Source organism: Callospermophilus lateralis, chromosome 19 (genome assembly GCF_048772815.1).
Source record: "Callospermophilus lateralis isolate mCalLat2 chromosome 19, mCalLat2.hap1, whole genome shotgun sequence".
Taxonomy (NCBI): domain Eukaryota; kingdom Metazoa; phylum Chordata; class Mammalia; order Rodentia; family Sciuridae; genus Callospermophilus; species Callospermophilus lateralis.
In genome coordinates this window covers 20,827,404-20,929,352 of record NC_135323.1, presented here as the reverse complement: position 1 = coordinate 20,929,352, position 101,949 = coordinate 20,827,404, and the positions used below count along the sequence as shown (strand labels likewise).

Here is a 101,949-nt window from a genome sequence, read left to right as displayed (position 1 = left end):
ACCTGCTGGCCATACCAGCAGTCCACAGCACCCATAGGTGTGCCAGGCCAGTGCCAGCACCTGTACATGTTTCCCTTCTGAGATGGTTATGTTGCACTGAGGAAGAGGACCCTGCCCAGGGGTTGTAGGAACTAGTTCCTGGTCTGGGATAATCAGGAGCACCAAGGGTACCCTTTTCCGAACCTCCCCCACAACCAGTAAGGGCCCATTATTTGGGAGGATCCAGGCACAGTCAGTCTAAGCATACCAGCTCTTTGTGGCAGGTAGAGCTATAGGTGCCAAGCCCGCCCCATCTCCACTGAGGAAGTTAAAAGATCCTAGGGAGGGAGAGGAAAGCTTGGGCTGTGTGGCTAGAGTAAGGCTGCATAACCTCTCTAATCTCTCCCCATCTGTGCAGTGGGCCAGCAAATCCCCCACTGAAAAGGGGTTGACGCAAATACAAGAATGATTCCTTTTTAAGGTCTTATTCTTATTTCCTCTCTGTGGCCTGACCTCCTGAGCCTCATTTCTTTCTGAGTTGAGTTGCATTGTAGGATCAGTGTCTCCACTCAAGTCAGCGTGCTGAGACCAGGGACTACTTACTCAGCTCACAGCAAGGTGAAGCTGGCTGTGTCTGTGGAATAGGCAAGTGACTCAGCACCCCTCCCCAACAGTCTCCCACTTCTTCCCTCGAGGGATAATTTAAGGTTCTTCATCTGGTACCTGGCACATTTTTTTTTTTTTTTTTAAAGAGAGAGGTGAGAGAGACAGAATTTTTTTAATATTTATTTTTCAGTTTTTGGCGGACACAACATCTTTGTTTGTATGTGGTGCTGAGGATCGAACCCGGGCTGCACGCATGCCAGGCGAGTGTGCTACTGCTTGAGCCACATCCCCAGCCCACCTGGCACGTATTAAGTGCTGCTGTGTTAGGGCTGTACATTACCAGGGCCTCTGGGGACAAGTGACAGAATCAAGTAAGATTATGCATGGTGGGTATGTTCCTTTCTGCATGGCCAACCTTGACCATGGCTATCCCTCCACCTTGCTTAACATTGCTAGCAACCACACCACCTCTGGAACCTCCACTTAAAGCTTCAGTGACCTTGACTCCAACCACTTTTTGAGACCCCATTCCTTGTCATTTCAGTTGTACCCAGCTTAGCATCTGTGATCTGTCCAAGTAATTCATTCATATGAAACCTCCCTTAACTCCTTGTCTACCAGTGTTTAAGAATGTTTCCAGGATTAAATCCACTTAATTCCGTTAATATTTGATTAGCTAAAGAAAAAGGATCTGAAAAATCAGCTCTATTATTTTGAATATCTTGGATATAATGATGGAGTTCCAAAAGATCCAAGCTATTATTGTTGTTTTGCCAAATACCCAACAAATGGTTTTTAACCTTCTCCCAATCCCAGAGAGAAGCATTGTACTTGGCAGCTGCAACACACACATATTTATAACTTGTGTGGCATTTAAGCCTTTCTTTAAAGCCAAAAGTTCATTAGCTATATTTGTAACAGTCGCCTCTAAGGTGTTTAACTTAGTCTCAATCCTTTCATCAATATTTACTTGATTGTGCCGGGCCTTGGTAGTATTTTCAGCTAAATTATTAAGAAATTTTGGATGTTGAATATTTTGAGATAAAGTCACCAATGCTGTGACTGTGGATGCATTGAAAGAAACCAAGGCTATAACTCCCACAATTATGTTCCGATGGCACGTCTAGGTCTCACTAGCTGGGTATGAATTTGTTGTAAGACTTGAAAACCAGCATCAGCGTACCATGGCTCTGAAATATTAGCTGGCAATAAAACAAAAGAAGGCTGATGAAGTACCAGCACTCCTTTTCCTCTATTATATCTAGTAATATAATTGGTTAGGTTACATTTGTTACATGTTACAATATATCTGTCATCTATCCATTTAACTTTTACATTTCCAGTGATTAAAATGAAAGGAGATTGTACACAGCTTGTAAGCCATAGCAAGAACCTTCCTTACAGCTCTTGCCAACAAATTTCCATAAAGGCTTATCTGTAAAATGTAAGAATTCTGAGGCAGCAATAAAGTGCCAAACATCCTTTTGAATACCACTCTCACTGTAGGTCAAAATCCTGTAGGTGTCATAACAGAACTTTTTCGCAGTTGTCTTTTATCAATTTTTGGAGACCAGACCAAAATATACCCACTATTTAGACACTGTATGTTGCACTGGAAAGGTATTTACACAATCTATCCATCTAGGAAAGGTGCCAATTTCTATTGTAGAACTATTAGGACAATGAGGAATTTGTGAAGGTTTTGCAGAAATGACTGGTTTGTTATGGGAAACTCCCATTTTGATCACTGATCTAGTATAAGGTTTTAAGTCTCTATCAATTGTACGTTTAATCAGTCTAGGTCTCCCAATTGCTGTCTTTTCCTCAAATGATATTCTGAGATAGCATGTTAATCGTGGGACCAACACAAAGCTAATTGGGCACTGTAATCAGAATAATTAAATCTAGTCACATGATTAGGAGTAATACGGGTGTCATTAGTAAACACTGGAATAAATTCTCCAGTCCACACAGCTGGGTGTACTAAGGGTGGACCTGGGAAATATGTCCAGTAGGTGTCTGCTCGACTCCCTTTTACCAGTCAGTCCAGCAGGGCTATCATCATCAATGGGGTCTTATTTCTCCCTAGGAGTTGAATCATTCATGAAGCATGTGTTGTCAGCTTTTTCACGTCTTCCCATGAGATCAGCTTTTCAGCTGGGTCTTGCTGGGTCATCTTCATTCTTCTTCGATATCTCTTCCTTTTGAGGGAAGGCTTCTTCAGGTCGATTTTCAGTCTCTTGAATCTCATTACCTGAAGTTAAAGGTCCTGGAAGATTAGCATGAGCTCATATGTGTCCTATGAAACATGGGTATTTTTGCATTTGCACCGCCTTTGGTAGATTATGAAATAATTTAAATAGCTCTTGTGATGATGTATATCCAATAAGTGAAGTTTCAATATTTTTGGTAACTCCAACTGCATATAAGCTGTCAGAATAAATATTAATAGGCTCATTTGTAAAGTAATTTTAAGGCACAAATGAGAGCTTGTAGCTCTGCTCTTTGGGCAGAAGTATATGAGGTTTGTATTACCTCTGTGTGGACATGGCTATAAAAACCTGCTTTACCCGAGCTTGAACCATCAGTGAACACCGTTAGGGCTCCACCTATGGGCTGGGCATGTACAATCTTTGGAAAAATAAGTGGTGTTATTGATGCAAATTGAATAACTTTATCACAAGGGTAATGACTTTCTATCTAACAGGAAAATCAGCAAAAGCTATTTGCCATAAACTAGAAGCTTAAAAAAGCCAATTATTCTGTTGAAGAGAAAATGGAATGATTACATCAGATTCAGATCCAACTAGTTGTAAAACTCTCGTTCTACCTTTAATTACTAATTGAGCAATAGAGTCATGAAAAGGAATTAATGTCTTTTGGGGAGAGTGGGCTAAATGAATCCACTCAATAACTCTCAATCTTTGCCATATAATTCCTGTGGGGGCATGAGCAGTTGGAAATATTAATAAATATACCAGTTCTTGAGGATTAATTCTAGTAGGTTGTGTATTTTTAATTGCAATTTCAACCTTTTTTTAAAGCTGCTCTAGCCTCTTGTCAGTTGACAAGGAGAAGTTGGAGAAGTATCTCCTTGTAATACCTGGGATAAAGGACTTAAATCAGAAGTAGTTAGTTTTAAGGATGGCCTCAGCCAATTGATATCTCCTAATAGTTTTTGAAAATCATTAAGGGTACGTAACTCCTTAACTTTTATCTGTAGATTTTGAGGAAGGATTGTACATCCTTGAATTATCTGACCCAAATATTGAAAGGGAGGCATCTTTTGTATCTTTTGAGGAGCAATGCACAAACCCATTGCTATAAGTGAAGCCTCTAACTGAGTAAAAATTTCTGAAAGTAGTTCTGGATTAGATGAGCCAATAATATATCATCCATGAAATGAATAATATATGCATCAGGAAGTTATTTCTTACAGGAGTTATTGCTTGACCTACAAATTTTTGACAAAATTGGCTATTACACATTCCTTGAGGCAAAACTTTCCAGCAATATCTTTTAACTGGTTCTTTAAAATTAATTGCTGGGACACTGAAAGCAAATTTTTACAATCCTAGGGTTGCAATTTTATTGAGAAAAAAAAATCTTTTAGATCTATCACCATTAAGCTATAATTTAAAGCAATTGCCATAGGAAAAGAAAGTCCAGGCTGCAATGGTCCCATAGGCTGAATTGCATGATTTATTGCCTTTAAATATTGTAGTAACTTCCAATTACCTGACTTTTTCTTAATAACAAAAATAGCTGTGTTCCAAAGACTAAGCGTTGATTCTATATGACCAGCCTGAAGTTGTTCCTCAACCAACATATGAATTATCTTAAGTTTCTCCCCTGATGTGGGCCACTGAGAAATCCATATAGGCTCTTCTGTGAGCCAGTTGATGTTTTTCTGCTGAGTTTTGGATCTGGGAGACACTCAGGGCCCCTAGTAAAAATTTTGGTCTGGAGCATTTAATAATCTTTGTTGAGGAGACTGGTTTGTAAGCAGATACTCGTCCTGATAATCTTTCATTATCTCCAGGAAGAAACCCTTGATTAAATTCTTCAAATGATCTCATAGAATTTGGAGTTATTAATAATAATCCTATTTTGCTTAATATATCTCTTCCCCATAGATTTACTGGTAAAGATTCGAACACATAGGGTTTAAAAACTCCACTATTTCCATCTTGGTCCTCCCAGCAAAGATACTGGGCACTCTGAGCAGGCTTTGAGACTTGTCCTGTTCCTTCTAAATTAGCTGGAGCTATATGTAAGGGCCAGTTCTTAGGCCAGAAATGACGGAACAGAACTTATTTGTCGGCTCCCATGTCCACCACACCTTTGGATTTTTTATGATTAATTTTAAAGTCCAGTAGGGGGCACTCATTCTGCACTAATTGAGACCAGTGCACTCTATCCTGGTGGTTGGGAAGCTAAATGTTTTTCGTAGACATTCAGCGGAATTACAGGGTAAAAGGATTAATTGAGCTATTATAATTTCAGGAGAAAGCCGGATGGCATAATTTGATTTTCCAGTGACTGCTAATTCTCCCTTAAAACAAGAGTTCACCACTCCAGGTATCACCTCAAGTGCCTCTTTTAAATTGTTACCTCCCAAAATTAATCCTATATTTTTTGTAGGGAGTGGCCTGAACACCCCAGTAGGGATATGTTGTGGTCGTTTTTCAGGAATTAGATCAAATATCATTGACAGTTGTAAAAGAATCTTTGGGTGGCTTGCACCAGTGAAAATGGTGGCTCCCCATGGTTGGCCATGATGATGTTAGGCTGCGCGACCTGTCTTCCGGTTCCCTTTTCTTTCCGGCCCAGGGAGGGGCTGACCGGAAGTTTTTTGACTTCCTACTAGGCGGAAGTGAAGGCCAAAATGCAGGCAGGTGGATGTCATCTTGGTCATCTTCTTCCCCTGCCACGTGGTATCTAACTCTGTAATATTGATTACCTGAAACAGGGGGAGCTCTGGATTTATAATGGCGGACATTACAGTTGCACGCAAAGTGGCCATTTCTCCCTCAATTGAAGCAGGATCAGCGTACGGATTCCTGTGGTTGGAATGTTTGTTTTAAAGGATTCCTGTGGTTGGAATGTTTGTTTTAAAGCCGCAGAAAGAGTAAAAGTTTGTAAATGAGCTGAGTCAATATCAGAACACAAGCCAATGAATTCTGAAACTGTTCCTTTTTTCCTATGAGGTCTGAGAACATCCTGACAAAATTTATTTGCATTTTCACATACTAGCTGCTTAACAATAAATTTACAAGCACTTGGGTCTCCAATTGTCCAGTTCCAGGTCTGGTAGAGCCTTGAGACAAAGTCAGAATAGAGTTCATTGGCACCCTGCTTAACTTTAGTTAGAACTAAGCTAGATTGGTCCCTGGAGGCAATTTGGCACCAGGTGTGTTTAGCACACGCAGTAATCTGACCATACACTGCAAATTCATAATTTAGCTGCTTTTCCAAATTGATAAATTTGCCCGTTCCCAAAAACATGTCCACAGGTGTTTGAATGTCTTGCCTTCGATTTCTTTCTGCCTGTTCTGAGAAAAAGTCAGTCCAGTACGATTGCCAAAGCAAAAAAATCCCCCCCACTCAAGCAGGATCTAGCGATGGAGACCCAAATGCTGGGGGGGGTGGGAGTGGCTGATTGCAAATTGTTTTGAGCAAACTTTGCATAAATGGCGAATTAGGACCATAAACATCGCAAGCATTTTTTAACTCCTTAATAGTTTTAAATGGAATTACTGCATGGACATGAACATGTTGGTCTTGATCGTTAACGTGTTCAAAATTGGGAAAAGCTGAAACCCATTAATGTCTTCCCCAGCTTCCTGTGCCTTTCTAAAATCTCATTGTAATGAAGCCAGATTTAAAAATTAGGCAGTCAGTGTAGTTAGGTAAATTGGGTCTAATATCAAGTGAAATTTAAAATGGAGGCCATGTTGAGAATGAATTTCCGGAAAAGTTGAGCAACTCTTAATGTTAATGAAGTCCTTCCTTCCCAGATTACTTCTTTGGCCCACCTGTGTCCCAACCCTTTGGGCCTTCCCACCTACATTCCATCACCAAAAACTATAAAATGGAGAGACAACTGCACTTCCACGGATTCCACCTCTTGGATCCCCTTCTTCCTCCGGGAGAAGTCTTTTCTGCTGTCCTTTAATAAACTTCTAATTTCTACTCTGACCTTGCCTTGGCGTGGTTCTCTGGTGTTATTCTTCAACATTGGGGAAGCAAGGACTCGTCACTGGTCAACAGTAGTAACATATTGGAGGTTCCACCGAGATTCTACACCGAGGTAAGCGCCTCTCCACGCACCCTACATCTAGAGGTGCATCTTTCTCTCTCTTTCTGGAGGGTAAGGTGGGCACCCGACGGCTACTTAAATGCAATTAGTGCAGCCGCCACTCTTCAAGACTCGGGTGAGAGGTTTCCCGGCCTAGGCAGCTCTCAATCACCTGTTCAATACAGAGCAGGCATGTTGAGTTTTGCCAAAGCCGCTTCCAACTTTTCTGTCTGGGCCCAGAGAGCAATTGGCATGAGTACACAGTGTCCCTAAATCCCTATCTGCCTCGGATGCGTGGAGGTGGAGGAAAGAGTTTGGAACAACTGCGGAATTCCGGTCTGGGCTACACTCAGACATATTCCTAAGGTTCCTTTCTCTTGAGCCCCCTCCGGACAGCCCTAATTGGTATCTAGGTGATAGGTAGATGAATGGCACTGAGGGAAAGCCCCAATTACATTTGCTTCCGTATGGGCTACGCAACACTCCCAACCCCGCATCCATTCCCTTCTGGATGCTCCCCTTACTTCGCAGGTCAGAAATATTAGCAATTCAGGTTGTAGGACTGAGAGAAAAGCATGAGATAATTAGTAAAATCTGCCCAGGTTCCATAAGGTGCATAGGTAACTTTCACTAGTCTGTTTTACCCCCCCCCCCATATTTAAAATGTGCTATGTTCTCTTTAAGCTGCTAGAGAGGCATTTTTAGAATCAACTCCTCCAGTAATCTCTCTGATAGAAAGCTCTACCTTACAACCAGTAGATATCCCTTACCCTTAGGCGATTCCTTTAGTCTACAGAGCAAAGGCAACAAAAGAGTGCACGATTCTCTTTTGCAATGGGTTTTTAGTGGCCAGGAGGATAAATAGTAATGCCCTTAAGTCTGAATCCTCCCAGGGTCTCTGGCACAAGGCAAACTGAGACCCTAGCACTTTGCCAAAGGGGACCAAAAACACCCTTGGCAAAACAAGGTGAGAAACGGGTTTTCTGGACCGTTTAGGAAGCTCAAGCTTAGGGAGACATCCCTAATGAGAACAGTTTTCTCTGGCGCAGCGCAGGCGCTTGAGTCCTATTTTCTTCTCACTCAAATGGGAGCTTCTCTCTCCAATTAACGAGGTGCACCACTAACCTGCGTATTGAAAAATTGGGATAGATTTGACCCCCAGACACTCAAGAAAAAGTGCCTCATTTTCTTGGCCTGGCCTCAATACAAACTCTCTGATGGAGAAACCTGGCCACCAGAGGGAAATATCAACTTTAATACAATTTTACAGCTTGATAAAATTTGCAAAAAGGAAGGGAAATGGTGTGAGGTGCCGTGTGTTCAGGTTTTCTTTGCTCTAAGAGAAAATCCTAAATTATGCCAACAGTGTAAAGTAGACTTAGCTATGATATCTGCCATGAAGAGAGAAAATCTTGAGGACCCACTGAGGAAAAAGAATCAGGAGGACCCACAAAATCTCCATCTGCTGGCCTCTTTGCATCTGCCCCAACAGGCAAACCAAATATATTACCTCTCCAGGAGATGCCAGGAAGAAAATTTGGGCCGATCAAAGTACATACCCCCCTTCTCCCTTCAAGACCTAAGGCAGATAAAAACTGACTACTGGAAAGTTAGGAGATTTGCCAGATTGCCTGGAATTGGACCTAACCAAAGGAGCTAATCCTGTAAGTAAAAGGAGAGACTGAGAGACTCCCAGCAGCTACCGAAGCCTCTTGTGCTTCAGGGAACCTCCCTTATTTCTTCCCTGCATTATAAGGATTGCTCCATCTCTGTCTACTTACAAAGAAGGGTACACTGAATGCAGTAAAGTTGCCACACCGAGACCCTTGATTTTACACCTATAGTTGCCCCTATGTGAAAACATCTTGTCCACTCGTGGGGAAATCTATGGTGCCACTGATGTAGGAGTCATAATTAAATGGGAGTTAGAAACCTGGGGAGATTTTCTCTTATCTGATCTGTCTGTTTTAAAGGTTATTATAAATTGTTCTTGGGGATAATCTAGGCTAAATGTGTGTCTAAAAGACAATTTTTTATTGTAACAATCTGGTATCTGAATGTTTTTGAAACATTGCATAATCTTGCAGTTAAAAGTTGGGTTTAGGTAATTGTTTAGTTTACGATTTCAGATAGTTCATGCTAGAGAACTTAAATACTTAGGATGGAAAATTAAAAAACTCTACTTCCAAGTTGGCGAGTAACTCCCAATCATTTAGTTTTATTTTTTTTTTTTCATCAATTTTTGAACTGGATAGCCTGAGAAGATTTCACTAGGTGTACCAGTGCACTAATTTGGGCAAGGAGAGTAAATTATGATTTGGTATCTGTTCTCTTCAGTGTGTAGGATTTAGGAAAGAAAAGTGTTGGATTGGGACGTTGGTCTGGCTTATTGGAAATGACATTAAATAGCAACAGTCTTTGAAATTTTTAAAGCTTAATTTTGTATATACATGGTAGTGTGTAGTTCTCTTTTGGAATTTTTTTTCAGGTGATTTAATGTAACTTAACACTACTTTAGAAACTTCAGAACAAAGGAAGTAGCTTAATGATCCTGAAGGAATTTCTTCTGATGGTAGCTTTTATATTATCAAGTGAGATCCTATTTTCAGTTTTGTGTGAGCAAGTTTTTCTAGTGTAGGAAGATATAGAGGTATGAAATTTTGTGAATTGTATCTTAAACTTGTATCATAATTTTCAACATCCAAACCTGAAAATTGTGACTTATGGTTAAAATGCCTTAGGCATGATGTTTCTGCTCAGAATTCCAGTTTTTCTTGCTCCTTCCAGACCTCAGCCAGGACTCAAGTTGAAATGCAATAAAAGAAACCTGTGAGCTCAGTAGGAGACTGATCTGAGGCCCAAGGAAAAAAAAAAGTAAAGGTGTCTTTTACCTGAACTCAAAACTAGACCAAAAAGTAAATTGTATTGTATTTACTAATTACTGGCCAGTCATTTTTTCTAGGACTCTTGCTTTTTCTTAGATTCTGTATTTTTTTGAGCTCATAATTTTGATCTTACAGACCTAAGTTAATGTTTTTCTGATCAGTTCTATTTATGATCAACTGTGGAGTTTTTTGAACATTGCAATGGAGATTTCACCTGAGAAAAGCTACAAGGCCTTTACTATTATGTTATGTGTTACACTTGTGTTATATGTTGTATGTCTGTATGTGTGTATGTCCATATATCATGCAGTGATATGACAATTGGCAGATATGAGTAGCGCTCATAAAAAATTTAAAAAAATGGATCCAAATATTTTTGATTCACGTGATTCAAATGGTTCAATCTAAATTGGGTAAACAGATAAAAGTAAAGATGTCTTTAAAATTAAGCTCATAAGTTTTTCCTAGGTGATAAAAAAAAACAACTAATAAATGTTGATGTCTATGAAATAATTTGCCTAAATTCAGAAATTTACAAGGATTGTTTCAAAATGTGAATAAAAAAAGAGGTTAAGAGATGGAAAAGAGAAATTAAAAGGTTCTAGATATGGATTTAATAGAAGAAAAAGGTTTTAGTAAGCGATAGAGAAGGCTGTGTAAGTTGGTTATATGTGTAAGTTTTTTGAGCAAGTAATATTAAAGAAATTAAATAGCTGGTTAAACAAGTACTGTTGTTTTAGAGAATTGTGCTATGTTAATTCTTTAAAAGCTAAACTTGGTTAATATAGAAACATCAATGTAATTGTGGTGCTATTAATGTGTTCATATCTTCCAGGTATACAAGTCTATGAGGTAGAAGCTTTAAAAGAGCATTATATCAAGCTGGTGTTCTAAAGTTGTATGGTAATTTTAGGCTTAAAAAAAAACATGTTGGAGGTGTATTTATATCATTTGTGTTCTATAACTGGACTTGTTATCAATAAGATATGTAAAATTCTATGTTACTTTTTACACTAAGATACAATTTTAAAGTATTTTTAAGTTAATGAGAGCCTAATCTATGTAAAGATTTTATTGCAAAACACAAAAGTACTTTGCTACTTTTCTACAAAAGGTTAAAATCTTTCAGTCTTTCTTTAATTCATTTTTTTTTAAAGAAAGAGTGAGAGAGACGAGAGAGAGGGAGAGAGAATTTTAATATTTATTTTTTAGTATTTGGCGGACACAACATCTTTGTATGTGGTGCTGAGGATCGAACCCGGGCCGCATGCATGCCAGGCGAGCGTGCTACCGCTTGAGCCACATCCCCAGCCCTAATTCATGTTTTAGATGTGATATTATATTGTGTTAATATTTTTGTAAACTTGAGCAACAATTTATGTAGGCTTTATAAAATAATGTCTAAAAAACAAAGATCAGCTTCAGAACTATAGTACTTAAGATTTATAAAGAGCCCCGCCTTACCTGAGAAAAGGTTCTATGTCCCATCTCACTACATGTGAAAATGACTATGAAAGAAGTAGGCCAGATTTCAGTACATTTAAAGTTGTGTCCAAAAGTTGGTTTTTGTCAAGATTACTTGGATCTCAAACAGGGGATATAATGTATAACTCTGCCAAAATTCAGGGTAGCTATTATATGAACTAAATATGTTTTTATTCTTGATAATTTTATTTTATAGTTTTCTTATAAATGGTCTAAAGATTGCCTGTTAATGTTTTGCAGAGATTAAGAACACTGATTTAAGAACACACAACCTGGATTGATTTAAGATAATGAGTTATCACCTGCAGGTTAGAGAGATAGACATTAAAGCCCAGTACTCTTAATATAAGGCTGTTGAAATTTATTTGCTGGATGTTTAAGATTAAGTTTTAAAATTAAAGTTAAATTAAAAGGGCCAAGAAAGCCAATATTTGGCTCTTGCCCTCTGAGTCAGTCTGAATACAGGGAGCAGGGGACTTCTCCAAAGAACTTTGCAACTCTGGGCCTCATAACCACTCGATCAGGGAGATTAATGAGACCACTGGAGAACAGAAAGCCAATCAGTGAATTTGCTATGAAGAGGAGGGTCATCAGAAAAGGGAGACATCCCTGATGCTTCTGAGGGAAGCCACATGGTCAAGCAAGGCCTGGACCCATCCTTGCACAAATGGCACTAGCAGAACTGAGAAGCCGCTCTCAAATTTCCCCAGGAATGACTCCCATAAAAAACTCAGCTGACTGTTAACAATAGATAGAAACAAAAGTCAGTTTGACTGCTTCATCTTAAACACTTAGCAAAGACAGTTAAAACCAAAACACAGCCATTCCTGGACATTTTATTTTTTTATTTTTTATTTTTTTAGAGAGAGAGAATTTTTAATATTTTATTTTTTAGTTATCGGTGGACACAACATCTTTGTTTGTATGTGGTGCTGAGGATCAAACCTGGGCCGCACGCATGCAAGGCGAGCGCGCTACCACTTGAGCCACATCCCCAGCCCCCTGGACATTTTAAATAATAATAATAATAATAATATTTTAAGGTATACACTTTATGTTAGCCTCCCAAAATAAGTAAGACTGGAGGCTACAAAGAAGGATTCTCAGACAGAAATGCCTGATAACTATCAAAAGGAACTGCCAGAGTAGTTTTTAGTTTAAGGCCTACAGCTATTTCTAACCTACACAGGTAGGCTTGGTGTTTGCTAGTATGATTATCCAGCCCTGAGTAACAAGATTAAAGGTTTCTCTATTAGACACAGAAGTCATACTAGAAAAAAGATTTTGTAAGATCAGATGACATTAAATTATTAAACTGTATCTTAAGAAAAAGGATATCTATAACCCTAAAAGTTAAATGTTGTGTTTATATCCCTGACAATTCTGGCAATGTGACAAATATCCTTAAAGATTTACATGCTCAGATAGAAGCCAAGTCCTCACCAACTTTGTCATGGGAACAATATCTTAGCTCCTGGTTCTCTGTTACTTCCTGGTGAAAAACATTGTTAGTCTCTGTCTTTGGTATCATACTCATTGGCATATTCCTGTGCTGTGGCATTTATTGCTGCATCAATCTGGTTCCAGTACTAATGAATTCTTGTTACTCTTATAGACCACCCATCACTCAAATGGCCCTCCAGCCTATTACTTCTCAATCGGACTTCTATCATGGACCACTCGATAGACCCGCTTTTTAAAGGGGACTCCAAACAGCTTGCCCAACATCGTCCCCTTTCAGCCTGAAAAAGCCAGAACGATCTTTCCTTACAGCAGTAAGGAGTTCCCAAAATTAGAGGGGGGAATGAAGCCAGATTTAAAATTAGGCAGTCAGTGTAGTTAGGTAAATCGGATCTAATATCAAGTGAAATTTAAAATGGAGGCCATGTTGAGAATGAATTTCTGGAAAAGTTGAGCAACTCTTAATGTTAATGAAGTCCCAAGAAAAGCCCTAGGCCCAAAGTCCATCCCAAAGAAATGTTAATGAAGTCCTTCCTGCCCAGATTACTACTTTGGCCCACCTGTGTCCCAACCCTTTGGGCCTTCCCACCTACATTCCATCACCAAAAACTATAAAATGGAGAGACAACTGCACTTCCACGGATTCCACCTCCTGGGTCCCCTTCTTCCTCCGGGAGAAGTCTTTTCTGCTGTCCTTTAATAAACTTCTAATTTCTACTCTGACCTTGCCTCGGCGTGCTTCTCTGGTGTTATTCTTCAACATTGGGGAAGCAAGGACGCGTCACTGGTCAATAGTGGTAACAGTAATAGCGTAAGAAAGGTCATCGCCAGTTCAGAATAATTGTTAAAATTTGTCCTCCTAACAGGAAGCGGCTGAATTTGAATGGCCATAGTAAGTCCTGTTAGGCATAATCTGTTAAAATTTCCTGGTAATTCCTGGACTTCATTGTCTGATTTTCTCCCTCAGTCTGAGACCCACCTGTGAGCCTTTCCCCGTCGCCATCTTGACTTTGTCCTCCAAAGCCTCTAGGAGGAAGAGGACTCTCTGCCTCTCTATGAATTTTCTCTTGATTTTCCTCTCTCCGAGAGGGATTATCTATCCCTCCGGAGGCTTCTTCTCTATGGTTCTCCTCCCTACTAATATGGTCTGGTCAGGTAAAGCTAAGTTGTTTTTTTTTTTAATCTTTTTTTGTTTTTAATATTTATTTTTTAGTATTTGGCAGACACAACATCTTTGTTTGTATGTGGTGCTGAGGATCGAACCCCGGCCGCACGCATGCCAGGCGAGCGCGCCACCACTAGAGCCACATCCCCAGTCCAAGCTGTTTTTTTGTCTTGGGCTTGGCACCAAGGTTTTCCACCTGCATGGAATTTGATTTTGCTCTCAAACTCGGTAAAGGAAGAGAGATTTCCTTTAGCCTCAGGCAATTTTTCCATTTGTATAGACTTAATGGCTCTCTGAATACCTTTCAATAGATCTTCAGGGGGCCAAGGATTTTGACCCATGTAATCAAAAAGGCAAATCTCTAATGCAGTCCAAGCCTTTTGAATATTTTCAGTATTGCCAGGTAATTCATTAGAAAGACAAACTTTATGTAATTTCCTTCCTAATTTGTCCCAAGTATGTAAATCCGGTGAATCTTGGTTACAAAACCAAGGACAGAATTCACCAAGAGTCTTTATGTAGTAGCTGGGTCCTTCTGACCTGCTTTCCCTTCTGATTAATTATTGTCTCTAAAATGGTCAAATACATGTCCTTATCAATAGAAGTTGAATTTCCCATTATTAATTTTTAATGTCCTTAGCCCCCCAAACTACCTGATACCTCCATGACCTTTCACAATTTGCTAAATTTCTATAGCGCTTCCCTGCTAAACCTAGAGGATTTGACTCACATGCCCCACGTTGGGTGGCAAATTTAGCCCGCAGCCAGCACAGGCTTCATAGATGAAGGTACAGTATGTGAGAAATCCTTAGGGAGTTTTGAATTAAAGAGACAGACTCTACCTTTAAACCAGCTCCAGGACGCCTTCTCCTAGCTCCAGTCTCCAGCTACCTACTGTGGTAGCGAGGTTTACTGAAGAGGCCAGTGAGAGAGAGAGAGAGAACACGCCAGGGAGTGGACTTTTATTGGGGAACAAGAAATTCTGGGGAAAATCCCATCCAATGAAGATTAAGGGGGGCAGTGTCCCAAGGTCAGGAGCGATGACTGGGTCTTCGGGCTAGTGGCCAGACACGCCTCCACATGGAGTAGCCCTGGGACCTGAGAAGGGTGGGGAAAGCTCTGGACACAAGGATGTGTCTAAGCGCCTCTTGCCCAGCCAGGGAGGTAACTCAAATCACGTGCAAGGATGGCCTTCACACACCAGCTTGATATCATGCTCTTTTAAAGCTTCTACCTTACAGACTTGTATACCTGGGAGATATGAACACATTAATAGCACACAATTACATTGATGTTTTTATATTAACCAAGTTTAGCTTTTAAAGACATAATATAGCACAATTCTCTAAAACAACAATTCTTGTTTAACCAGCTGTTTAATTCCTTCAAGATTATTTGCTCTAGGAACAAGAAACAAAACTTAGTTTACTCATAACATTGTGTTTTATTCATGTTTTAAGAAATCTTTGTCCTTTTAATATATGACTGATTGTAAAAACAAACTTACACAGACCTTCTTTATCACTTAAACGCTCTTATTTACTTCATCACATAAAGACTTTCTTATCCAGGAACATTTGCTTTTCTTCTATTAAATATGATTTCCATACCTAGAACCTTCTAATTTCTCCTTTCCATCTGTTAACCTCCTTTTCTCTTCACATTTTGAAACTATCCTTGTAAATTTCTGAATTTAGATAGATTATTTCATTTTAATAAAAAGAAATACTTGGTTTTACTTACAGTACTCTTAATTGGAACAGGTGAAACTTTTGGATCTTTGTATATAGAAATCTTCTATAAACCCTTGTATCTGGAATCACATCTGTTTACCATTTCATGAAAACACAACATCTAAGTGTCAGTGATGAAAAACTTTAAAGCTTTTTTTCTTCATTTACCAACTTACAAAAACATCAATAATGTTACCCAATGCAATTCAAGGAGTTAGGAGTACTCAATGGTATATTTAACATTTAGCATTTTAACCTTGTAAATCAATCATATATCTAACAAAAGTACTCATAAATGAATAATCCCATGTCAAATATACTTATTTTTATCAAAACTTCAGAAGTGTATTGAACAGTGTTAGCCATTTTTCCTTGTTGAAAAAAAAGTCCTAGAACCAAAGCATATCAGACATTTCATAGACAAACATTTTATTAGTTTTCTTTGAACACCTAGAAAAACTTGTAAGCTTAATTTTAAAGACGTCATTATTTCCATCTGTTTACCCAATTTAAATTGAACCATTTAAATCACATGAATCAAAGATATTTGGATCCATTTTTTTAATTTATGAGCGTTCCTCATATATCTGCCAATTTCATATCATGTGCATGATATATGGGCATATGCACATACAGACATACAACACATAACACAGTGTGCATACATAACTCAACAGTAAAGGCCTTATAGCTTTACTCAGGTGAAATCTCCACTGCAATGTTTAAAAACTCCACAGCTGAATAAAAATAGAACTGATCAGAAAAACATTAACCTAGGTCTGTAGGATCCAAATCATGAGTTCAAAAAAAAAAAAAACAGAATCTAAGAAAAAGCAAGAGTCCTAGAAAAAATGACTGGCCAGTAATTAGTAAATACCATACAATTTACCTCTTGATTTAGACTAGTTTGATTTCAGGTAAAGAGACACCTTTACTCCTTTTTTTTTTTTTTTTTTCTTGAGCCTCAGATCAGTCTCCTACTGAGTTTGCAGGCTTCTTCCAATATGCATTTCAACATAAGTCCTGGCTGAGGTCTGGAAGGAACAGGGAAAACTGCTTTTCTGAGCAGAAATCTCATGCCTAAGGCATTTTAACCTTTAGTCATAATTTTCAGGTTTGGGTGTTGAAATAATGATATAAGTTTAAAATACAATTCACAAAATTTCATACATTTACATCTTGTTTTGTCAAAGAAAAAATTTTTCCTACACTAGAAAAACTTGCTCACACACAACTGAAAATAGGATCTTACTTGATAATATAAAAGCTACCATCAGAAGAAATCCCTTCAGGATCATTGAGCCACTTCCTTTGCTCTGAAGTTCCTATAGTAGTATTAAGTAACATTAAATCACCTGAAAAAAAAATTCCAAAAGAGAACCACACACTACCATCTATATCCAAAATTAAGCTTTAAAATTTCCCAAGGCTGTTGCTATTCAGTGCTATATTGGGTTGAATGTCTATTTGGAGACCTGGGTGAAATTTTCTGAATCCAAAATAAAATACTTAAACTTACCTTCTCTCGAGGGGGCTGCAGCTAGAGCCCAAACAGTTGGCCACACTTGAGCAGAAAGGGAGAATCCTATTCACCCAGATTGGACAATGAAAGCCACATGGGGCAGAGGAGAACTCAGTCACCATCTGCCCTCCTATCTCGGGCCTTCTGAGCCTCCTAGTCTCATTCCAGTGCCGCCAGCTGGCTCTAAGGCAGAAATTCCTGTGTGGAATGAACTGTGGTGCCACCAGCTGTAGCCAAAGTAGCCCCGGGGACAAAATGAGCCCCGTGGCAGGGGCCCTATAAACATCCAAGCCCGCTCCTGCCCCGCCTCCCTCGTCCAGCCCAGCCCAGCCCTGCCCTGGGTGGCCTAGAAGGGTTCCCTGGACTGTGAGGGAGTCTCCTGATCTGAGGGTGCTGCTGCTAGCCTGGCTTCTAGATGTGAGTACATCACACTGGTCCCCAAACCAGTGGTGGGTATCTGTCCCTTCCAAGGCTCTCTTTGACCCTGTCCTGCTTTCTAGGGCCTTTTGCTGGGGTAGCTAAGACCTCCCTGAACCTAGGGAAGAAAGGAGCAAGGATGCTGCTTTGGGAGGTTTTGTTTGTTGGAGTTTGCTGCCTTTGGGAGTGAAGGTAGATTAGGGCCACCACTCCCACTCTTCAAATCTCAGGCCTCTCTGACTTCAGTAAGAAGTCTCTCTCCCAAAGTAAGATGGGGACCTTACTAGACACAGTGGTATGTGGCTGTGGTCCCAGAGTTCAGGGCCAGCCTGGGCAACATAGTGAGACACACCCCCCCATATACACACTTTCTTAAAAGGTGAGCAAGTTCCTTAACTTCCAAGTTCTTAGGAAGGAAAAATGAGTTTATTAAAGGCACTTAACTTACTGCAAACCTTACCTGTACCAGGATTCAAGTTAAGAGCTATTATGTGAGGGTACTTTTCTCTAGGGCTGTACCTCTGGGGTAGAGCACTTGCCTAGCATGCACAAAGGCCTGGGTTTCTTCCACACCCCCCATCCCCCCACCCCCACACCCCCACACCCCCCCACCCCCACACCCCACCACCCCCAACCCCCCCACCCCACCCCCCCACCCCCACCACCACCCCACCCCCCCCACCAAACCCCCACCACCAAACCCCCACCACCCCACCCCCACTACCCCACCCCCACACACATGCAAAGATGAGGGTCCATTCAGACTCCATCTTGGAGCTAGACTGATTTGGCTGCCCTCATCCTTCACCCTGTAGGGACCTGGGTTCTGGCCTGTCCCTTCAAGTTCCTAGAATGTGATTTGTCCCCGTTGAAGGTTCCTTAACTCTGCCAAATGTTAGGCTTTCCTACTGCCCTTTGCAGGGCTGTGCCAGTGGGGAGCCTTGGCCAGTCATTAGACAGATCATGGGCAGAGTGATCTTAAGGTGGGCTTGATTTCCAAAAGGTGGAGTTGGTAAGAGAGGCTCTCTTCTCTTGAGGAGGAGGAAGTGAAAAATAGAAAGCTCAGTTGGACCCACCAGTCTGTGATTCTGGGGATCTTGGAGCTGTTTCTCTAGAGCAGAGGAGGGGGTGGGGGTGGCAGTTGACACATGTCCCCTGTGTACTCTGCTTGGGGGAAACCCCTGGGATATAGGGGAAAGATATGTCCTGTGGAGTGTGCTGGTGGCTCTCCCTGGAAACTCCCACTTGTGAACAGCCTTTGGCACCCAGAGCACCTGGCCTGCCCTGGGGTGGGGCTGTTTGGTTAGGACAGTTCTCTGTAACCTTGAGTGGATAGCCTAGAGATGACCTCGGGGCTCCAAGGAAACTGGGTGCTCAGGCCTCCTTGTTTGGTGTTGCTCTCTCAGGTTCTGAAGGAGCAGAAGTGGGCGCTGATCCTGCCTGCACTCGAGAAAATGCTCACTTATGAACCCCCACTCAAACTATTTCCTGGGAAGTACCCAGCCTTACTTGGGCTCTTAAGTCCTCAATGTAGGATTCAAATCTTCATGCTTCTGCCTGGAAAACTGGAGTCCTCTGGTCACAATGCCCCAGGTGGAATTCTGACTCCAGCCTTTGAGAGCTGTGTGATCCTGAGCAAGTTCCTTAACTTCCAAGTTCTTAGGAAGGAAAAATGAGTTGATTAAAGGCACTTAACTTACTGCAAACCTTACCTGTACCAGGATTCAAGTTAAGAGCTATTATGTGAGGGTACTTTTCTCAAATACAAGTTGGGGAGTCTCTCCTGGAAACCTTGACCCAGTGGGTTCATGCAGGGAAACAGCATGAACAAGATTAAGTATCCCAGCCAGATACCAGGCATGGTGGCATGTTCCTGTAGTTCCTGCTACTTGGGAAACTAAGACAGGAGGACCATTTGAGCCTAGGAGCTCAAGGCCAGCTTGAGTGACAGACAGGACCCCTTTGCATCCAAGTCCTATGATTGGGAGTGTTTAGGAAGTATTGTCTTCACCTGAAGGTGGGTTCAGGACAGGCTGTTTATCACAGGGTGGTGCAGCCCTGTAATCCCAGTGACTCAGGAGGCTGAGGCAGGAGGATGGCAAGTTTGAAGCCAGCCTCAGCAACTTAGTGAGATTGTCTCAAAATAAAAAAGGGTTGGGGATGTTGGTCAGTGGTTAAGCACACGTGGGTTCAATCCCCACCCCACCCCCCAAAAAAGAAAATATTGATCTAGCTTAGAGTCTGAATCCTGGTTTCTGGGTCACTTGTAGATTACAATCCTTATCTTCAGTGATTGTCTTTTATTGGCAGCATCCAGGAGATCAAAGGAGCAGGGTTTTGGGCTGGTAGAGCTGCTCTGCCCCTCATGAGGCCCTACTCCACTTCTCCCAAAGTGGCCCAGTTGGGTTAGATCTCAGGATTTTAAGAAAAGCTCCCAAGGCTTTGCCACTAAAAAAATTTTAAAGTGATTTAACTTCAGCCACACATTCTCAATTCCCATTAATAGTCCCCTAAAGCAGGAAATGGTTTTGGTAAACCAGGAAACCACCAAATGAAAAACAAGCTCTCTGCAATTTTAGAGTCATGTGACTCACAAACTAGAAAATTTAACTCAGAATCATGTAGGCAAACTCCGTTGACAAAAAATCCCTGTTTAAACTGAACTTCACACACTTTTCTAAACCTAAGGTTGATGGAGATCAAGTGCCAGAGCTGGGGTGACCATCCTCACCTCCAACTTCAGGCCTACTTGGATAGAGACCCCAGGAGTGGGGACAAAGGGGCTGCTTAGAGCTGGGACAGGGGAAGGGCTGAAGGAGAATAAATGAAATTCCCTGCCCTCCAGGAGCATTCTGATTTGATCTCAGGTTCACTCTTGCTCCTAGCTGTTTGTTGAGCTTCTACTATGCATTCCAGATTTCCTTCTCTCTAATTAATGCCTGCAGCTTCAGGAAGCATCCTTTTTTTCCCACTTCACAGTTGAGTAGAACAAGGCTCAGGTGCTAGTAAGTGACCCAAGATCGTGCTGGTGATGCCAGAACCTGCCAGATTGATACTTCCCCACTGGTTCTCAGTCCTGACTATATATTAGAACCAGTGCTTGGACCCTTCCCCAGCCCAGAAATGGGTGGCTTTAGAAGATCTCCAGGTACTTCTCCTGTGCCTCCTGGGTTGGGTGTGGCTGCTAAGCACCTGCTCTCCCCATACTTTGAAATGTGCCCAAATCCTCAGAGAATCTTGTAAAAATGATGGTTGATTCTACAGTTAGGGGATGGGGACAAGATTCTGCATCACTATTAAGCTTTTAGTTGGTGCTCTGCCACTCGCTCACTGCACACCACATACACAACTTTGGCATCTGCTGTTTCCAATTTACTGCATCTACCAGGTGATTCTGAAGGCCCCTGATAAGTAGGGATTCAGGACTCTTTAATTTTGTCTGAAGCCTGGTATTATTTTAAAGATAGGATCTTGGGATCATGAGCCCCTCCTTTTTATTTTGTCTTCACAGTGCTGGGGATTCAAGTCTAGGCCTTGCACGTGTTAGGCAAGTGCTCTACCACTGAGCTACTCCCCAGTCCAGGAGACCCTTTTAAAAATAGAGGATGAACCCAGCTTCAGCTGAAGACGGGACAGGCTGTTTAGTTCTCTGCCCCTCCATCCTGACATTCATTATCTGTGTTGTTAGGGGAACAGTGGTCTCTGAGATTTCAGGTGAATGTTGGCTGTTTTCAGAAAACCTCATGACATTTGAGGCACTTGTGGTCAGACCAGGCTGAGCATGTTCTTCATACCCCCAACCCAGCCAACTAGAGGACAGGTCTCAAAGGGACTGAAGGGACATGGGTGGGGGAGTAGATCTGGGGAGGTAGGGCCAGGCCTGAAATCTAGACCTTCAAAAGCCATCTACTCCTGATAGTATCACTAACTTGTTTTGTGGCTCTGAGTGACTCATTGACCCTATCTGGGTCTCAACTGCTTAAAGCTATACTGTTCATTATGGGATCAGCTAGTCTCCTTTTTCTATTTAAGTTATAATTTTAAAAAATTCGAGGGGCTGGGCATGGTGGCACACACCTATAATCACAGGATTGCAAGTTTGAAACCAGCCTCAGCAACTTAGCAAGGAACATCCTGTCTCAAAATAAAAATGAAATAAAAAGGGCTGGGGATGTGGCTCATCGGGTAAGCACCCCTGGGTTCAAACCCCGGTATAAAAACAAAATGGCTGGGGAGTACCAGGGCTCTGATACAAGCCAGACCCATGCTTTACCACTGAGCCACACCCTCAGCCCCTTTTATTTTTTGAGACAGGATCTGACTAAGTTGCTTAGGGTCTCCCTAAGTTCCTGAGACTGGTCTCAAACTTGGGATCCTTCTGCCTCAGTCTCCAGAGTCCTCGAGATTACAGGCATACACTACTACACCCAGCAGATAAAATTAGCCACATTCCAAGTATTCAGTTGTCACATGTGATTAATCCAAAGACAGAGCAGATTTAGAATAGTAGAAAGTTCTATTGATAATGCTGAGTTAAAGGATTTTTTAATATTTATTTTTAGTTATAAGTGGACATAATATCTTCATTTTATTTTTGTATGTGGTGCTGAGGATCGAACCCAGTGCCTCACGCATGCTAGGCGAGCTCTCTACCTCTGAGTCACAACCCTAGACCAGGTTAAAGGATTTTAAATAGGAGCCAGGCAGCTGATATGCATGCAGTTGCTCAGGTATAAGATAATAGGAAGTGCTGGGGACTGTGGTGAGCAGAAATGTTTGTCTCATTGAAAGGATGCAGCTTGCCAGTCATGCTGCTGCAAGTCTGTAATCCCAGGAACTCGGGGAGGCTGAGGCAGGTGAATCACAAGTTCAAAGCCAGCCTCAACAAATTAGGGAGAGACCCTCAGTGACTTAGCATTTCCAAAAAAAAAAAAAAAAAGGACTGGGGATGGAGGACTGGGAATGTAGCTTAGTGGTAGAGCACCCTGGGTTCAGTCCCCAATACCACCAAAAGAAAGAACAGGGTGTAGCTGCTACTTGGCTCTTGCCAACTTTTCCACCTGGAAATGTGGATGTTGTGTTGCTGTGCCGCAGTCCGGCTGCAGCAGAATAACGGGGGGGTGGGGGGGGTGACGAACAACTTGTGTACATTGATACAGCAGGAGTGGGAGCCGTTTATTGTAGGACAGAAGCGGTATTTATATATTCCACACAGCTGATCTAATTAACATAAACTAGATACAGCAGTCAACCAATAAGGAATCTCCACACTTAATGGCTCCCTGGAGTTACTTCACAAACCACTCCCTCTGGCATTTTGCCAGGCGCCATCCAGACTTGTTTATAGACTCTAACATTGCTGGTCTCCAAAATATTCAAGAGAAGCACGAATTCAGAGCTTGTAAAAGTTCATGATTTGGTTTTGGGTTTTTTGTCTTACTTTGGTTTTTGTACTGGGGATTGAACCCAGGGATGGTCTACACTCCAGTCCTTTCTATTTTTTGAGATAGTATCTCACTGTGCTGCTGAGGCTGGCCTCAAACTGCAATCTGCCTGCCTCCGCTTCCTGAGTTGTTGGGATTATAAGCATGTGCCACCATGCCCAGCTAAAACCTCATAATTGTGACACAAACAAACTGACAATTTATAGGTTGTGTGGATCAAGTAAAACTGTTCTCTTGGGTTTCTCTTCCAGTTTTGATTCTGTAATTTCCGGGCTTTTGCCTATTTGTCCTGTGAGAAACCATTCAAAACCATCTTACTTTCATTGTTCCCCAAATGGAAAATTGCCTGAGTGAATAAATGAAGAACCACTCCTTTTGGTGGTGACTTCAGAAATATGTGGTGGCTGAGGGTGCGGCTCAGCAGTAGAGTACTTACAAACAGGGCCTTGGATTCCACCCTGATATCAAAGAGCAAAGACTCGCCATTCCTGGGATCATCTCAGGAATGAAGAGTCTTAGCTCTGAGATATCAGGGTGGAATCCAGGGCCCTGTTGTATGTATGATTTCAGACACGTTGCTCAGAGTAACAAGCAGGAGCTTATTAGAAGGGATAGGAAAAGGTAAAGGGGGGCATGCTCTCAAGAGACTGGGGGTCCTCTCAGGAGAATGACATACCCCTGCCGCCCACCAATTTTAATGGGGGCCCCAGGGAAGGCAGGATTGCACCAGATGTCCATACTTTGTATGGTCTTACCTTTAGAGGGGAGATTTTACATTATAATGACCTGCTAAAGATCTAGAGGCAACTTTGAGTGAGCTAGGCCCACACTGACCAGATGTATTGGAACCAGATAGGGGGAATTCTCCTTATCTCCCTGAGGTCAGGGATCTGGTCTGTGTAAGGGTCACAGAAGTGCCCCTTCCCCAGGGTAACTGTGTTCAGCATTCTTCCTTCAGGTAACAGGTATTTGCTGAGGAATGTAGCATTTCTTAAGCTAGGTGGGGCTGCCTGTAGTTTACTCTTTGAAAGAAAGCATGTGGGGTTAGCATGATAGACCCAGTTTATAGAATTATCCCCTTAACCTCATGTTCCCAAGGCTCACATTTATCTGTTACCTACCACTCAATATCCACATCCCCCCCCAAAAAAAATAAAAACAGATTACAGTCAGACGTTTCCTCCTTCTAAGGACAAGGCTTAGAGTTGCATAGTAAACTTGATTTCCTTTGCTGACTCACAAAAACATGCCCAGAGTCCAAGGGGTGCTGGATGTAGGGATGGGCATTAGGTCATGTGTGTGATGTTCCTGAACAGGCCAGCCTCTGGATGAAACTACCCAGATATGGAGGCAGGTAGACTGGGGTGGGTGGAATACAAAAATTATTTGCCCCCTTTTCCCTTCCCCGATCCCATAACAACAGGGTGACAACAAACCAGAAAGGGAACTAGAGGCAAACGCTAGAATGATTGGCTATTACCAATCTGGGTGATTCTATGGGAGCATCAATTCGGTCAGGGATCCCTTCCCTGGTGGATCACGTCTCACCTGTTCACCCCAGGATTGCTTAACGCACAAGGAAGGGGAGGGGGCAGAAAAAGATCATGCAGATATTCTTTGGCCGCGGGCTAACACTTTATATTGCCTGGCCTTTGGGATCCCCTGAAATAAAAGCTGCCTGCCTCTGGAGGAGCCAGAGCGCCCTGCAGAGTGGCTGCTTTCCACTGTGTGCTGGGAGAGGCTACATCTCTGTCCCCATAGACGGATCTACACTTCAGCTGGAGGTAGCTCTAACTCTGTGCACCTAGAGGGGAACCTTTTGATCTAACCTTTTGTGGATGGGCTCTGGTGTCCTGGGTGGGAAAAACAAAGGGGACGTGGGAGTGGGGACAGGAAATGGGAGGCGTCATTTGAGCTGAAAAATGAAGGGCCACCCATAGGCCATCTTTAGACTGGGGCCTGCCTCATCCCAGGTCCCCTGTGCTTATCCTGTGTCTTCTTCCCATCTGTCTGTCATAGCCCTGTGCCTAGGAGTCACCATGGCAACTGAAGAGTCCATCATCCGCATCCCCCCATACCACTACATCCATGTACTGGACCTGAACAGCAACGTGTCCCGGGTGGAGATCGGGCCAAAGACCTACATCCGGCAGGATAATGAGAGGTTGGTGTGGGCCCTCCGGGCCAAGAAGGGTGCATTGGTCTCTGCCCTGTTCGCAAACTTGGGTGGCAGGGAGCTTTCTCCTGTTTGCTGTATTCTCTGGGAACAGGGACCTGAGTCTTCACACCCTTCTCGCCTTCTAACAGGGTGCTGTTTGCCCCCATGCGCATGGTAACAGTTCCCCCACGCCACTACTGCATAGTGACCAACCCTGTGTCCCGGGATGCCCAGGGCTCTGTGCTGTTCGATGTCACAGGGCAAGTACGGCTTCGCCACGCTGACCAAGAGATCCGGTTGGCCCAGGACCCGTTTCCCTTGTACCCAGGGGAAGTGCTGGAAAAGGTACTTGGCTTACTTCCCCATCCCCAACTCTGCCTGTCCTAGGGCTCTGCACTGTCTTCTGAGGGGACAGTGGGAAGGGCTGGGAGGGACATTTGCTGGTTCTCACCAGGGCAAAATTGACTCCCATCTTTCTACTCACCTTTCCTGTCCCCTGCTTCCTCCTCTGTGTCCCCAACCTACCCTCCTCTCCTGTCTACACTGTGGAGCCTTGGGGAGCTTCCCCTCCATCTGATGGAGCCCAACCCATCCTTTGTCTCCTGAGGCTCTGCTCCTCACCTCTCAGTTCTCTCTCCTTTTCATCTCTAACTTCTTAGCTGGGTATCCCAGCAATTCAGAAGGTTGAGGCAGGAGGATCACAAGTTCAAAGCTAACCTCAGCATTTAGCAAGACCCTCAGCAACTTAGTGAGACCCTTTCTCAAAATAAAATATAAAATGGACTGGGGATGTGGTTCAGTGGGAGAAATCCCCTGGGTTCAATTCTCAATACCAAAAAAAAAAACAACAGTTCCCAAAACTCTCCTTCAAGTGAGTTTCTGCAGAACCACCCTCCCTGACATCTGCAGTCTGGGGAGAATAGTCCTGCCTTATCTCCCTGCTGGAACTGAAACTTCATGAAGACAGAGGCTATGTCCTCAGTCACGATGACCAGAGTATCCTGTGTATGGGAGGTGAACAGGGAAAGGGAGACTAGCCAGTGTGTGGCCAGAGGGCAGAGTGGTTACTCCATCTTCACAGCCCAGGGCCAGTTTAGTTGGAGTCGGGAGAGCAGGCAAGATTCCCTAGGATTCAAGTCTTGATTCCATTCTTTACTGGCTGTGTGACCTTGATTGTGTCTCAGAATGTCTGTGATCCTTTTTTCTTTCCTTCCTCTCTCTCTCAGAACATTGTCAAATATCAAATGAATTCATGTTTGTGGAGACATTTCTACAAATTTTTAGAAGGTGCATCTACTTTTTTTGCCTTCTTGTCTGAAGAAGATGTGATGACTGGAACAACAATAACTATCTTATAACCATGAGGCAAAGCTATACTTAAAACTTGCCTGTTAATGTTATAGAGGTTTATATCTTCCCACCTTCATATAATCCCTAGAGAGCACCCGTGAACAACAGACCAGGAAATTTCATTGATTCAGCTTCCCAGATATTTCTAAAATATCTCAAGCCTTCTACTCAGTCTCCCTCTTAGATTATTAGCTCTAAACATCTCCTGAGCTTAATAATCTATCAGTGATAGCATCCTCTTGCTTGATCTGCTTGATCTACTCCATTCTTTAGTTCTTCAGATCAGATGTCCCTGGGACCACCTCTACCTTGGGTATTCCACCTGGGTCTTACTTTGGGACATATAAAGATTGATGCCATAGGTTCTGACCTTCATACTATGAGGTTTAACCCCCAAGGTCATAGCACTGAGTGCCCATGGCCTCTTCATCCCCCACTAGGACATCACCCCACTGCAAGTGGTCCTGCCCAACACTGCCCTGCATCTTAAGGCGCTGCTGGACTTTGAGGATAAGGATGGATACAAGATAGTAGCAGGAGACGAATGGCTATTTGAGGGACCGGGTGAGTTAACTCTCCACTGGGAGAGGTCGGGGTCTTTGCCTTCCCACCATCGCCCTGACCTCTTCTATCCTCAGCTTCTGTTCCATCTCCCCTTTCCCAGGCACGTACATCCCCCGGAAGGAGGTGGAGGTTGTGGAGATCATTCAGGCTACTGTCATCAGACAGAATCAGGCACTGAGGCTGAGGGCCCGCAAGGAGTGCGTGGACCGGGATGGCAAGGAGAGGGTGACAGGTGGGGACCCCAAGGGACACTGATGGTGGGTGGGCAGGAGGGACCTTGCCTGCAGGGGAGGCAGGAAAGCCACTTGTAGCCAGAGGGCAGTGCTTCCCTGGTTTCTCTTTTCATTTTTTAGGGCTGGGCTACAGCTCAGTGGGTAGAGTGCTTGCCTTGTGTGCTCAAGGCCCTGGGTTTGATTCCCAGCACCAAAAAATACATACCCTTTTTTTAATAGAGCATTATAGTTAGGCATAGTAACTGAGTTCATTTTGACAAAACTCTGGTATTTCGGTATTTTTTTTTTTTTTAAAGAGAAAGAGAATTTTTAAAATATTTTTCAGTTTTCAGTGGACACAACGTCTTTATTTTTATGTGGTGCTGAGGCTCGAACCCAGCGCCACGCGCATGGCCAGGCGAGCGCGTTAGCACTTGAGCCACATCCCCAGCCATCAGTATTTCTTGAGAACTGTGGAGGGGCTGTCTAGCGCTGGCTCTGCCCCAGCCCTGATCCTGTGATTATAAGCACTTGGGCGTGGCCTTTCCCTCTCCCACCTTTCACCATGAGCGGTGGGCAGTGGCCAGGTCTTATCTGATTCTGGATCAACAATGCAGAGGTTCAAATACAGTGAACAAATGCAGCCAAGTACATTGCAGGATGTGGATCAAAATGCTTTACAAATTGTGGCTTATTGAGTCCACCAACAACCTTGATGTGACTTTCCCGTCTTCCATATGGCAAGGCTGAGGCACAGAGATCCGGTGACTTGCCCAGGATATGTGACCAGATGGGGCAAGACTGAGGCTTGGGCTTCCTTGCTGCTCCAGAAAACAAAAGGATACCCACAACTCTACTAGAGGCACCAGGGTACCAGGGATTGAACTCGGGGTTACTCAACCACTGAGCCACACCCCCAGCCATATTTGTATTTTAGAGACAGGGTCTCACTGAGTTACTTAGTGTCTTGTTTTTTTATTTTGTTTTATTTTTTTTGAGGTTGAGAGAAAGAGAGGAGAGAGAGGGAAAATTTTTTAATATTTTTTTTAGTTTTCAGTGGACACAACATCTTTGTTTGTATGTGGTGCTGAGGATAGAACCCGGGCCGCATGCATGCCAGGCAAGCGCGCTACCACTTGAGCCACATCCCCAGCCCAGTAGTGTCTTGCTTTTGCTGAGGCTGGCTTTGAACTCCAGATCTTCCTATTTTAGCCTCCTGAGCTGCTGGGATTACAGGCGTGCACCTCCGTGCCTGGCTAATAGAGGCACTTTTCCTGCCCATTTTAGGGGAGGGAAAAACTTAGTCTTTGGGGCATAGAGAAGGAATAACAGGTTGCTCATGTAGCAACACCTTGAGCATTCTAGAAGTTTTTTTGTTGCTGCTGCTGTTGTTTTTTTAATTCTGGGGAGAAAGGAATGAGTCCAGGGGCTCCTGTCAGGCCTTTGAACCTTTGAATCTGGGCGCAGTGACTTCTCTTCACCTTTGAAGTCCTGTAGTCCTGTTGTCCTGTTATCTAAGCTGTGGAAAAGACATCTGGGGGAGGCTGCAAAACTTCTGACCTTGACCTCCTGCCCTTGACCAGGAGAAGAATGGCTGGTCTGCTCTGTGGGTGCATATCTCCCAGCAGTGTTCGAGGAGGTTCTGGATTTGGTGGATGCTGTAATCCTTACGGAAAAGGTCTGTGGCCTGGGGATGAGAAAAGGGACCCTGGGCTAGGGAATGCTCAAAAGTGGCAAAGAATAGCAGCAGACAATGTGAGAGTGAAAGGAAGACATTACTAGGGTCACTATAAAACCCCCAGAGGGCACATCAACTGAGGACTCTCTTGGGCTATCTGGAAGGGTTAAAAAGTCACTCAGACCTGGGAGCAGAGTTAGTGGCCAGTGGTGTTCCCAGAATCCCCCAAGGAAGTGGTAGGAGGAAGTTGGAGGGAGACTTACTGAACACCCAGCGTCTCCTTCTGCAGACAGCCCTGCACCTCCGGGCTCGGCAGAACTTCCAGGACTTGCGTGGAGTGACCCGCCGCACTGGGGAGGAGTGGCTGGTGACAGTACAGGACACAGCAGCTCACGTGCCCGATGTTCATGAGGAAGTACTAGGAGTCGTGCCCATCACCACACTGGGCCCCCAAAACTACTGTGTGGTCCTTGACCCCGTCGGACCAGATGGCAAGAACCAGCTGGGACAAAAGCGGGTCATCAAGGTGAGTTCCTCCTTTACCCCAGAGCCTGTCCTATGAGGGTAAATGCTCTTGAGTGACAGGAGGCTTCTGACTTCCACCCTTTCCACAGTCTAGAAACACCCTTGGTGCCTTTGCACACTTAGTTCTGTGTGCCTAGGACCCTTCCCATTTGAAACCCGGGCAGCCTCCAGGGAACCTCAGGGACGTGCTTCCTGCTCTGCATCCTGCCCCCTCACCCCATGCCCGAAGACCCTGAAACCCTGTCTCTTCTGTGTTCTGGAACCTTGGTCATCTTGTGTAAAACAAATCCCAGTTTACCCTTCTCCCCCGCTCCATGAACTTTATGTGGGGATTCCAGGGACCGCATACTTCCTCTAAAGGGCTGCGCAGAAGGTAGTTTCTGCCTATAGCACAGGGTTACTGTTGAAGCCCAGGGGTTCAGCTGTTTTCTTGTAAATGGAGCTCAGACAAGGCATAAACAGAGGAAGCCACCATGTTCCCAGAATATTGCATTTTATTTATTTTTATTTATTATTTTGGTATTGGGGATTGAATTTGGGAGCCTCTACTCCTGAACTATATCTCCAGCCCTTTTGAGTTATTTTGAGACAAGATCTTGCTTAAATGACCCCAGGCTAGCCTGAAACTTGTGATCCTCCTGCACCATCCTCCTGAATTGCTGAGATTACAGGCATGCACCACGTATCCAGTTTTGTAACTTTTGTGAATAGGTTAACTCTAAAAGGTTTAACTTATACCTGGGTGAGGTCGTGGTGCATGCCTGTAATCCCCGCAGCTATGGAGGCAGAAACGGGAGAATTCCAAGTTTGAGGTAAGCCTCACCGGCTTAGCGAGGCCCTAAGCAACTTGGCAAGACCATGTCTAAAAATTAAGATATATATGTAAAAAGGGCTGGAGTTGTGGCTCAGTGGTAGAGTGCTCACTTCACACATGTGAAGCACTGAGTTTGATCCTCAGCACTGCATAAAAAAATAAGAAGGGCTGGGCATGTGGCTCAGTGATGAAGAACCCCTGGGTGCAATCCCCGCTATAAAAAAAAAGTTGTAAGGATTCGGGTATGACAGTTCACAGAATCTTTCAGAGACATGTTTGACTAAGTGAGATTCTATAGCCTTTAGACCTCACAGTCCAGAGAGTGCACCACAGTATTATAATGTGGGGGTGGGGCATGCTTTGGGGCTCCTGTACTCAGCACAAGCCCAGGATAGCACAGGGCTGGGGAGGTACCACTGGAGGCACCTGTATCCCTGGGTGGCAACTGCTCCTAACCCTCTCCTCACCTGTCTCCCCACCAGGGAGAGAAGTCTTTTTTCCTGCAGCCAGGGGAGAGGCTGGAGCGAGGCATTCAAGATGTGTATGTGCTGTCGGAGCAGCAGGGGCTGCTGCTGAGGGCTCTGCAGTCCCTGGAGGAGGGGGAGGAGGAGGAGAAGGTCTCCCACCAGGCGGGGGACCGCTGGCTCATCCGAGGGCCCCTGGAGTATGTGCCATCTGCCAAGGTGGAGGTGGTGGAGGAGCGGCAGGCCATCCCTCTGGACGAGAATGAGGGCATCTATGTGCAGGACGTCAAGACTGGAAGGGTAACTGCTGAGGGATGGGCGGCTGTCACTGCTATGTGACCATGGTGGTGACTTCCTCTGAGCAAACATCTGATGCTGCTGGAGAGAGGCACATGGTGGGCATGGGGGAGGGGATGCCAGCAATGTCTATAATAGCATCTGCGTGGGCTGCTGGTGGACTCGAGGGCATTCCATGGAATATTTGCCATTTCTTTGTCTAAAATATCTTACTTCAAAACTGTAACTGAAGCCGGGCATGGTGACACACGCCTGTAATCCCAGCAACTTGGGAGGCCGAGGTAGGAGAATCACAAGTTTGAGGGCAGCCTCAGTAACTTAGCAAGACTCTAAACAACTTAGTCACACCCTGTCTCAAAAATCAAAAAGGGCTGGAGATGTGTCTCAGAGGTAAAGCGCCCCCTGGGTTCAATCCCTGGTAGTGCCACAAAAAAAAAAAAAAAAAAGACCCAAAACCTCAAACTGCGGGGATGAGCCTGGTACTGGGATGGTGATTCTGCCCCACTGCAAATCTGGTCCTAGCTTGAACGCCTCACTGGAGTGTGACCTGGGAGCAATAATATGCCTGTATGCTAGTGAAAGATTTCCTTTTTGCTGCTTCACCTAAAACTTTCAACCTTGGTTTGACTGAGGACCACATCTCCCATCTCTTTTTCTAAGAATCCAACCTAGAAATAGTTTAGAATATGAGGAGGTCCTTCCTAGCATTGCATCTCTCTGTGACGCCATCCGAGCATCCCAGGAATAATATTAAGCACTTGCTGTATGCCAAGTGTTCTTTGAATTGGACACATGAAACAGGCCCTTGACCCCACAAGGTGGCCACTGTCATGTCCATTTACAGATGAGGAACTGAAAGCAAAGGCTCGAATAGCTTGCCCAGATGAAGCTTTGCTGCATGGACCATGCTGACCTGCTGTGTTGCTCCACGGTGGATCAGCTCTGCTCAAGACGGCTCTAACCCTCACTGATAAGACCTCTGCTTGTCCCCACCTCTCAAGGTACGTGCTGTGATCGGAAGCACCTACATGCTGACGCAGGATGAAGTCCTGTGGGAGAAGGAGCTGCCCCCTGGGGTGGAGGAGCTGTTGAACAAGAGGCATGACCCTCTGGCAGACAGGGGCAAGGAGGACACAGCTAAGACCCTTCAGCCCTCAGCTCCCCGGAACAAGACGCGTGTGGTCAGCTACCGCGTCCCTCACAACGCAGCCGTGCAGGTGTATGACTACAGAGAGAAGAGAGCCCGGTGAGCAGCTGGCCCCAGCCTGCGGGGTGGTAGGGGAGGCTCTCCCCCCACCTGACTTCTGGCTCTCCCCCCACCTGACTTCTGGCTCTCCCTTCAGGGTGGTCTTTGGGCCAGAGCTGGTGTCGCTGGGTCCTGAGGAGCAGTTCACAGTGTTGTCCCTGTCGGCGGGGCGGCCCAAGCGTCCCCATGCCCGCCGAGCCCTCTGTCTGCTGCTGGGACCTGACTTCTTTACAGATGTCATCACCATAGAAACAGCGGATCATGCCAGACTGCAGCTGCAGCTTGCCTACAACTGGTAAGGGCTGGGAGTCTTGGGTGAGGGTCTGTTGGGTGCAGCCCTGGGAAGCCCTGAGAAAGAGAGATGCCTCCTAATGAGGGCAGAATGCCTGACTCCATGCCTGGTGCAGAGGGAAGCCAGGCATTAGCAAATCCAGGGAAGTTGTGGGCTCACTCACATTCTGGGACTTAGGGAATCAGTAGCTGAACCCTACCCCAGGGAGACTCCCGAATACATTTAACACAACACAACTGAAGGTTATTAAAAGATGAATGGGATACAGCAGGCAGGAGTGGGCAGACTATGTGGCCAAAGCACCTGTTCTGAAACCACAGCCCAGCTCTGCTTCTCCCTAGCTATGGACCTGTGCAAACCACTTGGTGCTCTCCTCAGCTTACCTATGTGTAACAGCATCACCTACATCACAGGGCTGTTGACAGGGTGCTGAGAGAATTAGAACAGTCCCTGTATATGATGAGAGTTCCAATGGCAGCCCTTAGAATTAGGGTGAGATAAGTTACCTGCGGAACTAATGCTCACCAACTCCCAAGTGTGTTTCTCACTTCTTGGCTGAGAGTAGCCAGTACCATGTGAGGTGGATGGTTCTGGCATATTCCAGGGCACTGTGGCATAATCATTAAGAGACAGATTGTTTGGATTCAGAATTCCTTTCTGCCACACACTGTATGATCTTGGGCGAGTCAGATAACCTTTATAAAATGGGGAGAATGTTTATCCCGCTTACTAGGGTAGCTGAGAAGATTAAATGGAAACATGATACGTTCCTTGGGACCTAACTTGGTACAAGTTAGCATTATCTATTGTAAGGGGCCCGGCCCAGCTATAGGGGATGAGTGTTGAAATTCTACTCAGAGAAAGTCTTTCCTTTTTTGGGGGGGGGGGCGGGGGGGAACTGAGCCACATCTCCAGCCCTTTTTTTTTATTTGGACATTTAGACACAGGCTCTTGCTGAGTTGCTTAGGGCCTTGCTAAGTTGCTGAGGCTGGCTTTGAATGTGCCATCCTCCTGTCTCAGCCTCCTGAGCCACTGGTTTACCGGCTTGTGTCACTGTGACTGGTTAAGAAAACAGCTTTCTCAGGGCTGGGGATGTGGCTCTAAGCGGTAGCACGCTTGCCTGGCATGCCTGTGACCAGGGTTCGATCCTCAGCACCACATACAAAGATGTTGTGTCCGCCGAAAACTTAAAGAAAATAAATTTTTTTTAAAAAAACTATTCTTCAAAAAAAATGAAAAGAAAAAAGGAAACGGCTTTCTCTTCTGGGCCTCTTTGTCCACAGGCACTTTGAATTGAGTGACTGGAATGATCCTCAGGAGGCAGCCAAGCTCTTCTCGGTGCCTGACTTTGTGGGGGATGCCTGTAAGGCCATCGCCTCCCGGGTGCGAGGAACTGTGGCCTCTGTCACCTTCGATGACTTCCATAAGAACTCGGCTCGCATCATTCGCACAGCCGTCTTTGGCTTTGAGACCTCAGAAGTCAAGGGCTCTGAGGGCATGACCCTGCCCAAGCCCCGGGACCAGACCGTCTTCCCCCAGAATGGGCTGGTAGTGAGCAGTGTGGATGTGCAGTCAGTGGAGCCTGTGGATCAGAGGACCCGGGACGCCCTGCAGCGCAGTGTCCAGCTGGCCATTGAGATCACCACCAACTCCCAGGAGGCGGCAGCCAAGTGAGTGACACCTGGGGCTCAGCTGCCTAGAATGCCTCTCTGGGGTCTCCATCTTCTACTCCCAGGGCATGAGTAGCATGGAATCCATTATGTCCACCTGCTGCATCCTTGTCCTCTAGGACCTCTTTACACTGTGGATAACGTGACCCACTTAAAAATGTGACTAAGGTGTCACCTGTACTCCCTTAGCTTCCCACCTTGCTCCTGGAGCAGGGGGTACGGATTAGCAGTGGAGTGCTTGCCTAGCGTGGGTTCCGTCTCTGGCACTGCAAATGAACTTCTAAGGGCTTCCCCATCTGAAGCCTTTTATTTGGGGGCGGTGTGCTGGGGACTGAACTCCCGGGCACCCGACCACTGAGCCACATCCCCAGCCCTGTTTTGATTTTGTTTTGAGACAGGGTCTCTAAGTTGCTTAGCATCTTGCCATTGCTGAGGTGATCCTCCTGCCTTAGCCTCTTGAGCAGCTGAGATTACAGGTGCGCCACTGCGCCCGGCCCAACATCCTTTTGCACAGGCTGATCCACTGCCTAGAAAGCGCTTCCCCTAGAGCATTTTCAAGTCAGGCTCCTCCTCTTGATCTCAGTCTGAGATCCTTTTCTTTCTCCCTTGACTGCAGTAGCACCCTCTTTGCCTAGACACCCATTTTACCATCTCCAAGGTGCTTGTTTCTATCTGAAATCGCCCTTGCTTACTTGTTTTTCCCACTGGAGGGGATATTGGGTGAAGCAGGGGCCCTGAGCATGCTGCCTTCCCCAGGTCTAGAGCCACCCTGGGGATGCGAACAGCGTGCCTGCTGTTTTGAGTGGAGGTGCGTGTCCAGTGCCTTCTGGAGGCCAGGGTCTGTCCTGGCTCCCTAAGGCTTGGCAGTCTCTGCCCTTGGCAGTCCTCTCCAGCTGTGGCCCCATGCCAGCATCTCAGCCTGTCCCTGATCTCTTCAGGCACGAGGCCCAGAGACTAGAACAAGAAGCCCGAGGCCGACTAGAGAGGCAGAAGATCTTGGACCAATCAGAAGCTGAAAAAGCTCGCAAAGAACTCCTGGAGCTTGAAGCTTTGAGGTGGGTGGAGAACCAGAGGAGGATGGTCTTGGGAAATGGTGGGTGGGGGCACCAGGGCGTGTTTGAGTTGGAACAGCATGTTGCATGGCCTAAATCAAAGCCCTGACCACTTGGGGCCTTCTTTTGAGTCTTATGGGACTCTGCCTCCCTCTCCAGCACGGTGGTAAAGAGCACCGGGACTGCCAAGGCCGAGGCCGAGTCCCGTGCAGAGGCTGCGCGGATTGAGGGCGAAGGCTCCGTGCTGCAGGCCAAGCTGAAGGCACAGGCTTTGGCCATTGAGACGGTGAGTTGGGGACTGCTTGTGGAAGGGTGTGGCCTTGGAACCTGGAAGAGGCCCATTCATTATGGTCCCTGAAGCCAAGCAGGATACCAAGCACCCTAATATAAAGCCTTCTTCAAGTACTTTGTGTTTACAAAGACCTTTGCCCTATAACAATGCATTTAATCATTCCTTGAATAAGGATTATTATACCCATTTTGCAGATGAGTACTCAAACACTGACACCTTTGTGCCAGTTATGTGAAGCATGTGCTTTACATTCATGTTCTTATTTTGTGCTTGAAATCCCATTGAGGTAGGTCTTATCTTTTTTTTTTTTTTTTTTTTTTTTTTTGTGGTACCAGAGATTGAACCCAGGGGTGTTTTACCACTGAGCTACATCCCAGCCCTTTTTTATTTTCTACAGGATCTTGTTAAGTGGCCCCGGTTGGCCTCAAACTGGCAATCCTCCTGTGTCAGCCTCCTAAGTAGCTGGGATCACAGGCATGAGCACCACTGCACTGATGCTCAGATGAAGGAGCGCCTGTGCGTCACTAGCTGAGCAGTGGCAGAGCGAGGATTCACACCCTGCTGACTAAAAGATTAGAGCTGTGTTCCCTCTGCCTCAGTTCCTTCAGGAACACTGGCTAGGGTGACTTTCTGGACAGTTCCCAGGGACCACATGATCTTAAGCCAGCCACGTTTCTTCCCTTGCAGGAGGCTGAGCTCCAGCGGGTCCAGAAAGTACGAGAGCTGGAACTGGTCTATGCCCGGGCTCAGCTGGAGCTGGAAGTAAGCAAGGCCCAGCAACTGGCTGAGGTGGAGGCAACGAAGTTCAAGCAGATGACAGAGGCCCTAGGCCCCAGCACCATCAGGGACCTGGCTGTGGCCGGGCCAGAGATGCAGGTGAGGGTTAGGGGGAGGTTGGTGAGGCGTGTTCGTCTTGGGACCAGCCTTGGAACTAAGAAAGCAGAAAGGAAATAACACCTAGAGTGTCATGGAGAGGGAGTGAGCAGACGTTACTTTATCACTTGTCACTTGAGCAAGGTGTCACGTGTGTCAACGTCAGGCACTGTATTAGCCTCAGCAGAGAGCTGGAACTCTTGGGGGAGATGGTGAATACCTGGGGTGTTGGTCTGTGACCGATGCTTCCAAGGAAGGCAGGCCAGGTGATGGGATGAAGGGGAGCTGACACTTCAAATCAGTTGGTTTCAGGAGGGTCACTTGGAAGTGCAAGAAGTGACCAACATCTAACCCTGTCTTCTTTCCTTCCTCCTCCTCCTGTTCACCTCCAGGTCAAACTGCTCCAGTCCCTGGGTCTGAAATCCACCTTGATCACTGATGGCTCCTCTCCCATCAACCTCTTCAACACAGCCTTTGGGCTGCTGGGGCTAGAGTCTGATGGTCAGCCCCAGGCCCGAAAGGCGGCTAGTGGGCTCAGCCCCCAGGAGGGTTTACATATTCAGGGTCCTCCCACCTCTCCAACTGCTGGAGGCAACCAAATTGTGCCTTAGCTCTTACTCATACTCACAACTGACCAATAAAGTGGACATATCTGGGCATTTAAATTCTTAATCTCAAGCCTGGGCTATGAGGAGCTTACTGGTGGAGGGAAGTGTACCCCTGACATCTGGAAGATAATTACTAGAGACTATGCACATCTGTAAAGAGGAGAGGAAATGGAGTCAGAGATGAGCCCAAAGTTGCCCTGATCACAATGGGATCCCCAAAGCCTTAGCAAGCTGTCTGTCCTTTAGGGAGTCAACTTTCCTAGATCTCAGGTCAGGAAGATGTCACCTGTGGGAGAACGCAGTCTGCCTGCCAAGCCCTCTAGGATGGCTGGGACTAGCAACCTCTCTGTCCATTCATGCCTCTAAGAACCCAGGGTGGCCTGGCAGTTCTGGAATCTACCCCCAGCCACCATGGAGCGCCCCCCCACCCACCCCCAGCCTACTTAGGCAACTCCCCTTTGGCGCCACCTGCTGGTCATACCAGCAGTCCACAGCACCCATAGGTGTGCCAGGCCAGTGCCAGCACCTGTACATGTTTCCCTTCTGAGATGGTTATGTTGCACTGAGGAAGAGGACCCTGCCCAGGGGTTGTAGGAACTAGTTCCTGGTCTGGGATAATCAGGAGCATCAAGGGTACCCTTTTCCGAACCTCCCCCACAACCAGTAAGGGCCCATTATTTGGGAGGATCCAGGCACAGTCAGTCTAAGCATACCAGCTCTTTGTGGCAGGTAGAGCTGTAGGTGCCAAGCCCGCCACATCTCCACTGAGGAAGTTAAAAGATCCTAGGGATGGAGAGGAAAGCTTGGGCTGTGTGGCTAGATTAAGGCTGCACAACCTCTTTAATCTCTCCCTGTCTGTGCAGTGGGCCAGCAAATCCCCCACTGAAAAGGGGTTGACGCAAATACAAGAATGATTCCTTTTCAAGGTCTTCTTCCTATTTCCTCTCTGTGGCTTGACCCCCTGAGCCTCATTTCTTTCCGAGTTGAGTTGCGTTGTAGGATCAGTGGCTCCACTCAAGCCTGAGTGTGCTGAGTCCAAGGGAGTACATCCTCGGCTCACAGCAAGGTGAAGCTGGCTGTGTCTGTGGAACAGGCAAGTGACTCAGCCGCCCCCCCCCCCAACTTCTTCCCTCAAGGGATAATTAAGGTTCTTCATCTGGTACCTGGCACGTATTAAGTGCTGCTGTGTTAGGGCTGTATATTACCAAGGGCCTCTGGGGACAAGTGACAGAAGCAAGTAAGATTATGCATGGTGGGTATGTTCCTTTCTACATGGCCAACCTTGACCATGGCCATCCCTCCACCTTGCTTAATTAACATTGCTAGCAACCACACCACCTCTGGAACCTCCACTTAAAGCTTCAGTGACCTTGACTCCAACCACTTTTTTTCTTTAATATTTATCTTTCAGTTTTCAATGGACACAACATCTTTATTATGTGGTGCGGAGGATCGAACCCAGGGCCTTGCACATGCTAGGCGAGCGCCTCTACCTCTGAGCCACAACCCCAGCCCCTCCAACCACTTTTTGAGCCCTCATCCCTTCTCATTTCCGTTGTACCCAGTTTAGCATCTGTGATCTGTCCAAGTACTTCACTCATGTGAAACCTCCCCTAACTCTTTCTCTCCCATTCCATCCATCCTTTCTTAACCCCCCCTGGCTCCCTCTGCCAGCCCCAGACCAACTGCTTATTATTGGAGGAGGGACACCCCACAGAGCCTGCTGGTCTCATTTTAAACTCATGGCCCAGACTTCAGGGGAGGCCTCCCTCTTCTAATTGTGTTTCTCTATCTAGAATGAGATGCCCTTCAAAACAACCATTCACACCTCCTCTGTTCTCGACTCCCACACTCCTGCCCACTTTTTCTCACCTCTTGGAGAAAATAGAAGCCAATTGGGCAGGAAGCCTCTCCCTTCCCAGTAGCAAATCAACACAGTGTGGGCATCTGGACTCTGTCCTCCCTCCTGTTCCCAGCAAGGACTCCTCCCCTTGGACCCTAGATCTCACCTATCATGTCCTCCAGAGCTATACCTCTACCCCCAACACCCTTCTGTCCTTGGCCACTGTCATCGGTATAGAAAAACACCCTACTTTTTCTGCCACATAAAACAGGTAAATGATCCCTTAGCGCCCCACCTTCTCCAACTCCCATCTCTCCTTTTTCCTTTAGAGACAAATTTCTCCAGAGTTCTCCAGTCTGTTTCCATTCCTCAACTCTTGTTGTGGTTTTGATCTGGAATGTCCACCAAAGTCTCATTTGTACAGAGGTGGGGCTTTGAATCAGGTGCGCTCTGACCTCATCAGTGGATTAATCCACTGCATGGATTAATTCATTAACAGCTGATTGGACTACTGGGAGATGGGACCTCATTGGAAGAAGTAGGTCACTGGAGTATGCCCTGAAAAGGTTTATTTTCTCCCAGTCCTTTCCTCTGTCTTTCTCTTTCTCTCTCCTTCCTGGCTGACAGCTTTCCTCTGCCATGATGTTCTTCTTCACCTCATGCCCAGAGCAATGGAGATGGCCAACCATAAACTGAATCCTCTGAAACTGTGAGGATTTCAGAAGGAAAAATACATTTTTCCTCTTTTAGAGTTGTTTCTGTTGGGTATTTTGGTGACAGTGACACAAAGCTGACTAACTGAACCTCTTCAAACCACTCCAATTAGCTTGTCTCCAGCCCTTGCTTTTTGGAAACTGCTTTAATAGGCATCTGCAGTGACATTCTGTTAGTAAATCCAGGAGGTAGGTCACCTTTTGTTCAGCCTTGCCTGTCATTGGGCACAGGTGGCCGCCCCTCCTCCCACACTGGGCTCCAGGACATCACCTCTACTTTCCTTTCTGCCTTTTGGGCTACACCTCCTGTTTCCTTGGCTGACCTCACCCTCCCTGCTCAGTCTCTGAACAGTCCCCCAGGTTTCTTCTTCCTACTGACATTTTCAGACAGTCTCATGACATCAGATCATGTCTGTACACTCCTGACTTCAAAATTCATTGCTCCAGCCTTAACCTCACTCCTGCACTCTGGACACGGTTCCAATTGATGATTGCTTTCTCCACATGAATGCTCAGTGGCCATCAGATTTGCTCATGTGACTTGCTGTAGCCAATGAAATGTAAGAATGACATAATCGCTATACTCCCTCTTCCCTTTTCCAAAAGAGGGTGATCAGTAATGTTCTACCTAGAAATGACTCCATCAGCCTGGATCCCAGGGAGAAAACAGCAAATATAGCCACAAGTGACCCACAATAGGTATGTAGCAGGAGCAAGAAATGTTTGCCACGTGAAGCAATAGACTTTGGGGGTTTTGTTAACCAGAGCACAACATAGCCTATCCTGACTTTTACATGTACTTCTTGAGGTTGTGTGATCCAATAAGCAACAGGGAGACTGTTCCAAATCATACTCATGAAGGTGAGCCCAGCATGAATCGTACCATGGGGAGACGGGTATACCTCAGTGTTAGGGAAATAAACCTTAGCCAGGTACAGTGGTGCCCACCTGTAATCCCAGCAGCTTGGGAGGCCGAAGCAGGATCATGAGTTCAAAGCCAGCCTCAGCAAAAGCGAGGTGCTAAGCAACTCAGTGAGGCCCGGTCTCTAAATAAAATACAAAATAGGGCTGGGGATATGGCTCAGTGGTGAAGTGCCCCTGAGTTCAAATCCCCAGTTCCCCCCTCCCTGCAAAGAAAAGGAAAATGAACCTTGCTGGAAATAGAGCAGAGCCCCCACATCAGAGGCCAATTCCAAGTCAGTTCCAATTTTACCCTTAAATTGCCCATAATATGTAGAACAGTGTGGTGTGATGTTTGATGATGATCAACAGTGTTTTTTTCTCCAGCACTGGAACAAATAGTTTTTCTTTGGTTGAACACCTGATAAAGTAATTGATTTGTTAAGGGAGCCTTCTGTAAGAAAAATCTGTCAACAGCAAACACATCCAGTACGGCAAAATGCTTTTTACCATATCAATTTTCTTCTTCCTCTTAAGACCACAACTAACCTCTATTTCCCAACATCCCTTGCATGTAGAAGTGGCCATGGGACTGAGCTGTAACCAGTGGATGCAAGTGGAGCAATATGTGCTAAGGTACCCAGCCTTCCCCAGAAAGCCTGCTCTAGGCAGAGTCTTAAGTAGAAGCACACACACTCTCCTCCCCCGCTCCCCCTCTTTTCAGATCACATTACAGTTGGATTGGCGTGGAGACTTCTGGTGGCACTGTAAATGGTTAGCATCAAAGAGCCCAGTAGCCAGTCAGGGCTGTAGGAGCCAGGAGGGCAGAGGATTCCCTGCTCCAGGTTTGGTCCAGTGCTCAGAGGACCCATCTGGCTGAAGGGACAGTTAATTCTGGAAGGATGAGGGGGAAGAAAGGGTTCTGGTGCAGGAGCTGGGAGGACATCTTATCTGATCTCCTCTTACACCGGAAGCAGGCCAGGCAGGGCGAGGCTTGTGCATCCGAACCACAACTCGGTTTTGGGCAGTCCCTATACCTTCCTTAAGCACAGATCTGCCCCTGCCCTGAGTAAAGCCCTTCAACACTCATGCCACAAGTGTTTCCAGGAAGAAGTGTGAGAGGATTTGCCACAGCATCATTCACGGTGGCTGGACCTGGTTAAATCGATAATCGCTGGCATTCTATGCAACCATTAAGAAGTCTGCTGACTTGGGACTGATGTTGGTGATCAATGCTAAGAGGACAGGATCCAGGGCCAAACTGGCCTCCTCTCAGGGCCTCTATTCTCCTTCTGGAAAATGAGCACATTAATAGGATTGTCTACTGCAGAGAACACAGTGGAATTCAGTTAAGATGATGAAGATAATACACATAAAAAGCACAGTTAGCAGTGGCACAGCCCACATACAGAATGAAATTTAAAATATGGACAATAAAGTCCTAATGTCCTACTGAGTTCCTTCAGCCACTCCAGCTGGCTGCTTCTGCCTCATCTCTCCAGCTCCCCAAACACCCCCAGCACTTGGTGTTCTAGCCACATCAGTTGAGGTCTATCAATGCCATCATTGCCTGGGAGCTCTCTGGTCTCCCTGCCTTTGCAGGCTGTCCGCCCGCCCCTTCCCCAGTCCCCACCAGCTTTCTACTTAAGATACCCACCCTCTTCACCAAAACCTAAGGGAGGTGCTGCAGGTCTTCTACTCCTATCCCCATGAGCACCTCCCTGATTATTGCTACGTCCTCCAGCCCTGCCCACCCATGATCTTAAAGAGGGCTGGGAAGCCAATTGTCTCCTGGGCTTAGGAGTTAAAGCCCATATGTATGTGAGTGTATATACAAACATATATATATAGGAGGGGTACGCAGAATTGAATCTGGGGACGCTTAACAACTGAGCCACATCCCCAGTCCTTTTTATATTTTATTAGAGACAGGGAGGCCCCACACACAACTCCGCAAGACCCTAAGTTGCTGAGGCTGGCTTTGAACCTGCAATCCTCCTGCCTCAGCCTCCCAAGCTGCTGGGATTATAGATAGGTACCACCACGCCCAGCTCTGATGAATTTTAGTTCCCCTGGATGTGAAGGCCTTTGGGGCCACATACTAAGCTATTATGAAGATGAAATGAGTAAGATTTGCCAAGAACCCAGCACAGGCTCTGGCATATGGTAGTTCCAATAGAATTTTAAAAAGAAAGCTGGCATTAGAGAGCAGGAGAGCTAATGATAGGAGTAGCTGTTAGGGACAGAGGCCCAGAACAATGCCCAGCATATGGTATATAACAGGTGTCCCAAAATTGTTTAAGAACAAACAGTGATTCTCAACATTGGGAGGAAGAATCAAGTGGAGTTTATTAAAATTGCAGACTTCTGGGCTCATCTCTGGAGACTTGATTTCTTTTTAAATTTATTTCTTAGTTGTAGTTGGACACAATACCATTATTTCACTTACCTATATTTTATGTGATGTTGAGGATTAAACCCAGGACCCCGCACATGTGAGGCGAGCGCTCTACCTCTGAGCCACAACCCCAGCCCCAAGAGACAGACTGATTCTGAAGGTCCGAGAGGTTGCATTCTGAGAATAACCTATAAGTGGTCTAAGGGCCACATTCTGAGAAACCAACTAATCTTTTCTGGAATATTTATTAAGTAACTATTCATTTCAGATTAAGGTAAATATCCATCTAACCATAGAGAAAGGAACAGGAAGTCTGTGCACTCAGGGAGTTTACACTCTAGTGGGGGTAGAAATATCAAGAATATGAGTCAAAGCAGACCATCAGGGACATAAAGAAGGTGGGTTGAGAAGATGTGGCATGAGCGTGGGTGGTCGGAAGGACTTTTCTGTCATTCTGGAATGATAGGAGCCAGCCGCAAACCGGGATAAAACATCCAGGTAGATCTTCCTTTTTCCCAATCTCCCCTTAATCCAGGGCCTGATCCAAAAATGTCCAAAAGGAAACCAAGTCCAGAAGAGAAGCTGTTGCCTTTATTATCAAGGCTTTCAAGGTCAGGGTAGACCGGACGGTAGACTGCCATAGGAAGGATCTAGACGGCCCTTTCCTCCTGGGCACGGTGCCCCAGGCTTCCTGTGGCAGGGGGCAGAGATCTGACTCACCTGCCTTTTGGGAAACATGGCTCCTGCACCATCTCAAGTGTCCCTAAAACCTCAGGCCAGGCCAGAAGTCAGGGCTGAGCCAACCTCATGTGTGGCGAAGCGTAATCCTCAAATAGGCTGCCTGGTACCACAGGGGCCTCCTGAGCATCCTTTTTGATTTGTAGACCAGGTCTTTGGGGATCACAAGGGTGGGCCTAATCTTCAGGGTTACAGAGATTGTGACAACACCAAAGAGAGGCTGACCCCCATCCCAGCAGGTTGGAGAACACATTAGGAAGACATGAGAATGGGCCTCCTGGGAGGGGGAGGGAAGCCATGTGGCACAATAAGATGACCAATCAGGTGGGAGGTTCCAGGAGTTGTCAGGGTCACTTCTTCTTGGCACGGTCTGCTGCATCCAGGGCAGCCATGTTGCGGGCAGCTGTGATCAGGTGGATGACACTGATGAGGGACTTGAGCAAGGCGATGGGGGCGGTGACCCAGAGACCCATTCGGAAGAGCCCCACAGAGCCAACTGCGGAGAGGCAGCAGGGGAAGGGGGTGTGGAGAGAGGGAATGAATATAGGAACAGGAGATTGATGCGCCCAGATGTCTGAGGCCTTTATCTCCCACTGGCAGGGCAGGGCCCCTCTCCCACCTGCCTCCCAGCCCATCCTCTCCTACCTAACGGTCCCTCGGAGAAATTGAACAGGTAAAGGAGGCAGTAGAAGAGCTCATTTCCAGCACACAGGGTGAACAGAGCAGGCTGCACACACAAAGAACGCTTAAGTAGCCAGCAGGGTCTCACGCACCCCACACCCCACAAGGCTCTCTACCACGGAGGGGGCAGTGCATTTCGGCAAATCACTTCTCTTTACAAAACTTCTGGTTCACAGATTAAAAGTCCATGCTCAGCCTGACCCCCAACCACGCCCTACCCTATTTCCCTCCCTCTTCTTCCTCCAGCCAGTTACTCCCAATGGGTGCACAGAGGCCTCATTCCCAATGCAGCCAGGAGGATCCACTCAAGCCTTCCCCGCCAATCCTGCTCCTTCGTGCCTCAGCCTAGAGGTCCCTCCTTCCCAGAGGGTGTTCGCTGTCCCTCCCTATCACTGTGCCCTCTCTTGACCCCGCACCAAAGTTCCTTCACCCAGAAGCTGAGGGGCAAGGAATGCTCACCCTGGAGGTGTAGTAGATCCGAAGCACTGGATTCCCAGACAGGTCGATCATCTTGTGACTCTCACTACCCCGGACCACAGAACTTGGAGAGAAAATAGGAGGAATCCATGAACATTCATTTCCTTTAATGTCTATCTAACCCTCACATCACTCCAATGTGGAAGATGCTATGTAAAGCTGAGGGGCTGAAAACCAGGATCTTTCCCAAAGCTACACAATTACAAATTGTGTGTGTGTGTGTGTGTGTGTGTGTGTGTGGAGGGGGGAGGTGGCAATCAAAACTCAAATGCCTCATTGAAAGCTTCCATGCCCCTTCCTAGTTACTGAGGTTGGCCTCAAATTTGTGATCCTCCCCAGCAGCTGGGGTTATAGGTATGCATCACCCTGCCCAGGTGCGCATTTGGAATCCTACAATAGCAAGCCAAAAGTGCCTTAAGGAATTGCTTAATTCCAACTGTAAATAAGACTGAAACTAATTCAGAGAGAGACACACACACATGGTTTGCCCAGGGTCCTTCAACAGAGCAGAGTTTACAAGGAGACCTTCTGAAAAGCCTGAGGCCATCCAGAGACACCCTCCCCACTGGTAGTGTTTTCAAGTGGTCAACACCCCAGAACTGAAGCAGACCTGTGGAGGTGCAGCCAGTGACTGGCCACATCCAAGCTCATGCTGAGCTGGAAGAGAAGGGTAGCTCGAGGGTACAGCAGGGCCAAGTTGACCAATAGACACATGGTAGAGCAGCGGTCCGTCAGCATGTCCAACATGGCCCCAAACCGGGTTCCTGAAAAATGGGGACTGTTAGGTAGGAAGGGAGCAGTGGACCCATGTTAGGTGCCCATATCTGGTATATTACTCTGATGCAGAGTCTAAAAGGGTGGAAAATATCTACTACCTAGGGACAAGAACTGCTGCTAGCGGTGGGGTGTGAGACAAGTGTGCAAAGGTCACCATGGCATGAAACGAGCTAGAAGAAAACAGTGTGTGGGGGGGAGGGGAAGCTATATCTTTAACTCTTCAGCCCTAGAACCCAGGCTCCAGGGCAAAACAGGAGTTTAAGGTGGGTCTTAGGGTGGGTCTGGAGAGAAAATTAATTACCCTCCAGAAGCCACACCCTTCCCTCCCCATCCCCCATCTCAAATTGAACTCCCTGTTGCATGTGCCCAGCACACAGTAGGCCCCCAGTAAACACTTGTTGAATGGAAATTTATTCAGGGAGATCTTTAGCAGTACCAGAGCCAAGTCCAGGCTTGCCCTTTATCCAACCCTCATAGCAGGGAATTCTCAAGAGCTAGCTTAAATCCGGTCTACTATGAAACCAGGCCGTCCTGTTCTGCTTTCTAGAGAGAAGGGAATGACAAGAGCCCTCGGTGAGGTCCTAGGAGACAGGGAAAGGGGACAAGGCTGGCAGGTAGGGGGTGCCTCTCACCTTGATTGAGGGCCCGAGCAGCATGTCCATCAAAAGCGTCCAGAAGTCCGCTGAGCAGATAGAAGGAGGAGGCCGTGAAGGGGCAGCAGGGCATGAAGTAGAAAGCAATGATGGCGAAGACAATCCGGGCATAACCTTGGAAAGGGAAGTGGGTGAACAGCGAGGGATCAGGGAGCCTGTCCGAGGCCCCTCGCCTTCACGTTCTTCCCGGGGCCGCAGGCAGCACTCACCGATAAGGTTAGGCACGAAAAGGAAGATATTTTCGCTTGGCATCGCGGCGTTCCACTTGCCGCCCCGGACCAGCTCCGGTGGTGCCAACGCTGTCCCAGCCCCACCCGCGCGGCCTCACCCTCCGGCCCGGCACATCGGCCGCCTCTCCTGCGCCCTGGACCCCGCTGCCTGCGCCCGGCCCCAGATGTTAAAGCTCGCAACCGGCGGGAGCATGGGCCAACCAGATGTGCTCTGGGCGCAGGGGGCGCGAGCAACCCGCCCTTTCAATGGGCAGAGCCTCGCCTCCGCCCACCCCGTAGGCGCAGCCGACCCAGCAGAGATCCCGGCTGCTCCAGCTGTGCTCGGCTTCCGGAAACCTACTCTTCTGCGCTCGTCCTTGCAAAATTGGAGATCAGAGAAAGGAGGAAGAAGCTTTAAAAAATGGCTGCGGCCCCTTTAAGACCTGCCCGTTTCCTTTTCCTTTTCCTCTCTCCGCCCCTTTGCATCGGATCGTACCAAAGCACAGAGGAAGAAGAGGGAGCAAAGAACCATCGGCGCCGAGCCAAAGAAGGAACCGAAGAGGAAAAGGGCAAAAGAGAGGCAGTCTAAATGAATATCACTTCTTTTTCCTTTTTACGAAGGATATGACTTCCTGACGGCAAAGATAAAGGGTTAAGATTCCGCCCTCCTGAGTCTTCGCCTCCCCTAGAAACAAGGCTAGTTGGTACAGTCCACATTCTCCTTCCCCGCCCCCTAACTCCCTGACCTCATTCGCTCTCGCCGGCTCCAGGAGGAGAGAGGCTAGAGAGGCTTCAGAGCGGCCCAGGACTGGCTTGCTTCTGGCTTCTAGGGACACCCTAGTGGTGGGAGGATCGGGCCCTCCCTACGTTATCCTCCCAAACTTAAGCCTCTAGCGCTGGGGTGACCCCCTCCAGTGAGGGACCTGGAGGACGCTGGAGGGGAGGTCGAGGAACGAACTTTGCATGCTAAGAAAATGTCCTCATCTTTGGTTCTAGAATCCCTAATCTCCTAGCAACGGGGCTGTAGAATCTTCACAAACATTAAGGTTTTTATAGCAACGGGTAGCGGCGCCTCCCGGGCTCCCCCTCTTTCCACTTTCCCCTTCCCAACTCCTCCCCTTCCCCCTTGATCCATAATAGGGGCCCCCTTAGACCTCTCCGTCTCCCCCTCCTGCTGAGTACCCCAAGATTTCAACCTATCTGCCAGGTCTGGGGCGGCGAGTAGGCTGCCTTGGCTTGGGAAGGGCCTTGGGAGGAAAGATGGAGGAAGAGACTGTCTGGGCTTGTGGTTTTGTGAGAGTCATCTCCCCCACAAAAAAGTTTAGGGCTGAGATTACATATATACATATACCCTCTCCCACCCAGAGAGAGGAGAAAATTGAGACTGTGGGATGTTTCTTCCAAGAGCATTGATTAAACCTTGGCTCTGGGAATGGAGGTCGGCTGAGTTCTTGGGAAAGCAGACTGGCTTCTCAGCCTAACACAGGCTTTGACTGTTCACAGGGGATGGCATCCACTCCTACCAGGAATGACGAAAAAAAGAGCAGCTGGCTGTCTCAAACTGTGTCCTCCTTGAGTGGAGGGCAGGTGAGCACCTAAGGGGAGCTCTGGAGGTGGGAGTGTAATGAGGTGAGGAACCCCCAGGCAGAGGCAGCTGGTCTGAGCTGCAAGCCCTGGGACACTAACCTCCATCCTGAGCCCTGAGCCTCCCTCAGACTGCTCCTCACAGGTCTAGGGCCTTCTAGTCAAATCTCAAGGCTCAACCCTCCAAAACAGACTCTTCAGCCCCAGAGCCGCCAGCTGGGAAGCCCCCAGACCCAGCATTCTGAGGCTGTACAGAAGTTTTCACACTCAGATCTTCTGACTTCCTTTCCCAGAAGGTTTCAATATCTCGTTCTGAGGAATTCCTGACTCGGATCAGCAACGAACTTACAGAGGAGGCCTTGTTTATAGCTGGCTGCCACATGAATCCTGTGCCCACCAAGGAAAAGCAGACAAAAGACCAAGGGACTCAGATATCCAGTCACGGTGACCTCCACCTCAGGACTGCTGTGTCTAGAGGCCCTCCCATATGCCTGGTTCCAGTCCCTGACCCTCTCCTGACCATAGCTGACCTCGCCAGGAATCTATGCCTGAGTGGCCTGTCTCAGAGCTGGTCCTAGGCACAGTGCCCCATAAACCCTAACCCAGGACCCACTCCTCACTGCTGGCCAGAAATTCCCTTGGCCCCTTCTGCCCTAGCCGTATCTCTTGCTGCCCTTGGGTTGGGCATAGTCATTTCTCTAACTGGGGCCTCTGCTTCCAGTGCTCTTCACCATGACCGGAGGCACAGACACCTGGTGAGTGAGGCTTCATGGAGATGTCCTTTGTCCTGGGAAAAAGATAAGGAACCTGTAGGGGAGAGAGCAAGGGTTTGGCAAACATTCCAGCGGGGTAGAGGGATTTTTGAACCATGCAGTTCTATTTTATTCTGCTCTGATCCTCAAATTCAGAGTTCTCATTCAACCTTCTCCTTTCTCTTCTGCCATCTCCAGCTCTGACAGAGACCATATCCACACCAAGGCACACCGGCTATCCCTTCGTGATAAGGTATCTATGAGGCTGTTCAGTATTAACAAAACATTTAGAGTTTGCACTATGTACCAGTACTTGCTTTAGGAAATGTCCTAAAATGACATGTCCCCATGTCACAGAAATATATAATAGAGTCTCAACCTTTGAATTATTCACAGTTTAATGTGAGGACAGACAATTAAATGGCTAATCACAATATAGTATGGACACATACGTGTAAGAGAAATGGAAACAATGAGAAGAATACTTCTGTCCCAACTTAAATTAGGACAGGAAGGAAAGGAATCATGGAGCTTCCTGGAGATACCTAATGAATTTTCCAGGAGAATACTGGACATGGTAGTGCAATGCTTGTAATCCTAGTGGCTTGGGAGACCGAGGAAGGAGGATTGCAAGTTCAAAGCCAGCTTCAGCAACTTAGTGAGGCCCTAAGCAACTTAGCAAGACCCTGTCTCAAAATAAAAATTAAAAAGGGCTGGGGGTCTGGCTCAGTGAATCCCCTGGGTTCAATCCCTGGTACAAAAAAAAAAAAAATTGCAAGAAAACAAGGGCTGGTAGGAGTCCTCCCAGTAGTAGAGATTCCATGAGTAAAGGCAGAGATATGTCTTAGAAGGGTGAGTGTAAGCAGATGCATGTGCACTGAGGTTGAAGGATAGGGCCTGAAGCAGCTTAACCCCTGGAATATGCAGGCAAGGTAGACAGGGACTAACCAAGAGACCTGTGTGTGCTTTGTTAAGATCATAGACATTTTTCTATAGGTAAGAAACCATTGAAGAGTTGGAGTATGAAGTGGGAATTTTATATCAGTCACTTTCATAGTCACTGGAAAGGGGGAAAGACCAAAGGCAGGGAGGCCAGTTAGGAATTACTGCAAAGAAACCAAACTGGAGATGATGGTCCTAATCCGGACAGTAATGGTAAAGATGGGAGGAGGAGCCCTGATTAGAAATGGTAGAGGGAAAAAGGGAATCAGATGACTGCCAAGTTTCTGACTTGGGCATCCTGAGTCTGATCATGTCATGTTTCCTCTTGGAACTCTATGGTAGCTTCCAATTTTTGTAAAAGCCAGTGTCCTTCAGTGCTCACGTGGCCCAGAATGAGCACTTCACATCTATTGTCTCTGTGATTTCATTGTCTGTAACTTCTCCACTTATTTCCCTGTCTCTGCACCTGGGCCTTCTCATTCTTTCTGGAACATGGCAAGCATGTTTCCGACTTTAGGCAGGAAATGTTTTTATTACTTTATTTAAGTGTGTTTATCGTCCTCATGGGGGACTCCAGGTGGAAATATTCTATAGACAGACAGCTGGAAATATGGATTCTACACTCAAAGGATAGATCTAGGCTGGTGATTGAGAGTTGACCCTGAGGTTATGAGGAGGGAGCTGGCAGTTGAAGGGAGAGTATGTGGTGGCCCTGTGAGGCTTTGGGTAGAGTAAGAAAGGAAAAGGCCCTAAGGGTGGAGCCCTGGAGAACTCCCTATAATGGGTTGGCAGAAGAGGAAAGAAGGATTCAGGGAGAAGGAACTGAAGCCAACAGATGTTTATTGAGTATGATGTGCCAGGTTCATCACCCCCATGGGGACAAGTCATTTTTCTGACTTGGGCCACTACTTCAAGTATTAATCACCAAACTTGAGGCAAAATGCAGCCGAGAATAAGCCACTTCTCTTGTCCTTAAGGAGCTGATTTTTTTAGTGCCTTTGGGACATTAGATCTCTCGTAACAGGGCTGGTATTAGAAATAGTTTGAATAATCAGAAAAGCCCCGGCCTTAATAATTTATCTGTTAACTTATGTAAGTTGTTTTCCTTCTTCCTCCATCCTAAGATGCTCTGTGAGGACCTGCCAGTCCGTACAGTGGTTTCCCCTCCTTCCCAGATGACACTTGATTAAGGATTTCATCCTGAGTAAACATCTTTCCCTCATCCACCTGCCAGCCCCCCATGATTTCAGGAGACATTTTCTTGCTTACCTTCAAAGAAGAACCTGGAAGCCTACACACTTTGAATTGCCCTTTGAATTGTTGGCATTGTGGCTAATCAAAAATGTTAGGAGACGGAATGGGTGAGTAGATGGGGAGGTAGGTAAATGGTGAATGGGTAAATGGATATATTCATTGAACATATATTAAGCACTTACTGTGTTCTAGTACTTCTCTAGAGGGTGAAGTATAGCAGTGAACAAAACAGAATCCCTACTGGTAAGGAGTTTAAAAGGGGCAGAGTGAGTGAGTAGATGAAAGAGAGGTGAGTGGGTGGCTGGATAGATGGGGGTAGATGGATGAGTGAGTGGAAAGGCAGATGGAGAATGATGGATAGATATGCAGATGGATGGGTGGAAGGAGAATGTGGGTGGGTGAGGAGATGGAGAGATGGATAGGAAATGGTGGATGAATAAATGGGTGGGTGGTGCATGGGTTTGATGGATGGTTAAAGGATGGAAAGATGGTAAGACATAAGCTTTGGGTCTAAAGAGAACTCTCTTCCAGAGAGTTCTCCCCCACAGTTTGACATTCTATTAGCCCAACCCTTTTTGGTGCTGTTCTTGTCTCTCATGCCCTCCCCCATTTTCCCCTCTAGAACATGCCTCAAAACTCCTCTTTCAAAACTTGTTAAATACTTCATTTGGGTGGGGGGATTCCTGGTCATGAGCAGTGCCACCCTGGAAGCCAAGGAAATGTTCTGGATGCATCGCACAGATCTCCATCTTCAGCCAACAAAGATACCACCAGGAAGAAAAGGCTTTAATAAAGTCATGGGGTTCTTCCCCTTCCCCCCAATTCAGGAAGTGCTCTGGTGTTGCTTCTCTGGGGTGAAGGTCCAGATATGGTTGCTGGATATAAGCATGCAGTTGGGATGGTTTTCATTTAGATGCTTCTCTGTCAGCCAGTTGGCGGAATTGATGTCATGGATGCCCACCCATCCTTACAGCTAGACTCTTACAGTCTAAGGATATGACATCTGGGAGGGTCCCCTCTTGCTTCCAAGGAGCAGCCTCAGCGACCTTTGGTGCTGAGGATCCTCATCCATGACCTTTCACTTGGACCCTGGGGCCTCACACCTACAGGAACATATCACACACATTACTAGCCAGAAAGCACTGCAGGCGGCTTTGTACATTTCACTCACAACTTGGCCACTTATTTGGGCCTCCTGAAGAAGTTGATTGACCACCCTGAGCCTCAGTTTCCTTATCTAAAAAATGGGAATAAGTTGACCATTTTCACAGGATTCTCATAAGAGTTAAAAAACATAATGAATGCAAAGTGCTTAGCACAGTGCCCGGCTGGCTCAACAGCTAACAGGCTATTATCAAGTCAGTTTGTCTCATTCACCTCCCTTTGAATATTTTAGCATCCTTTTAAGTGTCCTGAAAATGTTCAGTTGCACTGAGATATATAAATTTAATTAGTAAAAGTCAGTTAATTTGGAGAAAGGCCCTTTAGACAAATAGGCTATACATTGGGCTGGGGAGCTGGGCATGTTGGCACATTTCTGTAATCTTAGCAACTCCCACTGGGTATGATGGTGCACACCTGTAATCCCAGCAAATTAGGAGTCTGAGGCAGGAGGATCACAGGCTTGAGGCCAACCCCAGGAATTTACTGAGGCTATGAGTAATTTAGTGAGAACCCTGTCTTATAATAAAAAATTAAAAGAGCTTGGGAATGTCGCTCAGTGGTAAAGCACCCCTGGGTTCAATCCCCGGTACCAAAAAAAAAAAAACATTCCTAGCCACTCAGAAGGCCAAGGCAAGAAGATCACAAGTTTGAGGCCATCCTCCACAAAAAGACTTTAGGATATATCTCAGTGGAATAGTGCCCCTGGGTTCAGCCTCCCTTACTACAATAAATAAAATTGGGTTGGGGGTATAGCCCAGTGGTAGAGCGCATGCTTTGCATAGTAGAGCCCTTGAGTTTGTTTGCCAGCATAGAAACAAAAAACAAAAATGCTGTGAATTGCTCAGAATGTTCAAAAGTAGATTGGATATTATAGAAGAAAAGAATAACCATAAACTCAGGCTAAGTAAGCACGTCACAGCAGGAATTCTGCAAATGCAGAGGTAATGGTTTACGTGAACTCTCAAGGGCACTGAAGTTTAGATAAATCGGTCATGAAGCAAACAGAGTTGTCTGCCTCCTGCCTTACAGTGAGCAGAAAGGGGTAGCTACTGTCACCTGTCCAGTAACCTCAAGGCCTGCTGGAGAGTCTAGAAGTCCCAGCCAGTCTTCCAGAGGCTGAGCCAAAAGTCAGGACTTTTTGAGGCCAGGCCAGTGCCTGTGACATTGACCTGCCAAGTTTTGATTTCTGTCTGTTTTTCAAATATTTCCCCTTCCCCAAGCCTCTGTCCAGAAAGATCGCCATCACCATCTCTAATATTTTGTGGCCCACCTTCCCATACCCCTGACCAGCCCAGTTACAAGTGATGATTTTCCATTTATTGCTCAAAAACAAAAATCCAGAAGCAAAGGTGGAGAAATTGTGGGTTCGGGACACAGCAGGAACAGGGAGGGGCTTTGGCCCAGCTGTCCCCCTCATCCTTCCTCTTCTCACTCTCCAAGGCCCAGGAGTTAGGCATCTGGGAGGAGAGAAGTCTACAAGGCCAAGGGAACGGTAGAGCAGTTGGGGCAGTCCTTCAGGGGTGCCCTGGGTGGGAGGGGGTCCCAAGAGTTGCAAGGGCACTGAGTTCCCCTCCCAGGGTCCAAAAGCCAGGAGGGCAGGGGGCAGGCCCCTTGTTTGGCAACTGAGAAAAGGAGCCTTTGGGCGGCAGGATGCTGGTTTATTTACTGTAGGGTCTCCAGGGCCATCAAAACCCCCTTGTGGGACAGGGAGATTATTTACACAACAGGGAGGAGGGAAGCCAGGAGCCAGAGACCAGGTCCTGTGCTCCCCACTGCCCTGAATGAGGAGGGAACGGGTGTCCTGGGTCCTGCAGCCTTAGTCTTGGCATTCAGATGGAAACTTCATACTCCCGTGTATCCTGAAGACAGAGAGATCAGATCAGTTGTTGAGGTGACAAGGAAGTGGAAGGGGTGGAAAAATGAGAGGAGGCATGGACAGGGAGGGCGAAAGACCCTTAGTTTTTAAAGTAACATTGATCACAGGGGGCTTAGGGGTCACAAAGGTGAGAATGAGGCTGAATCTGGACAATGGATTTGTTTGGTTCATCCTTTCGTGTCTTAAAAAAAAAACATAAAAATCTGAATTTCTGAGTTGTCTTGAACAGTTGGAGGATTTGGCAACTGGGCCTAAGTGTCCACTATGGGTTATAGCTGTAGCCTTTGGATGGCCACCATTTCTCCAGTTGGCCACAGTCCCCACCACTCCCTATTGTTCACACACAGCTTGCTTTGCTCATTGGCATGGCCTTTTGTAGGCAGCTGAGTTTAAAGTTCCCAAAAAAGAGATCATAGAGATTTTAGAGTCCTAGGGGGAGCTGAGAGATGTGGCACTGCAGGGGAAGCGGAGGGGCTCACCCCAGCTTCATACAGCGGGTTGCTGAAGTCTGACTCCACCGTGATGGGGCTGTAGGAGTGGGAGCCTGAGAAACCAAACAGGGATTTTCCCTGGAGCCTAGAAAAGGGAGGGAACAGAGAGGGTTTTATCAGCAGGTGAGACCTTAAGCTCCTCTCACCTGGGCTTGCATGCATGACATTTGCCCCAGAGGGCAGTTCCTTGGGTAGGATACTTACTTGGTGTAGTATATGTAAACGCCACTGCCAAGGACAATGACCAAGCCGAGGGGTAGCAGGATGGCCAAGGCGAGGTTCCCACCCTCCAGCTGCCGTGATGGATCTGTAGTCTGGGTCACTGGGGGAGGAGGAGAGGCCAGTGAGCAGATGCTGGGCCCAGTCCTGGGCTCTCCCAGCCTCCTGCCCTGGGCCCTGAACCCTGGGCCTCACCCCTCCGGGGCCTGGCCTTCTACCCCCGGCCTCTGCCTTGCCCTCCCGACCTGGCCAGGCCTGGGCCTCCACCTTGCCCTCACTGACCTTCCAGTTTTCGGTTGTCCAGGAGCTCCTCATAGGCCACTGCAGGGAGAGGAGGGGGAGGGGGACGGGGTCTGAGCCAGGGAGGGAAGGAGGCTGGGTAAAGGGTCAGAGCCCAGTGGGGCTGGGCTGGACAGCCTGGTTCTCTGCCCTTTGCTCCCTTGGTGGGGGAGAGAGGACTGATCCTGGCAGGGCCGTCTTCCTTCTCCAGACCCCTAAGGTTCAAGGTTCCTGAACATTCTGAGCCAACCAGGTCTTTAGAATTCATCAGCGATGGGGACACTAAGACCTATCTAGAGTGGGCAAAGGACTTCCAAACCAAGGCCCCCTCTACTACATCCCTTAAGATAATTCTGTGACCTTAGATTTCCTCAGGACTTCTGGACACACCTGTGAGGATGAGCCCACAGGAAGAGAAGAGGGAGCTCAGTGGGGTCACCCATTGGTCTTGAATTTTCTATCCAACTTTCCCAGCCCTGTCAGTCCCTGGACACTGACGTGCCCCTCCTGCTCTGTCTGCCCAGGCACCTTTGCAGAGCGGGGGCTGGCTGGTCCACTGTGAGGGGTGGCCCGGCACACAGGTGATGGTGACCTCGCCGATGAGCTCAAAGCCTTCATAGCAGAAGAAGCGCAGAGACTCGCCAGCCTGGTAGTGATGCTTGTACAAGGTCTGGTAGCCATTCTCTGGAACGCCAGGGTTCAGGCACGGCTCGTACTTCACTGCAGGGAGCAGGCCAGTCAATATGCCACTGGTGTTACTGCGCAGGCCCAGCAAGGGCCTGCAGGCTGATGCCAAAGTTACCCAGCCCCCTTCCTGGAGGTTGCCCAGACTCACAGGCACACTTGGGGACCCGGTCGCTCCACTTGGGTGTGCCTGTGTCTCGGCTATAGCAGGTAAGCACGGCTGCCCCCTCCAGGCTGTACCCTGGCAGACAGCGGTACTGGACATGGGAGCCAACAGGGAAGCCAGCGTCTGAGGCCGTCCGGTGCCCGTTGGTGATCTCACCAGGGTCAGCACAAGTCATGACTGGTGGCAGAAGAGCAAGATCCGGGGAATGAGAACCTTAAAAGATCTACCTGGAACTTAGGGCTGGGAGAGGCCTGCACGTCAGGCCATCTCCGCTAAACAACCCCCTCCCACCTCCTGTGAATTCCTCAGAAGGAAGAGGGCGTGAATTAGAAAAATTTAATTCCATATGTTTTGGGCTTTTTTGGAAAACAGGGTGATTGGGCAACCCAATCCTGGGGTAAAATTCAAAATATTTAATCACAACACCAGAACATGCCAGCTAAATCCCAGCACTGTCAACCCAGCGTGGCAGATCACCAGGCAGGACAGCAGCCTATCTCTCAGTTTCTTTTTTTTTTTTTCTTTTATGGTACTGGGGGTTAAATTGAGGGGCTCTACTACTGAGCTACACCCCCAAGTCTTCTTTATTTTTTATTCTGCGATTCTGAGACAGTATCTCACTAAATTGCTTAGGGCCTTGCTAAGTTGCTGAGGCTGGCCTTGAACTTGTGATCCTCCTGAGTTGCTTGGATTACAGGCTTGTACCACCACACCTGGCTCCCCACATTCTCATTATGCCCAGTGGCTTTGCTCACTTATACTGCTTGCATTTGAGTTTACAACCCCATTGTGTAAGATCATAACCATAGTCATTTATTATACATAAAAACTCGTGCCAGGCACCCCAATAAGTATTTTACAAACATAATATTTAACCCAGTTAATCTAAACAAGTCAATGTCACTGTCCTTTCTCTTGGGGTCCAGAACTTAACACTCTAGCCAGAATCATCTGAGCTGGAATCTGCTCAGAGACACAGCCATGAAACACTGGACAGAGATACAGAGATGTGGGTCTCAGCTTGAGGCTCTCCTGAGTCAGCTGGGCCAGCCCACCTCAGCCTGTATGCCCAGATTTCCAGATCTGGGGTGCCACATCAACTAGACAGTTTTCCTTGTGTCCAGTCCACTGATCTCACCATATCCACCATCCCAGGGGCCGTGTGGAAGACCAACAATCCTACATCTTTGTAGCAGGCTTCCCAAAATTTGGAAAAAGTGAGAAGATGCTACCCTTTACTGGGCACTGTGGCCCAAACCTGCAATCTCAGTAGCTGGGGAGACTGAGGCAGGAGGATGGCAAGTTCAAAGCAAGCCTCAGCAACTTAGCAAGGCCCTGTCTGAAATTTTAAAAAAGGAAAAAAAAAAAAAGCCACCCCTTTCTGCTCTTCTAAAAGATGCACACTCCCAGCTTCTTTAAATGTCACCTCCTCTGAAATTGGCACCATCCCTGGGAGAATTAACCCACCACTCTTCCCACAAAGCTGCCTTATCCTTAAAGCCACTACTACTCACTCACAGTTTACCCCACAGCCCCGGGTGAAAACCTGACCTCCACATGCTCTTCCCAACCCCACTCCCACCTCACCCATGAGGAAGCCAAGGCTCAGAGATGGTAAGTACTTGACCGAGCCACCCTCTGGCTACTACTTTATAATGTCCTCAGTTGTTTAGGTATCTGTCCCCCTCCCAGGCTGAGAGCGTGGCCAGGGTAGGGAGGGACCAGAATCCCATAATCCTGACCCAGCAGAGGGCCTCAGTGACTGCACTGAAGTAAACCAGGTACTTGGACAAGCCTTGGTCTTAGCAATGGGACTTCCCACAATGTCATCTGTTTGGAACTGAGAGCCTGTGGCCACCTTAGAACAGAACCAAGAGGGGATAGGGTGGATAGCCCAGGCAGAACCTGGGAGGGGTGGGACTCAGACTCGGCAGAGGTGGGATCAAGAGAGGAAGTGGGTGGGGCCGTGAAGCAATAAAGTCGACAGGAAACCCCGGCAGAGTCCCTGTCTGTGAAACAGAGAGATGCAGCCCAGAGAAAATAAAAGCAGGAACCAGAGGGGTCCTGAATGGAGGCGTTGGACCTGAACAGGGGTGGGGCCTGAAGAAGATTCAGGCAGGAGCCAAGGGTGGAACCCAGGCAGTACAGAGACCCCAAAAAAGGAAAGGGAGGGAGCAGGGTCCAAGCCAAGGGGAGAAACCCAGAGGTTGGGATGGGGCCCACAGAGGACAGGGCAGGGTCTAGCTCACTCTTTTGGCAGGCAGGTGGAGCAGCGCTCCAGGACAGGTCCCACTGACAGGTGAGAATGTCAGAGCCCAGCAGCTCGTAGCCAGGCTCACACTGGTAAGTGAGCACCGTGCCTCGAATCAGGTCCCCGTGGGATGCTGTCCTCCAGCCCCACTCGGGAGGCGGCAGCTCAGGGCAAGTGTCGTTCCTCGGGACCTCTGCAGGGGAGAGATTGAGTTTGGGGGCTGCCCTTTGATTCAGGGTGCCCTTTCCAGCCTGGGTGGCTTGAGTCCAGTGCCCTCACTTGGGACTTCTGACCTCCCGGAACTCTACCCATCTCGGGGTCCCTATCCCTGTGTACCTTTGAAGTGTAATACAAAGCCCTGGCCCAGGCCCGGATTTGGGGGCCCAGGAGGTGCCTGGAATTGGAGTGTGAGGTCGGGCCCAGAGGAGAGGAGGCGACGACGTGGTTGAGGTCCCCGCAACTGAGCCAGGACACGGGCACTGGGACCATCCCCATCGAAAAGTGTCAACATGTCCCCTTCACGCACATTCAAGCTGCAGGGAATGGGATCAGAATATAAGATGGAGCAACGACTGGTCCCTCCCATCTGGTTCTGCCCAATCCCTAACTTTGTTCATTGGTAATCCGCCTACTTTCCAGCCCTGCTGCATATTCCCCTCTCCCAGGTCTGGCACAGACTTAGTTTTGAGCAATCTTGAATTTCTTCTATGCTAGTCGCTCTAGGTCCCACCTGTTCTATGGCTTCTCCCATTTCCCTCTTCCAAATCCCCAGCCTTGCTCATTACTAGTTCCACCCACTCTCCAGTCCCTCCTCCATCACCGTGGGACGCCCAGCTACAGCTATGATGAATCATAGACCACACTCTTTGCTACTCCTCAATCCGCTTGGTGGGCCTAAGTACCTGCTTCGGGGGCCACACCCACTTCTGGTTCTGTCCATTCACAAGACCACCTCATACCAAATCAGCTCACTGGATTCTCCCCGCACCCACACCCACCTTGGGTGGCAGTGATGATCCAACAGTTTGGCCCTGGGTCTCTGGAAATAGCTCCAGGGCAGCCTCAGACAACTCCAGAGTGACAGACACCAGGCAGAGCCCTTGAGGAGGGCTACATTACCCCTCTAGTTGTCCAAGGTCACCTGGCTAATAAGTGATTTGGCCCTAGGTTTCCCATCCCATCCTGAACCCTTAGTGGTCTCTTTCACAGGACCATAATCCATGTTGACATGGAAGAGCCAGCCAGGCTCAGGATGCTAGTGCCGCGCTTAGGGAACCCACCCCCATCATACCCTCTCCAGGACCCAAACATACATCTCAACTTGGAGCAAGATGCGCTTCTCTTCCTGGACGTGCATGCCCCACACGCAGTCTTGGCCGGGGCTGTAGCTCTGGGGCCAGTCGGGAGAGAGGACCACACCAGCTGGCTCTGACAGCTCCCCTCCACACATGGCTTAGGGCAGAAGAGGTGTGAGGTTTAGGACCCACAAGGGCACACAGTCTCCATTTGCAAAGGTCCTCACCGCTCCCAGGAGTGTGCACCACCAGATCACTCAAGTTTCCCAGTATCGATGACCCACCTGTTTCTCGCCACATCTAGATCTTGCACCCAATCTTCAGCCTTGCTCTTAACCCTGCACACTCACAAACTTACACACCCAATCCATAACTCAGTCCAACTCTGGTTCCAGCTGCTGAAGACATCTGGGTTTATGAGCTCTGAATTTAGTCACAAGCCTGACAATTATTCAGCCTGGAAGACAGCCTCTGAGAGGACAGGAATTGCCTCAGGGCTTGGCTTTACTAGGTTTGAATATGCAGGTCTCCTTCCCAAATGGACTTCCTGGGGACCCTGGTTCAGGGGGTAGTCTGAAGGACCTTGTGGGGTGTGGAGGGCTCACCCTTGCAGGCTGGCTCTGTGTCATTCCAGTGAGGTTCTGTGGGGTCCACACATTCGATGGCATTGGGTGGGCCTGGGGGCTCCAGAGCATATCCTGGGAGGCATGAGAAGGTGGCCAGTGCCCCTGGGCGGTACTCAGGGTCTGTGGTAGTAACATTGCCATGTGCCAGGAAAGGGGCGAAGCAGCGATCCTCTTCAAAGGCTAGGGAGGAGTTCATCACAAAAATCAATCATTAAGAGTGAGTGGGCCGGAGATGTGGCTTAGGGGTAGAGCATTTGCCTAGCATGTGTGAGGACCTGGGTGCTGTCCCCAGCACCACAAGGAAAGGAAAGGAAAAGAAAAGAAATTTAAGCATTAGGATAGGTCTCAGACCTCGATCTGGGAACTGGGACTGAATTCAGGTGTTTGGCTACTCAGTGGTTTTTTTTAAAAATGAACTGCTCTTGGGCTTAGCTTTCAGTCCCCAATGTCAAAACCCAGAACATTCTTCACTCACACATTAATATTACCTCAATGGCCTTTGGAAGGAAACCTCTAGACTAGTCAAATCCCAGCCACAATTCTACAGATGTGGAGGTCCACAGCCACACAGCCACATGCCCAAGGTCACTCACTCAGCAGGTAATGGCAGCACCAAGTCTCCAACCCAGATGGTTTGGTTCCCAGCCACAGACACGTGGCTCTTGGAACTGCAAGGGGGTGGGGGTGGGGAACAGGCTTGCGTAGGTGTGTTCTCTTCTCAAAAATAACAGTTGGATTCTGATCATCCATGCTGTTGCTAGAATCCAAAATTGCAGCTAAGGCAAAAGCTGCTCAGTTTTTACTTTGGACTAAGTCAGCAAAAAGGAATATTTGTAGGACATTCTTGTTTCTGTCCATCTGACATCTTAGCTGCAAAACTACCTGTGAGGTATGACGTCAGAGCCTTATGATACAGATGGGGGATCTGACTCTCATGGAGCAGCAATGGTTCACATCTGTGGAGGCAGACCTCACAGCTGGAGACTGTCACCAAAAGACAGAGATCTTTGCACTTCAGTACTTTCACAATCTATCCTGTATTTTTTTTTTTTCCTGCAGATTCACTGTTTTATTTCAATGTTACTTGAACTGATAAGGAATCATGTCCAAATCTTACCGATCCATCAGGGCCAGTGCCAATTTCATTTCTCTCATGATTCATACTAGAAACTAGTCCCCCACATCTCTGAGCATTTCTCCTTATCTCTCTCCTGATACTGTTCAGAGAAATCTTCTGCTGCAGCCACCTCGAAATCCTGTTTCCCAAACATACCAAGCACTTCTCTACCTCCTCCCCTTTGCCCCCACTATTCCATTCACCTGAGCTGCTTTTTCCTCCAGCTTCTTCTAAATTACCTTCCATCCTTTAAGGCTAAGATTAAATGCCTCTTCTCCCATGGCCAGCCACTGACCTTGTTTCTACCTGTCCAGCACCCCTTTCCTCCTTTTTCTCTTAAAGTCACCTTTATTTTCATTTTGAAAAACATGCCTTCCAGCCCAAGCAGTTCAGTTGGAGCCAACCAGAAATGGCCACATGAGGCTAATCTGTCAATCATAACACCATCTGCCCTTAGCCACAGTGATTGGCTCAGGCAAAGGCACAGGACCTTAACCAGGTCAATGAGAGCCTTTTCTGGCATTGTTACTGAAGCTCTCAGGAAAGATATGAGCTTCCACTTTCTCTGATGGAGTTACTAGGTAGGCAGTATGAAAGTCTGCAGCTAGGTCCATCACAGGGAAAGCCTGCCTGAGAATGAAGCCAATGCAAAATAGCAAAGAACTGAGAGACTGAGATAACTGGTTCCTTGGCTGTGTAACTGGATCCAGCCATATATGAAGCTTAATCAGAAAAGGCTACCTCAGGGAATGAGAAGGGATCCTTTTTTGGGGGTAGGGGTAATGGAGATTGAACTCAGGGGCACTCAACCACTGAGCCACATCTCTGTTTTATATTTTATTTAGAGATAGGGTCTCACTGAGGCTGGCTTTGAACTCATGATCCTCCTACCTCAGCCTCTTGAGCTGCTGGGATTACAGGTGTGTGCCACCGTGCCCAGTGAGAAGGGATTCTTATGAAGGGATCCTTGTAGTTTTGGGGTGGAAAGATGAGTCAGTTTTCATGGATCTAACCACTGAGATGAGCAGGGAGGGAGTATGCGCTTATGCCAGAAAGAGAAGGTGCGGAAGTTAGAGTCCAGTGGGGAAGCGGGACTATTACCTTCAAATCGGAGGCTGAGCAGCAGGGGATTAGCAGGCGTCTCTGAGAGCAGCTCCACATAGAGGGACTGGGCGTCACTGATGAGACCACGTTCTGGGACATCATCCATGTCAGAGTCATAGATCACAGGAGATAGGGGACTGCCCCCAGAGCGCACCATCAGCCTGGGATGAACAAAAGGTGGCCAGGAACTTCAGCAGCTACCCCACCTCTTATCTGCTCTCCAAGCTTATCTTTACAGCCACCATTATCAAACATTAACCATATGCCATGCATTCTTCTAAGCCCTTATGCATTTTATCTTGTTTAATTTTCATAAGAACCCTTGAGTCAGATACCATTATTACCCCTCATTTTATAGACGAGGATATGGAGTCATACAAATTAAGTAACCTGCCCAAGAGCACAGAGCAAGTGGTGGCAGAGCTGGGATATTAGGATACTAGATAAAGAATGATAATGAAGACTATGAGAGCAAACACCTTCATATTATAGTGCTTATTGTGTCGTAGGCACCACCATCCCAAGTTCTGACTGTCTGTCTGAGTGTCTCTCTGTCTCTCTCTCTCTCTGGGGATTGAACACAGGGGTGCTTAACCACTGAGATAAATCCCCAGCCCCCCCCCCACTATATATATATACATATACATATATATATATATATATATATATATATATATATATATATATATATATATATATATATATATTTTGGCACAAGGGATTGAACCCACCGGCGCTGAACCACCGAGCCTCATCCTCAGCCCTTTTTATTTTTTATTTAGAGACAGAGTCTTGCTGAGTTGTTTAGGACCTCACTAAATTGCTGAGGCTGGCTTTGAACTTGTGATCCTCCTGCCTCAGCCTCCCAAGCTACTGGGATTACAGGTATGTGCCACGGTTACCAGCTACTTTGCATGTCTTAATTAATTTATTAATTATGCCTGTAGAGTGATACCATCTCTATTCTACAGATAAAAAATTGAGTTACAGAAGTTAGCTGATTCATCCAAGGTTGCCCAGCTACATTCCCTAAGAAATGGTTAGGATTAAACTCTGTTTCATACATATTTCAACATGGATCCAGCTCAGATCTGACTCCCCACCGTAGCCTCCCTACTTCCCCCAGGTAGGGACCTCTGACTCAAGGCCCAGACCCTCACCGGTCATTGTCCTCATCCAGCGAGACCCTCTCAAAGTGCAAGTGCAGCCGGCGTCCCTCAGCTGCTTCAATGACCCAACGGCAGGTGAGGTTAGGCCCTGCGGCTCCCCCAGGCTCAGGAGACACGATGCGGCCCAGTGTAGCATTGTGGATGGTGCCACCACAGGATGCTATGGGCAGAGGAGGGGCAGGTTAAGACCAGCTGAAGGTGACCTGTCCTTCTCCTTGGGGCCTCAGCCTTTCTCAGGGCATCTTCAGAGCTTTTGCATCTACATCTTTGGGTTGGGCCAGGGATGGTCTCTGCCCCATGAATGCACTCCAGGGGCGGGACCTTCTCCAGGGCATCACTGAGGAGGGGAACCAGGCCTGAAATAGAACCCCTCCCCCCATGGATGGATTCTCCTTGGTTGGACGACCTCCAGAACGAAGAGTCTGCTAAAATGAAGATTCCCTGAACAGGGACACCCTGTGATTGTGAGTTATGGGAATCCCCCAAATTGAAACTCTCAGATGAGAGACGTTCAAGATGGGAATTCCCAGAATAAGGACTCCACAGGATGGGAGATCACAGGAGGAAGACTCTCCAGGAGAGAGAACCACCAGAGATGGACCCCAAGAATGGTTTCCTCCAGGATGAGGGCTCTCCAAAGAAAGAAGAGCCATCCCAAGAGGGAGAATACCCAAGAATGGAGGTTCTCTAAGGATAGAATCCTCAGTGGGAAGAACTCCCGAGGGACACCAAAGGAGAGGGACTCTTCAGAAAAGAAACCCCTTCAGGATGAGTTTTTCCTAAAGACAGAGACTTCTACAAACAGACTCTCCCAATAAGGTTCCCAGAAAAGAAGCCCCCAACTATTATGGCAGAGACTCACCCATGCAGCTAGGGGGCTCTCCATTCCAGGCTGGCCTGGTGCCATTGAGGCAGATGAGAGTCTCCTCACCCTGTAGCTGGTAGCCGGAATCACAGTGGAAGGTGGCAGTGCCACCAGGGTGTAGATCTGTCACACTGACATCCCCATGGGCCGGCCGGGGAGGGAAGCCACAGCTCAGGAGGTAGGCTGAACCAGGAAGAACAGGGAGAAGGAGGATCCATTGTTCATGTCACCCTCTACAGCAGTCCCCCAGCACTTTCCCAGGAGACACAGTCAGGGGTCCACACTGAAGAATATGAGCTCCTTACACAGGTTCCCTGTCTCATGAAGAAGCCATTTCAACAGCTCTTATCTCCTCTGGTCTTTGTATTTTGCCCATTTTGGCCTCCATTTTATAGATGAGGTAACTGAGGCTCAAAGATGTTACTCTGGAGATGGACATCATTACCCTAAGTACTGTATGAAGACATGAATGGTGTGAATATACTTTGTATACAACCAGAGATATGAAAAATTGTTCTCTATATGTGTAATATGAACTGTAGTGCATTCTGCTGTCATATATAACAAATTGGAGTAAAAAATAAAAGATTAAAAAAACAAAGATGTTATTCTGGACCCACTGGCTATGTGGCCTCAGGTATATCAATTGACTATTCCAAACTCCGTCCAGCTCTAAGAATAACAAACAATATTTGCAGAGCTTGTTTAGCTTCCCAAGTAACTACATGCAGTACCTTTGAGGTAGACAGAGAAACTGTGTTACCCATTTTCCAGATGTGGAAATTGAGGCTCCAAGTTACTAAGTGACATGAAATTTCTTTAAGAATCTTGACTATTTGGTCATTAAAGATCTTTAACTCAGTGTTCCCTGAATACATTCTCTAATGAAAATGAAGTGCTATGGAAGGCTTTGCTTTCTTTGAAAATCTGGTTTTCCTTTCTTGTAGTAAGAACTGCCTAACTTCCCTTTTTGCACTAGCTACCAGAAAGCTTGGAACAAGATTAAGGCTTGTCCTTAGCAACACTGACTTGTCAACTCACATTGTTGTTCTGTTTTCTTTTTTCCTGGTACTGGAGATTGAACCAAGGGGTACTCTACATTCCCAGCCCTTTTAAAAATGATTTTCCTTTTGAGACAGGAACTTGCTAAGTTGCTAAGGCTGGCCTCAAACTTGGTGATCCTCTAGTCACGGCCTCCTCAGCTGCTGGGATAATAGAAATGTGCTAGCACCTGGCCCAATCCTTTGAACTTTTAATTTTGAGACAGGGTCTTGCTAAGTTGTTTAAGTTGGCCTTGAACTTGCCATCCTCTTGTCTCAGTCTCTGCAGTCACTTTGATTACAGGCATGTGCCACCATGCCTGGCCTATTTTTTTTTAACTCTAATAATCATTCTCTGATGCTGTTTTCCCTTTACTTATTCTATATAATTGTATTGCTTGCACTCTTTTTGAAAGTCACTTGAAATTCTTACAGAAGCAAGAATAAAATAGAATTTAATAGAAAGTCAGTTTTAGTCAATGATTCTGAATCTGATCCTGACAGAAACTTAGCAGAGATCATCAAGGAGGGCTTCCTGGAGGAAGTGAGCCAGCGCTGGAGGGGCAGTCTCTGGTGAGCAGAGGGCTTGGGAGATGCCAGTTTGCCTGCCTGAGCTCTTGCCTTTCTTGACCCTCCAGCCCTCAGTGATTCTGTAAGAGACCTACCCCTCCATATTTCAAAATTCAATAAGCTCTTTCTTGGCCAGGCTGTGGGGACAGAAAGGAGGAGAAAAAGATCCAGTCCTTGCCCTTCAGGAATCTACAGTCTACTGAGATAGACAGTTATAAAAACCATCTTTTAGAACACGGTGGCTTTCATAGTTGTTAACTTCTGTATTGGTCTCCGTGACCAACAGAATCAAGTCCATGTGCTTTAGATTGACATCCAAACCCCTTCCATGGCTGCATCTTGCTCAGCACTTTTGTGTCAGCACTTGAGACCCAGGTGTCTTATTCAACACCTTTGTGACTCTTTACTGTCCCACCACCATATTTTTGCTCACAATTGTGCCCCTACCTACAAAGCCCATTCTGGGCTCTTATCTTTCAAAGAGTAACTTAAGTCGGGCATGGTGGTGTATACCTATAATCCCAGTGGCTCAGGAGGCTGAGGCAGGAGGATTCCAAATTCAAAGTCAGCCTCAGCAACTTAGTGAGGACCTCAGTAACTTAGCGAGACCCTGTCTCAGACTAAAAAATAAAAAGGGCTGGGGATGTGGCTCAGTGGTTAAGTGCCCCTGGGATCAATCTCTGTTACCAAAAAAAAAAAGAAAAAGAAAAACTAACTTAAGTACCACCCCTTCCAGGAAGACTTTCTGACCCCTCTTGCCTCCAACATTTACTTTCTCTCTTGCCTATACACAATTTCATATTCCAATTTTACCATCATATTAGCCATTGTCTATTGTTACTATGAGACTGAGTCAAGTCTTTTTTTCTTATTTTTTTTTAGTTACACATGGACACAATATCTTTATTTTAGTTATTTTTATGTGTTGCTGAGTATTGAACCCAGTGCATCACATGTGCGAGGCAAGCACTCTACCACTGAGCCACCACCCCAGCCTGAGTCAAGTCTTATTTATAGAGACACATAAAAACCTAGTCTAACTGATCAACTTGGAGACTGGCTGACCTGGGTTCCAGTTCCAGCTCCACAGCTTATAGCTATATGACTGAGCAAGTGACTTCACCACCGGGGGTTTCTCACTCATTAATGGTAATAATTGTTAACAGTGAGAATTGGCTTGAAAATTAGATAAAAGAAACATGCAAAGCCCCTGGCACTCAGAAAATGTTAGTCACCTCTCCCTTAGCCTCAATTAATGTATGATTGAGAGTCAAGAGTTTAGAGATCTGATTGTTGACTCTGTGATGAACTTGCAGGTGGGTGATAAATTCATATAAACCTTCTTTCCTGAGAGATTGAACTGACAGTGTCAACTCCCAGGGTTGCTCTTAGGAGTAAATGAAACAATGGTAGGTAAAAGGGGTTTGTACTTAGCACATTTTTTATGGGGGAGGGTACTGGGAAATGAACCCAGGGGTGCTTAACCCCTGAGCTACATCCCCAGCCCTTTTTATTCTTTTAATTTTGAGACAGGGTCTCACTAAGTTCCTTAGGGGCTTGCTAAATTGCTGAGGTTGGCCTTGAACTTCCTGCCTCAGCCTCCTGAGTTGCTGGGATTATAGCATGCACCACCATACCCAGCTACACAGAAAGTCTGATGGACTTGGATGAAGGGTGATAAAGCCTTTGACCCTTTTGGAATTGATAATGAGGCCACTCTGGACTACAGGCCCCAGTTAATGCAGTTAGGGAAGGACTTAAACAGGGCCTCATTCCCAGAGGTGCCTGGAGGAATTGCAAAGCAGGGAAGATGGAGGCAGGTAATGAAGGCCAATTTATGCAATAGCCCTGCTTCCCCAAATGTTCCATTTAGCCTAAAGAGTCCTATTTTCAAAGCTCCCGGGAAGTGGATGTTTAAAGGAGCCACTGGGGAGCCATTTCTGTAACATCTCAGGTGTGCTCTTGTTCCCCAATAACCGAATTCCTACCACCAAGTATGTGCCCTAGCTCCCTGATCTCTCCACAAATAGGCCTGGTGGTGGTGGACGCTTCTACCTTGCACAAAGTGCCCTGGGGCAGGTCCTGTGAAGAGGACATAAGGAAGGGATATGGGTTGTGTCCTGTAAGATGTACAAAATATCTGGGGTCAGCAAAGCTCATAAGGTGTGTATGGTACATGCAGCCAGGTAAAACCGTGAAATGATATGATGGTGGAATTGGTCCAACAGACAGTTCTCTCTCTGTTCCTGAGGAGCACAGGGAGGGAACTTGAATAAGACAGCAGTGTTTGGAATGGGGACACTGGCTGAGCCCTTTGCCTGGTGCGTGCATGTATGTTAGAACATACACTTGCACTGTGGGAAGGTCCCTGTAGACACAGGTTAGCATGGATGCCACATGTATAGGAGATCTGTGGATGGATGCTCATGAATGCATTCACACATGATATATTCTCTGTCTTTGCTCCCAGAAGTCAGATGGAACTTTCTAGATCACAAACATGAGACTGTCATTTCCCCGCTTAAAATGTTTCTAGTGTTTCCCTCTCACCTGCAGGTTAAAGTGGTCTCAATTCCTTATGAGCTGATAAGGTTATGATCTGAACCCAACATGACTCCCAACCTGGTCTCTTAACCCATTTCTCCCTTTCTACTTTTTGTGCTTTGACTATAATAGTAATGAATGATTTTTTTTTTTTTTGTACTGGAGATTGAACACAGGGGCATTTAACCACCGAGCCACATTCCCAGCCCTTTTTATTTTTTGAGACAGGGCCTCACTAAATTGCTTAGGGCCTTGCTAAATTGCTGAGGCTGACCTTGAACTTGAGTCCTCCTGCTTCAGCCTCCCAAATTCCTGGGATTACAGGAGTATGGCATTGCACCTGGAAATGACTGATGTTTTTGAGCTCTCACTGTGTACCAGACACTGTTATAAAGTACTGTATCAACTCACTGGATCTTCCCAAGAATATCATGTGTTAAATTTTCTGATCCCTATCTTTCAGATGAGACCATGAATCACAGAATGTTTAAGTATATTGTCTCAGGTCAGACAGCTAGAACAATTCTATCTTCCATGTTAAATGACTTCATCTTCTCTAGAGATCAATTTTCTCTCCTCTCTGAATCCTGGGGTGTACTTTTACATTCATCTATTTTCAAAGACAGTTGTCTCCCTCTTTTTCTTCCTTCACCTGTCCCCTTGCTAACTCATCTGGTGGGTCCTAGCTTAGTCATCTGCTCTAGGTCTTTTGATATTTGCTTCTCCTATCTCATCATAACCCTTATTTCATTGAATCATAATAACTCTGATTACTTATCTATCTCTCTAGACAGATTCCGAGTTCCTTAAATTCAGATTTATACCTGATTCATTCATTCTTTCCCCTAAGTTGAGTGGATCAATTGCTACTTGGATATGTGCACACCTAGGCACATATCTATGAGTGTGTGAGATAAGTGTGCATGGGTCTTTCTGAGGACTCTGCCCACCTAGTGTCCTAGTCAAGAGGAAACCTCCTCCTCAATACTCTGTGCTTAGAGGCCACCAGACATGTCCCTTATACCCAATGTGGCCCCTGCCCTTCCACCAGCATCCCCAGACTCCTCACCCTGATAGTGGATTCTGAAGCCACCACCCCTTGGGACCCGTGGACTCTGGAAGTGCAGGAGCAGTCGATTGGTTGGGCTTCGAAGAACCTGTCCTTCTCCCAGCATGGAGGAGTTAGCAAGGAGTCGGGGGGCCAGTCCTGGGGACCCCCCACCAGCCAGCACCAGGAGTTCCTCCTCCTGAGACAGGTTCAGTGTCTGCACCTAGAAAAGCCAGTCATAGGCCAGGGCAAGTCAGCCTGGGGAAGTGACTCCCTAAGCCCTCTCCCCTTGCCTTCCCTTTCCCAGTCTGTAGCGACCCCACCCAGACCACAGGGATGCTGCCCATTTTGTAGAACTCTAGAAGGGTTTTTGAGATCATCTGAGTCAGAAAACAGGCCATCTGAGTCAGAATACTGGTTTTCTGGATTCCCAGCTAAAACGATGCACACCACTGAGCCCAGAGAAAAGGGATTGGAAGTTTCACAGTAATATGCTTCGGTCCAGTTACCTGGATTTCAATTCCGTAGCCAGGGTAGACATGGATGCTGTATGTGCAGTCTAGGAGCCCCAAGGTGCGGCTGGCAGTGCTCCCCAAATCTGGAGACTCCACGTACCCTTCACCCTCGGAGATGTTGTTATTACACAGAACTAAAGAGATATAAGTGGCTGGGATTGAGAGAGGCTCTGTACTCTTGCCCTCCCAGCTAAGTAACTCCATAGGTCCTCATCTGTCTTCTCCCCAGCATCCCTCACCATCTTTATTCAATGCTCTCTCTCCCACCTGTACTGAGAGCTCCTTTACCCAACTGTAATATAGACAGAAGACATAGAATGGCACCTGGCACATAGTAAGTGTATATAAATATTAGCTTTTGTCATTATTAAGCAGAAGCTCCTCTCCCATCTGGACCCAGAGCCCCTTCATCCATATGCTCCAGGCGACCTTTCCCCATCCATCCCAGCATCCTCCTTCCCACATCCGTGCTCCTGGACATTACCCCCAGCCCCTTTCCATGGCCTCACCTGGGCTGGTGACTGTAGTGGTAACAGTTGTCGTGGTGATGATGGTAGTGGTGGTCTCCTCCTCTCCTCCCTCCGGCCCGAGGGGCGGGACTGGGGAGGCGGGGCCGGGAGGGGGTGGGGCCGTAGTTCCTGGGGGCGGGGTCAGTAGCTCCGGCGCAGTGGGGCCTGCCCCCCTGACCCCCTTAGGGGTTACAGCTGTTGTCAGAGGCCCTGTCCCCGGCTCTGTGGCCCGTGGCAGAAAGGGTGCTGCAAGTGTCTGGCCGGCTGGAGGGGTGGCTAGTGTGGGGTCTGGATCAGATCCTGGGACAGTGCAAGGGAAGTCAGGCACAGGAGCAGCAAATTGGCTGGCGGAAGGGTGGGGTGCTGTGGGGGGTGGGAGGATGTTGGGGGGTGGGCAGGAGCAAGGCTGAGGGAAACAGGGGTTCCCGTAATGAACCCTAAGGGACTCCACCACAAAGTAAAGCCCCCACCCTTAACCTTGCCCACCCAAACTCCCCACCTCTTCCCAAGTTTTCACAGCTGACCCTTCTTTCTCTCTCCACCCAGGCCCCGCCCCCCTTAGTCTCCTAGCGCTTCTCCCTGTCCCCCATTCAAATCTGGTTCTCTTGGTTACCCCTTTCTCTCTTCTGTGTCTTGCTCTCTCTGGAGCTCTTTATTTCTGATTAGTATTACTAATGTTCTCTGATTTTACGATCCTGGATCTACTGGAATCTGCTAGTTTTGTATTTCCTCTTTCTGTTCTACCATTTCTCTAACTTCAGTTCTCTGAATTCCATCTGTCTTTCTGTGTGTCTTTTTTCTGTCTCTTAGTCGTCCTGTTTCTATTTCTCTGGTTCTGTCAATGCCAAGTTTTGACTTTTTCTTCAACTGCCTGCCTCTGTGTTTCACTCATCTTTTGGGGGGGTCTCTGCAGTCTCTCTTTGTCTGCTTCTCTTTCTTGGTCCTGGCTCCCATCTTCCCAAGCCAATGTCTCTCACTTTGCCTTTATGTCATTTCTGCCCATTTGCAGGCCTCACCCGGCAAATAGCCCATTTCTGGGCCCCTTCTCAGCAGGGCCCCATGGATCAGCTCAGCCAGGGCCTCAGAGGCCACTGTGGGGGTCTCACTTCCAGGCTCTGGCAGCGCCTCCTCCTCCTTCAGGGGCAGACCTAGGAGGTGAAATTGTGTGAGCCTCTCCACTCCCCCACATCCCTTCCTTCTCCAGAGAGATCTTTTCCAGAGCTTCCTTGTCAGATGGGCCTGCACGGGCTCAGAGGGTCCCAGACTGGGCTGAGAGCCAAGATCAGGGGAGAAACTCCCAGCTGCCAGCTGCCCCTCACACTCCTACACCTCCTCTCTCCACTGCCAGGGCTGTGTGGGCCTTCATGAGCATGTCAGCTCTTGTGAACCCTGGACAGCGCCTACAGGGCCAAGCAGGGGCTTTGAGGCTGCCTTTCTTACTTCTCAGTGGCGCTCTCCCCAACCCTGGGGCTCTGTGAAGGGTCTGGCGGCACCTTGCAGCCCTTGCTTCCGCAGTGCCCAGCTTTCTCTCTGGGTTTCTGTCTCTGCAGTGTAGCTGTCTTCTCTCTCTCTCTCTCTCTCTCTCTCTCTCTCTCTCTCTCTTCTCTCTCTCTGCAGTCGCTGCCTCTTTCCCTAGAATCTGACTGGGGGTCAGAGCGAAGTAGGGGACTGAATATGAATATCTGGTCTCTCACTATGCCTCTCTGTTCATCTGTTTTTGTCCATATGTCCAAGAACATTTGTGTGTGCAGCAACTGGCGTCTCTCCCAGCCCCTCCATCTCCCACCCAGGTACCCTGTATGCTTCTGCCGCCTCCGCAGACATCCCCCCAACTTCCCCAGCCCTCCTTCCCGTGGTTAACCCCTAAGATGCTACTAAAAGCTTCCCTTGTTCATTCCACCACCTCCTCAACATTGAGGGTTAAGGGACTAAAGGTACTAGCCGGAAAGCTCTGGCTTGCCCCTTCCCAATCAGTTGTGCCCCTCCCCTCCCCCCGCGAGCTCAGAAGACGCAAGATGTTCAGAGAAAGAAGGTGGAGGACTCTGCTGGGGACCTTCCCGGAGTCCACCCCCACCCCCTCTTGTCCTTACCCTGAATCCAGGGACAGCTCAGCAGAATTAGGAACAGCAGCTGGGGAGGCGGTGGGTGCTGGGCCTTGGGAGTCCCCATGGCGACTCACCCCAATTTCTCTCCTCTGTGCCTCTCCTAAATAATCTAGTTGCCACTTTTTCTCCGTGTCCTTTATCTTTCTCCTTAATTTTGTTTTCCTGCTGGGGGTCAGCAATGGAAGACAATTTCTCTGCTCCTTGAGATGGAGGGACAGAATTGGGCTAGAGGTTGCCTGGAGTCCACCCCTTTTTGCTTAATCTCTGTCCTCTGCTCCTGGATCCGTGGTAGAGGGGGGCGCGGCTCCGGCTGGAGGGGGTGGGGCCGAGAGGGCCGAAGGTTACCCTCTTGTTCGGGCGCCTGGGTCCACTGGGCTGGCTGTATCGCAAGCGGGGGAGTGGGGAGGGGAAATACAGCTTCCGGGGGGTCTAGGGTGGGGTTGAGGATGCAGAGGGTCCCTACGGGGCTCTAGCGGGGTTTGTCGGGGAGGGGAAGGGGTTGCGGAACCCGGAGAGCCGAAGCTCGGGCACTGAAGCTGCGGGAGGGAGAAGCTGAGAAAGGTGTCGAGCCCACGTCAGATCCTGGGGACGGGAGAAGGGAGGGGCCTGGGATTTATTTGCGGAGGAGGGAGGAGGAGGAAGTGCAGATGGTGGAAGGAGGGATCAGGAGCCAAGACCGTAATACTCACTCCCGCGGCCCCTAGGGGAGGCAAAGGAAACTCTCCAGTCCCAGCAGTAATTAGGCCCCCTCCCCCCGCCATTCCAGCACATCTGGAATCTGAATTTCCTCTTCCCAGGGCGCCAAGGAGCGGCACAGCTTGGTTCGCACCTGTTTGGTCCTCCAATATGCCCTCTGTCCACGACCCGATTCCCCATTGGACTTTCCCCTTTGCATTTTACAGAAAAACTCAGATGAGATGGGCCTTCCCCTCCCGCAGGAAAACGGCGAGTTTCCATGTTGGTGAAACGTCTAAGGGGTGACCAGGAAAGGAGAGACCCTTTCTCTTACAACACGACCCCGGCCAGCTGCCAGGCAGCTTCAACTGGTCTCCCTCGCCACGATTAGGGAGCGCCCTTTTCAGCACCACCAGCGCGCGGACAGCTCTTCTCGGCCCCGCCTGCGTCCGCCGGCCCTCGGCTTGGCAGGCATTGGCTGAAGCCGCTTTCACTAACGTTCGGGCTCCCGCCGTGGGCTGGCTCTTGTGAAGGCCAAGGGGGAGGAGGAGTCACAGGCTGACTACTCGAGGGACTCGCAGACCCACTGACTGGCGGTGGCCTCCCTGCCTGCAGTCCCCGAGCCCCGGTAGAGTCAGTCAGTCCCTGCTCTTGCTCCACCCCCTGGGTTAGCCCCGCCCCTATCCAGACCCCGCCCCTCCTTTTCGCATTGCGGGGCTGCGGGAGGTTGGCACAGTGCCCCCTGTGCCCCACGTGGCGCCAGGTCCGGGCTGTGGGGGGCAGGGAGGCAAATCCAGAGCTGAGTTACCCCTCCCCCAGAGCTGAGTCGCGTTGCCACTGGGAGGGGTCGGAGGTAGCTAAGCTGGGAGGGCTGCGGGAAGGAGTGACGTCAGGGTGAGTGGGAGCCAAGGAAGGAGCGAGTAGGAGAGAGGGAACCAGAGAGAGGCAAGACCAGCGGGTCGGGTCGAGTGAGGAGCGAGGGCAAGAAGGAGAGAAGAGGGAGGAAGGAGAGAGAGAGGCCACCACGGAGAAGGACAGGCTGCGGGGTCCTGGGCTGCGGGTCCAGGCGGGGTAGGAACGGCTGGCTGTCCGGGGAAGCTAGAAGGGAAAGGGAGGGCGAGCTAAAGAAGGAGCGGGGGTGGAGGAAGAAGAAAAGGGGGGAGAGTGGAAGACTGAGGGTGGAGAGAGGCAGAGGGAGAGGAGATTGCCCGAAGAGAAGGAAGAGAGAGGGAGAGAAGAGCCATAGAGGAGAAGGAAGGAGAGCGATAGAGGGAGGGGAGACAACTGAATGGAGGAAGGAGAGGTAGGAGGAGAGGGGAGAGCGAGCTAAGAGGGCTCCTAGCACCTGAAGGAGGGGAGAGAGAGGTGCAAAGTAGAGAGGAGACATCAGAGGGGCCAACGAACCAGGAAAGGGCATGTGGAAGGGAAACTGCCCAGCGGGCGACCAGGAAGCAGCCATTGAGGGGCCAGGTGGAGAGCTGGGGGGACCAGGAAACTGGGGTCTGGAAGATGCCCCAGGCCTCTTGGCCAGGGCCTCCCTGCCTGTTATGCTTCCATGGCCTCTGCCCCTGGCCTCCTCAGCCCTTACCTTGCTCCTCGGAGCCCTCACTTCCCTGTTCCTCTGGTACTGCTACCGGCTGGGTTCCCAAGACATACAGGCCCTGGGGGCTGGGAGCCAGGCTGGAGGTGTTAGTGGTGGGCCTAGGGGATGCCCTGAGGTTGGCAGACCAGGCCCAAGGAGCCCTGGGGAGCCTGGAGAAGGACCCAGAGCAGAAGGCCTAGTGAGCCGTCGACTTCGGGCCTATGCCAGGCGCTACTCATGGGCTGGCATGGGTAGGGTGAGGCGGGCAGCTCAGGGTGGCCCAGGCCCCGGAGGAGGGCCAGGTATCCTGGGCATTCAGCGCCCAGGCCTGTTTTTTCTACCAGACCTGCCTTCAGCCCCCTTTGTGCCACGGGATGCCCAACGGCATGATGTGGAACTCTTAGAAAGCAGCTTCCCTGCCATTTTGCGGGACTTTGGGGCTGTGAGCTGGGACTTCTCAGGGACTACCCCTCTGCCTCGGGGCTGGTCCCCACCCCTAGCCCCTGGGTGCTACCAGCTCCTGCTGTACCAAGCAGGCCGGTGCCAACCCAGCAACTGCCGACGGTGCCCGGGAGCCTATAGGGCACTGAGAGGGCTGCGGAGCTTTATGAGTGCCAACACCTTCGGCAATGCTGGCTTTTCTGTCCTTCTACCTGGGGCCCGGCTGGAGGGCCGTTGTGGGCCCACCAATGCTCGGGTTAGATGCCATCTGGGTAAGTAAATCCTTCCTTTATACAACTTCCTTGCTTCTACAATGCCTCATCCAGACCCGCTTCTCAGCTGATGAACCTTTCTGCTATGAATTTTCCTCATACCTTTCTTCTCAGAATCTTCTATTATTCATTATCGCCCACAGGGCACTTTACCACTGAACCACATTCCCAGTCTTTTTTTTTTTTTTTTTGTATTTTATTTTGATATAGGGACTTGTTAAATTGTTTAAGTTGCTGAGGTTGGCTTTGAACTTGCGATCCTCCAGCCTCAGCCTCCCCAGCTGCTGGGATTACAAGCATGCACTGTGGTGTCCGGCTACAGTAGCATTTTCTGAGCTTCACTTCTATGCAAACCATCTTCATAATCTCTACCATAGTCATTTAGCCCCAGTATGATGTTTCTTCACATTGACTCTACTCCCACCTTTGGTTTTAATTATTTAATGAAAAGCAATCTTTATAGAATTGTAAGTGATCATCAGTATTTCTTACTCTACATAGAAAGTACTCATAATATAAAATTTAAATTAAAAAAAAAAAGAGGGCTGGGGTTGTGGCTCAGTGCCTACCACTTTGGAGACACCAGGTTCAATACTCAGCACCACATAAAAATAAAATATTGTGTCCACCTATAACTAAAATATAAATAAAGAAAAAAGAAAGCCTTAAATACTTTATTAAATACTCAGGTCACTCCAAGCCTGGGGCCTCTATTTTCTTCATCGAAAATGTATCAATATTAGTGAGGTGTTAAAGCTCCAGTAGCACCAACCTGAGATTTTTAATATATTTTTGTAGTTGTAGATGGATATAATACCTTTATTTTATTTATTTATCTTTATATGGTGCTGAGAATCAAATCCAGGGCCTCACACATGCTAAGCAAGTGCTTTACCACTGAGCCACAACCCCAGCCTCTGAGACTTTCTTTTTGATGTTTTGAAGATTGAAAGAAAATGGAAATCAACTTTCTGATTGTTACTCTATGCCATGACCTTGTTTCACCCAAAAGCATCTCCTTGCAGCCAATTGGATGTGTCCTATACTTTGGGGCAGGCTGGCCTCAGGACTAAGTCCAGATCCTTCCTCTCCTTCCTCCCACCATACTGTAAATCATGAAGGCTTTCTGGCTGATTCAGGCAGATGTCACATACTGTTGAACTTCTAACCTAGAAAGCCTTCCTCCTTATCATTGCCTAGAAGACTCCTACCCAGCCTTTGGGAGTATTTTCAAATCCTGGGCTTCCTCTGGGATGCCTGCCTATTGTCCATCATTTAAGTAGGTCTCATTTTTTCCACCATGCCCAACTGTATGATCCTTGGGCCAGGATGGACTCCTTAGTTGTATCTTGTGAGGAGACTGTGCCTGCAGATAGTGGGTTCTTGAGGCGAATTGTCAGGAAACCAAGAAGGAGATGCCATTTGCTCCAGGAAGCTTTCTTTATTCTGTAAAGATGACAGATTATGCTTCCCACAGAAGCACTTCTGTGATCTCCTGGCACTTCTTCCATCCGGCGCTTTGTCGATTATACTCCAGTCACCACCCAGAGAGCAAGGAGGGACCACCACAGAACCTGGCCTTTAGATCTGCTGACTGAGCAGAGTGGGTGCCTTGGGCAGAAGCAGGGGACTTAAATGCCTGGTCTGTTCCCACAGGTGTGAAGATCCCCTCTGGCTGTGAGCTGGTGGTTGGGGGTGAGCCCCAGTGCTGGGCTGAGGGGCACTGCCTCCTGGTGGATGACTCCTTCCTGTACACAGTGGCTCATAATGGTAATGGGGCCTCCTCTCTGCTGAGGGTAGGGGTGAGGATGAAGAGTGAACGAGACTTAGAGGGCTGCAGAATCAGGCCCAGCTGACTTCCTGTCCCAGCACCACCAATTCTCAACTGCATGATCTTGAGTGAGTCACATAACTCCCATCACCTGTGTGGCAACTGCCTTTTTTTTTTCCTTTTTCTCTTGGTACAGGGGATAGAATCCAGGGGCACTCTACCACTGATGGATATCTCAGCTCTTCCTTAAAATTTTGAGACAGGGTCTCACTAAGTTGTGGAGGCTGGCCTTCAAATTGTGATCCTCCCTCAGTCTCCCAAATTGCTGGGATTATAAACTGCCTTTTTATTTTTTAATAAAGCAATCACAGGTTAAATAAGTTAATGGAGGTGCATACAAAATAGCTCACAGCACAGGACTTCAGGTCTGGATCACCTGGGCTTCTCTCCTCCCTCTACCTTTTGGGGTCAGATATTGGGAAAATCACTTAAGCTTATTATACCTTAGTTGCTTTATATAACCATGGAGCTACCTCATAATTTGTTTTGGTGATTAAGAGTTCATACATATAAAGGGTTAGAACAGGGTTCGCACTTATATACTCTTTTGAGTCTCTAGTGAGTGCTTCATGTCAGCTGCTGTTCTGTTTCTATCCTCATGTGCCCTAGGTTCCCCTGAAGATGGGCCTAGAGTAGTCTTCATTGTGGACCTCTGGCACCCCAATGTGGCTGGGGCTGAACGTCAGGCCCTCGACTTTGTCTTCGCACCAGACCCTTGAAGGAAGGTGTTCCCTTCAGACACCTGGCTGGAGAGATGCTTTAGTGGCAGCCAGGACCACCTCCTCTGTGAGGGTTGGGAGGGGGCTGTGGATGGCCAGTAAGTGCTGAAATATAAATTTTGAACCCGTTCCTAACTCCTGTGTACTTCCTTTCCAGCTACCAGCCTCAGAGAGGGCTTGGGGCGGAACTCCTGCCTTCTGCCATACAATTAGCCAGGCATCACCTAACACAAGCCGTCTCCCCATTCCTCTCCCTGGGTGAACCAGCAGCAGGCTTTCAACTCAACTTTATTCCAATAATTTAATATAAAATTAAAATAATAAATAATATGAAACAGATCAAGAAGATAGCCAAGCTGGCAACAGCCCAGGCCAGCCTAGTACAAAGTTAAGGAGATAGGGAAAATGGTGGGGAGGGAGGGAAGCAGAGTACCTTGCACAATGGTGGGAGGTGGCTCAGAACATGGTGGATGTTGCTAAGGACTGGCTCAACACTTAGGTGTGTACACTGTACTAAAAAAAGAGAAAGGGGATTCTAAGTCCTTCTAAACCATCTGGTGAAGGAAAGATCGCAGGACAAGAATGGGGAGGAGGGGCCTTCTGAAGGGCTCTGCCTGAGGGGAGGGGCTGGAATGTACAACTGTTAGCAGTGAGTGAACATGAACGGAAAAGGGTGCAAGTGAACAGTACCATGCAACAAAGGGACAGAAGACCCACGACTTGGCCAGCAGAGCCGGGGCAAAGGTCTGGGGACAGGAGAAAAATAAGAGGTATGGATGGGTCCCAGGAGGAAGGCAGGGGAAGGGTCAAATGCCAGGGGAAGGGTCAAAAGTCAGTCCTTGAAAACAATCTGTTGGCCATGAGGACGCTCATCGTGGGTGATGTGGCGCCTGACGTGGATCCTGCGGACACGGTGCTCTCGGTTCTCTTCATCTTCCCCTCGGCCTGCCCCACCACCTCCAGATGCACCCCCTGTGGCCTCAAGGAGGGCTGGGTCTGGGTCCCGGGGAGTCTCATAGATGAGGATGTTCAGGGTCTCCTCGAAGATCCGGGCCTCTGGGAATTCCACCTGCAAAAGGCCATCAATCTCCCCACTCCTACCCTCTGGTCCAGTCCCATAGTCCCTGTCCCCCACAGCTCCTGCACTCATGTGCCTCCCAGCCTCTGCAGTCAGGTTTTCGGGCCTGGAATTTCCCCTCTGCAACTTCTTTACCTGGCAAACTCATACTCCAAGCTCTGAAGCCTAATGAGTGACTGCACTACGCTAGGTATTGTTATAGGAATGGGGAATATGACAGCGAACAGAACACAAAAGTGCCTGCCCTTGGCATGTCTCCATTCTAGGAGGAGGACTCAGACATAACTCAAAACATAACCTAAGTCAGATGATGACAAATGTTATGCAGAAACACATCAAGAAAAGGGAAGGAGATTGGCCATGGCCAGTGTGACATCTTTCAAGAGGGAGTTTAGGGATATCACTGGAGGGTATATCTAACCAAAGCAGGGGAGGGAGGCAGACCAGGGACAGCTAGAGAAAGCAGGCTGGGGAGTGGCAATGGCACCCAGGTCAGTGGTTTGCCTAGTGGATTATTCAAAGATCAACAAGGAGGCCAATGCCATTGAGGCAGAGTGATGAACGGAAGTACACAGAAACAAAGTCAAGAAGTTGTTGGGGTACTCCACCCGTGTGGCCTTGGAAGGATATAATATACGTAGCTCTGAACAAGTTGTATTCTAATTATTGGTTTATCTTCCTTTCTTCCCAATTGAGAAGAAACCTTCAAGAAGCTGAGTCATTCACTCACTCATGCATTCCATCAATGTTTCCTACCTGTGTGACAAGGGCCAGGCTAGTGTTGGGGAGACAGGAAAGAAAAAGGCAAAGAATTGCCTGGCCACTGAAGCAGCCCCCATTTCCACACCCATACACTATCATAAATGCTATCTGCAGCTAAGAAGGGAGTGTGACCAACTTTGAGATGGTTGGATTCAAAGTTCATGAGCAAAGGTATCCCAAGGAAAATGATGCTTGGCTTGGGTCTTAATGGTAGGTACAGGTTCATTAAGTGGAAAGGGACAGGGAAAAAAAAATTCCAAAAAGAATGTGTGCAGAGATGGGAGGTGTTGAAGTGGCTTTGGGGAGTACCCAGGGCATAGCCTCATATTAAGTTCAGAAGAAACAGGTGAAGAAGGGTTTGCTCATTACTCAGCTTATCCTCCTCTGCAGTTCCAAGTCTGGGGCAGTGTTTAGTGCAGAGCAGATGCTTGAGAAACATTTGCTGATGATTGTCATGTTCATGACTCAGAATCTACAAACTCAGATGTGTTCCAAGAGACCATGTGGTCCTCAGGTTTTAAGAAACTTTTGTAATAGATCCTTCTGAAATTCTAAAGACAACCATGGACCTTCTAGACAGAAAAATGTACACACCTCCTAACCTGCAAACTATTGCCGGGGATGCAGAGGTTAAGAACCCTGCTCTATGAGATGCCCTGAGTTCAATCCTCAGCACAGAAGACAACCCTGCTCTAAACCAACACCCTCATTTTACAGGGAGAGAAAGAGACCACTGAAGTAAGATGACCTGCCCAAGTTACACAGCCAAGGTCCCAGAACTCTGGCCCCTGACTCCAACTGAAGGACTCTCCCTGCCCCATCAGCTAAGCTGCCTCTGTCCAGGGTCCTGGTTCTACCCACCCTCATGCCTCCCTGACCAGTCCTGGAACCCCTCTGACCTTGGTTTGCTTCTTCTCCGTGGCATAGACAATGGAGGTGCAACACACCTCGGCGATTTTGCGACCCTGCCCGTAGAAAGACCAGCAGCAGATCTCATCCCCCAGGACATCCTTGAGGAAGAGCAGTCGCCCGTGGAAGCGCAGGGCCAATTTGTCAAACAGTTCGATGTTCTTAAGTAGGTTGTCATCTGAAGTGCTGAGGACCAGGTTGGGGGGGGGCGGGCAGCAAGGCCTCAGCATGACTGGCTTCCCCTTCCTGCTCCGCCCCCCCTCCTGAAGGCACTCTGCAGGATCTTCCAGCCAAACAGGCCTCAAAAGGGAAGTAGCATTTGCTGGGTAAATCCCAGCAAGCATAGCCGTTCAGCTCCCCATGTAGGCTCTTGAGCCAGGCTGCTTCACCAAGCTGCCACATCAGGCACCCCAGCTCTGCCACTTTTTAACTGACTGACACTAGGCAAGTTACTTAACACCTCTTGGTGCCTCAATCTCCTCATCTGTCAATGGAGTTCACAACACCTACCTCAAAACAGTGGGAGAGTTGTCTAAGTTAACAGAGCACTTAGAGAAATCTGGTTTGAAAATCAGCACTTAGTCCACGACAGCCATCATGTAGTCCTCATCTAAACCTCTGTGTACTGAGGATACAACTGAAGCTCTGAATGGGGGATGATCTGCTCAAAGTACCCAGTGGGCAAGTGGCAGAGCTGGAATGTGCACTGAGGCAGGCGTCCTTATTGCCCCTGTGTGGCCAGAGCCTTCCCTTTGGACCCGCAGCAGGGCTGTACACCCCAGGGTTTTGTCTGGTTTGCACGTGAACACACACACCCTGCCCCACCACAGCAGTCACCTGGTATAGGAGTACTTGTTGTTACTGCGGTTGTGCAGGAGCTTCACCACGGGCTGTTGGGGGAGAGGAGGAGAAGGATGGGATCAGGCTGCAGGGAGAGGCCCTAAGCCTCCACCCCACAGAGCTCAGGGGCCTCACCTTAGAGGTGCTGGCCAAGAGCTGCTGCTCCTCCCGGGGAGATGTCACCGTGGGGATGAGGCACAGCGGGCACAGGTTCTCCCTTTTTTGCTGGGGAAGAAGTGGAAGGTGGTTAACAATATAACCAGAGGTCATTAGCTCCTTCAATTAAAGGCCTTCAAAAGCTGCTTGTGCAGGCTGGGGATATAGTTCAGTTGGTAGAGTGCTTGCCTTGCATGTGCAAGACCCTGGGTTCAATCCCCAGCACCAAAAATAGATAGACAGATAGATAGATAAATAGATAAATAGATAAATGCTGCTTGTGGCCCTGGGGAGGAGTAAAATCCAGACTCAGTGGTCCACCAGGCTGTGCAGGATCCCATCTCTGCTGGCTCTGCAGCCTTGCTCCTTCATGCTTCCAGCTGTGTCCATCCTGGCCCTGGGTTTCCACTCTGCTGCCTGCACTGTTGGCTGCTTTGTACTATTCAGATCTTGGCTCAAAGGTGTATCTTCATAGTGCCAGCCCTGCTCACTAAGGGCCCTGGCTAAAGCAGCCTCCTGTTTGCTTAACCACTGAGCCACATCCCTAGCGCTTTGTATCCTTTGAGACAGAGTCTTGATAAGTTGCTTTAGGGACTAAGTTGCTGAGGCTGGCCTTAAACTTGTAATCCTGCCTCAGGCTCCTGAGTCACAGGGTCTAGTGGCGTGCGCCATGGTGCTCAGCCAATTTCCCTATTTTTTCCCCCTAAGGCTTCTTCAAAATTAAGATGGAAGGCTGGTATAGTAGCATATGCTGTAGCCCCAGTAACTTGGGAGACTGAGGCAGGAGACCAGGAGTTCAAGACCAGCCTGGGCAACATAACAAGACCCCACCTCAAAATAAGTAAGTGAATTAATAAATAAAACAAAATGTAAATGGAATAAAAGTCTAAAACTAGAGTTGAATTTTTTTCAGGGAGTTGGGGGAAGTACTGGGGATCGAACCCAGAGTACTTTATCACTAAACACCCTTCCCCTTTTATTTTTTGAGACTGGTCATTGCTAAGTTGCTAAGGTTGGCCTTGAAATTGTGATCCTCCTTTCTCAGCTCCCAAGTTGCTGGGATTAAGGCATGTACCATGTCACCTGCCTCAGGGTTAGTTTTTTAAGAGCCAAGTGGAGACACTATGTACACTACAAAACCATAATAAATACAGTGTAGTTCTGGCGCAGAAGTAAAAAAACAAATGGGACACAATAGACAGCTCAGAAACAGACTGGTGTGTATGAGAACTGATATTTGAAAAAGGACACCACAGATGAGCGGGGGTAAGTATGGAGAGTACGTTAGTTACTTATTGCTGAACAAACTGCCCTCGAACTTAGCAGCCTCAATTAACAAAATGTATTCATTATTTCAGTTTGTATAATTCAGGAAATCAGAAGTGGCTTCACCAGACCATTCTGGCATGAGTTCTCTCACATGGTTGTGATCAGCAGGAGTTACTGGCATCTGAAGATCTAGAGGATCTAGAGGATCCATTTCTGAGGAAGCTTTCTTGTACGGCTGGTAACAGTTGTTGGCAGGAAACACCCAACCCCTGCCTTATGGACCTCTCTACTGGTTTGCTTGAGAAACCTCGTAACATGGCAGCTGGCTTCTCCAGAGCAAATAATCCAAGCAAGAGCAAGGTAAAAGCCTCATTGTCCTCTGATACAGATTCATGAGCCCTACTCAAGGTGCAAGGAGGTGACACAAGGAATGACTACTTGAGGATCAGAATCACTGGGGCTGCCCTGGAGGTTGGCTGCAAAGTCCACCCTCTGATGATTCACATGCAAAACCCATTCGCTCCTTCCCAACATCCCTCAAAGTCTCATCCCATTACAGCATCAACTCAAAAGTACAGAATGCTGACATCTCAATCAGGTCCGGGTGGGGATGAGGCTACTTGGGTATAATTCTCTAAATATAGCTCCTGAAGGACTTTCCCTAAAGACCTGGGAATAAGAAACAAATTGTCTCCTCCACATACTCAACATGCAATGGCCAAACAGGCACAGGATGACTATGGGGGACACTCTTGTTCAAAAGGGGGTAGGGGAAACAGAAGGCACAGAGAAATTCCTGGTCCTAGAGATTCTGTGATTCTCTGGACACAGGCTGGGAATTCTTTAATGCCCACCCCTGTTCAGAAACAATTCTCCCAGGCTCCTATGCTGAGTCAGCCTTCCTTTTCCATGAAAGATGTTTGCAGCTCCATAGTTTCCTCAGCCTGCTTCCTGCCTGTGGAAGTTTGGGAGTCCAAAGGCCTCTTCTTTTGCTGTCTCTGTCTCTTTTGATTCAAGCTAGTAGTGTTTCTGTCAATATAATTATCTTTAATACTTATCATCTTATAAGTCTTGGGGTTTGCTTCCCAAGAAAAAAACATACTCACAAATCTGTAAGATATGCCCTTCTCTACTTTAGGTTTGTGCTCAGACTCCTGAGGGACAACATCCTAAGCACTTCTTAGAAGTGCTATTATTTATCAAATGATTCTCCGGGACATCTTCTTGGATATTTCTGAGAACTTTATAATCAAAGGACTTTATAATCCCATTCCCAGTTCATCTTTAGACCATGTTTTCCTGAGAACACCCTGTTTTTAATCTTGCCTGGCAGTCACTTGTTAACTTGAACATATTTATTATTTGGAAGGCTGGGAATTTCTAAATGGAACAATTTATGACTTTTTTGTTGTTGTTGTTCCACTGCTTTTTCTTTAGGTTTTCTCTCCTCTTCTGTTTTACCATAAGCAATAAGAAACTAGGTGGTACCTTTAGCATTCTATCTGGGAACCTCCATAACTAGATAACCAAGTTCACTAGGTATATTTTCTACTTTCTAAATTACCAGAGACAAGGTTGCTAAGCTTTCTGGCAGTATATAACTAGTACATAACTTTCCATCAGTTTCCAAGAACATTTTCCTAACTGTTAAGCCCTCACTGCTGCCGCCTCACCGTCATAAATCTTCTATTAACAAACTCTTCAAAGCTCTTTAGGTTTTTACTAACATTATCCTCAGTCGTTTGAATTCCTCCCTACCTCTTAGTTCTAAAGCTACTTCCACATTTGAAGTTTTTCTTATAGCAGATGCACCACTCCAGGAACCAAAATCTGTATCTCTTGCTGGGTAACAAATTACTACAAACTTAGCAGCTTAAAATAAACATTTATTAATCCATATACTTTCTATGGATCAGGAATTTAAGATTGGCCTAGGTGGGTGGTCCTGGTTCAGGGTCTTTCATGAAGTTATAGTTTTAGATGTTGGCTAGGGTATGTCACTGAAGACTTGACCAGGCCTGGAGTATCTGCTTCCGAGATAGTTCATCCAGATGGCTGAAGGTTTGTGCTGGTGGTTGGCAAGAAGCATCAGTTCCTTACCAAATGGATCTCCTGAAGGCTGCTTGAGTGTCTTCACAAAATGGCTGGCTCCCAGAATAAATGATCCAAGAGAGGCGCAGAAGAAGTAGTAATGCCTTTTATGTCCTAGCTTCAAAAGTCACACCATATCCCTTCAACAATCTATTTGGTACATGTTAGCCCTACTCAGTATGGGAGAGGAAAACTAGCTTACTCTATGGAGGATTAAAAAAAAAAAGAGTCACATCCCTTCATAATTCACACTTTAAAAACTGAGTACACTACCAAGAGTAAAAGGTCCATATATGAAACTATAAAAACAGAATTACACAAGCTAATAAAAAATGTAGAACAGGAAAAAACTTCTTATATCTTAAATAAGTAAAATATTACTAAGCAAAAAAAAAAAAAAAGATAATTTGTCTACATTAATTCAAGAATGCCTCAGTTGACAATGGAAGACAACTTGGTAAGGAATTCCCATGGAATAGTGTTGAAGAAATGATAGAATTATAACTATTCTACAACCATAATAAAATTATTGATTCAGGCAAGGATTATCAATTGGTCTACTGTTGATAGGTAATTGCTACCTGTAATGCCCAAATAATACTATACAGATGGCTTTACAGTTGGCAACAAGGAAAGTAAACATAATAAAAGAATCAAACCAATACCCAAATCCAGGGACCAATTATGAGCAACATTAATGAGGGCTCATATTAGCAATGTTATGGATCTTTTGATGTAGCCAAATATGAAATGTATAACATACCTATAAGGTATTCTAACCAAAATGCTTAGTATCAAGCCTTAAAATTTATGGTTCAATTTACAGGAAATTCAAGACAGGGCTGAGTAATACAACAAATGATATCAGGAGAAAATAATCAGGCAGGTTTGATAAGCAGGTCCATTGTATAGGATAACTGGCAGTCTCTAGTAAGTCAGCATCATGAGAAAAAAGGACTGTTTTGGATTGGACAAGACTTAAAGAACATGATAACCAGATGCAATGTGAGGATCTAGACTGGATTCTGGTTTGGATGAACCAGGTATAAAAACATTTCCGGAACAACTGGAGAAACTGGAATATGCCCTGGATGTTACATAAAAACTTTATTGATACAGAAAGATGACAATTATTAATAATAATTTTAAAAAGCAGATTATAAAACAGTACACACAGCATGATCTTATTGTGGCAGAGACACACATTTTGCATGCACACAACACACACACACACACACACACACACACACACACACCAAAAGACCTGGAAAAAAACTGTTGCTCATATTTTTTTGGTTATCTGTGTTTACTAAAGTTCTACAATTGATATTATAAACACTGCTTTAAATATAATGAGTGGTTATTTGTAATTTTAAAAAAAAATCAACACCAGATGCTACAGACAGGTGACATTCTAAGAGAAAATACTGACAATATCTAAAATTGACTACAAATTAATATCTAGATGGGGTTTCTTATGTAAATCTCAAAACCTGGAAAATAATTTGTGTTATTTTCTGAATCCTCTCAAGCATGATAGAAAAATAGTACTATCCTAGATGCTTAGAAGAAAATTTAATTTATTATCTATAACATGCCTTAGAGCATGTACAATACATGCCATTACATAATAGGGCTTAATTTTCCCTAGGAACTAAACTAAAATAGGCAAGCATCTCCTGCTAAGCAACAAGAGAAAGATAGGAAACTCGCTAGAAAATTTGGTAAAGAATATGAATAAGCAATTTACAGAAGAGTGACACCAAAAAAGCTAGTGAGTATGTATATGAAAGGATGCTCAATCTCATTAGTAATCAAGAGGCATGCAAAGTGGAATGAGATCACTCTATATCCATCAGACTGGCAAAATTAGAAAGGAGGATGCCACGTGTTGAGAATTTGAACAAATGGGATTTCTTATGCACTGAAGATCATGAGAATAAGGCACTAGAACCATTTAGGAGAGCAATCTGACAATATTTACTGAAATTCAGATTGCATATGTTCCATGTCCCAGTAATTCTTTCAGCTACAGTCACAAGAAACTCTGGCTTAGGAGCGAAAGGGGACATATACAAGGATACTCACAGTGGCACTATTTGTGGGGACAATCTAGGTCTCCAACCTCAGGGGAATGTATAAATAAAAGATAGCAAGCGAACACCACAGATTCCTGTGCAGCTGTTAGAAGCAAAGAACTAGATGTACATGCAACAGCATGAATAGATTTAAAAAAACAAGTGTTGAATGAAAAACTATGAAACAACACAAACCACTACTCAATGCCATTTATGAAAATTTAAAATGTATATACCAATAATGCTTTAGCTTTTCCAGGGTACAAATATAATCCAAGCATATGTTATCAACACATCAGAAATGGATGGATACCCCTGAGGAAAAGGGAAGTGAGTAGATGATTGGGAATGATGAGGAAAAACTAAAAAGAGAAAATATTTGCAGAAACCAATGATGACTGTGTGCCATACCCTGAGGAGTGTGCTGAGCTGTGGGGGGTGGAGCTGAGAGGGGTCCTCAGGAAACCTAGAAAGGAGGCAGATGGAGCACGAAGGAAAAGCATTTGGGAGTCAGACAACCTGGGGGTGAATTTGAGCTCTGCTGCTTACTGGTTCATTGACCTTGGTTGCTCATTGACCTCATGTTTCTCTTACGTCAACCAAGGGTACAAAATGTACACAGAACCAGATAGCAAAATCCTTCCCAATGCATAGTGGGTATACAATAACAATAGCTCAGTTTAAAATTATAGAGCAGGAATGTATTTCTAAGATCTAGTTTAATGTTTTTCCAACTGCCAAGTGGTAACTCATTAATGGGTCATGAAATAAGTTTAATGTGTCTCAAACTGTATTAAAGAAGAAAGAAGGAATAAGGAAGAAGAAAGGAAGGAAGAGAGGAAAGAAACAATATATCCAAGTACATTTCACTAAAAGTATCCTTTCATAACACTCTTATTTCAGTTACATGAATGAGTATAAAGTATTTTTTTTCCCTATGGGCTACAGTCAAAAAGTTTGAAAACCATGGACATCGTTCAAAGGGATTTTATACCTTTGAATTTCAAGAAGCAGTAAATACTCCCTAAGATAAGAGAAAGTTATTCACCACTTTTTAATCTATAAAGGGCATAAAAGAGAAACTCTTATAATCTCCTATTATTATTGTATCATAAAAGATAAGACATTTTAACATTGTTAAAACTGAACAGAATAAAAGGCTTTATATAAAACTCATTACACTGTACTTATTTTTCCTGACTATCTTTTGGGACACAGAGACAGAGTACCAGCTGTAGGAACTGACTTGCTCAAGGTTGCTCAGTTAGCTGCGGCAGAGGTGACAAGGACCCCTCTGGGTCCTGACTGTGCTTTCCAAGTCCTGTTCTCAGATCCCTAAGGGATCCACAGAAATGGAGCCCAGCAGATGCAGCTCTGCAGCTTCCATGAGATTTAATTTGACAAAAGAATTTCACTCAAACAAAAACAAACCCTAGGGAGATGGGAGACATGGGAAAATGCTGCCTCCCAGGATAGGACCAGATCATGGAGGTTATTATATTCCAATTTAAATTTATATATTTTCCCCAGTGGCACAGGGAACTATTGAGAACTTCTGAGCAAGGAGGAAAATAGATGGGGGTTGTGTTCAAGGATAAATTACTTAGGTGGTTAAATAGCTGGATTGTCTGGGAAAGACCAGCAAGAAGTAGAGAGCAGGTATTTATCATTGCAACAGTCCTGCCATGAGGTGGTGAGGGGGCTGTGCTTGAGGAAGCAGGAATGAAGAGGATCACACCCCCATATTCTCTGGGGTGATTGCCAGCCAGAGTCAGGCTCTCCAGGGCAGACCCTGTATCTCCATTTTCCTGCCTAACAGCCAAATGCCTGGGCAAAACTCTCAAGAGGCACATGGACATAGGAACTGAGGAGTAGGGGAAGACCCTCACCTGTAGTGCCAGCTGGCAGTCCTCAATCAGGCCTTGTACCAGGTAGTAGCGGGCTTCTCCTAGTAACTCCCCCAGTTCTCTGGTACTCTCAGGAAGTGGCACAGACCCATCCCGCAGGTAGTTGAGGATCGTACCAAAGTGGCGGCCGCTCCGGTCAATCAACACCCAACCTAATGGGGTGGGCAGACACAGAAAAAAGGATGGCTTTGCTGGGGTCCCTAGAGCTAACAAATCTTTCTGAAGGCTTCATCATGACAAAGTTCTCATCTTATCAATAACTCCTGGTGTTGATTCTGATCATTTTATTTAATTAAAATATCTACCCCTACCCTCTACTTCCCTTCACTAACATTTTAAACTTTAAATTATTCATAGGACTCATTAACTGTGATTATATACATATATTTTATTGTTTACTTGCTTATTGGACTCTCCCTACCCCTGCCCCCAAAAGCAAACTCCAGGGGCTGGGATTGTGTCTCAGCTGTGGAACACTCGCCTAGCACAGGTGGGGCCCGGTTGGATCCTCAGCACCACATAAAAATAAAGGCATTGTGTCGTGTCCATCTACACCTAAAAAATAAATATTTAAAAAAAAAAAAAAAGCAAACTCCATAAGACTGATCTTGTCAGATTCCTTTACCAAAGGGTCTCCAGGAGTAACTGGTACTTTGCAAATACTTACTGAATAAATGAATTCTTCACTTTTAGTAGTTATGGCTGAACTCCTCCCAAATTTTTATTTTCCTGCAAACTTCAAGGTTCTACTAAGGGCATATGGGTCTCAAACTTAAATGCAACGCTCCTAGAAGATAGTTCACATGCCAAGACTGTCCACCCTACACTCTGCTGTCCTGGACAAACTCAAAGCAGCTTTCTCCTTCTACAGTGCATTTACAGATGACTCCTCCGTGTACAGGAACTTGCGTTAGGGGAACAGAGAGGCGGCCAAGATCTCCCACTTCTCCAGGCTGTCTGTTAGCAGTTCGGAAGAAGAGAAGGGAACAAAACACTAAGCAAGTTGGAAGAAACTGATGGAGGTTGCCTGAAGGGGTATTGCTGGCAGATGCTTGGTCCCCAAGTCTTTTGAGGGATGAAGGGTAGAAGAATCGATAACAATGACTAGGAAGGGACATATTGAATCACTGACCACAACGCCTGGCAGGGTTAGGGATTCATAAAATTTGGTTATTGCTAGGGATAAAGGACTGGGGCAGGAGGAATATTTTGAATGAGAAAAGAGAAATACGACTGGAAGCGGGGACTGGAGGGAGATGAGAACGAACTGACTGGACTACAGTGAGGCTAGAGAACGGACATGACGAGATTTGGCCATGAAAACTGGGGGAAAGGGATTTGGGAATCTGGGGGATGGCGGGGGGCACGTGAAAGGGTGGCGCGCATACCTCCGGCGTCTGTGAGCACCTCCACGCGGCCGCTGAACATGGCCTTGAGCATGGTGTCCTGTCCCGTGAGGGTGCGCAGCGTGGTGTAGTGCAGCGAGCCACCCACATTCAGCTTCACATACTTGCTGTTCGGGGTCAGGGGCTTCAAACCGTAAGCGGCGGAGCCAGGCTCCAGACCCGAGGGCTTAGGGACTTCTAGAGATGGGGCCTCGGCTGCCGCCGGGCCAGAGGCCTCGGCCGACATGCCAGGTGGCGGTGGCGGAAATCCCAGGCCCTCTCCGCCCGCTGTCTCTAGCTTCTAAAGACCCCCGACCCCAGGCCCCTGGTGGGAGCTCTCGGCAAACACGCCCACTCTAAGCCGCTACCCTGCAACACTGGCCCTCCGCCTCTTCGCGCTCCAGCCACCCGGAAGCCGAGCAGCTGCGCAGGCGCGCGTAGGCCCCGCCCACGGACGCAGGGCGGGGCCACAAGTGCAGAATACGCGCAGTTGGGGGCGTTGGCCGGTCACGTGCTGACTGAGGCTGGCCTGGCAGTGCCAGGGGCGGTCTGACCGCGCGTCCCGGAGTCTAGACGGAGGGGGCGCCTGGCCTCTGCACGCTGTGGATGTTGAAGGCGGATTCCCACGACCCATGATTGGGTCTCTGCTCACTGAAGCCCAGAGTGGGCAGGGCATTGGGCAAGGTTTCCCGCCTGCAGCCCCGATGCCTTTGGCCGACTGTGAGAACAGCCAACAGAAATTCAAGGGAAGCTCTCAAAGGAGGCCAAGGGCTGGGAGATCCCAGAGGAGGTAGCAGTGGTACTAGTGCGCCAAGGATGGAAGGTCTGGCTGAGCAGGTGATGCTGTCAGTGTTCGCCGAGGAGAAGTAGCCTTGTGGAAATGAGAGGGAAGAGAGTCCAGGCAGAGAGAAAATTAAATACAGTGATCATGCCTGGTGAATTGGAGGGGCAGAGAGAATGTCAGGGGTGGCTGGAGCAACTGAGCAAAGATCTTAAAATCCCAGCTAAAGTCATGAAAGAAAGAAGCACTAAGATAGGAATCCACTGTAGATAAAGTGGTGAGAAGTATTTTTAAATGACCAGTTTAGAGGCTGATACCTCAGAGGTTAACAGTCTCCCTTAATGTATAGCAAAGGGTTTTGCTGGAGGGAAATCCACAGTCCTTCTACCAATTCACTGGGAGATCCTAGGCCAGTCATTTCTCTCTGGGCTTAATTGATTCTTTTCCCATTGAGTGAGGGGTGCAAATTTAAACGTTTTCAGTAGACAAGAGTGGAAACGAGTGAAGTGGATCATTGATAAGGTATTGGAGAGAGATGGGCATGTTGTAACATAGAGTGCTCATGTTCTGCCAAAAGGGATTGTCAATTCTGGCTTTTCAAGTGTAACTGTAAAAAGAAAAAAAAGAAAAAAGCTCCTAACAGCTGAGAGCTGGCTTTCACTCCCCCTCCGCAAGCCTTGGTGTTGCTAGGAACTGACCTGGCACCAACCGTGAAGCTGTGGTGTTGTCCGGTTGAGCAGAATTTCACAAAACACCAGCATCAGACAAGGTCACATTCTGACTGATAGATCAAGAAAAAGAAAATTTCATAATCTGTGTGAACCCAAAACAGAAATATTGTCCAAGTCACAAAAATGACCAAACACAACTCCCTCTCTCACAATGTGACTGGTTTTGCTTTACCTAGTATGATGTTAACTCTGGTTCATTCTTCCCATCTTACAGATAAGAATTATCAAGATAACAAAAAATAATTATCCTTGCCACCTGACAGCATCCAGCCTAATCCCTCATTTCTTGAATCCACCTATGAAGTCACCTAACATGAGCCCAAATCCTATAATAATTCTCCTCAAATATGTTCTTGCTTAGATGTCCAGCAAAGGGCTCCCAAGTGGTTCCCTAGTGTTTGAAGCCTTCCTTGTTCAACTATGGGTGCATTCTTGGTAGCCTGTGGCTGGAGGGCATTGTCAGAAATAGAAGGTTCACCCTAATTCTACTCAAGCCCTCATTGCCTTGGACTGGAATCCTCAATTCTAATAATTGTGTGTGAAATACAATTGACTGCACAAGATTTCGGGGAGCCACTCCAAATGCACGCCCCTTTAAGTCTGATGCACCACGGGGATCTGAAAGATCGCTCAGTAGTGCCATGACTTATGACTTGGACTTTTCCCTGGCTTGGATAACAAGGAGTGGCCCCAGGAGTAGGTGGCACCCAGAGAGTTGAGCTACACTCACCTGTTTCTTTGTAATCCTACCCTTGCCTCATTTGAATGGCTTCTCCCCCCCAAAAAATGGTTCAGCATGTGCTCCTCTCTCTCCTTCCACGGACCCCTAAGGTTAGAGGATCCATCACAGAACCCAAAGAGAAAGGTATTTCTCTGTCTCTGTGTGACTATTTCATGTCAACCCACTTCACCTGGAGTGACCTGAGGTGTTTAGTCATGGAGCACAGCACAAGATCTTGCACAGCTGAAACCTCATGTGTTTCTGGGTGAGGCACCATTCTGCTCATGGCTTAGAGGTGAATTTTGCTGAATTGAGTTCTGATATTTGGTTGGGATCCTTAAGCATTGGGTTTATTTTGTTTTTGTTTTCCTCCCTTGGAGTAAGTTCTCTCTGGACTTTTTTGGTTATCAGATTTTTACTTTCCCTTGGTGAAACTCTTCTGGGCTTCTATACCTGTTCTTATAGTTTATCTGCTTGTCTAGTGTTTTAAATGTTGCTCATCTATAAGAGGAAAAATCTAAACTGAATGGACAAGTGTGTGGCCCTGGATGTCTAAGGGCATTACAAATGTTCAGTCTCTGGTGATCAAACACTATTTGTCTCTACAAGAAGCTGGGGATTGTTAGGAAGAACTTGACAGAGGCAACATCATTTTGAAACATATCCTCCATCTTAGAATGAAAATCACTTCATGGTCCTCTGACTCAGTCTGACCTAAACCCAAAACAATTGTAATCTAGGACTGAAATTCTGAAAAAACATCTGGTTCCCTATGACGGCCAACACCACAAGGAGTCAGTCCCCCAGCAATGGGCAAAAAGTCCCCCTTCATTCACTCCCCTATATCCACCGTAGACTGTAAGTGGAAAATGGGTCTCAGTCTCCATTGGGCCCCCATCTGCAGATTTGTCCTGAATAAACCTGTATTACCATTGAGCCCCCTCTCTTCTTTCTTTATTTCCTTCATTCAGTTTGTTTCTTGCAGGGCTGTTAACTGCTCCAGGATTGGGCAACTTATTAGCATCTCACAGTCTGATTTGTTTTCAGAGTTAATGGAGAAATCTCTCCATCAACCAAAGATCTATAAGACTGTCCTGCAACCAGCCCCAGTTCAAAAAGTATCCTCACACTAGTAGTGTCCTTTGGATAAATTATTCCAAGGTTGCTCTTCCAAGGTTTTGAAAACTAAGAAAAATCTTAGTTCGTAGTTTTGTCTGTATCTCTGCAAACTGCTTTGTTTCATTTCTTCTGTCAAAAATCGGGAAGTCTCTCTGGCCATGATCAGTGATAATCAGTCTTTGACTACATCCTGGAGACCCACAGTTGCACGAGCACTGTCCTTATGAGTCTGTGTCTCAACTAGCACTGAGCCAAAGATCTTCTCCCTGCCTATTTTCTAATTACTACACTAATTTGTACCCTTAAAATTTCACCAGGAACAATTTGGAACTGCAGTGGCTTTGGGGGGGAACTTTTGGTAAGAACAAGATTGTTGATTTGGGAGGTATCTTAAAACCAGAAGGGAAGAAATGCTCATGAGGAGATTGTTTGTCAAAAATCAGGACACAGCCAGGTGTGGTAGCATATGCCTATAATCTCAACAGCTAAGGCAGGAGGATTGCAAATTGGAGGTTAATTTAGTGAGACCTTCAGTAACTTAGTGAGACCTTATCTCAAAAAGTAAAAAGGACAGGGTTGTAGTTTAGTGGTAGAACATCCCTTGGCTCATTTGTTCCACAGTATATGATTTAAAAAAAAAAAAAAAGAAAATCAGTCAGGCATAGGGACACATGCTTGTAATTCCAGTGATTTGAGAGGCTGAGGCAGAAGGATTGCAAGTTTGAGACCAGCCTCAGCAATTTAACAAGACCCTATCTCAAAATAAAAAATAAAAAGGTCTGGGAATGTTGCTTAGTGATAAATTATTATATAATTATTGAAGTTTATCAAAACTCTCAGAAATCCAAACTTTCGCCACTGACCTTGATGACAATAAGATCAATTCCCTCTGAGACCCACAAGTTATCTCCTTCTGAGTTAATAACAGATTGCCCCATGAATTTATTTTATTTATTTTTTTTAAGAGAGAGTGGGAGAGACAGAGAGAGACACAGAGAGAAATTTTTTTAATATTTATTTTTTAGTTATCGGCGGACACATCATCTTTGTTTGTATGTGGTGCTGACGATCAACCCGGACCGCAGGCATGCCAGGCGAGCGCACTACCACTTGAGCCACATCCGCAGCCCCGCCCCATGAATTTAGAAATTCCTTCCAATCCTTGTTCAATGCTGTTATAAATTTATATGAGTAATTACTTCAGGGCACTACCACAAAACCTCCAGATTTATCACCAATAAGTACCAGCTGCATTTCCAAAACACCCACTTAAGCAGCTCTGTGTGATCTGAAACCTGGAGGTTTGGTCTTTTGGAAAATAATTGGGAAAAAAAACTACCCTTGAACCACTAGAAAAAGTACCTTAACAAGCAACAGACACAACAATAAAACTCCATGTTTTATTGGATTTGTGTTTTCCAACTGAGAAAACATACATAACTTTCTCCCACTGAAGACAGCAGAACCTTTTTCTTTCCCTTGTTCTATTACTTATATTGCCTAGTATATATGTAATGCCTTAATTAATTTTTTTTAAAAGTATGATCATCCTTATCTTTATCCTGTTACTTTTTTCTTTCTTTTTTTTTTTTTTTGGTATCGGGGATTGAACCCAGGGGTACTTAACCACTGAACCACATCCCAGCTCTTTTTATTTGTTTATTTAGAGTCAGTGTCTTCCTAAGTTGCTTATGGCCTCATTAAATTGCTGAGGCTAGTTTTGAACTTCCTGTCCTCCTGCCTCAGCCTCCCAAGCTGCTGTGACCACAGGCCTGCACCACTACGCCCAGCTATTCTGTTAATTTTGACTCCTGTGGTCTTTTGCTATTCAAGACAAAAAAAAAAAAAAAAAAAAAAAAAATACACTGGTGTGTATTTTTCAGATCTTTCTACTTCTCAGAATTCAACTGAATGTTGGATCTGTTACCCCTACCACCATGATCTAATCCTACTGACAACAGTCTTACAGCTTTAAACACTTCAGGTATTAGATTTCCTTCTACAGATATTTTCTCATCTAAAATTTTCTTTACATGATTAATTCCAAACTTTCGTTTTATAAAAATTGGACCTGAACAAAATGTTTCTTTCTGTTGAGGTCATTAATAACCTATTGGTAAAACCTAATCCATCAGGAATGGGGACTAAATTTGGGGGCTATCCTCACTACAATAGTTTGTTCTCTTCTGAGAAACTCCAACCTACTTTGTAAGAACTGTGTGGATTTACTCTAGAAATCTGTCCATCTCAAAAACTGAAAATCAGGCAGCTCCTTTTGTCAATAGTGATGCTTAGACTCCCAATTCAAACTATGCCCCAAAAGAAAAAAAAAAAAAAAAAAACTACTCAAAAAAATTCCAGGAGGGATACTTGAGTCCCTTTATTATGCATATTATCTGTCCTGTGTTTCTCAGAGTAGAGATAACACTATTAGAAAAGGTGATCCCAAAATTGTCTCTAACCCCAGCAGACATCACAAGTGATACAACTTAAGCCTGATAAATAAATTCAAATTTAAATTCATTAACCAAGGGGAAATCTGTATTAAAGTAAATATTCCTTGTTGCATCTATTTAAATACTACAGATCAGGTAGAATGGTTTGTGCTAAAAGAAAAAGTTACTTGGATCTCTAAAAAAGATGAGCTGGATTTGTTTGGACATATTCTCATTGCCTGGGTTTGATAATGGGTCTTTTGCAAGGATCCATAACCATTTGAGGGATGTGATACTAGGGATTGAACCCAGGGGCACTCTCCCACTGAGCTACATCCCCAGTCCTTTTTATTTTTTTTATTTTGAGACAAGCTAAGTTGCTGAGGCTGGCCTCAAGCTTGCAATTCTCTTGCCTCAGCCTCCAAGAGTTGCTGGGATTAACAGGCATGTGTCAGTACTCCTGGATCATAACCATTTTTGTTTCTCGTCATTGTCCGTGATAGAGTTGGTTGATATATTCTGTCCAGAGTCTTAAATGCTACTGTGCAATCATTCTCATGACAGAGGATTCAAGAACTCATCCTGCAATAAAAGGAGAAGGAGACACTAAACTTAATCCAACTAAAGATGTTTTCTTTCCAATCTCCTGGTAAGCAAAGCCTTGTCAATGGTAAAGAGCTGGATAATAAAGTCCTAGAGCCTCAATCCATTTGCCTTGGCCAAGTGGGGAGAATGAGCAAGAGAAAGCAGACCCTGGGAGCCCAGATCTAGCCTGGCACTATCATCCAGGCCTTGGTGTTGAAGGTACTACAACGACACTAGGTTGTTGTTTTTTTCTTATTGAACATAAACGATTTTATGGAATACCAGTATCACATAGACAAGGTCACGCTGTGACTGCCATGGTTCAAGACAATTCTGTACTCAAGTCTGAACGCAGACAAAACCAAGAACCTTATCCAAACTATTTAGTCTTGCTCTTTTCCTCCCACCTTTTAGATAGGAATTATTCAGATACCCCATCATAGAATTATCTCAGCTTCCCCACAGCATTCTAAGCAGAGCAAAGGCCCTTCTCTTGAATTCTTCCCAGAAACTTAACACAACATAAATCCTATAGTAAGTCATTTTCAGCACCCTCTTATCAAGTCACCTCACAGTTTCTCAGATTGTTTTCCCTCATTGTAATAAATCAATAAACCCAACTTTATTTAGTTTTATATGTGTTCTTGGTGGCCTTTGACAAGAGGATATTAACATTGGAAATTGGATTTTTCAGCTAGGAGTGGTGGCACATGCTCGTAATCCCAGTGGCTCAGGAGGCTGAGGAAGGAGGATCATGAGTTCCAAGCCAGCCTCAGCAACTTAGTGAAAACCTGTTTCAAACTTAAAAAAAAAAAAAAAAAAAAAAAAAAAAAAAGGAGTGGGGGGCTGGGGATGTGATTCAGTGGGTAAGAATTGGATTTTTTTTTTTTTTTCAGTGAAAGTTATATATTCAAAACAAGTTTTAAACACTCTGGGCAAAACAGGTCTATGGGTTGGATTTAGCTTGAGAGCTACCAGTTGGCAACTTTTCGATTGGATGGCCTCCCTTCTGGATATAAAAATGTATACTGTTATGAACAATCAGAGGCAATTAAGCACCTAGGTTGAGCCAGGGATAGAATACATACTTCTACATGTACTATTTATTTAATGTTCTTTCCTTCTAAGTCATTCAAAACTCTCTCTAAACTCTGTTCATGCTGTGCCATTTGCAAGGTTTCCTGCTGCAAATTTGATTGTAAATGAGGTCAAAACCCCCATTTTACAGGAGATGCTGATGTATACCCATTCCCTTCTCACTGTGAGCCTGTAGCCATGGGAACTGTGATCAAGTACACAATAACTCCTCCATGAGCAAATCCTCAGGGAACAAAGTTCATTTGAATGCTGCTGGCCTGACCATAGAGGAATCTGGGGGACTCTCTGAGCTTCTCAGCACTGGGCCACCTCCTGGCTTTAAGCTGGCTCAGGAGGAGGAGAAAGTGGAACTCTCTCAGGTATGGGCTTCTTACTAGGAGCTGGGATTTTGGCCAAGCAAAGGAAAGCTGTGGGGAAAATTCCCTTAGGATAGTTTCCCTGAGATGAAAGCAGGAGAGAGGCCTTGGGTAGCCGGTCTCTGAAGGCTTCACTGGTTCTGTGAGGGTGTGACTCAAACCTAGAATATAGAGTGAATTCTAGTATGCTTGGCTAGAATATCCTTAGGGACACTTGCAGCCCCAGAATCAGGAGCAAGGGACCCAAATGGATGATGGCTGCTTTGGCCTCTGAAGACAGGAGGGAACAGGAAAAGCTTTAGACTCCCCTCTAACTCATCTTCTTTTCTGCATCCCTGACACTTCCCACACAATATGTCTTTCACTCTGTTCTCCCAAAAGCCACACCCTGGGAACTTTGCCTTCCTCTGACTGCCTCAGTTGAGTCTTGGGAAACCTGAGGCCCATACACCCCTGCCTTTCCCCTTTCCTCTGTTCTGTGAGCCAAGATGCCTCCCTTACTTTCCCAACCTGACAATGCAGTGTCCCTGGAACTGGAGCTAGTTCTGACCCTTGTCATCCTAAAGTCCCCTGGATAAATGCTAGCCCACCATTTTCCTGTGCTCATGGAATCTATGCCAGGCTTTGTTGTAGAAGAAACTGATTACTTAGAGCCACCCAGGGATTCTCTGACTGCCTCTGACATACTATGTGGATCTTTTTTTGGAGTCAGGGGGAGTGCCAGGTATTGAACTCTGGGGCTCTCAACTATGGAGCTTCATCCCCAGCCCTATTTTGTATTTTATTTAGAGACAGGGTCTCACTGAGTTGCTTAGAGCCTTACTTTTGCTGAGGCTGGCTTTGAACTCACAATCCTCCTGCCTCAGCCTCCCCAGCTACTGGGATTACAGTGTGTGCCACCACACCGGGCTTATATTAATCTTAAGAGCCTTTCTTAAGCCGCTTTGGACACAGCCCTATAGGCCATGGCCACATGTGTCATGGAGTGAATCAGATTCAAAGTCTGGGCCTCTAGTCTCAGACATGTCCCCTTTCCCACCTAACCATACTCCTGAGATCCCTGCATGCCTCTCTGGCCAAGCTGCCCATTTAGGAAGTGATGGTCAAAAAAAAGAGATAGAAAGATGAGAGAAGGACAGGGAGACAGAAATAACAGAGACTACTAAAGATTTGACATTTTTCTATCAGTCAGTCCCCTAAATCATAATGGAGTGCTGAATCTCTTTTTTTCGATTCCTATCCAATAAGCTTTTTTTTTTTTTTAATTTATTTTTTAGAAGTAGCTGGACACAATACCTTTATTTTGTTTATTTATTTTTATGTGGTGCTAGAGGAGAGCTCTACCACTGAGCCACGATCCCAGCCCCCAATAAGCTCTTTTTTGTTGTTGTTGTTGCCGTCGTCATTGTTTTTGGTACTGAAGATAAAACCCAGAGATGCTTTGCCACTGAGTCACATCCCCAGCCATTTTTATTTTTTGAGACGGGACCTCGCTAAGTTGTGAGGCCAGCTTTGAACTTGCCTGCGCCACTGGGATTATAGGCGTAAACCTCCATATCCAGATCACTTGTTATTTCTTTAAAGTTTTAAATTTTATTGAAAGGTAATATACCTGGTTTAAAGCAAAACAAAGCTCAAACAGTGTACAATAAAGTTTTCCCCCACCTTGGTCCTTGGTCCCAATTCTCCCCTCTAGAAGCAACCACTGTTCAGAGTTTCTTGTTTATCTTTTCAAAACATCCTATGCACATAGAAGCATGTATGTATTTAATCCCTTTGTAAAACACAAATAGCAGCATACTTTGTTTCCCTACATTAAATTGTTTCCACTTGATATATCTTTGCTCTTATTTGTACATGTAGATGTGTCTCATCCTATTTAGCAGTTGTATAGTATTCTCTTATGAATATGTCATAATTTGTTTAAAACCCCAGTGGCAAGCTGATTAGGTTGTTTCTGGTCTGTATTGTCAGCTTTTTGTCACTGTGAACAAAATACCTACAGAACAACTTGGAGGAGGAGAAGTTTATTTTGAGCTCAGAGTTTTAGAGGTTTAGTCCATGGTTGGCTGATTCCATAGCTCTAAGCCTGAGGTCAGGTGGAGCATCATGGCAGAAAAGCATAGAAGAGGAAAACTGCTTACCTCATGGTAGCCAGGAAAGGGGGGCGGTATCCAGGGTGCCAAGATAAGAGCATGTCCCCAGTGATCCACCTCCTCCAGCCACACCCCATCTGCCTACAGTTACCAACCCGTTGGTCTGTTCAAACTAGGATGGACTGATTAGGTCACAGCTCTTGTAATCTAATCATTTGACCTCTGAACATTCCTGCATTAACACAGGAGCTTCAGGGGGAGGGAGACACTTCATATCCAAACCATAACATGGTCTAGGATAAACAAGGCTGCAATTAATATCTTTGTAATACTTCTTGGAACACATAAATAAGTTTGTCACATAAATACATAGAAGTAAAATTGCTGGGTCAAAGATTATGTTCCACTAGATAGTTATTTTTACTTTGTCCTTTACTGAGCTGAGATCATTTTATGCTCCCATAGACACTTATGAGTGGGCCTGTTTTCCCATATCCTCCCCAATAAGTATTATTTCCAGATTTTTAATCTTGGTGTCACTTAGATTATTCATCGAACTCATTGTACTTTTGTTAAGAAATGCAGAAACGAATCAGACAGGTCTGACTTTGCTCTTGTAATAATAATAAAAAAACCCACATATTTCTGGATATATTTTCAAGGTATAGCTATAAAAATGGAAGAGGGATGAAAGAGGAAGAGAGGAATTAAGAATGACCTCAAGAATTCCTGCTTCTGACCTTCTGATAAAAACGGAGTTATCAGTATTGAGAAAGAAATACTGAAGAAATGGGAGTTTTTAGGGGGACAGATCAAGAATTCAGTTTTGGATCTGTTAAGTTTCTGAGGTCTATTAGACATCTAAAGTGGAGATGTCAAGTAGCTCGTGAAATATATGAATCTGGTGTTTGAAACTAGAGGTATAAATTCAGCATGTGGATGATGAGTAGGAGTTTGTCAGAGTGGGGAGCAACCCAGGTGAAGGGAGCCGTTGAGCACAGGCACCGGAATTGAAAACAGCAGCTTGTCTTTGGGGAACATAAGTGTCCAGCTCTCTCGTTGGAGCTTCAAGTGCAAGAAGGGTCATAGCAATGTGGCTGCTGCTGCAGAGGTAAGTAAGCAGGAGTAGGACCTCTGGGGGCCTCATGGAGCAAACCAGGAAACCAGCCTGACCTTGAAAGTGGTGGGCAATGAATGATCAAACCGATATTTTGGAATGATTATTCTGCCTCTGAGAGAAGATAGTTTCAACAGTCCAAGCAACAGGCATGTTGGGGGCGCTGTGCAAAAGTAACGGCAGCAGAAAAAGAGAGAAAAGACTAGGCTAGGAATACCTGTATGGCAGGACAGATATTTCAGTGACAGATTGGGAACAAGGAGC

At 46.6% G+C, this 101,949-nt stretch overlaps 6 protein-coding genes and 1 long non-coding RNA gene across 8 annotated transcripts; 3 read left to right on the top strand and 4 right to left on the bottom strand.

The window, feature by feature from the left end:
• Positions 1 to 14,816: 14,816 nt before the first annotated feature.
• On the bottom strand, positions 14,817 to 17,391 carry LOC143638319 (uncharacterized). The gene is made up of 3 exons (XR_013154587.1): positions 17,135 to 17,391; positions 15,626 to 15,707; positions 14,817 to 15,133 (listed from the first exon to the last, which is right to left on the bottom strand). It is a non-coding gene; the product is annotated as an uncharacterized LOC143638319 (long non-coding RNA).
• A 120-nt stretch (positions 17,392 to 17,511) lies between these two features.
• LOC143638246 (major vault protein-like) lies at positions 17,512 to 37,127 on the top strand. Its single transcript, XM_077105964.1, has 15 exons — positions 17,512 to 17,554; positions 25,018 to 25,162; positions 25,306 to 25,501; positions 26,947 to 27,070; positions 27,171 to 27,302; positions 28,866 to 28,960; positions 29,250 to 29,486; positions 30,782 to 31,063; positions 32,062 to 32,306; positions 32,404 to 32,601; positions 33,882 to 34,268; positions 35,207 to 35,323; positions 35,480 to 35,606; positions 36,300 to 36,488; positions 36,878 to 37,127. Exons 2-15 carry the CDS (start codon positions 25,038 to 25,040, stop codon positions 37,094 to 37,096), a joined length of 2,673 nt encoding a protein of 890 aa, XP_076962079.1. The 5' UTR covers positions 17,512 to 17,554; positions 25,018 to 25,037; the 3' UTR covers positions 37,097 to 37,127.
• A 6,389-nt stretch (positions 37,128 to 43,516) lies between these two features.
• Positions 43,517 to 46,943, bottom strand: Cdipt (CDP-diacylglycerol--inositol 3-phosphatidyltransferase). The gene is made up of 6 exons (XM_077105965.1): positions 46,483 to 46,943; positions 46,253 to 46,387; positions 45,454 to 45,607; positions 44,826 to 44,907; positions 44,331 to 44,412; positions 43,517 to 44,181 (listed from the first exon to the last, which is right to left on the bottom strand). The coding sequence occupies exons 1-6, from the start codon at positions 46,523 to 46,525 to the stop codon at positions 44,036 to 44,038; spliced, it is 642 nt and encodes a 213-aa protein (XP_076962080.1). The 5' UTR covers positions 46,526 to 46,943; the 3' UTR covers positions 43,517 to 44,035.
• A 312-nt stretch (positions 46,944 to 47,255) lies between these two features.
• Positions 47,256 to 51,442, top strand: LOC143638304 (putative protein T-ENOL). Of its 2 annotated transcripts, none has more exons than XM_077106046.1 (6): positions 47,256 to 47,528; positions 47,986 to 48,069; positions 48,363 to 48,510; positions 48,788 to 48,821; positions 49,017 to 49,071; positions 50,885 to 51,442. In XM_077106046.1, exons 2-6 carry the CDS (start codon positions 47,989 to 47,991, stop codon positions 50,948 to 50,950), a joined length of 384 nt encoding a protein of 127 aa, XP_076962161.1. In that variant the 5' UTR covers positions 47,256 to 47,528; positions 47,986 to 47,988; the 3' UTR covers positions 50,951 to 51,442. The 2 variants fall into 2 exon arrangements, with proteins under 2 accessions (XP_076962161.1, XP_076962160.1); XM_077106045.1 differs by having other exon boundaries at positions 48,360 to 48,510.
• Positions 51,443 to 53,536: 2,094 nt separating this feature from the next.
• Positions 53,537 to 73,182, bottom strand: Sez6l2 (seizure related 6 homolog like 2). Its single transcript, XM_077105950.1, has 18 exons — positions 72,637 to 73,182; positions 71,563 to 71,694; positions 70,547 to 70,846; positions 70,032 to 70,171; positions 69,544 to 69,745; positions 64,318 to 64,503; positions 63,447 to 63,615; positions 62,284 to 62,447; positions 60,045 to 60,245; positions 59,458 to 59,596; positions 58,481 to 58,677; positions 58,143 to 58,337; positions 55,879 to 56,070; positions 55,572 to 55,763; positions 55,047 to 55,085; positions 54,750 to 54,867; positions 54,534 to 54,630; positions 53,537 to 54,037 (listed from the first exon to the last, which is right to left on the bottom strand). Exons 1-18 carry the CDS (start codon positions 72,713 to 72,715, stop codon positions 54,008 to 54,010), a joined length of 2,772 nt encoding a protein of 923 aa, XP_076962065.1. The 5' UTR covers positions 72,716 to 73,182; the 3' UTR covers positions 53,537 to 54,007.
• Positions 73,183 to 74,741: 1,559 nt separating this feature from the next.
• On the top strand, positions 74,742 to 78,171 carry Asphd1 (aspartate beta-hydroxylase domain containing 1). Its single transcript, XM_077106104.1, has 3 exons — positions 74,742 to 75,621; positions 77,278 to 77,391; positions 78,062 to 78,171. The coding sequence occupies exons 1-3, from the start codon at positions 74,742 to 74,744 to the stop codon at positions 78,169 to 78,171; spliced, it is 1,104 nt and encodes a 367-aa protein (XP_076962219.1).
• A 345-nt stretch (positions 78,172 to 78,516) lies between these two features.
• On the bottom strand, positions 78,517 to 91,060 carry Kctd13 (potassium channel tetramerization domain containing 13). The gene is made up of 6 exons (XM_076840361.1): positions 90,650 to 91,060; positions 89,244 to 89,413; positions 81,896 to 81,985; positions 81,758 to 81,810; positions 80,911 to 81,106; positions 78,517 to 79,240 (listed from the first exon to the last, which is right to left on the bottom strand). The coding sequence occupies exons 1-6, from the start codon at positions 90,891 to 90,893 to the stop codon at positions 79,004 to 79,006; spliced, it is 990 nt and encodes a 329-aa protein (XP_076696476.1). The 5' UTR covers positions 90,894 to 91,060; the 3' UTR covers positions 78,517 to 79,003.
• Between the last annotated feature and the right edge of the window lie 10,889 nt (positions 91,061 to 101,949).

What these genes read in the sequence shown, in the direction of transcription:
- Sez6l2 (XM_077105950.1), bottom strand. Translation starts at nt 72,715, where the DNA reads ATGGGGACTCCCAAGGCCCAGCACCCACCGCCTCCCCAGCTGCTGTTC. An exon ending in ATCTTGCTCCAAGTTGAGAT is followed by an intron (nt 58,678 to 59,457) that starts GTATGTTTGGGT and finishes CATTCCCTGCAG; the next exon opens with CTTGAATGTGCGTGAAGGGG. An exon ending in ACCCGCTGTATGAAGCTGGG is followed by an intron (nt 54,038 to 54,533) that starts GTGAGCCCCTCC and finishes CTCTGTCTTCAG; the next exon opens with GATACACGGGAGTATGAAGT.
- LOC143638304 (XM_077106045.1), top strand. Translation starts at nt 47,989, where the DNA reads ATGGCATCCACTCCTACCAGGAATGACGAAAAAAAGAGCAGCTGGCTG. An exon ending in CCTCCTTGAGTGGAGGGCAG is followed by an intron (nt 48,070 to 48,359) that starts GTGAGCACCTAA and finishes TTCCTTTCCCAG; the next exon opens with AAGGTTTCAATATCTCGTTC. An exon ending in GACTCAGATATCCAGTCACG is followed by an intron (nt 48,511 to 48,787) that starts GTGACCTCCACC and finishes CTCTGCTTCCAG; the next exon opens with TGCTCTTCACCATGACCGGA.
- Kctd13 (XM_076840361.1), bottom strand. Translation starts at nt 90,893, where the DNA reads ATGTCGGCCGAGGCCTCTGGCCCGGCGGCAGCCGAGGCCCCATCTCTA. An exon ending in GGTGCTCACAGACGCCGGAG is followed by an intron (nt 89,414 to 90,649) that starts GTATGCGCGCCA and finishes CCACCCCATTAG; the next exon opens with GTTGGGTGTTGATTGACCGG. An exon ending in ACTGCCAGCTGGCACTACAG is followed by an intron (nt 81,986 to 89,243) that starts GTGAGGGTCTTC and finishes CTTCTTCCCCAG; the next exon opens with CAAAAAAGGGAGAACCTGTG.
- Cdipt (XM_077105965.1), bottom strand. Translation starts at nt 46,525, where the DNA reads ATGCCAAGCGAAAATATCTTCCTTTTCGTGCCTAACCTTATCG. An exon ending in CACTGGCTGCACCTCCACAG is followed by an intron (nt 44,908 to 45,453) that starts GTCTGCTTCAGT and finishes TTTCTCTCCAAG; the next exon opens with TTCTGTGGTCCGGGGTAGTG. An exon ending in TTTCTCCGAGGGACCGTTAG is followed by an intron (nt 44,182 to 44,330) that starts GTAGGAGAGGAT and finishes GCCTCTCCGCAG; the next exon opens with TTGGCTCTGTGGGGCTCTTC.
- LOC143638246 (XM_077105964.1), top strand. Translation starts at nt 25,038, where the DNA reads ATGGCAACTGAAGAGTCCATCATCCGCATCCCCCCATACCACTACATC. An exon ending in TCCCAGGAGGCGGCAGCCAA is followed by an intron (nt 34,269 to 35,206) that starts GTGAGTGACACC and finishes TGATCTCTTCAG; the next exon opens with GCACGAGGCCCAGAGACTAG. An exon ending in CTGGAGCTTGAAGCTTTGAG is followed by an intron (nt 35,324 to 35,479) that starts GTGGGTGGAGAA and finishes CTCCCTCTCCAG; the next exon opens with CACGGTGGTAAAGAGCACCG.
- Asphd1 (XM_077106104.1), top strand. Translation starts at nt 74,742, where the DNA reads ATGTGGAAGGGAAACTGCCCAGCGGGCGACCAGGAAGCAGCCATTGAG. An exon ending in TCGGGTTAGATGCCATCTGG is followed by an intron (nt 75,622 to 77,277) that starts GTAAGTAAATCC and finishes CTGTTCCCACAG; the next exon opens with GTGTGAAGATCCCCTCTGGC. An exon ending in GTACACAGTGGCTCATAATG is followed by an intron (nt 77,392 to 78,061) that starts GTAATGGGGCCT and finishes CATGTGCCCTAG; the next exon opens with GTTCCCCTGAAGATGGGCCT.